The sequence below is a fragment of the Siniperca chuatsi genome, linkage group LG12 (assembly GCF_020085105.1).
Source record: "Siniperca chuatsi isolate FFG_IHB_CAS linkage group LG12, ASM2008510v1, whole genome shotgun sequence".
Classification (NCBI taxonomy): Eukaryota; Metazoa; Chordata; class Actinopteri; order Centrarchiformes; family Sinipercidae; genus Siniperca; species Siniperca chuatsi.
The window spans coordinates 2,592,023-2,736,201 of NC_058053.1; the positions used below are offsets into that span (position 1 = coordinate 2,592,023).

The 144,179-nt window shown below is 41.5% G+C and overlaps 4 protein-coding genes and 3 long non-coding RNA genes across 9 annotated transcripts in view; 5 read left to right on the forward strand and 2 right to left on the reverse strand.

Annotated features, from left to right (window-relative positions):
- gtpbp8 (GTP binding protein 8 (putative)) overlaps positions 1-848 on the forward strand; it is a 10,576-nt gene extending 9,728 nt beyond the window's left edge. The window contains exon 8 of the mRNA XM_044217748.1: positions 631-848. Within this exon, the coding sequence (XP_044073683.1) occupies positions 631-721 (91 nt within the window). The 3' untranslated portion in view covers positions 722-848. The remainder of the gene's footprint in view (positions 1-630) is intronic.
- An 8,226-nt stretch (positions 849-9,074) lies between these two features.
- LOC122885488 lies at positions 9,075-19,147 on the reverse strand. Its single transcript, XR_006380121.1, has 4 exons — positions 18,904-19,147; positions 16,825-16,864; positions 12,531-12,714; positions 9,075-10,805 (listed from the first exon to the last, which is right to left on the reverse strand). It is a non-coding gene; the product is annotated as an uncharacterized LOC122885488 (long non-coding RNA).
- Positions 10,431-15,200, forward strand: slc10a2 (solute carrier family 10 member 2). Its single transcript, XM_044216608.1, has 6 exons — positions 10,431-10,828; positions 11,569-11,687; positions 11,927-12,015; positions 12,208-12,383; positions 12,566-12,723; positions 12,852-15,200. The coding sequence occupies exons 1-6, from the start codon at positions 10,431-10,433 to the stop codon at positions 13,043-13,045; spliced, it is 1,134 nt and encodes a 377-aa protein (XP_044072543.1). The 3' UTR covers positions 13,046-15,200.
- Positions 16,993-38,567, forward strand: si:dkey-3d4.3 (actin-fragmin kinase). Of its 3 annotated transcripts, XM_044216603.1 has the most exons (8): positions 16,993-18,638; positions 25,640-25,832; positions 26,124-26,206; positions 26,339-26,417; positions 29,805-29,851; positions 31,603-31,723; positions 35,082-35,271; positions 37,701-38,567. In XM_044216603.1, exons 2-8 carry the CDS (start codon positions 25,664-25,666, stop codon positions 38,323-38,325), a joined length of 1,314 nt encoding a protein of 437 aa, XP_044072538.1. In that variant the 5' UTR covers positions 16,993-18,638; positions 25,640-25,663; the 3' UTR covers positions 38,326-38,567. The 3 variants fall into 3 exon arrangements, with proteins under 3 accessions (XP_044072538.1, XP_044072542.1, XP_044072541.1); XM_044216607.1 differs by lacking the exons at positions 29,805-29,851; positions 31,603-31,723; XM_044216606.1 differs by lacking the exons at positions 26,124-26,206; positions 26,339-26,417.
- A 4,764-nt stretch (positions 38,568-43,331) lies between these two features.
- inhbb (inhibin subunit beta B) lies at positions 43,332-52,526 on the forward strand. The gene is made up of 2 exons (XM_044216609.1): positions 43,332-44,417; positions 50,107-52,526. Exons 1-2 carry the CDS (start codon positions 44,030-44,032, stop codon positions 50,928-50,930), a joined length of 1,212 nt encoding a protein of 403 aa, XP_044072544.1. The 5' UTR covers positions 43,332-44,029; the 3' UTR covers positions 50,931-52,526.
- A 38,977-nt stretch (positions 52,527-91,503) lies between these two features.
- On the forward strand, positions 91,504-109,501 carry LOC122885491. Its single transcript, XR_006380123.1, has 3 exons — positions 91,504-91,517; positions 91,652-91,692; positions 109,407-109,501. It is a non-coding gene; the product is annotated as an uncharacterized LOC122885491 (long non-coding RNA).
- On the reverse strand, positions 99,366-140,617 carry LOC122885490. The gene is made up of 3 exons (XR_006380122.1): positions 140,304-140,617; positions 100,136-100,495; positions 99,366-100,049 (listed from the first exon to the last, which is right to left on the reverse strand). It is a non-coding gene; the product is annotated as an uncharacterized LOC122885490 (long non-coding RNA).
- Positions 140,618-144,179: the final 3,562 nt, after the last annotated feature.

The following is a 144,179-nucleotide window of genomic DNA, read 5'->3' on the forward strand; positions in this document are numbered from 1 at the left end:
TGTAATTTACCTAATTGCAAAAGTGTCAAGAGTCTGGATAACATTCTGTTCAGTAATCACGATAAAGAACTTATAGTATTTCATTTGTTACAGCTTGTACAGCTTTCTTGCTGTAACAGTAAAATAATATTTTCCATCCAACAGTTCCATTGATGGTCCACAATAGAGGTCAATTAATGTGTTACAGTACAATATCATTACTCTTTTCCAATATAATGCAATCTCATATAGCTACACCACAAACTACTGTACAGCTCCAAAAAACAGCATTAAATCAGCCCATATCTGAATGCAGTCTCTACTAAACATTCACAAAAGGCTGAGTTATTGTTTGCACCCCCTCTACTCTGCAATCATTACAAAGACTTAGAACTTATGAGTCACATGTATCTTAATCTTATTCCTTATGTAAGAAAAATTCTACGCAGTTTCCATCAGAGTAAAACTCTTGGCGGGGCATCAGACCAGTTTTACAGGATGCTATTCACGCTGTCCTTTCATTTGCTAATTTTCTGTTAAGATTTGATTTCAGTGATGTGTTGAAAATAAAAGGAGTGGCTAAATACATTTTGCAGGTTGATAGATTGCATCCATTCTCTCTTTCTTTGTCTCTCTCTCTCTTTGCAACAGCTCCCTCCAGTTTTGGGGGATCTACCTCCTGAGATGCTTCATTGCCCACGTAACAGGAGGCATCAGGCTAACGGACACCTCTCAAAGCTGACTAGAGGCCAGTTTAGCCTAACTGAGTGGACTTAGGACTTCTAAGCTCCACATACATCCCCATTGCTAGGTCTACATACATCTAGACTACTGCTTCAGAGGCTTTTCTAATAAAATGTAAAACACTTTATTGTTTTGGCTGGTTGTTACGCATCACATTAGTCTTTTACAGAATGCAGACACATGCACACAAGTAGACTACAAGAGGCCAATAGGCCAGTAGTCAGAGGACACCGGAATATGACACTCATATTGTTTAGCATCTCATCTCAAAACCATGGGCGTTAACCTGCTTCTCTAACAACCTCCACTCTTCCCCTTAGGTTTAAGGACCCTCTATTGTCCCATACAGCTGAGATTTCTGTAATTTGGGTACCAATAAATTCATTTTAACTATAACCAAAACACACTTTCGCAGGGCTTCATATATTGTGCTTTTAATTGGCATATCATATTTGCCAGACTGGGAAATCTATTTCGTATATGTTGTATAATCACGTACTTACAGTACTAAAGTTTATTATAAGCCTATGAACCAGATAATGTGTCATTGTAGCAATATGAAACCCATCACATTGTTGAACACTGCATATACATTAGAAACAGTGGCTGTTATAGAGATGAAGAGTTCGGTTCAAAAATAAGATATTGACTGTTTACAAGACACCCACTTACCACCCACCCCATCTCTGCGGTCTCCTTCAGCTCTATGGAGCATTTTAGTGTCTTTCATCTCAGCGCTTTGGTGCTACCATTGAAAACTTTACTGTTCATACAGAGTCCCCAAAGTGTTATTATTATTTAATTATTAATAATTATTGAATCCTTTGCGGACAAGATTAAAAAATATCATCCTTTAGGACTTCTCGAGCCAAGTCTGTTCACTCTCACCACTTCCATCAACCTCGTTTCACATACAGCCGTTTTTAGCAAAAAACCTCTGATAAACCCACTAAACAGCAGACACACTATTAAAGAATTTGTGTTCAAGAAGAATTTATTTCCCTAAAATATATACATACTTTTAAATTCATATCTGTCACTTTTTACATTTCTTCATTGCAGTATCGACGAAGTTAAAGGGTAAGGTGTTGATATGCCCCATTTTTCATATTATCAACAAATCATTCACCCACGTTCAAAACTGTCACAAGAACAGGTCCTAGGTGGATAAATGTCGAGGTGATACATCCGTGTTTGTGAGTCCATGCGTTCCACTTCACAGCCTACCAGGCTTGTGGTCGCAGTTGACGCGAGGCAGACGGTGAGTTTCCATCACTGAGACTGACGGCCCTGCACGTGCTGAGAGCTGTGGCTTTGAGTGTGATGACAATGGCCACAGCGAAGTGAACTCAGCTGTGAGCACGCACTGCACTTTGTAGGCTGTGGCTTAGTGGTAGAGCGGGTCGTCCACCAATCACGGCGGTTCGATCTCGGCTTCCCCCAGCCCACATGTCGAAGTGTCCTTGGGCTGAATCCCAAATTGCTCCCGAGGGCTGTGCCTTCAGTGTGTGAGTGTTGAATAACTAGTTAGTTTCTTTAAACTGATGAGCAGTTGGATGGGGTGAATGTGACATGTAGTGTGTGAAGCACTTTGAGTAGTTGGAAGACTAGAAAGGCGCTATACAAGTACAGTCCATTTACAGATTCTGACCTCCTCTCAGCTTGGAGAAGGTGCAGTAAAGACAGGTCAGTTAAAACTTCATTTTTTTATTTTTGTTTACTTAACAGGGACAATGGACAGTCATTGACAGTCCCAGCGATAGCTAGATAGCTAAATTCCATTAGCAGTCTCTGGGCAGCCAAATCCACAATAGAATAGTGTGTGCATAAAATGTTCAGACAGGGGTACAGAGAATACACATTGCATCATGCAAAACTAAAATCACTTCACATTTAAAACATTCCATCATACAAAAAATGAAATAGAATGCCCTTATGGTTAGTACTCTGTGGTTACATTCAGTTGGGATTTAAAACTAGAGAGTAGAGCACTGTCTGATAGTGCTGGCTACTGTGTTCCAAAAGTTTGCAGCTCTAATGGAGAAAGCTGACCGGCCAACTTGATGGGTGGTTGCTTGGCGATCAACTGATCAACTGAATTAAGGTATGAGGATCCCACTTCCCTTAATTTATTGTTAAACTATTTTATTCTATGTATTCCTTATTAAACACTTTTTATTTTGCTCTTAACATGTCATGATTTTTCATCATCAAAATGAATGTTGCTTTAAGTTGTTTCTTTTCCTAAAGTCCAGTAATAATTTAAAGTGCAGATGTTTATGCTCAGAAGAAAACTAATAAAAATAAATATGGTGATGTGATTTGGAATATAAATCAGTGAGCTAAATTTTCTGCACTAATTCTAAGTCCCTTAGAAATATATACTGTATATATGATTTTATGTCATATTTCCAACATTAAATTGTGCACAAAGGACAAATCATGAAAAACGGTTAAAATATCATCACCAACTGAAGATATAGTGTAGTGTCAAATCCCTCACAGAATGAGTAGCAATGCATTTGCATTTGGGCAACCAATGAGTTAATAGTAAAATAATGCTAATGCTTCAGCTGCCTAGTGCCTACATTTATACAATATACTAAAACTACAAAGAAACTTTGACGATGGTGAAAAGGTATCCACATGATCAAGCTACCAAGTGTAACAGCAAAACTCAGGTTCATTCCATTTACAAACAAATCCACTTGCATTGTCAAGAGTGGATTAAGCTGTGCTATTTTGGTACTCAGTACCATCAATAAGGACGCATGCTTCTACGTTTAAAGGTAACTTTAAAATCATGTTTTCCTGTTAAATATCCTAAATGGCTGCATTTATATAGTGCTTTTATCCAAAGTGCTACAGTTTGCTCATTTGCCCATTCACACACAATGGCAGCGAGCTACCATGCAAAGTGCTGGCTTGACCATTGGGAGCAATTTGGGGTTCAGTGTCTTGCCCAAGGACACTTCAACATGTGGGCAGGAGGAGCCGGGGATCAAACTGCCAACCCTGTGATCAGTGGGCGATCCACTCTCCCTCATGCCACCTGCCTGTTAACCTGCAATAAGTTACCAAATGGTAAAGAGTAACAATATTGCTGACCCGAAAGTTGTCTGACTTAACAACAGTAACTAAGGAGGACAATGCTTTTGATCAGCCAGTTGTGTTCAGTGGAGCATGTAGCCAACCTGAAATCACCATAGCTGGGAATAGGCATTAACATTAGAAGTGTAGAAGTGATTTCTGCCCTATTAATTTACTTTAAACCTGCAATAACTGATTTGTTTTGGCCACTTGGGGGAAGTGGAAAGTAGCTGCAAACACAACATTGGACACATTATCACATTCTAAGTTGATATGGTGAACCTGTTAACAAGCAGTTGCCTATTTACACATGCAGCAGATACAGAACAACAGTGGCGCCAGCAGGATTATATTTTATAGTACCGCACAAGAACTGCCCACCCGCTTGTAGGCTACCTTTAACGTCTAGGTTCCCACGCGCGCACATACAGTGGTGTGCAAAAGTGTTTGCCCCCTTCCTGATTTCTTATTTTTTTTGCATTTTTGTCACAGTTAAATGTTTCAGATCATCAAACAAATTTAAATATTAGTCAAAGATGACACAAGTAAACACAAAATGCAGTTTTTAAATGAAGGTTGTTATTATTAAGGGAAAACAAAATCCAAACCTAGATGGCCCTGTGTGAAAAAGCAGCAACTGCAACTGCAATCAAGCATTTGCGATAACTTGCAATGAGTCTTTTACAGCTCTGTGGAGGACCTTTTTAAGGTCATGCCACAGCATCTCAATAGGATTCAGGTGAGGACTTTGACTAGGCCACTCCAAAGTCTTCATTTTGTTCTTCTTCAGCCATTCAGAGGTGGACTTGCTGGTGTGTTTTGGTGACTTTGGAGTGGCCTAGTCAAAGTCCTGACCTGAATCCTATTGACATGCTGTGGCATGACCTTAAAAAGGCAGTTCATGCTCAAACCCTCCAATGTGGCTGAATTACAACATTTCTGCAAAGATGAGCGGGCGAAAATTCCTCCACAGCGCTGTAAAAGACTCATTGCAAGTTATCGCAAATGCTTAATTGCAGTTGTTGCTGCTAAGGGTGGCCCAACCAGTTATTAGGTTTAGGGGGCAATCACTTTTTCACACAGGGCCATGTAGGTTTGGATTTTGTTTTCCCTTAATAACAACAACCTTCATTTAAAAACTGCATTTTGTGTTTACTTGTGTCATCTTTGACTAATATTTAAATTTGTTTGATGATCTGAAACATTTAAGTGTGACAAGCATGCAAAAAAATAAGAAATCAGGAAGGGGGCAAACACTTTTGCACACCACTGTATGCAGTTTACTCAGCGAGCGAGAGAGAGTGATTGACTCATGTTTTTTGCACTAACGTTATCAATACAATACCACCATAAAACTAGGTAGACATGTGGTAGGCTAACTAACCTACCACATTCATTTCAAAGACCAGCCAACAAGCCTGAAAAACAACAGCCATCTAAATAATAGGCTACAATACTATACCATTGTATACTATATTGAATATAACCCTGAGAAATGTGCAGTAGGTCGGCATTAAGCAGGCAACAGATTCCCTCATTCAGCAGCATCATCATAAGAACAGTTAGGCGTAAAGATAGTAACAACAATAGGCAACAGCAAGACCAAACCAAGCTGCTACAATAAACAATCAAAAAGCCAGATGAGAAAATACAATTAAATAGATCTATTTGAAGTTCATTCTGGGTGTACCTGTTGCATCAAACTCTTGCAGAATGGCCTCCGCATCAATTCGAATATCATGATGGATGTCGTTTGTCAGTCATGGTATTCCTGAGATATGGTGACGTAAACAGCTGGAGAAGCGCTCAGCACTGGCAGTGGATACAGGCATTGTTAAGAGAATCTTCATGGCAGTGTTTATGTTTGGGAAGAAGTCTACCGACAATCTCAAAACCTGGCAGATGTCTCTAATGGAAGGTGTATGCCTATTGTGCTGCCTCCATAGTTCAAGCTCCGTAAACTGTCGGTCAACAGTGGCAATTTGGTACTGGGCTTTAAAGCGTGGCAGTGCAAGACATACTCTGTCCCTCGCCTCTGTGGTCAGGTGGTCGATGAATGGCAAGAAAATGTTTATTTTCCAGTACTGTTGTGGGTTTGCAGCAGGTGTGTTAGACCTTTAGTTTGTGTTTTGGCTATGCAAGGCAATGATGGAGTGACTTCAACACTCGCAGCCAGAGAGCTTGCTTTCTCCCACATTTCACATTTATGTAGAATTATCTCGTTTGCTGTCAAGCACTGTCACAAGATCCCCAGCCATCTGAGCGGCTATCTGTAAGTCACAGTTCGTGTTCTGTAAGCCATTGCTCAGTGGCGTTAGATGGTGAAGCAGCTCCTGACTAATAAATAAACAGACGTTGAATTCAAACAACTCCATAGCTCGAGTGAGCGAGGATGTTGTGGAAGTGTATTTGGCGTCTCCGTCTGTTTTCCGCTCAACCAAGGTCATTAACACGTCACCACAGTTTTCAATAACAGTAGACAGGCGCATATCATGGTGAGACCAGCGGGTATTGAAATAACTTTGGGAGGCATTTCTTGCTGCTACTGTTGCTCAGTAAGCACTGCAAGTGCTTTGGGAGGCTGTAATGAAGCTCACTATTTCTTGAACAGTGTTCAGGGTGTTGCGAACGACAGGGATCTTAGTGGAATGCACAATTTCTAGGTTTAACGTGTGATTTCTACGGTGCACGTAGACTGCAGCAGGGTACTGTGCTCTGTGTGTACTTTTCCACATTCCCAGCACCATCATATCCCTGTCCAACCATATAAGCAGGCTCGAAATCCAGTTCTCTTAATCTGTTCGCCTGTAGTGTCAAAAATCCCAAAAAATCCTCTCGCACTGAGTAGCTGCACAGTCAACCTACTGAACTACAAGGGCCACTTGCTCAACGTTACTAATATCAGCCGTCTCATCAGCCAATAGGGATAACCACTTGGAATCCCTGCATTTGCGGAGAATTTTGTCTTGAATCTGTTTTCCACATATCTCAATCAGTGCGTTCTGAATTTGATGACTACAGTATTTTGCGTTAGCTGATGCATTTTCAGCGTACTATTTCAGCAACTCATCTCCCTCAGCACGATATTTCAGAAGCGCCTGAAAATTAGCGCTCATCTGTGTGGCCCCGAATGGGTATGTTTTGCTGTCCGCAAACGGCAGTTACAGTTCGATGACTTGAGTGCATGTTTATTGCTTGTTGGTGTGAGCGATCTAACTTGGAATAGATGGACTGGCTCTTTCTTAAGGCAACATTAAGAAATTCAGCTGCCTGCAGGCGTGCACTCGTGTGAGCTGGTGTTGCGGAGTGTCGTGAAACTATTTTCTTTGTCACTAAGTGCCTTCGTTCTCAGAATCATGTCTCCCGGTGAGAAAATCATGCAAGCTACACAAAAAACGCCATCAACGCTTTTGCTGTAACAGAGTGGGGAATTTTGCTTTCCTTCCCACAGATGTCCTTAGATGGGGCTTTCCACCCTCTAGGTGGCTTGAATCTAGACTGCAATGCTAGTTTGAGTCAGATGCCATTGTGAGTTCATCAGCCTTAACACTGCCAATGTCATCTTGAGAGACTAAGGTACCAGATACCGTAGATATTTGCTGCTGTGACAAAACATCGAGTCTTCTGGGCTTGGACAAGTTAAACAACAGTCACTAATATGTGTCATATTAGCTAGCCAGAGCTGACAGATGTCTATGAAAGTGTGGAGTGCAGTAAAAACAAGTTTTGGAAATGCACAGATGAATATTGCATACAAATTCACCTCTAAAAAGTAATTTTACTGGTTTCGAGCATGTTGCTTTAATTCTAAATATTTAAAGTCCATATATATGTTATTAAATATGGACTTATTATTTAACTTATTATGTAAGTTATTATTTTCTGAAATGATGTGTTTTGTGAAATGTCGTGTTTCATCAAATGTTGTATTTCGTGAAATGTAGTTTTCTGAAATGTGTTTTGTGAAATGTCGTCGTGTTTTGACCCTCAGGGCCACCGTACGTAGCAGATCAGCAGACATGCAGTCATAAACTTTTTTATAGAAGCTAGTCGGCAAGGGGTCAAGGTCACATGCTGAAAATCGCATTGTATCCTCTTTCATTTTTTTCTCCCAGTCCTCTTGTTAGCCAGTGGGACAGTTTCCCTAAAGTGTCTTATCTTCATTTCGTTATTTTACAGTGGAGTAGGAACACAGTTTGAAATATGGACCTATCAGATTAGATTGTTATCTGCAGTCAGATCACCTAAGATAATGGCCATGACTTGACACAAACCTTCACACACCCATTCACACACCAGGAGCAGAAAGATACTTAAAATTTACTGCTGCCTGAATGAAGGACAAGTCAGATGGAGAGAAAAAGATAAAAGCTGATGGGACAGATAAAAACGGATAAGACTCCCTCTGAAGAGCTACCATAAGTATTTCACTGTCCCCTTCCTCATACCACAGTACTGATTTACACATACGCAAAGAATGATACTCTGCATACACACCTTAACACTTTATGAGACGTGAACAGGAATGTGAATCACTGCATGAAGCTTTTAAAGGTAGCTTATACACGTGTGTGTGTGTGTGTGTGTGTGTGTGTATCAGTTGAATACATTAGTACAACTTTCATTTAGATATTAATGTAGTATAATTACTAGAAACAAATAAGACTGCCATTGTGAGGATTTGAGCTATGAATTGCTTTGTCCTAGTTTTCCTTTGTCATGAAAACCCTTGAAAAGTTATGGAAGTTCAAAATGTATTTTTCAGGAATAAAAAATAATTTAGAACATTTTGGGAACCAAAACTTACCTGGCATAGTCTCAACAAAACCATTTAATGTGTCCTAAAGGTTGTGTAAATTGCAGGGTGTAATGGACTGCAATCAGCTGTACAGATGACATTAGTGCTTTTGTTGTGTCTACTCCATTTTATTGCATACATTTTAGTCTCAAAATGTATCCACAAAATGCGACTGATCGGTGGCTTGAGAAGTGTTTATTTCTGAATAAAATATATACCCATTCTATAGTTGGTGTTGACTGGTTGTCCTTTAACTTTATAGTTAAGCATTACCCCCTCAAGACGGAGGCAGACACAAGCTCTTCAGTAGGACCCTGGGAAGGTAAGAGCAACCCAATTCTGTCATGTTTGTGTGGGACAGTGGAAATTTATTACAGAAAGATTTAAGAAAAACAGAATCATTTGGATAATTACAGAATCGAGGACAGTTTTTTCCAGTCCCGACAGACTTGAGCGAGCAAAGTGTTTGCAGTTATTTGTAACTCTCGTGCACTCCTTGACTTTGGGCAGACTTTAATGTTTATTTTTTGTGTTTATAGTTTCACAACATTGAATTAGGGTGGATGTAATTATGATTTTTTGACACTTGAAAACCAAAAAGACTTAAATGTCAAAATGGAAACAAATCTCTACCAATGGATCTGAATTATTATTATAATTCTAATATGACATACAAAATAACTGACACTGTAACTGTTACCTGTTCTTCTTCCCAAAACTAAGCAAGTTAACAGAAAATGTTACCCTAAATTCTGGATTTAATCAAAGTCTGGACTCGGACTTGCCCTTTACAGGACATTAGAATTGTTTTTCAGTAAGACTAAGAGAATTTGTTTTAGCAATTTTCACCAAAACACACTTGGATTTAAATAAAAAAGCAAATAAGCAGTGACTGGTGAATCACCACGTCTTCAATCTCAACCCTTGAACCCTGTAACTCAGTCAGTGTCTTCTCACACGCACACATTTTTGCACAATTACAGATGTGCCCCGATTGACCTTTCTGTACTCTGAGGGATATGTTCAGTGCCTTGGGAATTTTCATGAATCCTTCCCATAATTGCAGATGAACATTATTCTCAATATTATAACCATGTCGAGAATGTTTTGGAATGTTCTTTTTACTTTCTTTTTGCCAGGAAAATGACTAACCAGCTATTGTGTCAGAGTATATTTTAACAATCATTTATTTTGTTTCATATTTAACTAAATTTAGATCAAATACTTTTTTTCTATTGAACAGTGTCAGAAAATCCATCCACTGTGTGATTTAATGTTTAAAAAACGATTTTAAAAAAGAGGCCAAGGGGGGTAATTTTATAGGCACTGTGCAAGAATACCTTGTGCATACAGGGTGTGCCCTGCCTTTGAGAATGGCAAGCATCTTCCCTCCTTACTGGCATTGTAGGATGATGATGCTGCATAGCATAGCTGTCCAATAAAGTTTTAAGAGGCCAAAGGGCAATAAAAGTTGGAGCAGTGGTGCAATCACATTTCACATTTCAGAGTGATTCTCTTTTTATATGCATGTTCTGAACACTGACCCCATAAAACAAAGTATGGGTTAATTTTTGATTTATTTTTCTTCACCTGATTTTCCCTCCCAATTTTATTTGGCTGTAGCCGGGTAGGCATAAAGAGCAGTGAGCTGGACAGTTCTTCTCACTGTCGCCATAATCTTCTCGGATATCGGAGAAGGAGAAGCTGGAGTCGTCCCGTGGAATCTAAGAATTACAAGCTCTGAGGAAGCTCTCCTCCAGTCTTCATTTATCTTGGGAGCCACTGATTATTGTTCCCTTCTCCCATTACATTGTCCACAATGTCCGTGTTCAAGGCAACAACTGCGGTGCCTAATGCCTGCGACTCTCTTGCCACAATCTGTTCAGGCGCAAACTGCCTTGTTCTTGACAGTAACTTCAATGCAGCACTGGGCCTGGTGTTGAGCACAGTGCTCACCATAATGCTTGCTATGGTCATGTTCGCCATGGGTTGCACTGTGGATATCGAACAGCTGTGGGGCCACATCAAGAAACCCTGGGGCATCTTCATCGGCTTCCTCTGCCAGTTTGGCATCATGCCTCTCACAGCTTTTGCCTTGTCCCTGGCCTTCGGCGTGCTACCTGTGCAGGCTGTTGTCATCATCATTATGGGCTGCTGTCCTGGTGGTTCCGGCTCCAACATTATCTGCTACTGGCTGGATGGAGACATGGACCTAAGGTAAGAAATCAGCTTGGCCGACTGGCTAGTTAAGGATGTCTCGTTTGGATGACTGAAAGCTGTCAAGCTATTTGAAAAACCTGTCCACCTGACACACTGGATGGTTTCCTTGTTAATGGTTAACTGTTGGCAGGAGAAACGGATTCTTGATCTCAGTTTAAAAGGAGCAGGGTGGCATTACTCTCAATATATAGCAGCATAAAGTACACAGCCAATGTGATATCTGAGTTTTATATTAAAATATATTTTGGAATTATACACAAACTATACAAAATATACAAAACTAGTTTATACATTTGATAATTAGAAAACACAGACAGCTTCAATGTGTTCTTGTACGCCCATCATGGGTTAGTGATAGGATAACATTTAGGTCCCATTTAGGCAAATCAGGTGAAATATTTGTTAAATGGCTCCATATAGGACCCAAATGTGTGTGCCCATGTGGGTTGCTAATGAGGCTATCATGAGGTACAAGTGGGGACCATGTGAGGAATCATTCTCGGGACCCACCCCTTTTTGTGTCCTCATAAGGTAGCATGTATAGTATGGGCTAATGATTTGGCCAAAATGGGCCCCGGTGAGCAAATACCCAAGTTGATTAGAGACTGACACAGCATCAGTTGCAGTTTTGAACTATCACTGACCACCTCCTTATTTTTAGCACACTGCTGGAAAAATAAAATGTCATTGGAGAAGCTTGTTTGACCAACACACTGTCCATATTCTCCCCTCCACAGTATCACTATGACAGCCTGTTCCTCTGTCCTGGCCTTGGGGATGATGCCTCTCTGTCTGCTCATTTACACCTCCATCTGGACCTCCAACAGCACCATCCAGATCCCATATGACAGCATCGGTAAGTAGGCAATTAATGGTTGATTACTAGCCCATGAAGCAAAAAAATATCTTTAAAAATTGTAGACAGACTTTCTAAGGCATATGTATAATGGGAATGACTCTATGGATGGTTTAAGGGCTTCGTCACCTGTTGATTTATTGTGTTGTATAATCAGTTGTAGTTTTGTTTCAAAAGCACTGTACAGTTTTATTATGATCCTAGAATCATGTGATGATATGAAATCTGTGTATCTTCAGGTATCACTCTAGTGGCCCTTCTTATCCCAATTACTCTGGGAATATACGTTAAACGCAAGTGGCCCCACGTGGCAAAGAAGATCCTCAAGGTAGGAATACTCTGCAATTTATTGCATCCATGTGAATGTTTTATGCAAAGAGTGACTTCTAAACCTTTCTCAGATCATTTTTGTGAATCTGATAATTGAGAAAAAGGATTTGTTGTGACATTTACATTTTGCATGGCTTTATTCAATGAAAATTTCTGGACTGGAATTTAATAATGTGTCTGCTCTGCACAGGTAGGGTCAATTGCAGGCTTTGGTCTCATTGTTATCATAGCTGTGGTTGGAGGAATTCTCTACCAGTCCTCCTGGACCATTGCTCCCTCCCTATGGATTATTGGAACTATCTACCCCTTCGTTGGTTTCGGCTTGGGGTTCTTCCTGGCCCGCTTTGCAGGTCAGCCTTGGTACAGGTAAGGTGACAGCATTGTAATGATGTTGGCATATAATCATTTTGTTACATAAACATGTATCTTGACTGCTTTATAGTTTAATTCAGTTCTATAAATCATGAAACCACTACTGCATCAACAAACGCATATACTAATAAGTTTACTTACTTATGAGGTTGTTTATTATTCCCTGCTCTGTTCAGATGTCGAACCATCGCATTGGAGACAGGTTTCCAGAACTCCCAGCTGTGCAGCACCATTGTCCAGCTGTCCTTCAGACCTGCTGAGTTGGAGGTCATGTTTGCATTCCCCCTCATCTACAGCATCTTCCAGCTAGTGGTGGTAATCATATCTGTGGGAGGTGAGAGTTTAGCAGGCAGTTAAGGATGCCAATTTTCTGCATTTTTCAAACAGTAGTACCATTGTTGTTGGATGTAACTGTCACTGTCATTAATCAGTGTTTCTGAATCCATATTGTTTCCGCTACAGGATACCAGGCATATAAAAAGTCATGTTGCCGTAGTTCAGCTGATACAGACAGTGAAGCTCCATCCCTGGAAGCTGGCGACGGTGGACCAGCAAAAGAGAAGGACTATGCTGTGGAAAATAGTGCCTTTGAGTTTGATGAGAATGGCAACAGCGAAGAGAAGGGTAAGGACATTAACAGGAACACCCAGCTGTGAGATTACAGATCTGCAAATCTTTGGACTATCAGTATGAACCTCCAGGGCCACAGCACCACTGAAGACAGCAGCCTAACTTAACTGTGGACACACACTGTGCTCTGCAGGCCGCAGGTATGCCCTACAGGTCCTGTTCTAATCAACTTTGGAAAGTTTCGCAAGAACAGGGGTGCCCAAATGTCTACCGTGGAATGGCCAAAAATTTACTTCAAGGGGGGCAGTGACTAACACACTGCATTGTATTATGTTGAATTGGCCCTCCTTTCCCTTAATTTATTCATATATAATTATTTAAAGGAGCAGTGTGTAGGATTTAGTGGCATCTAGCAGTGAAATTGTGGTTTGTAACCATTTGAATACTGCTCGCCTCACCCTCCCCTTCCAAGCATGTAGGAGAAACTACGGTGGCTGCGAAACTCGCAAAAGACACGAAAGGCCCTATCTAGAGCCAGTGTTTGGTTTGTCCGTTCTGGGCTACTGTAGAAACATGGAGGTGCTACATGACAGCCTCCGTGGAAGGGGACCCGCTCCCTCTGTAGATATAAACAGCTTTTTCTAAGGTAATGAAAACACAACAATCCTTATTTTCAGGTGATTATACACTAATGAAAACATACTTATGAATATTATATTCCATTTCTGCCAATAGATCCTCCTAAATGTTACACACTGGAGCTTTAAAACAACTTTACTCTGTACGTTCTGTTAGAAAGCCTGTTGTGTCCATGTTCCTTGATCTTTACTTGTGTCCTCTTTATATGTCTTATCAATAATTCAAACTAAATATTTAATGCTGTTTATGTGGATTAACCACATTAGATACAGGAGAGATTCAGAGAGTTGTTCATGAGTTGGTTCGCTAGTGAGTGAAACGATCTCATCACTACAAAGTCTGCCGCAACTATGTCTATGTTCTCTAACATCCCAGCTTCTTCTTCTGTGTTGTCGCGAAGTTTCTGAGCGACAGAGACACGGAACGTCCCTGTTACCATAGTAACTCACTCTCACTCCTGCCTGAATGCTCACAGTGCAGAGGAGAGGGAGGGACGCTGTGCTGCTGCGAGAAGAGCCCCTGGCTGAGATTACTCTGAGCAGCATGCAGAGGAATAAATTACAATATAGTAGATTTGTTTATATTTCTAGATTTGTCGCTTTTTAGAAATAAAGTCGCTAAGAGGATCTGAAAAGTCGCTAAGTCACACTGTGTGTGTGTGTGTGTGTGTGTGTGTGTGTGTGTGTGTGTGTGAGGTACCGGCGTGTGTGTGAGGGGGCGGGGATCTCTATGTTTGCCACAAAAGATTCAGTGGTTGTATGAGCTCCTAATTCATATTCATATTAAATATTTTGGCAGTAAAAAAAGACCCGTGGCTATAGGTAGGCAGTGGACCAAACCACTGTGAGGCCTACGTGGGGGAACGTAAAAAACTTAAAACTTAAAAACACACTCGTAGTAGAGAACGAGATCTGTTAACCGTTTTTGTACCAAATACAACACTGATGGACAACAGTGGTTATATTTACATTTTTTGATAAAAATTATTGCTAGGGACAATTCAGTAGTTGCTGGATTTTGGTAGGGACATGTCCCTACCGTCCCTCCTCCCTTGGAAAGATGTAAGCTAGTGGTTTTACATCTGTGTCCAAACAGAAGAAACAGGGCTATACAGCAATACCAGTATATTTATGATGCATATTCACACAAAATTCACAATAAGTGATTGCTATTCTTCTAATTTACTTTGTCTTTGAAAGCTTGCATTTTCTTCACTTTTCATGGATGTACAGAAACTAAATATTTTACAAAACCTCTGTGCTTTCATAATTACCACTATGTTTTATAAATGTGACCTCTGAAATAATGTATTTTTATCAAAAACTTTTTACATTTTTGTTGTGTATTTTGTTGTAATAATTAATGTTTTGATATGAATACAAGTACTAGTATTCAACTCAATAAACATTAATATTTGTATTAATTAATGCCTTTATGTTATGCATGTGTTCGTTTGATGTAGAAGTGATGATTAGGAGAATATAAGGATTTTTGAATATTTGAAAATATTTTAATTATTCAAATGACGTTGGCCCTTATGAAAAAACTGGCACATGTCAATGTTTGTCTCCTTACCTAATGTAGTAAAATGTTTACACACCACTTCGTCTGTACAAGGTCAGTGTTGCTTTCGAATCATAAAATAATCACATTTAATTCCTACAGTTGTTCGAAGTCCAGACTGTGACAGCAAACGCATGTCCACAGTCGCTAGACTACATACAGTAGTAAGTGCTGTCATGTGATCATAATCATGTTCAGCTGTCCCTGACATCAGTTAAGTGCTGAGCCAGATACACTTGAGGGTGTGCTCAACCAACACCCTGGCTGTGTGTCATTAGTAGTTCCACTTCCCCTCAGCCCTTGGTATTATGTAACAGCAGACACGGCACTTGGACAGCAGAGGGAGAGTGGGCTTAAATGGAACGCACCTGCCCATGTGCACTTTCAGACCAAACTAGATCGACCGCCAGCTGTAGGCTTAGGCTAGGCTTTTTACCGACCATCAGAAATACCCGCAGACTCATTTCAATGAGGCAAAGGCGTCTTCTGCAGGTAATTGCAATATTTAGGCTCTTTGTAATTAGCTGCATCAGTTTCGGATTTTGACATTTCTGTTTGTGAGCTGTATCGTGATTATCATAGCTATTATTGCTACGGCTTTATATCTTACAAAATAGCATGCGTTTACAGATAAGAAATCACACATTCAACTGAACTGTACAACAGTCCACGTACATTTTAACTGCAATTACTTTTATGACATTTTTCAGTAGAAATATCAAGCTATCACTGATATGTTCTTAATAAAACTATCTGAACTAGGCAACAGGAGTTTTATGTACATTACTGTCACCACCATGGATGCATTTTCTTGCACCAAATGCATAACTGCAATGAATTGTGGGTGTTATACACTTCCCTCGGGCCTCCGAGGGTCGATCTCACCAAGTTCACTTCAGTTTTCAGACAAATGGAACGACAGCGGCGGGGAAGTCAACATGTTGAACGACCAAGGAAAGGCAGCCGCTTCCTTCCACAACACTTATCCCTCCTCCTGATGAGTGCCCTAAAGCTGCCTTCACTTACCGTTGGAAATACTGTGAATTCTCACACTTTCACATGACCAGGATTGCAAAAACAATATGTAGCTTCCCATTTTCAAACAGGCGACAAAAAATATTTATGGATAAGAAAACTTGATTTTTTTTATGTTCTCTCTTAACGGCCCCTGTACACCCACCATGGCACACCCACACAGGTGGTTTCACTTATTTTGCTTAATTAGTATGCCGTTTAATTAGGCCAGCCAGGCACTTTCTATTCCATCCCCACCTCCAAAGTCTCAAAAGTCAACTTGACGAGCGAGTGAGTGTTGACCAGTTGCGTGTAGGGAGGGTCGAGGGAGCACGTTTGTGCACGCGTAGCCGAAATGCTGCCTCGCGACTATTTTTTTTCTGCTCGCAGATACTGTTCTGTGTGCTCGTTTCACGTGCACGTGCCTGGCAGGTTTTGAGACGAATTACACGCCACAAATTTACACAGTGTTTGATTCAAATCTCTCCTATAAGTTTTGTTGCAAGTTGGGCGAGTTTGTGAAGTTTGGTGACCTCATGCAATTCCATCATAGCTCCACCCATCTTCATCCTGAGGAGAGGTCTAATCAGCTGCAACTAGTTTTGGTGTGCAGGGCCTTTAACACCAATAATTAACAATGACTTTATACCTGGTGTCTGCCATGTTGACTCTGCCCGGCTCTGGAGTATCTGCAAAATATAAAATATGGCTTAAAGAATGATAGATACTTTATATCATCTCATTCATTTCCAGCACCTATAAAATAAATGTAAAACAGCTTACTGAATAAAACTTTAAACAGTTGACAATGAAGAGTAGCTAACAGGCTCAATTGTACGGTGACTTCTGCTACTGCTCTACTCTGCGCTGAAAGTGCATGCGCCTCGCAAGATCTCGCAGAGCCAAAAAGTGGAATTCCATCAGTAATTTTAATGATTTGTGAGGAGATTTAGTGTTTATGACAAATATTAACCTTTACTATCCTAACACCAGTGTTGGCAGACGACCTGTAGCCTGGATGATAATCATATAGGGATTATTAGACCAGAAATATCCCGAAGTTTAGGCTACTGAAGGCCAAGCACTGTAATGGTAAAGAGATCAGACCTCAGCTTCAATGTTTAAAAAGTTACACTTCACACAGAATCAGTATCACATTGTTGTGTGTCACAAACAGAACTCATTCACCAAAGCTGACAGGCAGTTTTGGAAAGTTATCCAAATGATCTTACAGGTATTAAATCAGTAATGAAGCTGCTTCGACGAGCGTGGTCACAAGATGCCGCTGTACGACCTGAGCATGTCAAATCAAGGAGCTTCAGTGTCTCCTCACAGTGCATCACGGGACAACTGTCTAAACTCCCACGCTTAAAAACTTACATGTGAGGATGAAAAATCACAGGTGGTTAATGCAGGAAATCGTGCAGACTGTAGTAAACGCTATTTGTGTGCACTTCCAATCACAGTCCAATCACTGTTGAACCTGGTATTATCTAAGCTTAACAGTAGTTTTCCCCCCAAAAAATACCTTAATATTCAGTTTCAACAATGCTTTACAAACGTTTCCTATGAATCTGTGTGCTCCTGCGAGGTAAGTGCGTACTGCAGATCAGATTGTGCATGTGCAAAGTGGAGAAACAGTAGCCTACAAAACACAAAAACAAAGTGTTGACAGTCCAGCAATTGGTGGTAATGCACACTTATGGATGCCAACCACCATAAAACCCACCAGAAGAAGAAGCCAATGCTGTGGACTGGACCGGCTTCATGAGTCACAAACCTTTTCCGTGTGCAGTGTGTTTTCTAAATAATGTGCATGTGTTGTCAAATGAATGATGTTTTCTTCATTCGCTTGTGTTTTGTCTATTTGTATGTGTTTTCTTAAGGTGCAGTGTTTGCCCTTGTCGGCCACCGTATAATTGTGAATTACAAAAAAATGTATCTCTGTAGCTGTAGGTAGTAACAAGTCTTGATATAGGTACTGTGTATTTAATATTAATACTGTCAGGTTATAGGTTGAGCTATTACATAACACGTAAGTGTATTTGTCTTCACTTAACTTCGGCAGCAGGTAGGTAGGTAGGTAACTGCTAGGCCTACTTAACTTCTTACTCACTTGCTCAGTCCTATTGCTAGGTCTGTCAGTCAGGTAACCCATGTAACATCATTCTGTTACTGTAGAGTCAGACTGCGAGGCCTACATTTTGTAGCGTAATCTTATCTGAAATATAGCTAAATCTCATTGTACGTACTTCTATTCCGAAAAAAAAAAACATTTTAGTATCGATATTTTTGTATTTTTCCACTTATGCAATGTTATGTCCAACCAAGCACCTCAGTAGGCAACAAGTTGTGTTCCCGACTTTCCAATTTAGAAAGCACAGTTTACGAGGAGACCCTGAATGCAGCAGAAGCCCGTACAGAGAGACAACAATCGGACGGAAGAGGAAAAGTGGGGCTCTCGTAAGTAACTCATTCTTTACAGCAAGTTTTTTTCATACATGAAATGCCTGTCACCCAGTTTTAGAGTATTACATGAAACATAAGTGAAACATAAGCTGCCTTGTGTCTTATTTGCATCAAATACCGTTACACTCGGCAAAAAGCTCTGAAAAAGTCCATCTCCTCGTTTCCTGTTTCCTCTCCTTGACCGTTATTACCCTCGTGGAATGTGTTTGCTGTTTCACTTGGCAGAATGAGACTCTGAAGATGTAACTGAGCTACTTACCGACCTCATACATTCATTTGATCAAGTGTAGCTAAACTCCAAGGTTCAGTACAGTCGTGTTCCCCTGGAAGCTGAGCGGTAAATTAAAGGGTGGCATCCGTCCCTGCTTCGCATCAGGGCTGCAGCTTCCGATTCTTTTAGTAATCGAGTATTCTACCAATCATTCCATCGATTAATCGAGTAAACGGATAAGAAATAATTTTGCTTTATTAAAGAGCAATAGTAAATATGTTAAAGAGAAAATAAGACTAAGTCTCTTAAAATGAACAACTAATTGGTTTCCTTTTTAGAAAAATCTAATTTTTTATTGCTTAAATTGCAAACAATAATATTATCTGTCAAAGTGAACCCATTTGGTGCATTTTTAAAAAAGGGTATATATACTTAAGTGTCAGAACAGAAGTTTGAGCCTGACTACAGCTCAGTAGCATCAGCCTTCACTGCCTTCTGCGTGGCTTCTGTAGGAGGCGGACAGGAACTGTGACTGTCATCATGAATAACACGAATGAAGCTCGGGCCTTCGCGAACTGACTGCAGCATTTTATTTTCTGCGGTTAATACCTTGAACAACGCCAAGCTAACTTAGGGACATCATACCTAGCCATGATTAACATTCTTTCCTAGCCTTCATACAGCTCGTGCCGGGTCGCTCTGGGCTGGACGCTTTCTGCCGAGATGCTGAAGCACAGACGGCGTGCTGTTGTGGTCGGCTGTGCAGAGCTTCCGTGGACGCTTTCTGTCTCTGTCTCTGGCCGGTCTCCTCTCTGCGGCTCTCGCTGTCTTCCTCCTCTTTGTAATCCGCGCTGTCAAATCGCTCCGAGCCGTCTCCGATCTCACAGCGTCAGCGTGTTCTGCGACAGTAATAATCATCCCTGTGAAACACAATATGGAATTATATGGGTTAAAAAAGCTTCGATGCAAATAATTTGCACTGATGACTTTTAGTAATCGAGTTACTTGTTTCAGCCTTAGTTGTCATGCCATTCACAAGCCATTGACTAATGTTAGTAACAGCTAATGTTAACGTAATTATCAATAACTAACCTATGCGCCAGATGCATCGTACAGACTTTACTGTGCAAGAAAGATGCTTAGAAATGTGTCTGATTTAGCTAATCAAAATTTCAACTCGTGTTGTCAAAGTTAGTCACTACTGCAAGATTACAAAAATGAAGCATTTAACGTAGTAGAAAAGGTTTCAGTCGTAGTCATCTGGACACTGTTTTCAGAATCAAGACGTTTCGGCTCCCATCCGGAAGTCATTCTCAATTGTGAAAATGGTCTGAGAACTCAGAAATTTAAGCTACTCTGTGTTGCTTAGGCCCTGCCCTCAGGAAGGAATCTGCCTGAGTGTCTGCTGTTTACCCTGCCTAGTTTCACCTGAAACTGACCTAATTGTCTCCATGATGGCCCAGTAATCCGGCCCATTGTTTTCTGGCTGCACCTCCCTCATCACTGTTAAGTACCTGATTAGCATATGATTGGCTTGACCAAACACAGCCAGGAAATTAGCAGACAACAGGAACCATCTCCGTTGCACCTTGGTCAAGCCAATCATATGCTAATCAGGTACTTAACAGTGATGAGGGAGGTGCATTTTTCACAATTGAGAATGACTTCCGGATGGGAGCCGAAACGTCTTGATTCTGAAAACAGTGTCCAGATGACTACGACTGAAACCTTTTCTACGATAGAACACTCCTGGACGAATGAGGGACTACACCGTCTCATTTAACGTAGGTTAAGTAAGTGAAGCTATAAAGTTAACCTAGCAGCAGTAAAGCTAGAGGGACATGGCTCCATGTGTGTAAGTTATTTGGGATAACCATTGGTAACACTGTCGAAAGAGACGCTCAGCTGTAATGTTTCTGAGAAGGAAGCAGGGTTATATTAGTAAGTGTTCTAATATCACAGCAAACACGAAAATACGAGAAAAAGAGTGAATAGAAGGCAATTGTTTATGTGCCATGGTATTTCTTTCCCACACTACTCCATCCTGGTGTGGTAAATTGAGATTAACTGCCACTTGAATCTTCATTCAGATTAGCCTATGTCTTGCTGCAACATTAGTTTTCTTTGACTCATCATAAGTACCTCAGACTAACATGATGACACATCAAGTTGCAGTCACGACACTTTGAAACAATTCTGTGGCAAGCAAGACAAGTTTTAGTGAGTACCACAGACAAATTAAAAATACCAACGGATAGTGGTGCAGACAGGGCACGTGAGTGAATATCGTAACAACCCTTTATCTAGGAAGCCCTGATATCTAAATGAACCGACCTGTGTCAGGTATTCAGTGCAGTTAAAAGTTGAAAATACAAACTCTCTGAAAGGTATGTAAACTTCTCAGTGAAGTGTCAGGGCTAAAAAAGCTTCTCCCACGTCAGTATTGTTGCACTGTCACATTTAATTCAGTTGATTGCCAGGATTTACATAGAAACACAGCCATTTACTGAAATATATTACAAATAGGCCTACAGAGTGACCAGAAAAATACACACATCTTGCAATTCAATAGCTTAGTAATAATTAAGACTTTAATAAAGTGTCCACCTAATTTAGAAGAGCAAGCATATTAGAAATGGCTTACAATATAATGCATACCAATAAAACAACACCACAAACTATATCCTAAAAAATATAGGTTAAAGTTATTACTTTACCACTGACTCCTTGTTATAAACAGTTATGTAATAATAATATTTATTTATAGAGCACTTTTCTAAACCCACGTTACAAAGTGCTTCACACAAGGGTTGTCTCATCGAAGGGGTTGCTGTTTTTCTGGTGTATTTTAGTGATTTGTTGAATTAATCCATTAGTAAAATGAAACCATAATTCATCCAGATACACTGAAGATTAGATTAGATTAGATTCAACTTTATTGTCATTACACATGTACAAGTACAAGGCAGCGAAATGCAGTTTAGGTCTAACCAGAAGTGCAATAAGCAAGTGCAGGATATAAAGTGTGTGCATAAATGCAGGATAGAGCAGTATTATGAAAATATTTTACAAGTGGTACTATGGACATTATATACAGATGGCAGTACTGTAAACAGAAGTATACTGATGGATAAGCTATTAGTCAAGTGAGTTTTATATTAATGTACTTTAATGATAGTTCCTCCTCCATGACTGAGGTCAATGTATTTTTGATATTTTAGTGTTTATTTAGTCCTCCCTTATCTTGCCAATATTTAGATTCAGTGGGAAATTTTATTTTTTTGCTATACAGTTATGTGATTTTTTTGGTTTTGTTTGTTTTACTGACCACTTTGCTAAATCACTTTCCTATTAGTGAAGTATTACATTTTTTATCTCTAATAACAAACAAATCAGATCACTCTTTATACAAGTAACAATCAGCTGTTCGGACAAGGCATTTGCTGCATGTCACCCCCTCTCGCTCCCCTGCCTTTCCTGTCTCTCTCTACTGTGATTATCCAGTAAAGCAGAAATGCCAAAAAATAATCTTGAAAAAAAACCCAAAAACTGCCGTTTAAGTCATCCATCAAGCAAAAATGCCAAACATTTGATGGTTCCAGCTTCTCAGATGTGAGGATTTGCTGCTTGTCCTTAACAAGTAAACTGAATATCTTTGAGTTTGGGACTGTTGCATTTTCCACTCTTTTCTGACATTTTATAGATCAAACAATTAATCAAAAAAATAATTGCCACATTAATTGATAATGAAAATAATTAAGTAGAATTAAGTATTTCCCTTTTCAGCATATCATGTGCACATGTGTGTAATCTAGTTTATTATTATTGCCAACAAAATTTGTATCGTCGTTTCTCCTGTCAAAACCTGGCTCGCAAGGCCACGACAAAGTGAGAGAAACCAATCAGGTGCCTGCAAAGAAGGAAAGTGTTCTGGTATACTGTGGCAGGACCCAAAAGCACGACTAGGACAATGGAAGTGAAGCAGTAGGTTCTGTTTATTTAGGAAATACAATGAGGAACCAGGAGTGTGGAGGTAATTCTGGGAGCCGGTAGACCGGGTGCACACAGCGGGCCGACACGAGGCTGGGGAGAGCAGGCAGGCGGTTAAGATAAGTTTAGGAAAAGATCATGGTTTGGGTTAGAATAACTACTTCCTTAAAACAATCAACGTTGACTATTGGTTTCACATGACAAATGAACCCGGTCTCATACTTTTATATTTGATCCTTAAGTACATTTAATAGCAAATACTTCAGTAGAATTTTGAGATCAACACTTGTTGAGTTGCATTCAGGTTTGAACTGATTAACCTTTGATCAATATATTCAAATAAATTTGCTTCAAATTTAGCTCTGGCCTCTTGTTTAAGTTTGTGTTCAACATAATACCTTATTATCTCAATAAAATGTACTGAAACGGATGAATATGTGACACAAAAAGGCAGTAAAAGAATATGCTTGGCCAGTGGATTTTTTCACACTGACAATACCATGTTTATTTTTTTCATGGGGAAGTCGAAATTTGCCCCTTGCCCTGCCAACACCATTCCACGTCTTGAGCTCTGTGCAGCTGTGCTGGCAGCTAAACTATACGAGCTGATCACAGATGAGCTAGACATTGAGGTGGATGCTGTGAAGTTCTTACAGTACTGACAGTAAGACCGTGCTTGGTTATATCCACAACTCCACAAGAAGGTTGTATATGTATGTTTCCGAGCAGGTAACTCGGATTAGAAGATCCACACACCCTGACCAGTGGTACTATGTACCGAAAGACCTGAACCCTGCAGACCGTGCACCCAGGTCAATACCAGCAGCCCAATTCCAACACAGCAACTGGTTCTCAGGTCCAGCCTTCCTATATCGTGACAAAAAGGTGGAGACACCTGAATCTAATCTCTTCCCCCTCATTGAGCCTGAAGCTGATGACGAGAATCGTCCTGAGGTTACGATTCTGGCAACCATGGTATCAGAGTCCCAGCTGGGCTCACAACACTTTGAGCGATGCTCAAGCAGGAAAACACTCTATCAAACTATAGCCAGACTCATTCGTGTTGCTGCATCCTTCAAAGAAAAGTCGGACAATGCAGAAAGGAAAGGTAAGTGAGCTTTCACAAGCGAAAGCTGTGATCATTCGTTCTATCCACCACAAAGCCTTCAGGGAGGAATTAAAATGTCTTGACAGACATGCCCCAAGCAAAACACACTCAAGAAGCTCAAGCCGGTCGTGGATAAAGATGGTCTGCTTCGTGTCAGAGGTCGTCTTTCTTGCTGACCTGTCTAAAGAAGAAAAGCACCCATTCCACATCATTCCGCACACCCATCCGCCACACTACCCGTGAGACACTTTCATGAACAAGTAGCTCACCAAGGACGACACATTATGGAAGGAGCTACCCGAGCAGCTAGATACCGGATAATTGGGAGTAAGTGTCTGGTGTCTTCATTCATTCACAAGTGTGTTACTTGCCGCAAACTGCGAGGGAGGTTGGAGGACCAGAAGATGGTAGATTTGCCTGCTGTTAGTCTCCCTCCTGAACCTCCATTCACCAGCGTTGGCCTTGATGTCTTTGGGCAATGGTCTATCGTGACACGCCGCACGAGAGGAGGAGGTGCGGACAGCAAATGCTCATACAGCGCAGTGCTTGCTTTATACTTTCGTAGGAATTGTGTATTTATGTAGTTATTTATAATGATATGTATAATACTTACCTTCTATATGCATATGTTAATGTTTGGGTATTGGTTTATGTTCTTATCTCTGTAATGTTTCAATTTTACAAACAAAAGCAAAAAACAAAAGAGGAAATCATTTTTGAGTGTGTTAACTGGCTGTGTCTTTGCACAAGAGAACGCGCAGAAGGAAAGCCAAAAAAAGGTATTAGAAATTATAAAAGAGGAATAATAAGGTGACCACTATAAACTGACCATTAAGCCTTGTATTCAATGCCATGTATCACATATAATTAACACATACATACGACACATTTAGATTCTGTTCAGTCCAGTCATGAATGATGAAAACCAGTGCAATGAAGCTCAGCATTTACACGTGTTACAATAACATTGGGAATGTGATTATATACATTGTAACTTTTCTACGCAGTATTGGACACTTGGAATAACTTGCCCGTCTCCAGTGTGTAGGGTTGAGTGGGTTTATTATAGTAAAAGTGTTTTTTTATATGCCACTACAATTCATAACTTTTTGATTATTCCACCGCTACGCCGTTTCATTCACTGTCATTCATGACAACGATGAATCGATGAGTGTGACTGTGCAAAGCTTTCATTTTTGGTGGAATGCGAATATTCGTGTCAGACTGCTTCGGTGTCGTGATTATCTGATCAGCACGGGCTTTGCTCACTAGTGTCCTCCTCCATTTTTATTTATGAGCTTAGTTTACTGATAGGGCAACAGGGCATGCAGTAGCTCAAGCTGACAGTGATTTTTGACAGCGCCCTCTGCTGGACCACAAGGCAGACTACTTCAGATGCTCTGTTGCTCTTGGAGACATTTTGTCACAACAAAATAAAAATTGGTTTTCAAATATAAACGACAGCCCTAAAGTACAGCTTGAATTCTTTCCCATAGTCCTTTTAAGACTCAGGCCACTGCATGATGGAAGTAAAAAAATAAGACCTATTTGCTAGCAATTAAGTTTGTTCGCATTTTAATATGCCAAGAAAAGGAGATATTAAAGTTGTGAAAGGGCTATGGGTACATATCATACAATATTTGCGAATAATAAGTTTTCTAAACACTTTCATGTTGCTTCTTTTAGAAAATGGTCCAGTGAGAGCGGACCATGCCAGCTATGAGCCAAAGTAGTCCCTGTCTGTGGACTCGGCTCCCCCAGAGCAGCCGGTCCCCATGTGACCGCTACAAGCACGCCTGCTGCAGCTATGATGGAAATGTCTACGTCCTGGGAGGAAGAGCCAGCAGCTGTTTGAGGGACTTCTGGAGGTACAGCGTGGGTAAGGGCTGCATACACAACTATTGTTCAATTTATTTTAGTGCCAACAAGTAGGATTTTAACTGCAGCATGACAAAAATGAAGGATTTCTGAAGGAGTTCAAAACAACAATGAGAATGACATATTGGCATTATTATTACAACTTTTTATATAATGCATGATATAATAGAAAACCCTGTATGATATGCTCTTCTAAAAGCCAGAAAAGAAAAGAAAGGTAAACTGTGTTGCATAAAGCAGCATGTGGTGGTTTGATCCCCGGCTAATCAAACACGACTGTGCAATATTATAGTGTGTAACGAGTGGATAGAGTTGAACTGCACCGGTGAAGCTGCACCAGAAGAACTAGAGGAACATTCTATGGTGGCTCATGAGGTACAAACTTAACAAGATCAGTTTTTACTTTAAATTTCATAAAATTTTTATTATCTTATTGCTTGTATCTGCTAATATCACACTGGTGTGTCAGTGTGTCAAGAATATGTTTGACAGCTTTGACATTTTCAGGGCTTCCTGTATGTGTTTGGAGGCATGCTGGATTCTCCATACACCAAGTGGAGATGTTGCCTCTGGGTATTTGACATTGGTGAGTTTCACTGTGGAGGTGTATGCATGGTACAACTAATATTAGCAGCCAATGTTTAGGCTATTATCAGCAAATGCTCACGCTTGACAGACAAAACTTGTTGTTGCATGTCGATTCCAGTCTCACGCATCCAAGCCCTTGTGGAAATATTCAGATTCAGCTCTGTGCGAAACCCGTTAAAGCTTTCATGGACTATAAAAAAATTCCCAGACAATTTTAAAATATTTGAACAAAAAGTAAAAATTTAATTTATGCTGACAAATACTATTCATGTGAAAAAGCTGTGTTAAGGAAGAGTTTCTACTATCTATTAGCTAAAATGTCCTGGAGCTGTGACTTACTAACAGGACATGTTTCCTGCTCTAAAAATACCACAACTTGTTGGGTCCTGTGTCTCTACCTGGTACAACATAGCTTTAATTCTGTCTCATTCACTAGCTTCTTTCTTATCTATCGGCAGATGTCGGAAGCGTAATGCATTCACTTGGGAAAAAAATTCTGCTCTGTTTTTTTCTGAATTAACGAAATACCTCAAAATCCTGCGAGAAGCTGTCATTTAGCTCGATTTCATGGAAGCAAACGTCCTGCCTGTTTAATCCGGTTTTATTTTGGTCACCACATAGCCTGAATGCACTTCAGATGCATCATCTTATATCCGTGAAGCGGTTCAACTGATCCTGGAGAAACACCGCAATGTTCAGCAGATCAGAATAGGCTTTCCGTCTGAACAATGGCAAAGTCCTGAGGTGCAAAGTTGACAAACTAATAAAAATACCATCTAAGCAAGTGGTGTTTGTGCTGTGAAATGGTGAAATTATTAAATTAGGGTTTGTGTTTGTAGGTGCGGCGCTGTCCATAGTACTGACACGGAGCGGAGGAGACAGACAGACAAGTCACTTAGTTTGGTTACTTAGCCTACTTACTTTTACAAAAAGTGAAAACTAAACACTGCAACATTTTTTTATGTGTGTGTGTGTGTGTGTGTGTGTGTGTGGGTCATCCACTGCCCCTCAGGTTGTGGCATGTAGATATTCAGTAAACTGGGCAGCAGGATCGGCCCTGTCTCCTTCTCCTCGGAGTATTTTTAATGTTGAGAGCTCATTTAGCTCTTTGAAATCTGAGATTACGGAGCTGAACTTGTTAAAGTAAACGCTCCTTATTTCACTGAATGTTGAACATTGCAGGAGGAAGTGCATCTCTGTCTCAGCCTCGTCGAACAGTGACCACACATTCTGTTTTCCTTCGGTTGCCAGGATTTTTTGTGTCTTCCTCTTTCGATTGCCAGTTTGAGGTCACAGAGCCTGTCCTTGGTCAGGATCTGACTCCGCTTTCTGTCTCTGACAGCAGAGAGAGATTCTGCCAGTTCATCATCTCCTTTTAGGGCCAGATACCATTCTGATCTACTTTAGTTTCTTCTGTCCAATGTTCCAAATAGGTTTCTTTACATTGTGTTATAATTGGTTTACTCTGACTGTGTTTGGAAAGCAGAGCTGTTGTGAGACTGCTCAGAGTGTATCTGAGGGGGGGCAGCGAGTCTCAGCACCAGCTGACATAGGGGACTCTTTTCTGGGCTCAGCTCTTGGGTTTGGAGGGCTTTGGAATGGAGGGGGTCAGGGGGCTGATTTAAGGTGATTAAAACATGTGAGTGCTCTCTTTGAATGTTAATTATCAGCGGGTATCTGCCTACTTCTGCTCTACATGCATCTGTTGGTGTTTTTCTGTGTAAAATGTATCTGCAGAATTCTGCATGTAAGGATTCTGTTGGATGTTTGTCCCAGCGGGTGTAGCTATGATGACTGAGTGGACCCCATACTTCACTACCAGCGCAATGGGCTGGATGACACTATCAAATATTTTAAGTCAAGTTTTAATTGGAATTTGGAAATTATAAAATGTTCTCTTAATTGCATTTAGAGCTCTTTGAGCTTTTTTCAGTGCATTCACTGCCGTGTTGAAACTCCCTGATGCTGTTCTGGTTATACCAAGGCAGGTATAACTCATACTGTGTTCAGTGATATGAATATTTATGGTAAACTGGTATTTGTTTTCCTGGGGTGTTTTTGAAAAGTCCTGACATTGGTTTCCTTCATGTTTCCTGCCAGCGCCCAGTTCTGACAGTACTGTTCTACTATGTCCAGCTGTTGCTGTTGTCCTTGTTCAGTAGGAGACAGTAGAAGAAGGTCATCAGCGTAAATCAGAGACTTCAGCTCTCTATCTAGGAGGGAGAGGCCAGGAGCAGCACACTGATCCAACTGTACAGCAAGTTCATTTATATACACATTAAATAAAGTTGCAGGCCTGACGAACACCTCTTCTCTGGGTGAAGGATTCAGTTTGTCTCCAGTTTTTACAGCACATCTATTTTCCAAATAGACTGATTTAACCAGATCATACATTTTGCCTGATATACCACAATGTGAAAGTCTATAATAGAACCCTTCATGCCAAATAGAGTTGAAAGCTTTCTTGAAGTCAATAAAACATGCGAATATCTTACCATTTTCTGTTTGGTGTACATGTTTACTTAATTAAAGCGTTTTCAATATCTTCAAGTTTCTTGTGGGTATAATTTTGTTTTTTGTTCCTAATTGTACATTTATATTTGTTTAAAATGTCATTGTACCTTAATGCGTAAAGCCACGTTGTTTGGTTGCCGATGTTTTTCATTTGCTATTTTTCTCAAGTCTTTTCTGTGGTCTTACATTCTTGATCAAACCATTTGTTGGCATTTTGATTTTTAATAGACTTCCGTTTTTGCTTTATAAGGTTAGCTTTAATATCTGCCTTATGAAATATAATATCATCAATAGCCTTTTTACACCATCTAAGGTAGGGACATATTGATTTTGGTTATATACTGGTATGTAATTCACCAGATCAGGTGAGTTCAAGGCCATGATGAATTTGTCTCCACTGTCTTGGGCCCATCTGTAAGTAGAGTGTTATTTATACAGCTTACTGAGTTCCGTTTTTGTGTCACTCATTTGACCTGACTTTGACCTGAGAGTTTAAACAACACATTTATTTGGTTGTGGTCTGAAAGGGGGGATTGCTATCTGACAGTGAATGCACTGATAGTGGAGGGGTCCCTGTCAGTGATTGCATAGTCCACTACTAGACCCAAGAGCTGACGAGTATTTGAATCTCCCTAAAGAGTCCCCTCTAAACCTACCGTTAACTGTGTACAGGCCTAAGGCCCGACAGAGTTGCACTACCTCCCTGCCATTTTGGTTTATTTCAGAGTCAAGGTTGTTCAAGCGACCTGTCCATACATCTCCATCAGTTGTATGACATTAACTTACCATCATTATTTAATATATAATTTATCCCAAGCTCATTACCTAAGCTCTCCTTTATTTTCCTTTTTCATTGTTGTGTGTGTTTCAGCAAAGCAGAAATGGGTGCACTGCCAGGGAAAGACAAGCTCCCCTCAGGTACACAGCGCCTTTCATATTAGAATGATTTGAAGCACTAACAGATAAAATGAAACCGCTCTGGTCTCCTCTTGCTTTTGCCAAAGTTTATTTGTTAGTATTCTTACGGACAGCAATTGTAAAGGATTAGATCCTGTTTTGAATTGATAATACACAACATTTTCATGTAAATAGTTACATATTTTAGACTTGAAGTCATAAGACTTAACAACACATTAGTGGATGTACTGTACTGAAGTTAGTTGGTGAATGAAAACAAGACGCCTGCTATCAGGTACAGTAGGTCTTTCCTGGAAATTACCCTGTTTTATGTTAGCCGAACAGCTGCCTTGTTAACATCAGCAGTGATAGCTAGCAAGGCTAAAACGTATCAGAAAGAAAGATATCACAGTTCTGAACAAAAATCGGGAAACATTCATTTCATTGATTAGTGCTTTAATGTTTATCTTCACAAAAGTCATATTTTGCATGACAAAGAACTTTAAACGCGAAATGAATGATTTAGAAATCACTAATATATCACATATTTACAAAGATATAATCAAATTGGAGGGCAAATGTATTGGATTAAAAGAGATTTCCACAGGTTTATCTTAAGTGGTAGATGCTACATTTATAAGCAGGCATTGAATGTCATATTGTCAGACACAAAGAAACTTGAGCTCTGAGAAAATCCAGAGTTTCTGAATAGGAATTGCAAGTTTGGAGGCAATTGCAGTGGATTTCTTTCAACATGCAAGTCAGAGACTTCTGAGCTCCCAGTTGTCTTGGACACAGGAGGTTTTGTTCAGGTGTACCCTGTGCAACCTGACAGCCCCCGAATCAAGGCTGAAATCAGATCTGGAATTCTTTAGGCTCCATGGAACCTAAACAAGAGAAATACAGTATACCCAGCAAACATTGGCCCGACGGTGACGATTCCCTGGCCAAAAATGGTCCCAGTCGAACGCCATGGTTATGAGGCGGATGGCCAGATGGTGACATTGTTTCCACGTCCAATAACGGAGTTAAACCCTCTCTTTCAAACCAGTAAATATTGATCAAATTATTGAAAAAGGCAAATGCATGCGTCTTGGGTTTTTTTTTAATACAACATTTGATTGACAATTTATTTTGTTGTGAAATGGTTGTGATGAGATGTCCACACTGTGATGTCCACTACACGTACTAAGACAATATTACTCTACGCCCATTTAAAAAAAAAAACACGTTTCTGCCATTTATGTTTATCTACATGTAAATTATATTCCTGTCTCGTCGTTTGAAGCCTGTCGTGTTTGTAAGAGAAGAAAGTCTTTATCCAAGCTCTCTTTGATTGCACATGGGAGAAGTTTTCCTTCAGAGAGCGACAAAGTCGTTGATATCAGAAGTGTATCATGGGTGAGTGGGTTAAGTACAGGACTCTCACCCAGGAGAATGGAGTTCGAGTTAGTATTTGTTTAAGGACATATTTCAACATTGCTAGAATATGCAGGAAGGATGTTAAGCTGACGGTCAGGCAACGAACCGGATGGCAGCACAACTGCCATTTTAGAAATATTTTTTAACCATAACGGGACATCTTGATTAGACAATGGTCATTCAACATCTCAATGTTTGCTGGGATAGAAACATTAACAGACTGAATAAAATATGAAAAACAAAGGTGAGGGTAGTTTTAAGTTGCTAGTGATAATAGAGTCCTAGGGTTTGTTAGAACTGTAAATAGCCTGCCAACTCTTATAGATGTTTGTGTGTGTCTGTGTTTGTAGACCCAAATGCCAACCAACAGAAAAGGACACAGTGCCGTGGTGGTTGGCTCTGCCATGCTGGTGTATGGAGGTTTCGTAGACATGAAAGGATCCTCACAGGACTTTTGGAGTTTGGATTTTGGTTAGTTTAAAATTCCTTTTTTTCCCCATATAAAAACGTGTACAAGTGTGTTCATTCTGGTTATGCTGTAGCTACTCATGGGTGCATCCAGTATATTGTCCTTATTTGTATATATGTTGTATTATTCATGTTATCAGCCATTTGTGCAGCTTAAAGTTACCTTGAGTTGGCAGATAAATTGAGGGGGCAAAAGCAGCCAATCCACCCTAAAGCACTTGTAGCCTCTCTCAATTTTTACATTTGTTGATGTTTCAACTAAGTACTGCTTCTTCTGGTTTCTGAGAATATGTCAGGTATCAAACCACTTCTACTGATGACGAGACAGACATACTACTAGGGTTGCAATGGTATGAAATTTTATCTCAGAAAATATCATCATTTCACGGTATACGGTATTAGACAAGTATTATTATTATTATTATTATTATTATTATTAGCATTTACAATGATCCTTCAAGAAATGAAAATAAGGGGTATTTTTTTGGTTGAACCAAATGTTTTATTATAATTTTATTATAATTACAAAATATTATGTCCTGACAAAACTTTTTTTTTTCAATGGAAAAAAGTATCCCTTTTGAAAATCTTTGGGGGAAAAAATAAGAAACCTGTACATCTCCCATTTGAACAAAATAAATTAGGAGGAAAAAAGGTGCAGGACCTTTAAAACATGTAATCTCTCTTTAGAAATAAATACATCAAACTGTACTTCCTTTTGAACACCATAAATGGTCAAGTGCAGGACCTTTTTGTTACTATTTTCCTGAGAGCAGATTATCATAGCAGCATGCATTTCTTGATTGTTTTTCAGGCCAGGTTATGATGAAGAAATGTAAGCATGTTGAGATTTTCAGGGCTCAGTCTTGACTGCTGAGGTGACAGAATGTGTCCGCTTGTATTAAACATCCTCTCTGAAGGCACACTTGTGGCAGGGATACAGAGATACTTGCTGGCCACATTTGCCAGGAGAGGCATTTCTTCAGCATGCATTTTCCACCAAACCAGAGGGTCAGCGTCAGTGCACTGATGGTAGGAAGAGATATTTACATCTTCACCTCAGACTGCATCTTTTCATGGAAGCTTTCATTTCCTGAGGTTGCCTTGTTCTGCCTGGATGAAGTGATTCACTGTAGCAACCCAAACAGACTTTTCTCTTCCCTCTTAGTGGTGGTGCTGCTGCTGCTGCTTCCCTCTCCTGCCACATTTTCTTCTCTTTCTGCTTGAGGCTGTTCTCTGCATGGAGGTACTGCTGTTGCAAAATTCATGGCTTCTTCCACACATGCCTCAACTGTGTCATCCAGGTTTTTACAAAATCTTCCCTAAAATCGAAATGTCCAGCATTTGTTTCACCTGCTCTGTGTATCTCACTTCTAGCAAGTCTCCCCTCATTACTTGCTTCATCTGTCTGGTGAGTATGTTGTCAGCTTGCTCAGTGAGGATTTCATTGCCGATGTAGTCCAGTACTGGTGTGAGTGAGGACAGTGTGAACTGTTTCTCCGAGGCTAGGGCATCAGTGAGGTCATAGAGTGGTTGCAGGAGCTGGTTGACATTCTCAAGAGTGGCAATGTCATTGTCTTTTTGCATGAGATGCCATGTACTCCTGTCGCTAGCCAGTACTGCGCAGACAGCCTGTTGCCACTCCAGGAACCCAGAGATCATCTTAAAAGTTGATCCCCACCTTGTTATCACATCATGGATGGCATGCTCAGGGAGTTCCAGGTCTGTCTTCTTCCAACTCCGAGAAAATCCCTGAATCAAGTGCCTGCATGCTCTGACAACAGATTCCACCCTTTGGGTCTTCAAAACTTTGTTAATGGCCAAATTTAAATTGTCGCCAAAACAATTGAGCCAAACACAAGGGAACTCTAAAAAGGCCTTCGTCATATTTGTTGCGTTGTCTGTGGTTCAACACAGATTTTCCTTTGGAATTTTCCAATCCTGGAGCATGTTCTCAAACATTTCTGAGGTGTGGTCTTCAGGAAAAAATGAGTCTCCAGACAATGGTACGTAAGCTGCCAGTCTGAGGAAATGGTTTCCCTCCTCCACACCTGCTGGTCCACAGGTCTGTGGTGGCTGAATAGCACACAGCTTCCTTCAGCTGTTCTTCAACACTGGCTCCCACCTCTTTGTACATGTGAGGGATTTCATTGGTGGAAAAGTATGTTCTTGATGGCAAGTTGTACACTTAGACTGCCTTCTTCATCAGGTGGAGAAAGCCAGGTTTTTCCACTACTCTTAAGGGCATCATGTCCTTGGCAGTAAAATACACGAGAGCATGATTCAATTCTTTGGCTTGTTTGGATTTGGGATCTAACTTCATTCCCTTTGCAAATGACTGTGTGACGGTTGCTTGAGCTGGATCGGGAAGTGTCTTTGCAGAGCTAGCTTGACCCTAAAGAATTAACAGAATTATAATAATAAACAGAATTATAAACATGATAATAAAAAATAGCATGTAACTAAAACATGTTATATAACTAGAGCATGTTAGTTTACATGTTAGCACTATAGCATGTTAAATTAACTACTAAATGAAAATAGCATCAGCTGTGAGCTTTTAAAATAATGTCCTATGATTATTAACAATTAACATATACTGTAGGTGCACGACAGCGCAGCCAGACTGCTCCTGTCTGTACATTTAACTCACACACACTTGTGTCAGGAAGTTTGTGTTTGTGTCAGGGGTTACCGAACAGACAGACAACGTTAATGAGACAAGTTTTCCTTCAGAGCTTTTTGCCAGAAAGCCTTTCAACGCAGATGTAGCTAGGAGCCTGGATGTGGGAAATTTTTTTCGTTAGGGTTTAGCCTAGTTATAAATGAGACACAAACCTTGATCTGCACGGAGGGATGATGATCTTGAATATGGGCAAACATGTTTCATGTGTTTCCTCCTTTGGCAGCCACTTTGCGTCCACATTTTATGCAAACTGGATATCTGTCATCAATGACGACCCCCGTTCATTTTTGGATATCCAAAGTAATTCCATGCTGCCGATTTTATTTTATTTTTTGGGGGATGGAGATTGGTGAAATCAGCCTTGCTTCTCTCTGACATATTCTCCGCTCTGCTGGATGTGTGTGACAAGTCTGACAGGCAGTCAAGCAGGAAAGGAGGTGCGCACGGCACGCGTAGGTGAGATTCTCCATCCAGTTTCATTTTTTTTCCAATGCCGTAGATAGGCAAATTTACACGGTATTCTGTATTGTACAAATAATGACTGGGGATTGTGCAACATCAAACGGAAGTACCTTTTTGAATTGTCAAAGACATGCATTTCTGCGGAGAACACCCCACAGCTCCGGTATGTGCATTAATTGTAGATCCTTGTGTGTGTGTTTATATGGATGTCAGATACCATGTCTTGGTCCCTGCTGAATGGCTCCCAGCTGGGCTCATTAGGCCCAGGTCCCAGACACAGTCACTCAGCCATGGCCTACCAGAGCTGCATGTACCTGTTTGGGGGCTTGAAAGGCTTGCGGGAGCAGAGAGACTTCTGGAGGTGGAATTCCACCAGCCATATGTGGAGTTCCCTCAAAAACAAGTGAGTAGTGATTTCATCTGTCAGTTTGTCCTTTAGAATGTTGCTTTGGGTCCACAGCTAAATACAGTATTTATGGCTATATAACTGTTCCTCGAGAACTTCTACTGTGTTGAATATAGTGGGAACACCCCACTCTTCTCTATCACAAGACAAAGTCAAAGTAATTTTTTTCACAAGAAGTTAGGAGTTTTGAAAAGTACTCAATATGGGAATATGTATTTCCAATCTGTGATACAGAGAACTAAGGTGCAGTTTTAACTGCAACACACATTGGTAGGGTGTGAATGCATCAAAACACACCCACACACACGTTATCACCCCCAATCCTGCCTTTTTAGATGTGGATCACCCGCTCAGGAATTCTTTGAGCAATTTTTCTGCTGTTACTCTGCCTGAACTCGCAGACATCATGTCTCTTATGAGAGTGTCCTCCAGCCCTCTGGACAAAATCCCAACTAGGTTTTTATTGGAAGTTATGGATTGTATTGTGCCCCACTTGCTAATTATTTTTAACACCTCGCTGGCTGCGTCCCAGATTACTTTAAAACTGCTTGTGTCCAGCCAGTCCTAAAAAAACCTGGGCTTGATCTTACCCTCCTGAATAACTATCGCCCAATCTCCAAACTGCCTTTTATTTCCAAAGTTCTCGAAAAAATTGTATCTAAGCAGATTCTTGCTGCTGTGGAAAACAATAACAGTAACTTACCTGCAGGCAGTGAATCGCAGCAGCAGCAGAGGGAGGAGGACAGAGACAGGAGGAAGGACTGATACTGACCGATGTCTGTGTGCTTCATTCTTTCTAAACTTCGCTCCGTATTTTGATGTCATTTAGATTTCCAGTGAGATGCTGTTGTGAACTTTACTGTTGCTGCTCTAGAAACAACATTTAGTTATTTAAAATATTCAGTTCTAATCCTGTTCTGAATGTATTCTTTTTTTAAAGAATATATTTTTTAAAAAACAATTATTAGTAATGAAAAAGAACCAATAATAGTATCGATAAAATAAACACGAGTTTAACACAAATTTTATTGGGGACCCACTCAAATGACCACCTGTGGGTCCAAGGGAATCACAACATTGAAAACCTATCAACATCACTGATAAATTATTTTATACATATAACACAATGACAGAATGTATGACTATTTTGGTCATGGGTTTCATACACTTTCTGTAATAAAACATCTAAAAGCAAAAATCTTATCAGATGGGGAACCCTGGGACAAAATCTTATCAAATGGGGGTCTGTGGTCTAATTTGTGTCAGTTTAGGGGTCCTTGACATGAAAGTCATGAAAGTGAAAGTTTGAGAATCACTGGCCTAGAGTAACCAATTTATCATAACCAATAGAAATGATTTCAGTGTACTCAACAAAGTAATTCCTGACAGTTTGGGTAATAATTACTGTTCAGTAAGGATGTTGATTGATAAACTCCATTCCGGACTGAGTAATCGCACAGAAAACAGAAGAAAACTACTGTACTGGCCCGAATATTAGACATAAAAGTAAAACCTGAAATACTTCCATTAAAGCATAACGTAAATCCCAAATTTGTGGAGCTTGTCTATCAGTCACATACTCACGCTCTCCTGTCATGTTTTTTAGACTGTCTATTTGAACTCATCTATGACTGTGGTAATTCTTGGCTGTTTGAGAGATGATTCATTCCACTGTGTGGTACAACATGTTTTCCATACACGCCCTCATGCTCACAATCCATAGATACTAAAGGAGAACTGGGGAAAAAAGATTGATCAGCTGTGTTTCCAATTAGGAATATTTTACGCGTACCCATCCCTACATCACCTTAGTTTTCTCTTCTAAATAAGTTTGGCTATAATTTGGCAACCTGTACAATCGGCTGCTGGTGTTTCTTGCGCCATCTAACTTCTTAGAAGTGATGTTGATGCAGCATTTTGATTTCTCAATTTTGCAATTAACTTGGTGAGTACAATGTAATTATTACAGATCGGAATGATGGCCAAACCTATGAAAATGCGACCAATGTTGTAGTAAACTGGAATTACCCTTTAAATGTCTCTGATCAGGATCAAAATATGTGTGGGTTTAATTTGAAAGAATGTCAGGTTAATTAATGGCTTTACATTGTGTGGTAGTTGAGTACTGTTTGGTTTATTTAAAACAGTTTCAGGAAATGATAACCTTTCCAGGTGAGGACGTACTGTACATATGAATAACCATCATCATTTGTACATGACTAATGCGTGCATAATTAGCCTGCTTTTTCAGTTCACTCTTCAACTATAGTATTTGTTGTACATGTTGAGTATGATTTGAGGATTTCCACCCCATCACTGTCACAGCTAGAGGTTACATACATAAAAAGACAAAAGGCCAATGCACACAGAAGACATTGTTTTGTGTGTTCCTTCCTGCTAACACCACCTCTGGTTGCTTTCCTCAGGTCCGGCCCCTCCAGACTGATGGGCCACTCAGCTGTGGCCTACAAGGACAGCATGCTTCTTTTCGGAGGAGGTGAGAGCCAGAACTCTCCAAAGAACTGCCTGTGGAGGTACAACGTCACCACTCAGACCTGGGGCCAGGTTGCCACACTCCCAGGCTCGAACCCCCCAGACAAGATTCACCACTGCTGTACTGGGCTGGGTCCCAGCTACAAGTCCAACACCAGCAGCCCCCGCTCCAGCTCAGGACTCCAACCCGTGCTGCTGGATGGGAAACTAAGGCCCGTTAAGAACAAGTGCTTGCCTGCCCCACTCCCTTTTCTGGGATCAGAGGGAGCTATAGAGCTGGAGACGTTCAGCCCAGACAGGTGCTACGGTAGCAAAACACTCACACAGTCATCAGAATTGGACAACAGCGTAGAGGGCTTGATGGGGAAAGATGCACAGCGGATTGGAAGCTGTATGACCTTTGAAAACAAGGCTTTCAGGAAACAGTGCAGCTGCACAGACGAGGAGGATGGAGATATAGCCCAGCATCTGCCTGATCAGCTGCTGGTGCTGGGGGGAAGACCTTGCACCAGACACAGTCCCATCTCCGTATGGCAGATGACTCTGACTGACTCATAAGTGCCTGAAGAACAAACTTTACCGACATTGTCTCAATATGAGAAGTATGTAAAAAACTAAATCAGTGTTACATTATCACTTCAGCTTTGTTAAATCGTATATGTTTAAAGGGTTTACTGACAAGAAAATATCTTGAAATATTTTTATAATACTGTTACTTTTGTTGTGAGTTTTGGTGTTATAAATTATCACACATTTCCATTTTGCAGTAAGTCAAATAAATGATCAGAAAATGGCATTAAGAAAAGCTATAAAATCATTACAGTCATTAACAATTATCTAAATAGTAGTGTAACTGTGAAAAAGATGCAGCACACACAAACATAAAAACGTAAAAATCAGGATCACCATTTCAAGCCCTAGACCTCCTACAATATAGCCCCGTATATTAACTGTACTGCTGTGACGGTTGGGTCTTAATTTGTACCAAAGGTCTGTGACATATTTCAGAAATGCTTTCATTTATTACAAACTGACAACACGAAGCTGATAATAATGCCTACAATATAACCTACATTACACACGATGGCGCCAGAGCTTAACATTCTGCCTAACCTATAACTGCATTAATAAGGCTTAGTTATTGGCCTACTGTGTGTGTGTTGGGGGGGGGGTATGAGGCACAGTAGCACATGGGCTTGTGGAAGGCCAAGTGAAAAGTGCTAGCCCACCACTAGCAACTGGTCAACTTATACAATAGCTCGTGTTTTCAGATGTGCCTCTGAATAGAAATCTGAATTCTCTGAACTGGAATAATTACTGACCCTTAGAGGGAGGAGTTAAAGAGTTTGATGGCCACAGGCAGGAATGACTTCCTGTGGCGCTCTGTGGTGCATTGTGGGGGGATGAGTCTTCCGCTGAAGGTGCTCCTTTGTTTGACCAGCACGTCATGGAGCGGGTGGGAGACGCTGTCCAAGATGGCGTGTAGTTTGGCCAGCATCCTCCTCTCTGACACCACCGCCAGAGAGTCCAGCTCCACCCCCACAATGTCACCGGCCTTACGAATCAGTTTGTTGAGTCTGTTGGCGTCCGCTACCCTCAACCTGCTGCCCCAGCATGCAACAGCATACAGGATAGCACTGACCACCACAGACTCATAAAACATCTTCAGCATTGTCCGGCAGATGTTGAAGGACCTCAGCCTCCTCAGAAAACAGAGGCGCCTCTGGCCCTTCCTGTAAACAGCTTGCGTGTCGTTAGCCCAGTCCAGTTTATTGTCCATGTGTACTCCCAGGTACTTGTAGTCCTCTACCATGTCCACACTGACCCCCCTGGATGGAAACCGGGGTCGCTGGTGTCTTGGCCCTTTGTAGATCCACAATCAGCTCCTTAGATTTAGTCGCATTGAGCTGCAGATGGTTCTGCTCACACCATGAGACAAAGTTCCCCACCGCAGCCCTGTACTCAGTCTCATCACCACCGCTGATACATCCCACCACAGCAGAGTCATCAGAAAGCTTCTGAAGGTGGCAGGACTCTGTGTGGTGGCTGAGGTCCGTGGTGTAGATGGTGAAGAGGAAGGGAGAGAGGACAGTCCCCTGAGAGGCCCCAGTGTTGCTGACCACGCTGTCTGAGACACAGTGCTGCAGACACATGCTGTGGTCTGCCAGTCAGGTAGTCAACAATCCAGTACACGAGGGGGGACACCGACCTGCATTGCTGCCAGCTTCTCCCCCAGCAGGGCTGGCCGGATGGTGTTGAAAGCACTGGAGAAGTCAAACATGATCCCATCCGTGCTTGCCGGCTTGTCCAGGTGGGTGTGGATGTGGTTCAGCAGGAAGATGATGGCGTCCTCAACTCCCAGCCTGGGCTGGTAGGCGAACTGAAGGGGGTCCAGGAGGGGTCTGACCATGGGCCGCAGCTGTTCCAGCACTAGTCTCTCAAGGGTCTTCATTATGTGGGAGGTCAGTGCCACCGGTCTGTAGTCCTTGGAGTCACTGGGGCGTGGCGTCTTCGGCACAGGAACGAGGCAAGATGTCTTCCACAGAACAGGGACCCTTTGAAGACTCAGGTTCAGGTTGAAGACATGTTGAAGGACTCCACATAGCTGGGGGGGCACAGGCTTTTAGCACCCCGGGGCTAACGCCATTGGGGCCTGCAGCCTTGTTTGAGTGGAGTTTCATCAGCTGTCCTCTCACCTGGTCAGCAGTCAGGCACACAGCAGAAGTTACATTTCCATAACATTTACACAGTGAAATATTCAAACCCAAGACTGTAACAACTGGTGAGGCAGGTGTGGTGGGCTCAGCAGGTAAGGTAAGAGTAGTCTTTACTTTCCAGTTTGCAGGTTCAGTACACAGGCAGGCAGTCCAGAGACACAAACAAGTCCAGTAAGGTGATGCAAAGACAGGGTCAAACATACAGGTAGGGTTCAGGTTACCGGGAAGACTAGGAACACGAGATATCTGAGTACTACAACGAACTAACACAGAGTGACTGAAAGCTACCAACTAAATACACAGGTGAGTGAAGACACTGGGAACAGGTGCAACTAATTAGGTAATCAGTGATCGGGCTGGTGGGAAAACACACGACGGGCAGGAAGTGAAGTGCTCTGAAACAAGAGGAAAGATTAATACCAAAGTAAAACAGGAAAAGAGGCAAGGCGGGATGTGACAAAGACTTCTTTATGGCTACACCGTTTCACCAAATGGAAATATTCTAGATGTCTTGTGCATCATGTTAGACACATTCCCCCAAAATTCAGCCGGACATATTTGGGATCGTTGGAAACTTTGGGATCTCTGCTAGAATTTAAAATAAAGTTGTAATGTTAGTTTATACAATGTTTGGCTGCACAGCACAAAGTTTTCTGGACTGCTGCTTGTTAAGAGGATAAGGTCCCCTTAAATATGTGCAGTGTGTGATTAAAATACCAGTGGGAAAATAACAATAAGTTATACACATCTTAGTCATTTGTAAATGAACTCTAGCCCCACTAGCTCATGTTTTTTATTTGACTTTTATTTTCTATCTGATGCCATTAGGTAATTTAAACCTAATCTAAATCTAAACCTATTCTTTGTAGAATACAAGCTTCATAAATATGTCAGTAATGTATCTCAGTTACTCAGTAGTGAGCTGTACTGACCTTGGTTGTTTGTTACTGTTTGGTCTATAGCAGTGATCCCCAACCTTTTTCACCCTATAGCCCTCATCACAGGTTATGGCACTAGTGTTGACATGAGTTTTGAGCAGTTCAACCCAAGAGTGATTTTAATTTGAAAGGTTTTAATAGGCTGAAGAGATACAAATATTCATCACTGTGCTTAAAGATTAACCCGTTTAAACTGTCTTAAATTGTGCCTGAATTACATTTGTAAGTATTCTCAAGTACTATTACTACAATTATCACAGTGGCCTCTATATCTTTTATGATACCTCTTAATGGTATTTTATCACATATGTCTACCCCTGTATAGTGAGCATCCCTAAAGGTCACGGCAAGAATTTTTTGAGGACTACTTTTGCGTTACCTCGCAATGCTTTTCTTCTTCCGTTCCTCCTGAGCCGTTTGTCTGTTTGGAATGAAAGGTAGTGTGGGGATTCTCAAGTTACCTCACCTAATATGATGTCCATTGCAAAGAGGTTATAAGATTATTATTATCAAACTTATGGGTAGGACACACTTACAGCAACAGGCCGGTTTCAGCACTTTAATTAGTTTTGTGCAGAGAACAGAGGAGCCTGTGCTTTCCAACCTGCGTTGGTCTGCGCTCCTGGTGTGTCTGCAGGCGCTTCACTGCTGTCTGCTCTCTCTGTGACAGAACCACACACTCTGTTTGCAGCATTTCAGTCGCCTTCTTGTTTGTTGCTTCTTTTTTTTTTTTTTGACTCACACAAAGACAGCACATTCGTTTTATGAGGTAGATTCACTGCTTTCTTCTGGAGAGACCTCCTGATCGTGTTGTAATTTTACTTTCACTAATTACAGAACCATGTCTGCCTATTGAGCACTAGTGCTATGTCAGCAGACTTAATGCCCAGTTCAAAGTAAAGTTCAGTGAGGTGATATACTGTTGCGTTGCACTGGGAGCAGCTGAGTGGAAATAGACATACGGCTCAGAAGGAATGAAGAAGAAAAGTATTGCGAGAGAACGCAAAATTTATTGTGAGGGAATGCAAAAGTAGTCTTAAAGAAATTCTACTACATATTGTCCATTTTAATATGCAAGGATAATCCTGCATCTTGCTGTACAACATATAGTAGTATCTATTTGACTTGCACTATATATATATATATATATATATATATATATATATATATATATATATATATATATATATATATATATATATATATATATATATATATAGTGTATATAAATAATTACAATTATATTTACAATTTCCCTTTGGGATTAATAAAGTAATCTATCTATCTCTAACTGCTGTATCTATGCAGCTGCAGTGTGTAATGAGAGGTTTATATCGGTAGATGGCGCTATTAATTTGTTAATCAGCATTATAACCGGCCATGATCTGACTTGTTAAATTCCTATTTTTATTTATTCGTTCACCCAGAATTTTTTTTTTTATCTTCTATTTATATTGATTTGGAATATTGTATTTCTACACGTAATCTGAAGTATTCAGTTCATAATTTGAAATGTTTTCATTACCTGAATGCATGGCTGATTTAAAGAGGCTGAAAGGGTTTTATAATTGTCTAGATCGTGTTTTTCATGGCAGTAGGCTATAAGTTTGTAATAAGTTTGTAATACTATTTTTAAGATCAGAGCTAACATCAATCACAGTGACTCAGCCTGCTTTTAACAGCCCGGACTGCACAAACCAAACCTGTGCTTTCATGACCCGTGATCTTAAAGCTGAATGATCAAATTATGTATTACTTTTTAAGTTAAACTTTTTTTCTTTTGTGGGGGGGGTATGCAACCTCTCCGGGTCCGGTGTTATACCATAACACAACCTTGTTCATCAGTGGAGTCGTGGCTGGAGACATAGGCCTAGTAGCTAGTCTAATAATCCCTTGCGTCCAGTTGGTGGAAATCCCCACGTGGTTTCGACTCCTGTATAAAAACTTTGGGTGTGCGGAGCCCCTGTTGTCGTGATTGCATAGGGAGAAAAGGGTCTTAGTGAGCGGCATCTAGCAGGACGCACGGAGCTGGCCATCTACAGCCGCGCGCACCGGACACGGTACCCAAGCGCATACACAAAAGACGCGGGACTCACCGAGCGGTGTGTTCTCTTTGGGACTGCAGCTGTAGAAGTGGACTTTCTGCGTGTTGTTTGAATGGGAAAGAGCGGGCTGAACGCCTTTGAACAGCGAAGGGGTTTTCATTTAGACTCATCGACGAGGCAGTGCACCCGTGTGTGCTGGTAGATAACACGTCCGAGCTGGACGTAGTGGGACAGAAGCGCGTCAACAATCAGAACTCCTGAGTGCGCCTCGCAGGCACAGAGATGCACTTTTATGCTGCGGCGTTGCTGGATCACAGGCTGAATGCATAATGATCGGAATCATTTAGCCTCACAGTTTCAGCAGCACCCTGGTATGTTTGGGAATACCAACATTGCATTGGCTTCTCTGGATATCTTGAGGCGTCTCACTTTTGGAGATAAAGTGGATGTTCTCCCGGAACTTGCAAATTTGTAAATTAAAATTAGCTTTAACCCCAGTGTGTATTTAATATAGTCACTCTTCTCTTCCATAGCGTTGGAGTGTATTCTTAACTTCAGAAAAATGAGCATATACAGTCTGGCTTTGTCCTGTTTAGTTGCGTGCGTTGTCTCCGTGCGCTGCAGCTCGGTGACCGGGACAGAGACTCAGAGCTCGCCCCAGGAGTCGTGCGCGTCCTGCGGCCTCAGGACGCCGGATCAGTCGGAGCGGGTGAACATAGACTTCTTGGAGGCGGTGAAGAGGCACATACTGAACCGGCTGCAGATGAGAGACAGACCCAACATCACCCATCCCATCCCGAAGGCTGCGATGGTGACGGCGCTGAGGAGGCTGCACGCCGGGAAAGTGCGAGAGGACGGCAGGGTGGAGATCCCCAGCTTTGACGGGCAGGCTGCATTTAACAACGAAGTTCAGGCGGAGACCTCTGAGATTATCAGCTTCGCCGAATCAGGTAATAATCAATCATTTATTGCACACATCGAAATCGACCCCTTGATGAACCCCTTCACCTTTTGACTTTATGTAATAGACAGCCCAGCGAAGCAGGTGAGTTAATAACTTAAAATCAGTCTCATTCATAGATGAAATTTCATTCTGTAAAGCTTATCATGCTGATATGACTGAGCAGCAGGGATAGAATAGATTAGATGGACATAACAGTTGTTTAAAAAAAAAAAACCCATAAACTAATTGGATCCAGTACACTCATCATTTTCATCATCTTATTCATCACAATTCACTCCTGCCTGAAGCCAGTGGTTGGTGTTAAAGCCTCCTGTTTGAGCTGAAAATCAAAAAGAAATTAAACTAAAGAAAGAGTCCTTAAATTACCCTCATGTGTTGTCTAGGGGATAAAAAGAACCTCTGAATCCAATTTCATCACTAAAGCTGTGCTCACCCTCAATACTCCAATGTATAAAGCCCTCTTTTAAATACGGACAAAGTCCCTCAATTGGCCATTTATCCCTTCCTCTAAGAATGTGTATCTAACTAATTCTCAGAAGTCCAAAGAGAACACCCTTTCTCTCTCTCTCTCTCTCTCTCTCTCTCTCTCGCTCTCTCTCACACACACACACAAACACACACACACCCTTTGCTACACAGGCTTACACACACCTAAAATCATCTGCGCTTGACAGAATCCAATAATTGTCAGTTAGCGCTGTGAGAACCACGTATTTGACACAAACTGTTAGTTTAACAAAAAGAAAACATACAATTAAAGACACCAAAATAGGATGTCTTAAACACACGTACACACACACACCATCCTGTCCTGTCCCATTGGCCCTGCCGGTACAATTAGCCTGAATGGGCTGCTAGGTCCCGCCTTCCATTGGGAATGAACTGAGCACCCTCATGACAAGGGAACAAAAGCCAGGCAATTATTATAAGAGCACTATGTGTTCCTGCTGAACCCAACATGTCAACGTTAAGCAGAAAAAAGCAGAGAAAACAAAAGAAATCAGAATAATGCATGAGACATTTGAGTTCGTGCGGGGTTGGATTGGGGGAGTGTGGGTTGAGGGGCATGGTGTTGGTGATGGTGGTAGTGGTGGGGGGGTGATATTGTGTTTGTGTGCCCATATTGCAGTGTTGTAAAGAATGTTTTTGTCTTTCTAAAGGTTTGCTGGGCTCCTTTGCTTCTTCTTCTTCTTCTACTTCTGTTTTTTTCCCTAGTTCTATTCTTCCTCACACCTTTGAGCCTTTGTGTGGCATTGTAGCATGGAGCTGGCTTGAGTCCCTGCTCCCTAAACCCCGTCTGCCTCCTGGCCAGCTGGCTCACGCCCCCCAGATCCGATGCTGCCAGCCGGGGCATGGCTCAGAGGCAAGGTCTCCAGAAAGCTCTGAAGCCAGGGGAGCTTGTCCCCCAAGCATGAGGGAGCCTGAATTGTTGTTGTCACAGGCGGGTTGGGGGGTGAGGTTGGCATATGTTTAGCCAACAACGAGCCAGCAAATGGATGTGGATAGGTGTTTATGTGCGTTGTGTATGTGCGGAGCATTGAGGTCAGCTTGCGTCCTCTGCCTCCCCTCAGCAGGGTTAACTGCATGCTTGTCAGCCAGGGAGCTTCTTTTCTCCGGTTGCGGTAGCACAGAGGTAAGAGGTCTGCCAAGCGGCCCTGGGCAGGTGAGAGGGACGATGCCAATCTCCCGTCTCCCCTGACATGGTCCCGTGGGTCCTCGCTGAGGGATTCGGTGTCCCGTATCCACGGGAGCGGAGCGGGGAACACAAGCAGGGAAGGAGGGAGGGCGAAAGAGAGAGAGGGGTCAATGGAGAAGTTTAGATCGGTGCTTCTTGATTGCTCGCTGTAGCCATTCGGACCCAGTGAACTTGCGGTGAGTTGTCCAAGACACAGAATTAAGACTTTATTATGGGAGGTCATTAACTCCGGCCCGGTTCCTCCAGAGGATCAGGTTGGCAGGTTTACTTCAGGACACAACTCTTTCATGAGGAGCTGTCAGTCATGGCCCTCCTGGACCCGGTCCAGACATTTTCCACATTCACTCACAAGTGTGTGTTTCAGCCCTCAACGGGCCTGGCTGCCTCTGTATAGCTTGTGATCCTATAAATGATTTATGTAACATTATTAAAAATGCCCCTGTAGTAAAGCTTCAGCAACAACAGAGCCAGTGCTGCAGCGGCTTTAACTTCTGGCCAAAAGTCCAGAGACTGAACCCTACCTCTCCATCCTCTCCACCTCCCTCCCTCACCTCCTCACCCTATATGGAATTCCTGGAGTGCTGAGACTTAGGCCTGAGAGATGGCTGCTATATGCACGCACACCTCTGCTCACGTTAGAGCCACGAATGCTCCGTGCCACGCCCTTGTCCTTCCACGGCGTGTGGTCTTGTCGACAGCAGCTTTGAGTAATGATCTCTGGAGCTGCCTGCCTGCTTCAATGGCCTCTTCCCTGACTTGGTGGCGCAGGTGGGGACACGCTGAAGCAGCTCTTTATCCCCACAAGCCCACCCAGGTGTCCTGCCTGCTGATACTCACTAGCAACCACCACGGGGTCAGGTGAGGCGTGTCAGGGCCAGCTCCAAATTGTTTGTAACACTGGATGAAAAGAACAATTTGTTCCTTAAAAGGACCTCAATGCAAAGAAGTCATGTGGCATGTTGGTATAATAAGGAATCCATATGATCAAACTCGTGTGCAGCATGAAACACACATACTGTAGAAGTGACGCTGACGGTGACTAAAACATATCGACTGAGTGATGCTTAGTGCCCCGCTCAGTGAGTGCTTCATACCCATCATACACCTGGCAGCAGCTGGGTAAAATGTTGCAATTTTACATTTATGCAACCATTCATAATACACTGAACTTAAAACTGTAGACTAGGTTGACTGTTGACTTTTGACCTTGGAAATGTTAGACAGGACAGTCACCTGAAGATCCATTTAATAGCTTTACACGATTTCACATAATCTTCATCAGCCTGTGGAGATTGCCTGCTGCCATGGGATTGTCGATGTTCAGATTTGGCCACTGTTTACAGTTTTCCTGGCTACTTTAAAATTTAAGAGAAGTTCTTAATGTGTTCTCTGTCTCCTGATGAGAATCGTGTGATACGACCAAATGCCCAAATCCAGAGCAGCTACTAAAGTGACTTTGAGGTGACTGGTTTGTCACATGGAGATAATAGTTGATGTAGTTGTAGTATTCATATCCTAAATCCTAAATAAGTTACTTTTTTGTTTGCATGTAGTGCGGTGGTGGCAGTGCTTCTACAAGTTTATTCAAAATATTAGCACTGTGTTGTCTAATCCTTTCCATCACTGTGTGGTTCATAACAAGCTGTCAAATGGGGCTTAATTATTTTAATAATCGATGAATGTCATTTTTCCAGCTAATATGCCAATCCTTTACTCGTTCCAGCTTCTCAGGGTCTTAAGATTTTGGGTATTGTTCAGACAGAACAAGCAATTTGATGACCCTGCCCTTTAAGGAATTGTGATGGGCATTTTACACTATTTTATGACATTTAATAGACCAAGCAATTAATAAATGGCAGATTAAGTGATGATGAAATTAAAAGTTAGCTGAAGTCCTACTACAAATGGTGAGCAGCTATAATAGCATCACTGGTGTTACAGAGACATTAACAAAATGCCAAAACAGTTCATCTTGCATCAGTTCTATCCCCCAGCTCTGCACAGGAAAGGTTTGAACAGCACATGATTTAGATATCCTGTCCTGAAGGGTCATGCAGATCTCTTGAATGGGAACCAATCACCTTATAAACAAAGTCTTAACCAAGTCGTCTGAACAGACTGTGATCAGTTGTATTTTTAGGCTTCATTCCCTATCTGTTTATCACACTGTCACTGTGTGCTCCTTGTTTTGTGATCCCCCTTGTTCTAAGCTCGGAGCTGTTGAGGCAAGTAAGAATGCACAGTGCTGAATGAGGTGAAGTTAGTTACTTGTAGCCCTGAGGGGCCTTTACAGCAGTCACAGGCAAAAGCTGCTGTTCAGCTGATTCCTTTACGTCGTTCACTTCAGATGGATTTTAATATGTACACACAGATACTTTACCCATAGGCTTTGGTATTGAGAAGGCTGATATATTGCTTACCCTGGGTGTGTGTGTGTGTGTGCATGGATGGATGCAAATGTGTGTGTGTGTGTGCTTCAGCTCCCAGCTGACATGCTACAGAGTGCAGAGCTGGTCTGAACAGGTTTCTGTGTGAATGTAAAGCCGTGCTTTACAGGAGGAAGAGGCGTGAGGCGCCTTAAAGAGGGGGCCCGTCTTTGGTGGCCACCTGTTGACACTGACACACACTAATCAGTCGGCAAACAAAGTAATTTAGCCGCTTTCAAAGAAGCTGCTCTGCTTGAGCACATTGTACCAAATCTCCTGAAATAGAAACCTTTCAAGTTACCTCAGGGTAATTTGGAAGACATCATTAGGCTTAGAAAAAAAAAAAAAAAATACTGCCAGGGAGAGCCCATTGCCACCTTTAGACTCCTGGGATCTCTTCATTGTGCTTCTGTAGAAAGTAGCCAGTGTCATGTAAATGGCTTTTATTTTTGCCTCATCATGCTTTTTGCTGGAAAGCCACGCGTTTCAATGCCGGGCTGCAGCGCGGCTGTCTCCCAGTGCCTCACAGGGGGCTTTGTGCTGTCACTCTCAGGGTGCTCACAGTGGAAGGAGGGGGGAAGGGGTGGGGTTCGGGGGGTGGGGGGGGCACTAACAGCGAACTCAATGAACCCCCCGGGAGCCTTGGCCGTGTTTACCACCCTCCCACCTTTTCCACTTGCATTCTTCCTCCTTTCCTTGGTCTTCCTCTTCTCTGTTCTCCTCCCTGTCCCTCTCTCCATCTCTTTTTTTGGCCCTGTCACTTACAAAGCTGGACCTGAGGCCAACTGGGCCTGATCCCAGAACTGGCCTGTCACAGCTGGCCTATCAGAAGCTGCCACAGAGGTCACCTGACACAGTGATTGAGGGTGAACAGAGAAAAAAGGGGGTAAACAGCCCTTAAAAGACAGAGCTGTTCCTTTTTTGGGAGGCTTTCCGCTTTCTATGTGGGCACGTGTGTGTGTGTGTGTGTGTCTGTGTGTGTGTGTGTGCGTGTGTGTGTTTATATGTTTGTTGAAGAAGGGAAACAGTTTTTAGCCCTTTCTCTTGAAATAACATAAATATATTATAAAATATATTATATAATAAAAAATAATTAGCACAAGGTACACTTACTAGAAATGTTCCAGAGCCATCAGCCACATCTCATGGTCAGTTGTCATGGAGACTGTTCATTTATCACATGACCTAAGTATTTTGGTCGTATGGCAGGCGAGGATGATCTCTGGCAACTGAACCATCTCCATGACAACTGAGCAAACTTCATCATCTGATTAGGGCCCACAAGATGTGGCTGAAAGCTCCGGAAATTTCCCAGCAGTGGACCTTGTGCTAAGAATTCTTCCCAAAGTCAGTGATGATCCCTGCAGCTCAACATAAACTTAATTTCATCCCTATTTTAAAAAGAACATTTTGAAACATGCGACCTATTCAAATGACTATGTGTCATGTTTTTCCACATTAACACTGACAATCGTTAATGTTGTATAAATGTCAGAATAAACCATTAACCAGAATTGAGAATAATCCATTCCTGTGTTTACTGTTTCCAACAGATGAGCACACATCCTCCAAGTCTGGTCTGTACTTCTTCATCTCTAACGAGGGCAACCAGAACCTGTACGTGTCCCAGGCGAACCTGTGGCTCTACTTCCGTGTGCTGCCAGCGGGACCTGAGAAGGGCCTGCGGAGGAAGGTGACGGTCAAGATCCACTACCAGGAGGCTGGGGCTGCCAGCGGGGCAGAGGGAGGCCCAGGAGGTGGTGGCGGAGGGAGAACAGGCCGCTGGGCCCTGGTGGAGAAGCGGGTGGATCTGAAACGCAGTGGCTGGCATACTTTCCCCCTCTCGGAGGCGGTGCGGGCTGTGTTCGGGAAAGGCAGCCGGCGGCAGGACCTGGAGGTCCACTGTGAGAGCTGTGAGACAGCTGGCGTGGCTCCGGTCCTGGTGGACCCAGGTGACCCATCCCACCGGCCCTTCCTGGTGGTGCGTGCGCGGCAGGTGGACGGAAAGCACCGCATACGCAAGCGGGGGCTGGAGTGTGACGGCACTAGCGGGGGCCTTTGCTGCCGGCAGCAGTTTTACATAGACTTCCGCCTTATTGGCTGGAACGACTGGATCATTGCACCAGCTGGTTATTATGGTAACTACTGTGAGGGCAGCTGCCCGGCCTACATGGCAGGTGTGCCGGGCTCGGCTTCATCCTTCCACACTGCAGTAGTTAACCAGTACCGCATGAGAGGGATGAGCCCGGGCTCGGTCAACTCCTGCTGCATCCCCACCAAGCTCAGTACTATGTCCATGCTCTACTTTGACGATGAATACAACATCGTAAAGCGGGATGTGCCGAACATGATCGTGGAGGAGTGTGGCTGTGCTTGAGTCCACACTGACCCTTCATTATCTTTGAACTTGGAACAGTCAGAAAGGCCTTTTGTACAAACAGGACGTTATTGTACGGTACACATATACAATATATCTATACCTACTGTATGTGCAAGCGACGGCACACTGGTACAATCTAGTATCAGTGTTGTATCAATGTGCGCATATGTGCACGTGTTTGTGCGAGTGTGTGTATTTATCAGAGTAACGTGTTGCTGCCCGAGTTTTGACCATTCGGCAACAACTGGTCAGCGACGGGATGAGAAGGGAATGATTTTCACCAAATGATACTTTGCTCTAGTTTGCCATTTCTAGTCAAAAAATAATGGCTCATCATCTCCTCTTGAATGAAGATAACAAGCGCTTAAGGAAAGTGACAGGATCAGCCAATGACACTATTGGCCTCACCCCCACGCTCCCGACCCCGCTCCTCCAACCCTCTTAAGTACTTTAAGCACAAGACAGACTTTTGTTTTTATAAAGCACTGACAATTCAGCAGCTTATACAATTCAGAACACCAGCACTTCCCTACTATGCCGACAGACACAGTCTGACTGTCCTCTCTGGTGGAATTAGACGGGCAGCGCTTAATGCCTTGAGGGATTATACCCGCAGAAAGGCAAAAGAAAGTCCTCCACAGAGCTGCTGCTTCTGCTGTTGTTGTTGTCATTCTTGCCGTTGACTATGGGCCTCAACCTCAACTTCCTGCCTAAGAGTGCTGCAGGCCCTGCTACCATGACAACCAGGTGAAGATAGATCTCATAAGTGCACTTCACTTGTGCACCGGGAGCGACAGAGAGAGAACTGCTTCCTCCTGCCCCCTAAGGCTCAGTAGAAGTGGGCCTGCGGACGCAGAGACTCTAGTTTTGGCCCAGTGGGCGCCACAGTGCAGTGCAGCACTTGCAGAAACTGAAATGCACACCCTGAATAGCACTTGTATAAAGAAATGCCTTCCAAGGGGTACTGAGTGTCCTGTCCTATCGCTAAATAAGTGCCACATGAGCTATGCAATGTATAGTAACCTATACCCATACTCAACACGCTCTATTAGACTGAATTCTCTTTCCATCTTTATCTCTCTCCTTTTTCTCTTCAGTCCTCAACTCTTTATCAATACTTGAAATGTAATCTTTCGCCTCCTTTCCAAAGCGAATGATTGTTGTGACGTTTGCACTGAAAAGTTGCGGGATTAGTGAAACAAAAACTGCCATTGAAAAGTTATTTTTATAGAAGTAAATTGAATTTTGTTTCAAATGTATTTTACCTAATTAATGGAACCAAAGAGGCCAAGATTTTAGCTATTGTACTAAGATGGCAAGGCCATTGAGTTACTGTGTACAATACTGTTTTTGATCATTTGCAATAGGCCTACCACTGTATCAGGGTACGATATATGATTTCATTTCTTAGCTCTATTTTCATTCTCTGTTTTGTACAATAAGCAACACTTCATTTTTCATCTTTAATTCTATTTTTGTTTCAGTTTTCTATTTAATAAGAAAGTTATTTTTAGTTCCTAAGAATCATTTAGTCAAATAAATGTCATCTGTACAGTTTATGTAAAATAAAATGTTTTCTTAAATATTTTGTAACTTTAAATTCTTTTCTGTGTCATGTTGTTGAGAGTGTGTTTTTCTCCTGATGAAAAATGGGTTGGGCCTATATCTGAATCTGTCTCTTTCTTCTGATGGACGGGGCTTTGGGCTGATACCTCATTAAAAACAAAAAGGTGGGGCTGAAATAACTGGCAAAAACACACGCACACTTGAGTCTTCGTCCATACTGTTTGAAACATAAAACATCTCTCTCTTGCTGTCTGTCAGGACTGAGTGTCTCTCATAAGCAGGAGCTGTTGAACAGTAATTACAACTATGATTAACAGCTTCAATAGCATCCATAGTGGCTGCCAGCACACAGACCTTCACATACCTGTTTTTCGGCCGCTGCATCTGTTGATGTGTGTTTTCATGTGCATGCAGATAATTGTGTATTAGTATCTGTATTTGTGCAAGTGTGTGTTAGGAATCTGGCAGCCACACAGTCTGTTACATCAGAGCAGTTTCCCCCTGCAACACTTCTCTCAATGTTTCTGTTTCTCAAGGTAGGTTTACAGTTGCCATAATGTCAGGAGCAGTGTGTCAACACTTTGTGCAACAGCACAAGGCTTGCCCGACTGAATGTCTGTCTGCCTGCCAACACCTACCAACGGTTAGATTTCACGTAATGTTTCGCCAAGGCTCCATCAAAACACATCACGTGTCCCTGTAAAATATCAGTCAGATAATTGCTCTAAATGTATCTATTAGGATCTGCCAAGGGGATTTGTTTGCCTGCGGGGCAAATAGCATGTTAGGGAGGGATCAGGGTAAATAATTCTTTACCTGTAGCTGAATGGAAGAGTCAGCAGCAGCAGCAGGAGCGGGAGCAGAACGTCTCTCTAAAAAAAAAAAAACACGGAGAAAACAAATCAATATTACGGTGCGTGTGACTGACATGCAGGCGGACAAGAAGAGAAATGATCTGTCAGAAATGATCCGAAGCGACTGAGGTTGGTGGAGGCTGTGCCTCTCCAGACAAATGACAGTCTGTGCTGAGAGCAGGCAGAGAGATGCATAGCTGTCTTGTCATGCTTCCCTATGCATGCCAAAATCTCCACAGCTGGAATGTTAATGACGCTGAGCAAGAGCTGTAGGCCATTAAGCATGCTGCTGTTCATGCCTGCACTTAGGGCCACACACTCGCTCGTGCAAAATCACATCCTAGGTGTGTGTATTTGCTCGTGCATCCATACTCTTTGTATCAATAATCACTTAAGCGTAGGTACAGATCCATCGCTTAGCATGCTTTTGTGCAGATCTGTAAACACAATCATGCTCTCTCACATGTGCTCTTTCCCAAAGTCACACACTCACACTCATGCACTATAAACAAGACACTAAACACAAAATATGTATGCACACACACACAACCTCTACAACCCCTAGTTATCAGCTTAAACAAATATTGTCCCTCTGCCCTCCCTCATCTAGTACCGCCACAGGTTGAGGTCATGACAGCTGCCAAGTTGACAGGGTCAACTGGTTTATCACCGCAATAGCATTCATTCTCCAAAATCAGCCCGGTCCACATTCACTAATGAATTTATGACTATTCATCACCTGGGGCCAAGCATTCCTCTGCTTCACCTCGCTTGTGTTTGGCTCTGTGGCCTGGAGGAAAGCACCGCACGTGTTGATGATAATTTTTCTGATCACCCACAAATCCTCCACCAATGGAATTTTAGAGATGTATTTTTCCTTTTCTTAGTATCAATATCTGATCCCATCAAAGATTTTTTTCCCCAACCTATGATCCCCATCATTTGCTAACACAATCACTGAGCTAACACAACAGAATTCCTATTACAGGTGATTAAAGCCTGACCCTTTGTTTCAGCTTCTACAGAATGTGTAGAGGCACTCTGATTCTAAGGCTTTATGGCGTGGGCCCCAAAGACAGGAGGCTTATTCCACGCCTGTTTACTTCTCCCTACAACCAAAGCGACATTTTGACCTTTGGAGCAACGTGCACTGTGGTTCCTGCAAGCTTTCTCTCACAGGCGGATTACTGAAGGAGTAAAAAGGCTTTGCAACTTGAAAACATATTTGTTAAGCAAAAACTTCATTAAACCTAAAAGATATTCGTTGGATTTCACCTGCAACACAACTTCCATAATCAGTTTACCAACATGATGTTGTACCAGGGGCTTTATTACAGACTTCTCAACATGGGAATAAACCTCGTCAGTATGTACAATTTCACTCAAGAGATGGGGAAGCAGTGAACATGTTTTACAAATTATTACTGGAAGTTGAAAGACACATTCAAGTTGATTGACACCAGCAACAACACTTGGTTTTACGTCCAGCATTGAGAAAAAAGCATTAGCACTGCCTCTAAATGCTGTTACCAGATCAGTAATTCTGTTTTCTCTTCCCTGAATGTTCTAGCTGAGGAGGTGCCGGGGTCAACATGCCACAGTGCATCGTGTGTGTGTGTGTGTGTGTGTGTGTATTTTTGTGAGTCCACAATGTCATAATGTCAGGGTTGTTCCTCTCCATTTTAGGAAAACAACTGAAGCCTTGTCACCAAACTCAACCTCCCCGCTCTGCCCTCCTCTCCCCCAAACTATGTCTCCCTGTCAGCCCCTAAACCTTCTCACCTCCTCACCCCACCTTCCACCATCCTGACCTCCTGACTCCCAGAGTACTGAAGGCACACTCAGGGGCCACAAAGCCCTCATTTGTGTTGTCTAAGGTGGCTAGTGCTGGCATTAGGATCACCTCCACTCCCCTCCAGTCAGTGAGTGGTGCAATGTAATCCTGGGAATGGAAGGAAGCAGTGAAGGTGGTGGCATGGTTGGAGAGTAAGGCTGCAAGCTCACCTTCAGTTTGTGTTCTTTTCTCCAAACCATTTTGAATTTGGTTTAAATTAGGCCTTGTACACAAAAGTCACATTGACTCAGTGGTTAACTTATTGAACACTGCTTAAAGGTAATCAAAACAAAAATATAACTATATTATATTTTTCAATAACTTATTTAAACCATTATGAAATTGTCTGCACTCTGTGGAATAATTCATCTGTTCTGGTGTTCGCGCTAGAGGTCTTTGGATTTTGGACCAAATCCGAAACAGACCTGTGGAAAACCTCCCTGCAACATTAGACCCAATCCAAAATGCACATTTGCACCCGGAACACCTGGTGTTGCAGGGCCATTTTCTACACTTGCTTCTGTCTTTAGGTAAAACAGGGCTGGAACTAAAGCAGTGGCAGAAAAACTACTCAGATCCTGCACTTAAATAAAAATACCATACATTAATGTAAAAATACTTCATTACAAGTAAAAGCCCTGCATTCAAACCCTACCCGTACTTAAGTATGATCAGCTAAACATACTTAACGTGTCAAAAGTAAAAGTACTCGTTCTGCAGAAAAATGTCCCCAGGGACTCACATATTGTTTTGTATGGCATTATTATTTTTAATACAGATGCATCACGTGTAAGCAGAATTTTACTGTTGTAGCTGCTCGAGGTGGAGCTACATTTAATTACTTTCTTATGTATTTTAGCCCAGTGGTTCCCAACCTAGGGTCGGGCCCCTCCAAAGGGTCACAAAATAAATCGGAGGGTCATGAGACTCTTTAATGGGGTAGGAAAGAAGATACAACAAAGTTCTGTAAAGTTGTTCATTTTTTATTTTCTTTTATGTTTTTTTGTGAAATACTGGATAATTTGACATGTTGGGGCCTCGAATAATTATTCAAATGAAACCATGTGAGAAATTTAGAAAACTGTTAACAACTCATAGACTTCAGTGACGTGATAAGGAGCCCCAACTAGAAGCTGCTTTTTTGTTCGGGGTCACAAGCCAAAACGTTTGGGAACCACTGGTTTAATCTTTAACGATGCATTGTGTTTTCTTACTTGACTTTCCACCACTGAACTAATGTTTACATTAATTAACAGTTAATCTGTCAAAAAAAAGGTCTATAAAAAGACAGAAAATAGTGAAAAATGTCCATAACAATTTCGCAGAGTCCAGCATGATGTCTGATCAGTCCAGAGCACAAACATGACATTAACAGAGAAAAGCACAAAATCCTGGAACCAGAGAATGTTTGGCATTTTTGCTTGATAAATGATTATTGGGTTTGACTGAGTAATCAGTTAAATGACTCTAATGAATATGTAATAAAACACATTTGCAGTTTACTTTATATCTTCACATTGGTTCACCGTGGTTATTCAGTGCAGCAGTGAAGTGTGAATGGCTTAAGCAGTCCAAGAAACTGCTCCAAACACCATGTCCCCCCAAGTCTCTGTCTACCCATGCTCCCCACCACTATTCCACATCTTGCTGTTGTTTGCCCCCCTGGACCTGTTGACCAGCTAAATTTAGCTCACTGATGGTATTTTGGACTGATGATGGAATGTTTTACTACCTTTAAAAGGGAAAGGAATCCTGGTGACTAATGTCCCATGTGCTCTTGGGAGTTAAATGTAGAACCAGTATGTAAACAGTCTGGCTTTTGTTTCCGAGGAGCATAGTGTATGCGATAGTCAGCTAACTGATAGGCTGGCAGTGATGTTTCAGTGTGTGTGAATGAACCTACTCACACACTCAGAAGGAAAGACAAACACTAATGCTCCTTTGTGACAAACAAAACACAAGGAAAATATGAAGGCCCTGAATATTTATCTCCAACGTTGTTTCCTTGTGCAGGGCGAGTGTGTGCACCTTGTGTGTGTGTGTGTGTGTGTGCTTGTATGTGAGTATGACTGGTTTGTGTGTGTGCATGTGTCAGAGGGGAAATTCCAGCCAGGGGGATATAAGGTGTGGCTGAGGATCATCTCTGACCACTTTAAAGCGGGGCCATCATCAGCGTTCCTGTATGACTCTCGGTCCCAGCTGCATTTCTCTCTGAGGGCTCATTATTCTGGCAGGTGCCCTATTGTCCCGTCTTTGCGGGCCTTTTCATGAGCATACCAAAAACACAACACCAAAATATGCATGGGGGGGGGGGGGTCTGAGTCAAAGTGAAGAAGACTCAGAAAAACTGTGGCATCAAAAGAAGAGAAGAGGCTTTGTTCAGAGAGACAGCCTGTGTGAAGAAGAATAGGAGCCGTTTAGACGTTTGGTGGTTAGAGCGGTGGGATGTGGTGATAGTGGCTGCTATAAAGGAGAAAAATTCCGAGACACTGATGTGAGGATGACTGTTTTTTTGTGAATGAAAACACGATCGGACAAACTGCAGTAGTTCATGCAGCCGGAGCGTCACCCAGTTGGCCTTAACTTGACTTTTTTTGTTCTCTTTCTGGGTCATTTCTGATGAATTTTACCTTGTATTGTCAGAAGGTTGTGGTTGCAGAAATGTTGTCACGGCATTAACATCCCCTGCTGTGTGAGAGACTGTGCGTGTCTTTGTATGACCTCATGGGAAAGTCCTTTTGGTCTGGAATAAATACAACAAAGGAGCTGTTGACAGATGTTTCAATAATAGAAAAACAACTGATGCTCTTGTGTTTTAATCTGGAAATGCATGAGTGTTTGTGAGTCTTACTTATGTCTAGCCAGCATCTTAAAGATATCTACACACACTGTGTGTGGCACACATGAGAACATGTTTTCGATGTGATTCCAGTTGGGTTTCATCAAATATTAGTGCCGCCAAGAATAAAGTTGTAATATTTTGAGCAATGTCATAAATAAAGTCATAATTTTGAAAAAAGTATAGAGAATACATTAGTTGTAATGCTGTGAGAATAAAGACAATCATTTGGAGGAAAAAATTACAATATTTTGGGTAAAGAAGTTAAATGTTTTAAGAATTAAGCTGTTATTGAGAAAAAAGTCGAAATATTTTGGAAAAAGTCATAATATTATGAGAAGAAAAATACATATTAAAAGTCATAATAATATGAGACTGAAGACATATTATAGGTAAAAGGATGTTCTTAAGAATATTACTTTTTTATTACAATTTTCTGTAAACTTTATTCTCAAAATATTCCGTTCTTATCTTCTAAATATTGCAGTTTTTTCTTATAATAATATGGCTTTTTTCTCAAATTAGGTTTTCTCAAAATTGTGAATTTTTCTCAATATATTTCAACCTCGCAGTGGCCCTAATATTGTGCATTCAACGCTAAAGTGTTTTCTTTTCGTATTGTGGTGTTAAGCTTACGAGTACTAGTTGGATACAAGATAAGATAAGAATATGAACGTGAGTTCTCAGAAGTATGCGAAACAAATATGTTTGTGTGTGTGTGTGTGTGTGTGTGTGTGTGTGTACACCACATACATATGTAACACTGAAATACTTTAAGGTTTAAACTCCCTGACAGTGTGAAGGAAAACAATGTTCCACTCTTCCAAACACATGCCTGGCGCCAGCTGCCAGAGGAGATAAAAACGAGAGGTGAGGAAAGAAACAAAAACAAAAAAACAACTCCCTCGTATCTCTGGGTGATGAACAGTGACAGAGAAACGTTTACTTTTGCTCGCTATCAGATGGGACACACTGCTTCACAGGCGTATTGCATTAGAGGGAGAGTTTGATGTATTGGCATTCCTTTAGCTTTAGCCACCTTGTGAGTTAGCAGCTGCAGAGGGCAGAATGTCAGAAACATCAGAGGCAAAGGGACTTGGATGTCTTGGGGTGTGGGGTCCTCTCTGGGCGTGGACACATGGCTTGGGCATGTGGATATCGCTTAGATCAAAATTAATTTTGCGGCGCCTTGGCTCAGGATCAGGGTGAGTGAGTGTGCCACACACAGTCTTTGATTGTCTCTGATGGCTCAGATGATGCAGAAGAGGAGATATCATCTGAAGTTACCCACCCTCTAAAGTCTTTTTTCTCCTGCATTTCTTTTTTTTTTATCTCAGATTACAGCGGTGGAATAGGATCCCTACCCATGCTGTACCTCTGTGGTGAGCTGCGAGTACACACAACAAAGGCATCTGTTGTACTAGGCAGTCATTGTGTGCAATTTAATGTCTCCTAAATACTTTTATTGTTGACTTTTTCAGGTGCATTCTGAACATTCCTTGTGGCCGTGCCAGGAAGCAGCACAGGTTACTGTTAAAGAAGAAATAGATTATTACTTTTGAGGATATAACAAGACGAGACAAGGACTCTCCCTACTTTGCATGTATCTCAACCTGCAACACATCTCCCCAAACAAACCTGCTACTTTCTTAGCTTCTAGGAGATCTATGTGTGAAGTCACTTAACAAATTGACAAACTCTATGCTTGAACAAGAGCAGGCATGGCCTTTAATTACACGCAAACCTAGCCAACCCTTTATAATGTGAAATTATGACTCATGGTGTTTTCTCCTACCACAGCAGACAATTATAATGACGATGAACCAGGGCCTGGTGCCTAAAATAGGTACCACCTCCAGGGTATGTTTTTTTTATTTTATTCTCTAGACAGCAGCCACTTGTAGGCCTGCAGACTGAGGTAATGCCCTGTGAGAGATTCCTGATGCCTTACCTCATGCCTGTCTGACTGAGAAACACCACAGTTATCTCAGCCACTTCCTTCTCTTGACCACATGCATATCAGCTGAGGTAAGGATGGAGTGGCCTGGTCCTGGAGTAGCAAGCTGGCTGTAGTGACCTGATTAGATTGGGCGTCTAGAGTCAGGTGGCACAGGGGGTAAAGCTGATCACATGTACAGAGTCAACATTCTATTTTAATTAGAATATGCTCATTTGGTCCTTATCTCGAAGACCTTATGTAAGCTTGGAAAGGTTAAGGCAAGCAGTGTAATCATGTCATATCTCTCCCTGTGTTTTTGTGAGAAGAACAGATTGAGTACCCTGCTATTGCTTTTGGCTAATATTGCATGCCTGTGTCTAATCTTTCAGTTTAACAACACGTGTATCCTCCTCACCTCTTCGTGATTTGTTCATCTCAAAGTTAACATAACTCAAAGTAAACTTTCCTCTTTAGTGTTGACTTAGAAATCACAGAACCAAAACACACAGAAGGCCAAGTACTCCATCTTATCAGAGCTCACCTCCTTTCCGCTTTACTTTTTCTTTATCCCTTCCGTCTTTCATCTCCTCTCCTTTTCCCTCACCTTTTGCCCTTTCTGACCTTCCCTTTCCGTCTCCATCCTTATGTCCTCCAGTGTCTCTTTTCCTCTTGTTTCTTCCCTTCTGTCTTCTGGGTGTGTTTCATCTGAATGTTCCTTATAGGACCAGCAGGATTATCGACCATGAGTAATAGGGCTCTCGCCGGGACAGACCCAGATGCTTTGCATGCTTTCCCAACACCAGCGAGATCAGTGGTAACTGTAGCTCTATCTAGGTTGGCTTTATTGAGAATCCCTTGAAATAACAGGGAAGGGTTGTGTTTAAGTCTAACCAAGCGGTAGTAAAGCCACGGGGATTTAACAGAAAATCCACACAAGGGGTATCATCAACATATTAAGCAGTAAGTTAACAATGGAATGTGCCGTCTTGGTACCGAGGGTTTCCTATCAGTCCCAGCGGAACACCAGCATCCCGTCCACTGTTTGTTGTTCACTGGTATAAATTAGTGTATAAGTATAATATTATAACATTAAATAAAAATTAGAATGTTAAGATAATAGTATATTGTTAGTATGATATTAATATATTAATTATATAATGTAAGTATATTAATTATAATTTCATATAATAGTATAGTATATAATCTACCACTAGTATAATATTAATTTCCGTTGGTAATTCAGCAGTTTAAGAAATACATTTATAATTTTTGTAGGTTCTGTTTCTTCATTAAATCCTTGTGCAAGAGAAATAATCTGCAGTGGTAGTTAGTCTCTAATTTGTTCATGCTACGAAATGACTTGTCAGTAATCATAATAATGAGTAACATTTCAAAAGTTTACTGTAGCATGTCAACCTTTTTTTAACGTCCTGCGCCATCCAGGCTGTGATTGGTCGATTCACATTGACAAGTGTATCGACTTTTTATGAAAAGTTGAACATGTTTCAACAAAAGGCACCCGATATAGCTAAATAGGCAGCTAGCCAAACCCAAACCTTATTGTCTTCTGTCTGACTGCTTCAGCTGCAAAACTTTGACAGTTGAACTGGTATTGAGGAGGAGGATGTGAGTTACTGCATAATCAAAGTGGGCCGACGAGGCATCTCTCTCTCCCACCTCGATTTCTGCCGGTGCTCCCAATGGCCACTCCGACTATGCTTTGAACGATTAGCAGTGGGGGGAAAAAAAGATTACGGTAGGTTGTAATCTTTCGTAATTACTTTTCCGGTTTGCACATATCTATTTTTAGGGGCAAATGCAAGTGAAATACTGGTTTTAGAGCCCTGGTTATGATGCTTTAGTGAACTATTCGCAGTCTATCACTATTCACATAGGTGTTAACCCTGGACCCCATGAAGTCAGAAAGGTTAGTGACATGGTTGGATAAAACCTAAGTAAAAGTTACTTTGAGTAAATCACAAGTAAAGTATTTAACGCAGGTCCAAGTCAAGTCTCATGTCTGTCTGACCAAGTCTGAAATCAAGTCATTTAGGGCAAGTCCAAGTCAAGTCCCAAGTTATTCGGGCTTGAAGTCATCCAAGTGAAGTCAAGTCTCAAGTCAACTGACTCACAAGTCTGTCAGACCAAGTCTCAAGTCCTTGAGGGCAAGACCAGGTCAAGTCCCAAGACATTTGAGCTTTAAGTAATCCAAGTCAAGTATGTTAGACCAAGTTTCAAGTCAACTTTGAAGTCCTTGGGGCAAGTCCAACTCAAGTCCATCCAAGTCAATTCTCAAGTCATTTGAGTTGCAAGTCACCCAAGACAAGCAAAGTCTCAAATCATCTGAGCTGTAAGTCACCAAGTCAAGTCTCAAGTCATTTGAGACAAAACCAAGAAGAGTCTTGTGTGTCTGACCACGTCTCAAGGCAAATCTGAAGGGCAAGTCCAAGTCAACTCCCAAGTCATTAGAGCTTCATCTCATCCAAGTCAAGTCTCTAGTCATTGGAGTCACAAGTCATCCTAGTCAAGTCTCAAGTCATTCTAGACAAGTCCAAGTCAAGTTTTAAGTCTGTTAGACCAGGTCTACAACTTAAGTTAAGTCCTTGAGGGCAAGTCCAAGTCAGTTCAAGTCAGAAGTTATTTGAGCTGTAAGTCATTCAAGTCAAGTGTCATGTCATTTGAGTCACTATTCATTAAAGTCAATTTGAGCTTAAGATCATCCAAGTCACGTCAAGAACTAGGTCTTTGAGGGCATGTCCAAGTCTTTCAGGTCTCTGAATACTGACCATGAAAATGATATGACGTTTGAACATTTTCCTCATCACAGCTGTGTTAAAAGTGACTTTATGCAAGTCCTTTCAATGCATAGGATAATTATACAGTATATTCAAGACCTACTTGTCACTGTCTTGTTGAATATTTATCATGCCTAGATTTTACCAGGTTGAATCCACAAGTGACAAGTTTGGTTAATAATGTAGCCTGACAGTTAGTGGGCATACTTGAGGTTGTCTCCAACAGAACGTTACAGTGATTTCATTATTTTGATGAACGTCTCAAACATATGGTGTGACTCAGACAATTCGAAAAAGACAAGCCAATTGTAATCCCAAGGCCAGACAATCTAGAATGTGTGTATATATGTGTAAATCCTTGTGTGTGAATGAGTAAGTCAGTGTACACGTGCTCCACCTCAACTCAGGGAGCAGCTGGCTGAGGCAAGGCCTCAGACATTTGTCTGGCTACACACACACACCTACACACACGCAGAGCGGATGAGGTTGCAATATGGAAACTACTTACTTACTTAAGCAAAAAGTAAGCAGAGGGGAAAGGGAGGGGTTTGAAACAATTAAACCCATGCTGACAACTCACAGACAGTCATTTCATAATTACGTAAAGGATGTCGGCTGGACGTTGCGTCTCATGGTTATAATATGAATCAGAGTCAGAAATACTTTACACACACAAGAACTAACACACGCCTGGCACAAGACACAGGTGTGCCCCATTTGGCATTAGCCAGATGTTCTTAACCCAGACAGCTGTGGATTAATCACATACTGGTAATAGCTTCATCAATGGATTTTCATTGCAGTGACTGTTTACTGTCTCTGCATGCGAGCTGATTTGACCCACTGATGACCATCTAGCCTTGTATCCCTTCCCTCCAAATGGAGACTTTTACATCAGAACTAAGCAACAAGGGCTACATGCAACATCTTGTGAACAGCTCAAGAAAAAGGATAAAAAGCAGAGCGGTAATGTAACATGAAAGTGAAAATGATCTGCTGTGAAACAATACATAATGAAAAAAATCTAGCCCTACTCTCACCGTCTGTCTTTAGAGTGGCGTTCCATTTCATAGGAATAGTTATACCCATACCCCTCTTAGCTTTTGTTCAAAAGTCCACTCAAACCAAGGCTGGCTCCGAAACACAGAGAAGGCTTAACTAAGTTCTGTGTTTATATGGAGTTGGAATGCATGTAAGCAGCATGGCTTGTTTGTGCCTTCACAGTGGGGTGCACCAAGGGTAGCATTATGTTTCCTCGAGAGCTGTGTTTTCCTAGCCTTGCGTGTATTAGCCGGAGAGGTTAGCAATCAGCCCTGGGAATAAGCCAAAGTGTGCCACCTGAAGATTATCTTGACATTCTTGTTGCTGGGGGGTGGAGGGTGGGGTAATAGGCCTCCCACCTGATTCATACTACTCAACACAGATGTAGCATCTAGGTAGGGGAGGAGGTGAAGAATGGATGGAGGGAGGGATGGTAGGAGGCATGAAAGGGACAGAGAGGTGGAGGGTGGCGGAGCGCTGGAACTGGCTCCTACATGTCGCAGCACGTCCAGCATGGGCATATTACACACAACCTCTGCCATTTAGAGGTGAAGCCTGCTAACCGGTATGAGTGACTTTGTCAGTCAAGGAGGCAAGCATGGGGGCCAGACTGTATGGCACATTGTCAGTAAGGGGCTTATACAAACCCATGGTGGTGGGAATGGGAATGCCGTCGTAAGGCCTACAACTTCCTGTAAGTTACTCTCTAAAGCCAGGCACTTAAGAGACCTTTTAGATAAGGTTGTCAAGGTCAGCTCCTCAGAAAAGCACACTGCCAAATCTTGTAAAAAGTTAGCAGAGAGAGTAATATGTCCTGACACCCATGGCTTTAAAGGAGCTGGTTGAGAATCTGGTGAATGCCAAGTTTGTGTTGTGTCCTTAAAGAGAGTGTGCTTTAGGTTTCCTGGCCAGAAGCTTCCTCATAGTTTCTGGGCTTAAGATTGCCAAGCAAGATGTCTGGGCCTGGATCCAGTTGTCCTTTCACAATGGCATGTCACACTGGCTGTGGTATATAATGCTTAACTATAATACCTAATAAAAAACATATAACTGCAAGTTTTTTAACAAAAATTGAAAGATTTCATAGCCGTTTGTGTAGAGTTGTTTTTGATAATGTTTGGTTCCTCGTCAGTGGAAATACAAGTATGGGGTATTTTTTTATTTTATAACTATGATCTTTGAAAAATCTACTTTTTTCATATATTTGGCATTGTCTGCTTATCTACTTTTAAAATATTATCATAGCAAACAAAGGCAACACAATGTTTGATGGTTTTAGACCTCTAATATCGCTGCTCACATCTCTGATGTTTTCAGGGATTCAAATCATGAAGTGAAACGAAATGGAAATTTAGTCCCTGGACAGAAGGACCTGTGAGTTTTAGTTCATTTACAAATCAGTCAAAACACTTTGAGTTTGATGTTGAACTGTGATCCATCAAGCTAACTTAAAATGATTGGTCACAGCAATTATCACTTTCAGCAGGCCAGTTTATCTAAGCTTTCCTTCTTTGAACTGAAGCTTATGGACTCTGAAAATCAGCTAAATTGATTCTTGGGGCCACGGTGTAGCTGAAAAGTGTGAACCTCTTGCAATAAGCTCAGACAGACAAATCCAAAGCCATGTGGCCTGAGCAAGACTGGCTGCCACCGAGGAAGTGAAACAATTAAAGGTGTCTTCTATAAACTGTGGTGTGGCTGGTCTCATTAGAAGAAGCCAGCCAGCGACAGTCAGTGGACCAGGACAGTTGTGTTAAGACTAGGCTCTTGCTGACACAAACCAGCTCCAGCCTCAGACCACGATGCCAAATAAACAACACTTGAATTGCACAGAGAACTGATGTCGCCTAAAGACACTAAAGGTTTTTTTTAAATCTACAAGAAAAAACCTATATACAATAGATTCCTAACAGCACTGACTAAACAGTAGGAGCAGTGCTTGGGACAGGATCTGGCCTTGGTGGCCCATTAGAATTGAACTTTTTACCTCTACTGCTGGTGATACCCACTCTCACGCTTTGAGTCGCAGACTCTGGGACTAGAGTGGTAACATTACTGGTAGAGTTTTGCGATTCATATATATATATTTCATATTTTGATACATTTCTTGTGTTGTGATTGAAGTTGCAAATGGAACATTATCTTTTGATAGTGCCATAAATAATGTGCCACAGATCTACCAGTCCTATTCTTCAATACAGCTTACAGTATTTCCCTAATTGAATACCACAGCATGTGATGTTCGGTAGGGCTCTGGGTTAAACATGCAGAGAGTAAGATAGCTTTTTCTGATGTATGTTTACCACTTTTCTTGCAGAATGATTAAACTAAGCATGATAGTCATCTCAATCATAATGTGTTGCTTTTAAGTAGCTGAGAATATGATAAAAGCATGTACAAATGCAGAAAATGGTATTCAAATACTTTTTTTCTTGGGGGAAGAACCCCCAGACTACATCCACATTTATTGTGCTCCCCCCACTTTTCAAACCAGTGTTACGCCCTTGAGGTGAGTACTACAAATTTGAAGATCAAATCGTCTATAGCATCCATTAGCATATATGTGAATAAAATTAGATCATATTCGCTCATATATATAACCGTCCAGATTCTCCTGAGAGTCCCATTTTTCCCCTGTACTCCCGACTCCACAGTTTCACTTTTAAATTCACTAGAATGCAGGAAAACAGTCTCTGAAATTAACAATTTTCTGGGGAAGCTCCCCAGATGCCCTGGTTAGGTTTGGTCTCCCGATTTAGGCTATGATGTCTGGAGGTTGCCAAGTATTACTCATCGTTGACCGTGATTATTGACTTGGCTTATACATGCTTTACAATTCTGAATTTGGCTGCTGAACTTTTTAAACAAAATTCCTGGGGGCTGAGGAGTGATGTCCCCGAACCCTGCAGTGGGTAATGAAGGCCCACTCATAAAATGCAACGGCTTCACCAATACCAAATCTCACTCCAAACTAAAAGTTGGCAGCCCTGCGGGCCCTTACTGCTGCATCACACTAGAAAGTTTCCTGGCAGTGTGCGTATGTGTGTGTGTTTGTGTGTGGTCATCTGGATATAAAGAACAGCTCTATTGTCTCCATTCAAAGGTGAGGGGGACGGGGACCTGAAAAGCACCTCTCATCCAAACCCTTCCTTCTAATGGCTACACTTGACATGCAGGGGACTATTCCCTAGGCAAAGAGTGAAAAGGTGCTGGCCAGCTGAGCGGGACACTCAGCAAAAAGGAAGGAGAGACAGAGAGAGAGGCCTGAGAGAGGAAGGATGAAAGAGAGAAGGGAAGAGAGGGATATATGGAGAAGGTGGAGGTGGGGTGCGTTTAAAACAGACATACAAATAATCTGGGAGGAATTTTGTTATTCCGGTGGCTACATTATTTCTCACCTTCCGTTTGGAGGTGAAAGATTAAGTTTGAGGCGTGGGTTTGTTGTGAGTGGGGCCATTAGGAGGGCCTGGGATCTTTAAAAGCATATCCTCTAGAGCCCGGGGCATGCTATGAGAGGAATACCAAGCTCTGGGAACAATGGGGAGAGGGCCGGGTCACCCCTGCCCACCAGCCTTTCACCACAGTGGCCACTCAAAGGGCAACTACCAACGCTGCACTGCAAGCTAGCTGAGACAGAGCTGTCTCTCTGTCCTTCTCACTTTGCGTAACCAACCGTTCATATCCCAAGTGAAAGGTGCAATGTGCAACTTTTGTCACACTGAGAAAAAAGTTAAACCTGCATTCATCTATATTTTTGATATTTACACTGAATGAATTGACTGTATGTTATATATGTGTTGCTGCTAGTACCAAAATCACAGAGAATTAACAACCACTCAACAACACAATGTGTTTTAGCCTCTTTTATCTCATTGTTGTAGTTTCACGACATACAAGTGTACTGTACAGTTGAGTCTAAGCCTTTTACAACTAAAAAGCTCCCATAAACATGCTGCATGCTACCTGACCAGCAATAGCAGACTAGCTAGCATCTTGCTAAGTCATTTAGCAGCCTAAAAGCCGGGTATTTTTCTCTGGGGTTGGTGGAGACCAAAACCTAGCCAAAAGGAGAGTGAACATTGGACTTACGTCTTTTTACGGCAAGAAATAGAGCTCCACATGAATGGTAATGTTTTGCTGTGTGTGCTGGATGTGTAAGTGGGCAACAGTTTGCTAACGCATTAAGCATGGCCACTTTTGTCAGTAGAAAGTAGCCAGTACTAGAAGTTGCTATATGGCTCATGCATTAATTTTCAGATACACAGAGATATTCCAGTATTTTGAATATAAAAAATCAAACATTTAGTGAACTTTTATACATTCCGAAGTCAATATTTCAACACTGACACAATTAGACAGCTGCTTAATGTCAGGTAAAGGAGCTAATATGTCACATTGTTACGATGGTGGTGTGCTGTCAAGGATAAGTCATACAAACGAACTGTTTCTATAAAATAAACATGTTTCTGTTCAACAGTCATTCTCTTTTACATTTTTCGGCCCATGTGGCCAAAAATCAATAACTTCAGCTTTAAATTACACCCGAACCCAGTTTGGGTCTCTAAGCTACCTTGTATTCATCGTTATTTGACTATTATTCCCATCTGTGTTTGTGGCAGCTTTGATTGCTTTGTGGATGCTGTTCAATTTAGCCCCAGCTAGGTGCAATTTGAAGAACAACACGTTATTGAGATGAGTGACGGGGGGAGAGGGGGGAAGCAAACACTTTGTGAAAAGTTGCATATTGACATGATTGCAGAGTGCCATTCTGAAAGTCTTTTCTCAGAGCCTCAAACTGTTTATTTACATTTGCAGTGAGAGTGTAGATGGAAGTGATTCAGGCTATTGCTATTACTTTTCGTTCTCCCACTCCACACTTCCATTTATTAAAATCTCTCTCCCGCTTACTTGTTCATTATTATTTTCTTTCTCTTTCTGACCTCCCTTCCTTCTTTCCCTTCATTCTAAACCAAAGACACCATCTCTTTATTTGTCATCAATCCCATGCTGGAACGATAAGAGACACTGCAGACAAGCTCTCCGCACTGCTTACCAGTACAAAGGGCTCATATTTACGTACAACCCTCTTTATCTCAGCTATGGGCTTGTTTTTTTGATTTGTGGTTAACTCCTCAAAGCCTCCGTCAAGATCCAAGGCTTGTACGGCTTGTACTTAATGACTGTAATTTCCAACATTAAAAGCTTATGGGTTGCCACTGCAATAGTAAAAAAGCGTGCTTTGTCAGTCAAGCCTTTTGATCTTGACACTTTTAAAAAACAGTCCCCTAGGATGTTGACAATGAAGCCAATTGACAGGCCTGTTTGTAGGCTGCAGAGAAAAGAAGATTATTGCTTTTTGTAGGCATGACCCCATTCTTTTCGAGAGGTTTGAGCCGTCTTAGAGGAATTTGGGGATGTAATGTTCTACCCATGTTTTAGATGAAAATGAACAAGCGTTTAAGAGGAAGTAAAGCCACACAAAGCAATGTGGTTTCTTTATTCTAATGTAATAAAATGAGGGTCTCTAAACACAAGAATCAAAGTGGAAACAAAGTAAAAATGTCATGTACATTTCACAAGCACATTTTATGAGTTGAGTCTGCATTAATGAGTTAACAAACTGTACACAATTTGGAATTGTTTTTAACATGTGAGAGTACCTCTGGCGCTAATTGTCACGAGAAGATGAGCAGCACTTGTGAAGCCTGCAGCACGGAATTTCTGGACTGAGCAGCTGTCATTCTGCTCACTGACATTATGCATGCTTGATATTTGCCATGCTTGTTTTTTCCCCTCTCCACGGGGGTAATTTGGGGCACAATAAAGCACTCTAGTGGGTAACAGAGCTCTCTTTGTAGCACGGGCCCCTGAGGGCCGCTAATCTCTACCAAGGAAAACAATGGCTCACTGCTGCACCAGGGCCCGCTCCTGTCAGTAATGCATCAGATTCAAACACATGCATACACGCACATACACACACATACGCAGCTGATATGGTTGCCGCCCATCCTTGTCCCATCAACCACAAGAAGTAAGCACCTTGCTCACAGCCGGGCGGTTGGCAGATGATCAAGACATTGTTAACAAATTAATTAGCATGCTTGTTACATAGCAAATTCTGTTGGTGACAACATCAGCCTGCAATTAATATTTCATCAATAAATCAGACATCATAGAAAACCCAGTACACGGTGCCAAAACGCAAAGTCATTGCAACAAAAATTTTTTGCTGCGTTGTTTTCTGATTGGTACCTAAATAAATATCTGTTCAAGCCATTTTCCAAGACTTTTTGGAAATGTCATTAATTAATGGGGAAAATTATTCACCAACCTTTTCACCTTCAAACCTATAAAGAATCTCTGCTACTAGTCTCAGTGTGACTGAGCACATGTTTAACAGCATCAATCATCCAGACAACTATTACAAATGATTTAGAATAGAAAGCTAGTATCAATGGTGAGTCAGGAATAGACCAAAGCAACAGCAGACTGCAGCAGCTGAGTCACGACTGCAGAGGCCTTGTGGATTCAGAGACTTTTCACTCATTCTTCATCAGCAGACAGACAATTCCAAACCTGTAACCTGAGTATTAGAACTAAATCAAGGTTCCTCTGAGTTTTAATTTATATATGGTTAATGCACTGCACTTATATAGCTCTTCTTTACCTTAGTGGAAAAAGCGCTTTACAATTAGCCTCTCAGTTACACACACACTCACACTGGTTGGTGTGATAAGTGGACGACCGCTTTACCTCCTTACAGCTGTTTTGTACCTTTCCTATCATTGCCATGTTCATTCTGGAACATTTATTAAATGAAACCTCTCTACAATCCAGACCTCTGCATTGATTATTTTTAGCAATTCAAATAGATCTGTCGTGCTCAGTGGCAGCTGTTTCCTCGATTGCAAAAACAACCGAGCAAATCAAAGTTTTGTAAGCAGGTTTTGGAATGGGAAACTTCTTGTGCCAGAGCCAAAAAAATAGCGCCTGGAAACTGGCGATGAGCGTAACTCTTAAATTGCCGCATTTCATTGATTGAGGTGAAAAAATGTTACATTAACTACTCATAATAAATGCTGCAGCAGCTTCTGTGTTAACTGAAAATGATGTCACTCTCTACTAATTGGTGTGGGCAGGGAAAAATAACAACCCTTCCAAGCATAAAACAGCTAATATGACTGAATAACGAAGTAGAAATTAAAATGCAAGCAAGCAAAGCCTTCCTCAACACAGGCTGAGCCACAGAAAGCAGAGATAAACAGGATCGAGGACTGGCTGCTGTCAGCACAGGATTGGTACTATGGGATGGCAAATAGACTGTACTTGTATAGCACCTTTCTAGTCTTCCGGCCACTCAAAGCACTTCACACACACTGATGGCAGATGCTAACTGTTTAAAGAAACTAACTAATTCACACACCGTGACTTGACCAAGGACACTACGACATGTGGGCTGGGGGAAGCTGGTATCAAACCGCCGCCCTTCTGATTGGTGGACGACCCGCTCTACCACTAAGCCATAGCCAGCTCTGTGCATTGCACAATTAGATTGTAATGGTGAACACAATGATGCGGTGCACTCATGGCTTCACATCCAAGAGGTCCTTAACAACACAAAGGCTTCTCTTTTAAGGTCAAGATGTCAGTGAAATGCAAGTGTTTGAATCAAATATGACAGAAGGCTCCTCTAATTAGTGGAATTCCATTGGTTTACATATCTATAAGAAGGTCAACCCTGAATAGTTTTTACTACTAGTGAAGAAAAACAGCACCTAGAAGATGTAGTGTCATTTCAGGTTGTAGCCACATAGTGTTTTAGTCTAGTTTTCCTTCTCCTGTGTGTTATATTTTGTATTTATTACAACTTGAGTCATATTTTTGTGGTTTTGGTGGTCATTTCCATCAGTTAACTGATGACATCTGAGAACATGGCACCATTACTACAATGATGAAACATGGCCAGTCAGACAGTCACGCAGCTTGTACACAAGCCGACAATTTAGCCAGATTATCTAAACCACTTTATTTGGAGGTAAAACTGAAAGTGAAAGCACTCAAAATGCCAATAATGTCTGTGCATGTTTGCATGCATTTTCTCTTCCACATAAGTTTGTGGCTTTTTTAAAAACCTGTCTGATCATCTGATGTGTTTCTTGCACTATCTGACTTCTTTTAGCAATGTTGCTGCATTCCCAGATCTCAGCAATAGACCTTTTTCACAGCAGACACTTTGACTTGTCATAGCAAGACACGCTTAAGGTTAACGAGCAAACGTTAACAATGGCTCAGTTCCATTAATTGTCCCAGTTAGCTATTCCAGTGAACCAGCAGGCACAATACCAGGACCTCCCCTAAGTGGAATACATCCGTCATTAATGTTGTTAAATACAGCTGTGCTTTTCCTGCTATGACATGTCAAAATGTCTGCTGTGAAGGTCTATTAACTTGGTTTTATTATCACCAATAGGAATGATGGCTAAAACTATGCAAATAAGATCCACTTTGTAATAAACTGAAACAATCCTTTAACAGAACCAACTTTCTTGCTACTTGTGTGCACTCGCTGTATTCCATGAGAAAACACACTTAGCTCCTGCTATTGGGAACACGAAGCATGACAGAAATCCTATTTAAAAATATAACTGTCCTCTGGAGTCATTTAACCAGCCAATGACAATGTAGTGAGTTGAATTAGAACAGGAACCAAAGCCTGTAATCTACATGTCCTCTTTGCATCAAACCTAGATCTGTTCTTTATTGGTTAACCACATGTGCTACAATGGCCAAACCACATGTGAGGGACTGTATCAATAAGAACAGGTCATCAATAAGCTTGAGTGCTCAGCATCATGTTTGCTGAGGTTTCCCTGAATTCAAATGAAAGGCTGGATCACTGCATGTCACTGCCGGTGACAGCTTGAAAAACATCTGAGCTTTTTTACAAGCCTGAAAGGGGTGGATGAGCAGCCAACTGTGCCATGCTACACCAAACACTACGAGTAATACTTAGGTGAAGTTTTGAGTCTTTCGGGCTGAAAACCGAATTACACATGGAATCCCATACTCAAAGGGAATCTAAAGAGAGGACAGATGTGAAAGGTAGAGGACATTGAGACAAGCCAGCGGTGGCACAAGTCCCCCCTTAAATCTGATTGGGGGGCCAATCAGTGCTCCCCATCAGAGTCTGAAGGTGATAGGTTGTTGGCTTATTAGTATCATGGATAGATTACTAAACAGACCTACCAGTATAGGGCCAGGGCTCCTGGAACAGAACCTCCGTATGAAGTGACAGTTAACATGTCTTGGAGAAAGTCAATCAAATGACTACAAAGAAATGCAAACCAACCACAACGAGAAGCAAAACAACCACAGAGATGCAAAACCACCACAAAGAGATGAAAAACGACTACAAAGAGACACAAAAACAACTGTAAAGAGACACAAAATGACCACAAAGAGTTTTAATAATTACCACAAAGAAACGCAAACCGACTACAAAGAGAGGCAAAGCAACCACAGACATGTTTGTAGCCTGTCTTGCTCCAATGTGGGAGGGGTGGGGGGCATTTTACATGTCTAAGTCCAAGAGTTCATTGTCTGTCCATGGCTGTAGGCTGCTTGGAGTTGGCAGCTACTCAATGAATAGTTTCATATTAAAATATTTAAAGTTGTTTATTTGGCTGTTTATTTTCATATATTACACTGAATAAACAATGTCACTATTAATAATGTTGTGTATTATTGCCAAGAACCAAGGCTTTGAATGACACATTTTTACTCATTTTACAAATGTCTCCCCCTTCTTTAAAACTGTGCCCTAGTCTGGCAGTCAAGTTTCTAACCTTGTCCCTGCTAATCACACATTAGTCAATGGAATTTTTTTGTATTCTGTTATTCATGGATAATCATGACAATTTTACAATATGTATTTTTATGAATGTCTCCAATAAGAATTGAACCTCCAACACCATGCCCTATCAACTGAGCTACACAAGACTTTCATACCCATAACCTTTCCATCCCTTGCTATTCTGAACCAAATGGAGAGCTCTGAAGTCCATGAACAATGTTTGCATATGTAGAACTACCCAGGCTGGGGGGAAAATAATAACCTACCCTCATTACCCACATCTAACACACACTTTAGACCCTCGTATGTGTTGTCAGCGAACATTCAATGGAAGGGATTAAACCCCTCTTTCATCCCCTTCTTACTGGTTTTGTGTTGATTCTACGGGTCATCAGATCCAGCTGGGAGTCTTCACTTTGCCCAGAACGCCTCCCTGTGTTGTGACACAGGCAAAGTACACACTGAGGAATCAAACTGTTGAGCTACTTTGAAGATCAGCAGCTATTATTCCTCAAGTACCCCCATTGTTCTACGCTTGAAATAGTGCACCTGAATCCACTAATCGATGGTTGTTAGTTCTGTGTGCACATGAATGGCATGAGGCCATTCATGCGGGCTGTTAAGTGATATTTGAGTGTTTCACAAGGAATGGCTAGCCTGTGGTTCAGTGTACCAATATGACTGTCCGAGGTTGTGAGTCCACCATTTTGCACCTATTTTGCAAGCAATTCCTTCTCGCTCTTTTCTTCATCTCTTGACTGTCCAAAACTGTCCAACATAGGAGAAACTTTTATATTATTTTAGAAATATTGGAGGTCATATTGTACTTGAGGATAATGTATTGTTCTCCTTGAATGAAATTTGAATTTGATTAAGACAGTATTGCATTAAGGATTGTTTGTAGCCTTAATGTTATAGTGTTTATAGTGTGTCCTTTTGAGCTGGTCAGCCCAGTTTAACCTACGGGAGTTTCTGATGGCTCATGTTACGTATTTTGCTGCCTGGAGGAAATAAATTCCCTACAAGTAAAAACCATTTGAAAGAGTCTCCTGGCACTGCAGAAACAGACCTAGAATCAACAGTCACCAAATGTCTCGAGGGGCTCAAATAGGCAGTCTGAAAAATGCCAGAGAAAATCATTCCGACCGCTTCTAAGTGCTTGATAGGAGAGTGTGTGAGTATGTGATAAACAGAACTGGGTTAAGAATATCTTCTGTCCTTGAGAACATAAATGTGGGATTTATGATCTGATTTATTTGAAGAATTTTATGTTTCACTCTTACGAGAGAAAAGGCTTTCAAAGATGAGGACTTTCTTATCCTTGGAGGACTTGTATCTCTGGGAAACTTTCCCGACAGGACTAGTCTGATAAAGTGTTTCTCACATTCAAAAAGTCTTTTTCCAAGGGAGGGGAAAAGGGAGGATCATCTTATAATCAGGGTCATCTTATGCTCCGACCAGTACCGTACTTTCCATTGCTCAACCCAGCTCAGTCAACAACTGCAAAGCTGCCACACCCACATGTCACATCTTCTGCATTTAAGTTGCTTTACAATAAAAACAATAACAAAAGTCAATAAGATCCAAAAACACAAGATATAAAACTAGATAAAATTATTTAAATAGTTACAACAAATACCATCAGTTAAGAAAAAGCCATGAGATAAAAGTGAGTCTTAAGAAGCCATTTAAAGGAAGATACTGTGTTTGCCTGCCTGAGATCTCCAAGCAGGAAGTTCCATACCTGAGTGGCCCGGGCAGCAAAAGTCCGGTTACCTTAAGTGACAAGTCAAGATTTTGGAACCATTAGCAGGGCCCTGCCAGAGGATCTCAAGCAGCGTTCAGGCTCATAGGGAATTAGCAGATCACAGATATAGGCAGGGCCCAGACCATTAAAGACTTTAAAAACAAGCAGTAAAATCTTAAAATCAATTCTAAAACTCACAGGTAACCAGTGAAGAGCAGCAAGGATCTGTGTAATGTGGTCGCTTCTCATGTTAAAAGCCCGGCAGCAGTGTTTTGTATAAGTTGTTTCGCCTGCTGATACCAGAATAAAGTTTATTGCAATAGTCAAGTCTGGAGGAGATAAAAACATGAATGACCTTTTCTAAATCTGCAGAGGAAAGGAATGAGCTGATCTTGAAGTGTCTCAGTTGGGCAAAGCAGGACTGCACCACGTTTGTCACCTGAGCATCAAAGGACAAAAATAACACCTTGGTTACTGGCCTCTTTATTAACGTTATTAGATAAGGCACCCAGACTGGAGGAGAGATTGTTAATGCTGCTAGTGCTGGGGCAGGAGGGGGTAGTTATAACTATTTCTGATTTGAAGTCATTCAGCTGACTTCAAATGACTGATGACTGACTGATTCAGCTTACCAAGTGCTTGCTCATGGTGGGAATAGTTGGGTCTCTGTAAATAATATTATAAAGATAACGGTCTAGACAGAAAAGTGATCTGAGATAACTTCTGCTATGATTTGGCACTATTAACCCTACCATCCAACTCGACAGCAAATGAGCTGACCCCCAAGATGTTGAAGTAATAAAGAATGACTGGGATTTTGTAACTGTATTGTACTTACTGAATTTCTAATCCCTTACACTACTCATTGTTGAAAAAAGCAATCACACTACTGTAACACTCAGTGCTCACTTCTTTACTGGCCAACTTGTCTGTCCACAACAACCCATATAACCGTTCCAAAAACATCTAGGATGAGTGTTTTCAGATCTGCCACGTAGGGATGTGCCATGTCATATCGTTCACGATAATATGGGTATAATTTTTAACATGATGGTGTGGAGTTAGTTCCAAAAAGGGGAATAACTTCAGTAATGTGGAAGTGGTTTTGTTACAAAAGATCAGATGTACAGCAAACCACGGCAATATGTCAGAAGTGCAAGAAGACTGTGACATCAAAAGGGTGCAATACAACAAACTTATTTCACCAACTCAAGCAGAAGGTCCCGGTTGAGTATGAAGAGAGCCAAAAATCCTGCGAGTAGAGTTCCAAAACCAAAAATATTTTTATCATTATCATCAGAAATACCCTGAAATATTGTGATATTATTTTAGGGCCATATCACCCACCCCTACTGTCACATTTATGGTTATGGTGAAGTTTAGGCAGCTAAAACTACTTTCAGTTAAGAAAACATCATCGTCATGGTTAGTAGAAGCCAGTGTACTGTAGATTGTTTGTACAAGAATCAAGATGTGAATTGTGTTCTCTATCAAAGTCACTCGCTTTGCTATTGTAATATGTCACAATGTAACACTTTGAATCTTGAAATATACACAACACACATTTCTGTACAGGCGACCAGCTCACATACGTTGCTCCACACATCCTATTAACCACAGTAAACCATCCACCTTCATGCTAATATATGGCTGAAATCAAATCAGCATGGGAGGGTGGAATGACACATTTCCCTGAGCTGAGATGAATGTTGTGACAGCTGTCCCCTTGAAGCAACATAAAGAGGTGTCTGCAGCACAACAGTGGGCAGCGGCCAGTAAAGGCTTTACAGGGATCAGCAAGCAGGATCCTGTGGTCTTGCTGAGTAATGGACAGTTACAAATCTGTTCCAAGGGGATCTGATGAGAGACAGACATAAGTTGTGGTAAGCATGGAGGAATGATGTGTACGCTCTGAGACGCAGGAGATTTGGTTGCACACCTGCACCAGGGCTGGATTGGGGTTATGTGAGAGGTCTGCATTTGTGTGATCCCTCCTGAGGGGACGATGAATAAACCGCAGATATGGTAAGACACACTGTCCATAGCTGGTCCCAATGGGAGGTCTGAAGTGGTGGCATAAGTGATTTACTGTGTCATGCTATTATACAATGACACGGGGAGTTATGAGGTGTCAGCAGCGCAGCGTGAGAAAGGTCAGACAAGCTACCTTTAGTTTCTGGGTATTTCTGATCACTCTACTGTCACATTTACGATAAATGACACTCTTTGATGCAGTAATACATTATATTTTTATCTAAATAGTTTCTGCTTTTTCACATTCACCTTATTGCACATTTCAAGCAGCAGTAACAGATGTTTTTTTGTTGAACTTAGGAGGTAGTATGTGCACGTTGAATACTATAAAGTATTGGTAATGTTGCAGGGATCTCTAGGGTAAATGAATCAAATATGAATCATTCCTTCAACATTTTTGGATGTATTTTCTTTCATTCCAAAAGTGAGATGAGAAGATCCAAAACAAATCTCTTGTCTGTGTGTTAAATATGGAGCTGGAGTCAAAACACATTTAGCCTAGCTTGGCATAAAGACTGTACCGTAGATAGGGGGAAACACCAAGCCTGGTTCGGTCTAAAGTTTAAAAAAATATACGCACAAACTAAAGCTTATTTATACAATCTACTGTATCTTGTCTGTTTACTCGGTATATGAACAAAAATATAAACAAGACTTTTGGGTTTTGGGGGGAGTTTCGTGTTGGAACAATTCTGCACAGTAGTTCTGTGTGGCATCTCTGGCTAGTGCAGGTTGCCAGATACGATTTGTGAATACAGGCAACCACACTGTAATGGAAAGACTTTTGTAAACTAAGCACAGTCACTATGGCCACCTATTGTTTGCCAAGATATAGTTTCAGCACGTAACTCCCCCTACAACCACAAACTGACACTTTTACATTTCTGTTTATGTAACAAACAAGACAAGTGTTAGTTATTGAGCTTTAGAGGTGCTAGTACTCCTATTTTCTCCTATCTGTGCTTTTTCACTTTGGCTAAAGGCAGGCTAGCTGTTTCCCACTATCTACAGTCTGTATGCTAAGCTAGACTAAACACATCCTGAGTCCAACTCCGCACTTAATGCACAGACATGAGATTAATATAGATCTTCTCATGTCACTCCCAGAACGAAAGCAAATAGCATATTTCCCAAAATGTTGAACTATTTCAAGTGTCATTAAAATCAGACATGCTGCTCAAATTTAGATATTTTGGACTTAGTGATTTGTGTAAAGGCTAAAGGGTCACTAAACCAGAAATCACAGGTATTGTGTTTAAGTTTCAAAATGTACTCTCAGCAGGCCAAGTGTAAGAACACAATGACAAAATTATTTGGCCAGTCACCCAGTATGTATGTATGCGCGTGTGTGTGTGTGTGTGTGTGTATGTGTGTGTGTGTGTGTGTGTCATAAGTGTTTCCTCCAGACAAGATGAGGACTGATTGTTGTCTAACTTCCTGGAATAATCCTCCAAAATATGATTGACTCAAACCCTAAATCAACTACACAGACAGTTTGGTAATTTAAAATAATGAAATAAGTAATAAGTCAAAAGTAAAGCCTGAATCATTTTTCCAGTCTGGTGATGACATGTTGTAAATGAGCTCATGTTAAGGATCATCAACTGTTTGCCTGAGAAGGAAACCTGAGACACAAGCAGTTTTCTAAATACAGCTGTCTTGATTATGTCTGACAAAAACCATTGTGAGCTACCTGCTTGACTTAAAATAAACAGCCAGCAGAGTTAAACCAAGATAAAAGAATAGATTGTTTATTCATTTATTGTTGGATGATGTAGCACAGCGAGAACTGTGTGGCAGGCTCCTTGAAAGGGTAATCTCATGAAATAACATTTAGGGATTAGCTTTAATTTGAGGTTGTGCCCAGCACACAGCAATGTCTGTCATCAGAGGCTTGTCTAGAACTGGCCTGAAAACAGCTTCTCATGATCTACACTGTCATTAGATGATGATAGCATGTCTGATTTTAGATACTCCTAAACTGACCATGACTCTGAAATACAAGATGAAGAAAAAATGATTTGACTTGACTTTTTTCCATGTCAGTTTAGTGTGTTTTCATTCGAGATCTTTTAATATAACGTCTATTTTCATATTTCACCTCCACAAACGTTATGTTTTTCTTCATTCTGGATGTTTTCACTGTATTTTAACTTTCAACTTCTGACAGACTGAACATAAAACATAAAAAATATAAATATAGAATAAAAAATCCTCCTCCTGTGCTAGTGCTACATTTCAGTTTAAGACAGTCTGTTCAAGGACATGATCATTTCAAAATCCTTTATCTGTCTCTCTCTCTCTCTGTCAGCATTAACAAAGCAGCAACCAATATTTGGCTTACTTTTCAACAAAAAACTAAGGTGGGACATATGTATCAAACTCAGATTCAATAGTTATAGTGCAAATACATCCATATGTCTTTATATATTATATCTTTACCATGGCAAAGGAAAGTCCTTGTTTCTGATTTGTTGATAGGAGTCAATTAAAATCTTGTAAAAGGACACCTCAAACATAGCTCTAGTCATCAGTTTAAACTAGTGTTTCCTTTGTTGTTTAATAGATAACTGGTGATATTCCTTATTTCTCTTATTGTCAAGAAAGACCAAAACCAACAAGATCCTGAAAACAAGTATTGTGTATGTATCACAGCCTGATATATCTTCTTCCTCTGTGCCATAGAGCTCCATTGTTGTCCAAAAACTTTTAAAAACACAGACAGCCAGGCCGTTGCACTGGGTGACATATTCTTTCATTACCATGGGCACACACACAATAGTTTATTTTGAGTCAGTCCTACAGACACTGTCCCACTATAAATATTCACTAGAGCACCAAAATGTATCAATCCAAAAAAACAAACTCTGGTGCGTTTGCCTGTTCAGTTCGGTTCGTTTGGGCTGATGCGTCCGCTTTCAAGTGGACTCTGGTGCTGTTTGTTTGTGGTCTGAAAGTATTTGGACCAGCCACAGTATTTTGTGTTAGTAGATATGTGATTTTAGCATGATTTCAAAGGCTAACTACTATTAAATCTGCTGATTGTGACCTGTTCAAGAAGTGATCTTACAATAAGCAACTTACATGTCTCTGCAAATCATTTAGTATGCACGTCACCATCTTGGTTTTTTGGAGCCAGAAGTGACCATATTTGGAAGAGAGGGTGGAGCTAGCTAGCTTGAATTACGGATGCACCTTGCTAACCATGTTAACTGTGATATATCTAAAGCTGTACTAGTGAACGATTTAATATCAGAGTATTATATTGACCTATTTTGTCTTACTGAAACCTGGCTGGGTCATGAAGAATATGTTAGCCTAAATGAATCCACTCTGCCCAGTCATATTAATACTCACATTCGTTGAGGCACCGGCCTTATTCTGAATTTTTATCTGAATTCTCAGAGTTTTTATCAAGTTTAGTCCTTAAATCAGATAAAGTAATTATTGTAGGTGATTTCAATATTCATGTGGACGTTGAAAATGATAGCCTTAGGGGTGTTTATCTCATTATTAGATTCGATTGGCTTTTGTCAAAGTGTACATGAAGCCACTAACTGTTTTAACCACACCCTCGACCTTGTTCTGGTATACGGCATTGAAATTGAACATTTAATAGCCTTTCCACAGAATCCTTCTTTATCGGACCATTATTTAATAACTCTTGAACTGCTATTACTGGACTACACGCCATTAGGCAAAAACTCCTACTCTAGATGTCTATCTGATATTCCTCCATGTTTTTCGGGTCGCCGAGTCAATTGGACGCAGGTCCGATGCCGGTTTCCCACCGGAAATAACAGGAACCCGTTGCCGCGTTCTATCGCTCCTCTAAAAAAGAAGATAATAAAACAAAGAAGGTTAGATCCATGGCATAACCCCCAAACCTGCAAATTAAAGCAAACATCACAAAAACTTGAAAGAAATGGCATTCCAACAACCTGGAAGAATCTTGTTTAGTCTGGCAAGATAGTCTTAAAACATATAGGAAGGCCCTCCGTAATGCCAGAGCAGCTTACCACTCATAGGGAAATAAAAACAACCTCAGGTTTCTTTTCAGCACTGTAGCCAGGCTAACAGAGAGTCATAGCTCTATTGAACCATCTATTCCTATAGCCCTCAGTAGTAACGACTTGATGAGTTTCTTTAATAATAAAATTTTAGCTATTAGAGAAAAAATTCATCACATCCTGCCATCAACCGGTACCAATTTATCTTCAAACACAGGAACCTTAGAAACAACTGTAAAACCTGAAATATATTTTGACTGCTTTGCTCCTATCGACCTTCTTCAACTAACTTTGACGATTAATTCATCTAAGCTATCAACCTGTCTCTTAGACCCCATTCCAACCACTGTTACTGGATATGATCAATCTGTCTATATTAACAGGCTATATACCACAGTCCTTTAAAGTAGCTGTAATTAAACCGCTTCTTAAAAAGCCCCCTTGATCCAGGGGTTTTAGTCAACTATAGACCTATATCTAACCTTCCCTTTCTCTCTAAGATCCTTGAGAAAGCAGTCACCAATCAGTTGTGTGACTTTCTACATAACAATAGTATATTTGAGGATTTTCAGTCAGGATTTAGAGTGCATCATAGCACAGAGACAGCACTGGTGAAAATTACAAATGACCTTTTAATTGCATCAGACAATGGACCTGTCTCAGTACTTGTCTTGTAAGATCTTAGTGCTGCATTCGACACTATTGACCATCACATCCTATTACAGAGACTGGAACATGTAATTGCCATTAAAGGAGCTGCACTAAGGTGGTTTAAATCCTATCTATCAGATCGATCTCAGTTTGTACATGTTAACGGTGAGTCCTCCGTGCATGCCCAAGTTAGTACCGGAGTTCCACAAGGTTCTGTGCTTGGACGGATTCTATTCACCTAATATATGCTTCCTCTAGGCAATATTATTAGGAAACACTCCATAAACTTTCATTGTTATGCGGATGATAACCAATTATATCTATCGTTCAAGCCAGATGAAACTAACCAGTTAGCTAAACTTCAAGCATGCAAGCACATAAAGACCTGGATAACCTGCAGTTTTCTAATGTTAAACTCTGACAAAATTGAAGTTATTGTACTTGCCCCAAACACCTCCAATACACATTATCTAAAGATATAGTTACTCTAGATGGTATTGCCCTGGCCTCCAGCACCACCGTAAGGAATCTCTGAGTTATTTTTGATCAGGATTTATCCTTTAACTCCCACATGAAACAAACTTCAAGGACTGCCTTCTTTCACCTACACAACATTGCAAAACTCCGGCACATCCTGTCTCAAAATGATACCGAAAAACTAGTGCATGCATTTGTTACTTCTAGGTTGGACTATTGCAATTCCTTATTATCAGGCTGCCTGTAAAATCCAGAATAGAATTTAAAATAAAAAATATGTTACTAACTTGACGTCTTCTCTCTCCCGTAGTTTTGTGCTTTCTCGTATCTCTCCTCTCTCCTTCTGTTAATTTCAGCAGGTATTTCTGCCTCCGGAGCTGCAGAGACTGGATCTGTGGTTGTGGGCCACCTGCTGCCCCCGTGTTCCTGCTCAACAACTGCTACTACAGTTGTTGGTATTGGCTCTGTTACTAATACTGACATTATTATTCCTATAGCTGTCATTCCTATTATTATTAATTTATTAAAATTAATTTTATCGCTACCATTACATTATTACTATTTTAAAATTTCTAGGTGGTATTTGCATTATGCTATATAAATAAAATTGAATTGAATATAAATTGGGAAGCAAATTTTGGCTAGCAAAGAACAGGCTTAAAACAAAATGTACAAAATTAACAGTAACTTCTTAGAGTGTTTTTTAGTACAACTGAACGCTGAACAAGACATTTTTAGGCGACCAAAATGTTACAATTAACATTCATGAACTGAACACACTGTGAAAGGGTCATAGTTCTTAGATGAAAACACAGACAGCACCCAAAAACAAGTTCACACATCACTCCTGATTGACAGGTCGTCGTGGTAGCGACTTGTCAATCACAAAGTAGCCACACCCAAAAGGATACCCTGCTGTATTGGCTATTTTACTCTAAATGGGACCCTAATTTACAAAATGAACATCATGCTGTATTGAAGAAGACTTGAAACTAGCAATTGAGACCATAAACTCATTAGGAGCATGTTTACTGGGGTAATAAATCAAGTGATTAATAGGGTCATTTTCTCATAGACTTCTATACAATGGCCATTAGAAAGAATGCAGGTTTAAGGCACTTCCACATTGACTTCACTTTTCAGACCTGGAGGTTGCCGCTTGGTTCAGACCAAATGATCCAAACTACAGGTGTGAAAGTGCCCTAAGTCACCCTTGCTGTAATATAATTAATCTATGTACTGGCTCAGATATTTAGCGGAACATATTTGTACTAAAAAGTATTTTTAAAAATGAAGTTATAGCATCTACATTTTGAAGAATTGCATTTGACTTTTCTTTTAAAATTTGTACTGGAGCGTGAACACTGAGATGCAGTTCTCTGTGTGGGATGGTGTCATGGTAAACATCTGTCCTGGGAATGGAACATATTTATTTTCTGTCTAGTTTGTTAAAGTCCATTGTTTGAGGAAAGTCAATTTCACAGCACATATACAGTATCTCCACATGAAATGTGAGAATAACTGTGACACTTTGCGTGCAACAGAGAGAATCCCCAAAGGAAACATGATACTTTGTCCAATCAAAGCACAATATCAGCATAAACACTTTAAATACTTAAAGTGTTGAATGTACAGTTGAGTGTGTACACTGTTCCATCCAGCTAAAGGGTAGTGAGTGAGGTGTTCTCAACTTGTTCTCACTGTCCGTGTGCCAACGCTAAAGCTATGTAAACAGCCATTACAAAATCACAATCTCTAACCTAAACATTAGGGCTTGTGATTTAAACAGACAAATCAACTGGAACACACTCAAGCAACACTTTGCTTTCTCTTGTGATGACATGACGTATCGACCAATGGCTGCGAGTGGGATTTCTTTCCCTACAAACATTTGTTTGTAATAGATGACAATAACTTGTGTGTCATCCAAAGCCCCTGAGAAATGTCATGCTTTAACATTTGACACCCAAACTTACACAAGGCAGTAAAGATTGGATGAGATCAACAATGGATTCTATTCTATTTAAAAATGGTTATGGAAGAAAGATAGGAAATCGCTGATGGGTATGTACATCATCTACAGGATCATTTTCCAAAAGGCTTACTATATAAAATCATTTTATCATCAAGTTTATCACACACAAAATTCCATTAAATTCTGTTTGCATGACAAAACACAATGAAGCTGGCACAAAGACAAATCAGACTATTCTTCTCCTTCCACTAAAAAATATAACAACTCATTTAAACATCTTTACAGTCCAATTATGATCAAACGAGACAGGATGCCAAAATGCGAGCTACATTAAAGTGTGTCACATTCCTGAACCCAATTATGGCCTGTGGTGGGGCTCATTTGTTTTCTGTAAACATACATAAATGTATTTTATTTAATTTGAATCAGGGCATCATCAGAAGATTGCATGCTAAGACCGTTTCCTCTGCTTACGCATTCAGCTTTAAATTTGCACAGGAACTGCTGAGCAAGGTGAATGAAAGCAGCGGAAATGAGGAGTTAAATAAACTTTGAATTAACAGTTTAATGACTATTGCCTGTTTGCTGCCCCCCACCCACTCTATGCATAGCCTTAAATGTAACCCCTCACACACCAATTCACACACAACTCTGCTTAACATCTGCAAAGGTTATGCCATGGAATGCACTGTAATCTACTGTATGGTGCTGTACGAAGACAGGTCATAGACTCATAAACAATAAAATGAGGGCATGCTCATACATGCATTTTACAGTACAGTACATTAGCTTCAAAGGTACTTAAGCAGTATTTTCTTGCTTTTTAACATTTTATTAGACATTGAAATTTTAATTTTAATTGTATTTCATTTAAGATATTATTAATGATAAAAATATATAATTATATTAAAGTTGGTCTGTAATTTTATGGTAATTTATTTTAGAATAACATATTGTGTTTTACTGGAATTTAATGGTAACCAGGGGCTCCATAAAGAGGAGGAAAGCTAGGATGATTCCAAGGGCCCTGGGCTGAAAGGGGCCCTTAAAAATACTGCATGAACATAGAACAATGTCCTCAATTATCTGAGGAAATTATTTAGGGCCCCTAATATAATATTTTAGCCTGTTGGAAGTTCAGGACTAAAATTATGGTGTGTTTGTGCATTCTTTTTTTTGCTAAAATCATCCAGGTAGCCTACCATATCACGCAAACATTCAATGGTTCAGTCCTACCTAGCTGCAAGAGTCAGGAATGTTGGAAACTAGCTGACAGTGTGTCTTGGTCTGTGTGTAGAGCACCCACCCAGCGCTGTCTGTACAGAATGTCAAACTCAAAACCAAAGACAGGCAGAACTGAAAGGGAGAACAAAAGGCAACAATTTGTTACCCATTTTTTTTCCAATAAAGGCAAGTGCCCTGTAGTGGCCAGGAAAAACCTACACAGCCACGTTATCATTTTGTTAATATACTGGCTTAATGTTGAAGCTAGTCGCAAGCTAGCTACAGTACAATAATATTACTGGTGGTTTGATTTATCTTAAAGGACCAGTGTGTACCAGCAGTCCTCCCTAGTCTTACCCAACTCTTAGTTGAAGGAAAAGAAGGTGAGCAGTTTTGTAGCTATCTACTATCGTTGATAGTAGCTGGCTTTACCCAGTTTTACCCAGCGCAATCCATGGAGCTGATGATGGAAAACGCCAGTCTTTGGGGTAAAGGTTAAACCCTCCTCTACTTCTCCCAGAGCAGAGATCATTCAAAATAAATAACTAATTATTATTACGAAATAATAATAATTATAATATAACAATAACAGTATTTACTGTAAGGTAGCACTTTTAATTTCAACCCCAAGTAAGATTTTCCCTGTCTGGATAATCACATTCCTGTCCATTGCAGTAGGCTACTTTCAACCAAATAGTCGAAATGACAATGGCATCAAATTACATAAAGTAGTTCCTCAGATATTATATTTATTACTATATCATAGACTACGTATGAGGTAAATAACATTGGACTACAGTAGCGATTCCAGCCTGCAAAATATTATTACATGGGTGATCTATGGGGGCCCAATATTATATTCTTTCATCTGGGACAAAATCTCTGGTGGCATCCCTGATGGTAACTCACAACTTTTACTGCCAGACTTTCAAGGTCCGAAATTAACATCCGCCAAGTCATTAACGGGCACGATGCCTCTGCTCTCTGCTGTCTGTGTCGGAGTTTGACACACACGCACACACTGACAGTACTATGTGTTTTTGCTCGTGTCTAAACAGTGCCGTGAAACTGATCGTCTCGAGCGCTCCTAGTTTGAGTAAGGTATCTCTGGCAGGGTAACTGTCAATCATTTTTTAATTTGGCCAATCAGAGGCTTACAATCATCTGTCAACCAAAAAGTAATTTCAACAATAAGTAGCCTGAACCAGTTGTCAATCATTTTGTAATTCAGCTAATCATCTTTCTAATAGGGAGATGTGGGAGGTTCGACACAAAGAAGGAAAGTTGCCTTGTTTCTCAACGTTTAGATCTGAAGTATTCAGCTCTAGTCAAAGGATCAAAGTATCAACAGACAGCAACGTTTTTAATCAACATTTTAAAGTGGAAGTAGACAACTTTTGATCATCATAACGGAATATAGTAACTTTCACCACTGCTCATTTTAGAAATCACACATTGCAAGTTTTGTTGGAAAGCTAGACGCTGGTGGTTCATGAGCTACCATAGTCCGTATGCAGAAAACTGCAAGCTACTGATAGCTAACTCGCTAACCTCTATGTGAAATTATAGTAGTAAGCTAACAGGCTAGAAAAGCCGTGGGAACCGGCCGGCCGTGGGAACCGGCAGTAGTGCCCTTGCCTTATGAAAGTCAGAACAAACTTGCATTGGCATTGTAGATCTAATATAAGTGAAGTTTTAGCAACTGAATTACTTATTTCTCGTTTTCACATTTGTTCAGAAACAGACTTTGGTGGAATTGCTAAGGTGAAGTAAATGAACGTTTACGTAGCCAACTTTATACATTGGAAACTTACTACACATGCTCAAACCCTACTGGCTCACAGAACTATTGTCCGACCAAATTATCATTGGTCGGACAATAGTTTTATGTTTTACTGTTTATTTTGTATGTTAGCCTGTTGAACTTGGCATTAGCATGTTGCATGGCTAATGCGGCTCCCACAGGCTGGGGCAATCTTGGACTAATATTGAGGGACAGTCAAGAGAAACTGCGTGGACGTTAAGCCTCATTTGAAGCCAACTAAATAACGAGAGTAGTAGTTTGGACACCAGTATCGTCAACTGTTTTTTCATGTTGTTTTTTGTGGAACTTTATACTGCAGCGCTAGCTGAGCTAGCGTTAGCATTGTTGTTATACCGAAGCCCATTCCGCTCTGTGATCCTCGCCGGTGTGTGTGTGTTGCTGCTGTAACGTTATGTAAATTTACTTGATAGACATGCCCTGAAGGTAACGATATAGCTACATATGAAAAAGAAATGGTCAAAATGCAGGAATTCATTTGCTTTGCAACATTGTGTATCTTTGATTAGCCAGCAGCTACCAGGTAGAGTGCACTCAGTGAACTGTGGCTGATTTAGTTAATCTAGAGATAACGTGCAGATTTTTTTCCCCCCATCGACCGGTTAAAAAGTAGTTCGAATTTCAGTTGACCATGATTTTCTTTGGTTGACTACAGCCCTATTAAAGTGAGTTTCAGCTCATTGTTTAGCTGTCACTCTCACCACTCTCATAGCGCTGTTTTTGGCCACAGCAGGCTGCTGGTGAACATGTGGAGCATTTAGCAGCTAAAGAGACAGATATTTCCCTCAGGAGTTGGTAGAAACCAAAAACAGAGCTAAAAGAAAGTAATATTGGACTTATAGTCATCAGTTGGTCACAAACAAGACTCCAAATGAACAGTAATGTTGCTCTGTAACTGCTGGAGGTGTGAATATGCAACTGTTAACTGTTAACAAGTTGAGCACATCAACTTAAAAGGGCCGCTGCCCTCAAGTGGCCAAATAAAATCAGTTATTGCAGGTTTAATTATCCAGTGTGACATTGTGTCATATTAGCCTTTTTCAGATGTTTCTTATATTGCCCTAACCAATCAGTAGTGACATATTCATCCTCTGTTTCATTTTCAGTTGACACAGAAGTGGTAGTTAATGTGATATTGTATTATTTCAATTGTAGAAATATGCCAATTGTGAGTTGTTATTTCTATTAACTTACAACAACCTGTCACCATTTTGTAGACAATTTCTGTCACAATTTGTCTTGCTCTGGTACAGGAAGTTCCCACCTACATCTGCCCAACACCAGAACTACATTTGTCATTATAAAAATCATCTTAATCAAAAAAAGTTTTAGATACCTATTTTCCCTTTTTTATAGGGGATATTTGTGTGTAGTATATAGAGTTTTATATGTGTGGCCCATAGGTCTGTCATTATTTACTTTTGCAATGTGACTGTTGTTGAAGCACTTGCAGAAGGTTGGAGAAGGTTGCAGAAGGTTTTTCCATCATGTGGGCACATAACTCTAGAGGTGTTTTAGAGGAGTTTTCAAGTGTTTCTGTATCAAAATCAACCAAGAGGACACAAGTCAGTTTCCACCAGAGCCCTGATGGAAGAGAGACAATTTCAATCCAGCCACACACATACAGTAGCTAATTAGCAAAGGGGAGTAAAATAAGGTAGCACTATCATTAATCCTACACCCATAGGCCCTTATTACAGTATATTCTATTAAGGTGTGGTGATGTGGTTTTAGTTCTTTTTTATAATATAGACTCAGATGTAATACTACTACTACTACTTCTCTAAAGTTTGAAGGTTTTAGTGCAGGGATGTATTCTACAGTAATTGCACAGAAATTCTGTGAACTTTGATAAGCTTCTTTCCTCTCTCTTTTTATGTTCTGCATGAAGGCACAATTTCTCTGTCTCTCTCTTTAACCTCTTGCAATTTTCACACTTCACAGGGTAGCAGTTGCTGCAGCTGCTTTGAAAACAATGTTGTGTTCAACTTTGCTGTATGTTGTGTAAAACATTCTAAAATTGGCATACAGCTTTGTTATTGTTGTTAGAATTATCATAGCAATTTTAATTAACATTGTTCAGCATTTACAGTAGTATGACATGTTATATACAATATATACAAGGAGGATATATAAGAACTTTCATTCAGCACCCCCAACTTTGATTGCCTTCCTGGTATGTCTGTTGACAATTTTGGTGACTAAACAACAATCTTTATTTGGATCCCTACGTACATATCATGGCATAGCGTCAGTAAATACCTTTAGGTACAATTGCTGGAGTGTGGTAAAGCTCGATGGTTGGTCAGAACCCATTTGACACGCATTGCTTTTTTTCCAGAAGTTTGAATTTTTAAGCTTTCAGCACTCCCTGGGTGCAAAAATGCTAATCTTTCTGTACCGTTATGAGCACAGTGGGATGTTTTTTCTGCTGTAAATACTGAGCAAAAGAAAAGCAGTGGTGAAAGATTCAGAGTGGACATTCGGCCTGAGGGAGTCCCTTATTTGGCAGGAGCAGCGCTGCCTGGGAGATCCACAGGGAAAAATAAACCACACTGAGGAGAACAAAGGTCACGACTCAGAGACCAAGGTCTAAGCCCTCCACACTATTCAGCCATGGTCATCGTCTTGCTTCACTCTTTGGCATTCACTGATCCCAACAAACTCCCGCTACCAAGTCGACAAGCTAGAAACTGCACTCTGTCCCGTTGTGCTGTTCCTGCCTGCCTGCGTAACTAAAAACTCCCAATGTAGCCTACGCCCTTCACATGTCACTGCCTGGTCCCTGAGTGGTGTAACAATGCCAAATGTATGCCAAATGTTCGTCTTTAATAGTGGGTAATTTATAGACACTGACAGGCAAATTTGGACTTGTGGCCAGAGGTGTTGATTACCCTTTTTATCTGGCCGTTTGTTTGGGAGCATGATCAAAGCCATCACCCGTTAGCGATCATGTGCTTTCCTTCCCCCTCTGCCCCCTGTTAAAACTTTGGCACACAGCCATGCATCGGCCTACTTTTCTTTGTTTTATTACTTCAAAAGGTTGTGCCTCACCCCATTCATCACAGAACACTGCTCGCGTCAAAGCTGTAACAGAGTCAAATTGTTCAGGCATTTGGGCATCTAACAAAGCATGGCGAGCATCTCCAAATCTGATGTAATTCAAGGAGGGATAATTCAACACTCTCAGAGTCGTCTTTGATCTGTGATCTGTACCATATCTGCACCCACACTCACCCATGGCTCATTTTATCATGCTTTATTACGCTTTTGATATTTCATCTCACCCAGCTCATTTGAACATATCACCACAAATTAGCATTGTGATGTGGAATATCCCTCGATAATGCACATGTTTTTCATTCTGTCTGAGAAGTAACTTTGATATGGGCACATATTTGTTTACTGTTTATGCTCCTCTCTGTTTTGAAGAGCTCATATTATCACAGAAAGGACAAAGAATTGAAAATATCCAGAATGGCTCAGGGCAGGGTGGAGAGTTCAGTTTTAAAGTGGTCATATTATGCTCATTTTCAGGTTCATAATTTTATTTTGGCGTTGTACCAGAATAGGTTTACATGGTTTAATCTTCAAAAAACAGCATATTCTTGCTCATACTGCACATTGCTGCAGTACCTCTTTTCACCCTGCGTCTTGAATGCTCTGTTTTAGCTACCAAATCAGGCATCTCACTTCTATTCGATCTTTGTTGGGAGTTGCACATGTGCACTACCCAGGTAAGGACTACTAGCCAATAAGAAGCAGAGTGGGGCAGGTCCTGACGAGCAAGGTAGCGTGATCCAAAACAAAGCCGCTGCAGCCGGTAACTATGGCTTCAGTTCAGCCGTTATGGTTCAGCCGTACATGGTCCAACAACCCTAACCAGCTTTACAACCTAGACTGGAGCAAGACGTTTCAGAGTGGTAAGTTATTAATTTATAACAAATTTATCTTTCATAGGTAACGTTTTAACTGTGCACTGTGTCTACATCACAGTAACAACTTCGTCCATTGACTGCCTGGATGGTATCTAACTTTATTTTAATTTAATATTTAGGTTTTCAGGCAGTTCAGGAGCAGTGTTGTCTGTGGGAGAGGGTAAGCTTTTTCACTTTGCAAACCTATTACATGCACAACAAAGATATACACACAATAAAGTCAAGGGAAAAAGCCAAAAAGCATAATATGACCACTATAATAGCTTTCAGATGACACTGTTTTCGAAATATCATTAAGCAGTTCTTTCAATAAACTCTGTGGATGGATTTGAGCTTATTTATCTACCTGTTCTGCCTGGGTTTGTGCAAATGTTGGCTGTGAAGGAAAGGCACATGAGGCAGAGGAAGCCACACCGGCTCTTTCTCAGGAACCCTGCCCCTATCTTGAAGCCTAATCCGATGAGCTCACACTCAGCATGTTCCTCTCGTGAGTTCTGCATGACTTGCGCTGCCCCCAGAGATAAAGGACGGATGGGGTGCTGCTGTCCTCATGGAGAGGCGGGTGGAGTGGGTGGGGGTGGGGGTGTTACAAGGAGGTGGGAGGGAATGGGTGGAGAGTTGGGGTATGGTTATGGGGAAAGGGGTGGAGAGGGGACATACTAAGGCCTCTGTGTGCATGTGTGGGGTTGTCTCATCATCCACCACCTCTCCCGCCCTCGGACACTGACCTCTTTGTAGGATTCATATTAAAAACTCTGGCCCTGTGAAGATGACCCCCCGGGACTAATCCTGTGACCTCCAGCGCATTAAAGTGACCGTTAGTGAACATGGCAAGGACAGTCTGTCATTTCAGACTCCCAGTGGAAGGATGGTGGTGTGTGCATGTGGTCAATGTTTGTATGTGAGCGATCCAAGGTGGGCTGTTTATTATGGAAGTGGGGTAGCGGAAGGTTTTGGACATGTTGCCTGCACAATACATGTGTCAGATTTTGTGTTTTTAGCCTCATCTCTTTGTTGGAAAATAGTCGGGCATGAATTCCGATTTGTCCAACATGTCATTACTTTTTTACTCTTTACACATCTTTCACACAAGCATGTGTGATATATGAAATAACAGAAATATTCTACAAACTTCAAAGAGAACTGTGGGTACATTTAAATGTTGCATCTCAGTCCATCAAAACAGTTTAAATTAGTTTTCTAGGTTTTAAGAACTTCCTACAACAATTTGAATAAACCACTGTCATCCATAAACATTATTTTACAAGCATGCCGGATCAACCATGGAAAAACAGTATCTGGAGAAGCATACATTCTTTTTTAAAAGTGCTCAGAAACTCAGGAAATCTTTTATAGCTTCCGAAGTCTGTAACCAGCCGGCCATTTGGTCGGTAATGTTCAATGACAGCTCAAAGCACCGACTTGTTGTCTCTGGGACCTATGGACATCTTCTGAAGATCTTGGAGGCGACTTTATGTGGTGATAAAAAAAAGAGCCCAATAAAGCCTTCTCACCAGCGGCAGATCCTCCCAGTGCTGCAGTCCTTGTTAATCACAGCAAACAGTTGGAGATCCTTTCAAAGGGGATTATATCAGGGTCAGGAGCATTTGGACCTTAATTACCCTTGACATAATGTTTGACCATTCTGTTACCACTGGGGAGGGCAACACTTATTAAGGGGACATGGGCCTAGGGGTCACCGGGGTTACCCAGGTCAACAGTGCAAGCACAGCCCACCCCATCCCCCCAGCCAACTTTTTCCACATTTTGCCATACGAGTCCAGCTCCGGATCTCTGAGCCTACCTCCAACAACAGTGATGAGCCCAGAGAAGGAATCTGGTCTGTTTAGGAGCTGAAGGATTTGGGCAGTGATGTTGATTGTTGTCATCACATTGAAGACCATCAGTTGGGACAGGCTTTGGACAGCAGGGCTGAGCCATGACATGCAGGCACATGATTTGGGGGCAACTGCAGCCAAAGGGTTAGAGGTCACTGGTTCTAATCTTTAGACTAGCAGAATGCATCTGCACTTGAGAGAAATGCATCTTTGCTTCATTTGCTTGAACCCAAGGACCCAATCTTTAATGTCACTTCAATGTACAGACTAACTCTTTCTCCATTTGCAATTAGAAAATCACCTTCTCAGGTTACACATTTTCTTCACTTTTTACATGTACAGCAGATTTAATGTACTGATAGTATTAAGTGCATCTTCTATTGGTGCAATGTTAGTGAAGTGGAATTTGAGAGGTCCCTGGATACATTTCTCTGTCACCTAAAATCATCTTTCATGTAGATGTGCATCAGTGCAACACCATTTATCAGTCATTTGCTATTAACATTCAACATTAACATTGAATGGTCAGAAAAAAGATACCTGAAATTCTGTCTCTTTAAAAAGAAGTGGCAGAACTAATGATAACTGATGAGCACCAGTATAAAATCACTATGAAAAGTACTAAACCTAAATCTCAAAGCAGGACAGAAAATTTTAACTCACTAAGGGCAAATGTACACCTTTGGTGTCCACATGGCAGTGAGGCTCTGCAGGGTGTTATTTCTGTCCACTGGTCATGTCTGTGACTGCCCAAAATCATCCCAAAATGGATTTGGCTCTACGCACTAAAAAATGTGCCAAGTGCTATTGTGTGATACGAGTCCACGTATCTCAACCCATACCCTTACTTGTTTCTGCCAAGTGGCTGGCTAATTGGCGCTTTGTGGAGGAAGTCAAACAATGAAAACATTTTCATCCGTAATTAATTAGAGATTTTTTATGATGTGTTAGTAGGGTTGGCCGATGTCTACCAAATTGGCATATGACGAGGTCCACAGTGAAACAAAGTCCGTGGACAATGATATGGTTGTTTGGGGGGGGAATGCACATTTGAGCCCATTCACAGCCCGTCCTCACCCACTAACCAGGTCTTTCCTTACTTTTCCTCCCTATAAGAGTAGCGTGGCTCCTTTAAGGAACAGGGCAGTGTGTGGTGAGTGTGTGGGCGAGAGAGAGAGAGAGAGAGAGAGAGAGAGTGACAGTGGCTGCGCTCAGAGCAGACAGGTGTTGCCGATCGGAGCAGAGGGAAAGGTTAGCAGTGAAGTTGTTTTTTTTTTTTGTTTTTAAATCACAATGTTACGATGGTAGGGGGCACAGTGGTCGATGACTGTCGGCCATCTGCTATGGACGATGGCATTGTTCATCGGCCCAACCCTAGTGTTCAGTGCACAGCATTTATGGACAGAGAAGTTGACAAAGTGGAATGAAATCGACAGATAGGAATGAAGTGGAAAACATTAGTGCAGAATGATGCAGAAGACCAGCTCCCAGTCTACTATCAACACACAACAGATAACACAAAAAAACAGGATTAACATAATACAAATGCTAGCTTGTATCTCTCATGGTGTGAGTATACAGCATGTACACATGGGTAGATGCAGCCAAAATGTGAGGCAGATAATATACATCAAGTAGATACATGGTATGCAGTCAAAACATCCAATTGCTGGGTGGCTACTAACTGTATACATTCTGTCAAGGTTGTCTACAGAACAGAGCACATTCTCATGTAAACACACAATGCTATGCTATGTATCATGGGAGTTTTTTAGCTGTTCTGTTGCAATTTTTGGAAAAAAGTAAATGTCTGTGGTCCACTGAAACGAAACAAAAATCTTTGACTGGTGGTCCTACTTTCCTGCTACATTCCAGTACAACTGGACATTTTAAAAATGTTTAAATTAGTTGTTTGCATGACCAATACAGCATTACTCCTCATCTACTCTGTACCTATCTGCACATCTACACCCTGAAGTGATAACGCACATGAATAGAGGATATAAAACTAGACACTTAAGATGTCCTGCTGTCCTGCTCAATAATTTACCCAGAGTAAACAGTCTTTTGTTCAGCGTCATGCTTGACTAGGCAAGCACATTATCTCCATTGACACATGCACCAACACAAAATCCCCAGCACCACAAAATGTTGTCCTCTTGTCAACATCATACACTCATCTGTCAAAGTGTATGACAATGTGTATACCTGAATACAAAATAAAAACAACCCCTCTTAGTTAACATGAGTGGGAGAACATAATTGGAGTTACTGTAGCTGTAGGGGAGGTTTGAGAAAGGATTATGGAAAGGTAGGGAGGGCTGGGAGGAGGAGAAGGCAGGGAGGGGGTAATCTGTAATTAGTTTGTAATTGCATTTTAGATGGTTCAAATTGCCATTATGCTATGATCCATGACTGACAGAAGACCTGAAGCTGCTTTGTGAGATATGGTTTTTCACATAGGCTAATCACGGAAAAAAACACGACACATGATTTAAGAACCATTAAGACCCATACGTTTATAAGTGGTTTTGAGTCTCTACAATTATTAAAATTATTACATGGTTGCTTTTTATTCAGTTCAGTTCAGTTAACTTGTAAACAGTACCAGCAATAGGATGATAGTGTTGGTCTTATTTCAACAAGTCCTCCTAACTAAATGACAAATTACATTGTTTCTCAGTGCCTTCAAAAATGACATATTTGAGTGTTGTAGGGAACAATAGTGGTCATGGTTAAAGAAAAACTACATTTTATTGCACCTTGGATTTGATGTTTGTAATTCTAGCCATTTCTATCGATTCTATCACTTATGAGGACATTGTACTCAAAGTAATTTCTGAGATCTTAATGCAGCATATTGTTAAACATACGGCCAACAGAGCAACAAATAATGACCCACGCTGGATTTTTGAGGATTTTTGACATCGATATTTGGGAGTTCAGCCTGGCCGATTTATCAGTCCAGCTATACAACAAATACAAAACGTCAGATGACTGTAAAGGTTGTAAGCAAACCAATAGTTTAGCCAGATTATCTAAACTACTTTATTTGAAGGTAAAACCAAAAGTGAGTGTATCCATAATGTCACTGAAAATCCCACTTTGCAAATGAAAGCTGTACAGATTTGCACAACTACGCTAAGTGCCCAAACGACATATGTTATGTTCACGTGACAAAGCCCTCTAGCGAGCAACAAAGGTTGCGTAGGGAGAAGATTGGGGTGGATGGATCGGTCAACAAAACATCAGATTTTAGCAGCACATTAGCAGAGTAGCTGCAGCTTCAGTGCTCCGTTTGTGTCGACACAGGATGCGTTAGGCACAGTATTGAGTGTTGATCACCCTCGTTTTAGCATTCCTAGGGAATTCCATCCCTAGAACAAATCCACTACACCTCTGCCCTATGAAGTTGTGTGGCTCTAAAGAAATGTCATGCTACTTTCACTTTTGCTCCAGACAGACAATGGTCACAATTCACAGGGCTGCTAGTGTTCCTTGTCAGTTAAATGTAAACATAGCTCATATTTCAGCATTTGATAAATGATTGATGCTGTCGTTTTTCTTGGGAACAGTCCCCATGTTCTCACTAGAAGATAGGCCTTAGTGTGGCATCTTAATCCATACATGAACCATAGAGGGGTGAATCTTCACTTACCTCACATTTCGATTACGATTCACCTATCAAAGATTCAAATGCACAACGATTCTTGATACATCTTGAAATATCTGAATGTATAGCATCCTCAATTTTCTATATTACTGCACACGGCTACTTTTTCACCAATGAATACAAGCAGATAAATCTGAACTCCCTGTTTATTTAGAAAATGCTTTCAAAAATCAGACTACAACAGTCTATAATATAAAAAGCTGCATCTTTTCAATACCAGTGTCTGTGTAACCCACCTCAGTACATAAGCCTCTCTCAGAGCTGGATGGCAAAGTTGACAGCGCCTTCTCAATTCTTGGCTGATTAGCTGGGCTCGCTGTTTCCTTTATGGTTGGAGATGTTAGCTCAGAATGAAAACGGCTAGCGAGGTTCCTCAAATTCGTTGCATTACCAAAGTATTTAATTTTTTACACACAGAGTGCATCTTGTCCAGTTCATGCTTCCCATTAAGTTTATAAAATCCAAAATGTGCCCAGATGTCCTCTTTCAAAATACTGGGTGATGATCTCTGCCTCCCTCCACCATATCTCCCAACATATAAAAGTAACGTGAGCCTAACATTCGCCCACAAGTCAATGCAAGAGAGCAACATTACAACGTAACAACGTAATTTTACAACTTTATTGTCCAGCTGAGGCCGGAAAATCAACAATCAGCGTTAGTAGGCTATAATTTTGCGTAGGCGGCAAACTCCCGACTATGTTCTGTCACTGCATCGATGCAGAATCTTCCCCGTCCACATCGCTATGCATCTTAGAATTGAGAAATTTCCACACCTCTAATGAACAAGCTCCCCCTAATCCTACCTTCGTAAAGTCTGCCCTTTTCCTACAAAGAGAGGTTTTCAAAATGATTATCATGACCTTATGATATGATGATTTATGATAATGATTCTTGTGGCGCAGTAAAAACACAAGTTTGTAACTCTACGCTGTATTCACAGCAAGCTAATTTATTGATAGCGCCAAATTTGACCTTGAGTGACACAGTGTATGTCCAGTCTGGTTCGTTTCTAAGCACAAGTCAGCCTGGCAGGAGCAGCGTGCATCAAAGATTAATATGTTTAAATGAGTGCTGTAACATAATGCAAACAGCGCACTCCAGAATGACAGATAGCTTACTGTAGTTTAAGAAGCTAGAATAGTGGCATGAAGTTGGAATGTCCTTTCAGACATTTGTTGGGGAATCAAAATGAATAAACTTTTGTATTAACCAAGCAATCAGGGACAGGAAAACACTTGTAACTTTTATGACAGTGCCACAGGGGACGTCGACAACATTCAAGGCATTCATCTGAGTCTCGGGAGCAGTTGCTGAAAAACATTTTCCCCTAATGAAAATGACAAAAGTGCTAAATGTGTACAGTGAGGTGCTGTTTTAGAAGCTGCTTTATGGCCTCCCTTGAGTTTTACATGAGACATAGTGGCTAGGGTGCACAATGAAATAATGAACAGATCAACTGGGGCTGCATTTAAACTGAAGCCTTTTTTTTTCCAAACTCTGCCAAGACAAGAAGAGTGGAGCTTTGACTCCTGTCCTCATAAATCTATCACTGGATCTCTTAAGTGATCCTAAAACAGGCATTGGGTTTTTCTTTGTTTTTGGTGTGCTTTACAGTAGCTGATGATGTTAGCAAGTGGCATTTTGAGAGCAAGGTAAATTAAGGATTTTATGGACTCTGGTCTGCATGGTTTTATTGCAACAGTGGAAATAAGCATGCTGTTTCCAGTGCCACATTCTTTACAGGTTCACAATGGAACAAACCACATTACAAATATTAATCTGTGTATTAAAGAATTCCTAATGGGTTTTGGGAGAGCCAGAGAGGCAAGGACAAAATCACGTTTTGTCATCAGGTTTTTCTTGTAAGTTCACGGGCCAAGAAAAATTAAGAGTGTGAGGCAGAATGATAATATTGTCTGCCTGCTTGGCATGGGTAGCTACTAAATATTTATACACTGTTATGGTAAAATTCATCACAAACATCGAAAAGCTAATCCAAAGTAGATGTACTGGATACTCTACAGGCAGTACTTTGTAGGTAACAAAGGCCTGAGCATAATGCAGTTCAAATCACATCACATTACCCTGCTATTGTACTATACAGAACCAATATACAATACCTGACATACTTTCATCTGGTCTTTACTTATGTGCATGTCAGAGTTAAAAGAACAATAATGGCTCTTTCATGCATGCACACGCAAGTACATACCTATGTATGTCCAAACCTCTTAGAAAAATACAGTATATTAAAATGCATTTAAGCAAATACCTTATGTGTTTATGTTCCAGTATATGCTGATAATATAGCAGCTGCCATTTTTATAATTTTTTCAATATTAATACAGATTGTTTTTATTGCTCTCACAATGAAAAAAAAACAAAACAATGTTCCAAGGACATTGCTCTTTATGCAGACAAAAACGTCACTTTTTGGGTTTCCAAGAAGCATTCACAATCCATGATGACTGCAGTGTGCAGCCTCTGTTTGGGCTTTTTGTGTTTTTTGGGATGTTGTCCAGAACCTGTTGGTATAGACTGGGATGTGTCGTATGTACGATCTTCAAACCCACAAATGCAGAACACACTAGTAGTCTTTTACAACCAATTCACACTTTATTTAGAACGTTAGCAGGAATAGTGGGAAGGGGTGTAACTGTTCGGAGCGAAGCCTTCGGCGTCGAACTTGGTAACTTGGAGAGTAGCAATGGTTCTGCCGTGGAGACTGAAGCAGCGGCCACCTGTCTCGGTCTAGACGCCGCGTGGGTCTGGACAGGCAGACTGGTCCATGAGGCAGGGTGGAGATAGTACCGTGTAGACCTGGGCTGGCCGTGGGGTAGAGCTGGTTGAGGTGTGTGGAGACTGACCGTCAGCGGAACCAAGATCATGGAGCAGGTAAGATGCAAAGGGTCTGGCTCCGTGGTGGAGTAGCTGGAGACAGGCAGGCAGGCTGACAGGAATCTAGACAACGACAGGAACTGTGATCACCGGCACCGGATAATCCTTTAGGCAGAACAGAAAACAGGATCAAAAACACGAGGCAAAAAACACACTAGCAACGAGTACTTAACTTTGTAAGTCTGCGGCACCTTGCCATAATGGTCGTACAATGTACAGGGACGATCTGGCATTGGTGGTGTGGGAGAGCCTGGTATTTAATCTGTGGAGACTGATGGAGTGATTGAAGACAGGTGTGCCGGTGATCAGCAGCAGGCGGGGAACCATGGAGCCAGACCAGAAGCCATACACACACACACACACACACACACATATCTAAAGACGAGGCGGGGACACACAAGAAACACAAGGACAGCACCAAAAGACACACAGGGATGGGGAGGATAGGGTAAACCACGGCTGTGAGCTGTGGTTCTCTCCTGTTATTTACTGTTGTTATTGACAATATTTTCAGGGATCTCACAAACATCAAAAACTCATTCACTGCCGTGCTGAAAAAAACAGCAAAAAAGCATTCAGTAACAGAGGCTACATGAGTTACATTCGTGCAAGATGATGAGACATTTGCTTACATGTTTTATCAAACTGGTTTTGACTCCTGCTGGGTCAAATCAAACGTTACATTTGTATTTACACAGACCCAAGTCCCATAGCAAGAAAAATAGATCTAACCAAGAAGAAGCCAAAGTTGAAGCTTTGTGAACCAAGACTGCTACTGCTTTGGCCCGGCAACCAGTGCCTCTGCTCATGGCAGCAACTACAATTAGATGTAGCCTATCATAAGAGACACAAGCAGGATGTGATGGAGCAAAAAGTTAATGTCTTGCTTTGTGGAGTATATGTATTTCTGGAATAGTTTTTCGAGTTGTCATTTGTCAGCAAAAAAAAAAAAAGAGGTCTGGCAAACATTTGGGTTTTCTGCAACATGAGACAGAGTTACATAGAAACTGCAGGTGTATCTTTGTAAAAAGGCCACTTTCTTAATCTGAATACATTCAGACCAAAAATAGCCGGATGCCGATCAGATCCTACATCTTTGTAGAAGTGTTTGGAAAGGCGATTTAGTTCCTTCAAAGTTAAAGTCCTTTCACATAGTGTATACCTTGTACATGCTTTATATGAATTTCCCATTCACTACTGTCATCATAAAGTGTCTGTTGATACAGTAGCCAACTTCAGTCTGTACTGTTTCAAATACTGCCGTTTCCAACTGATAACCCCAGGAGAGACCACTCAGGTCCTGACATCCAACCGTTTGACACAGTCTTCAACATCTCACATCAGGCACAGGTGAGCCATGAGACAAAAGGCCAGGGAGGAATTTAGAACTGGAGAGTGAGCAGGAAAGAGAGATTAAGAGAAAGCCCTATTTTTCTCTCTATGGTTTTCATAAAGGCGAGCTCTCTGATTGCCAGTGTCAAAGTGACAGGGTCTTTTATGAGCACTTGGCAGGTCCCCGCCCTGGTTTGTGTAGCAAGGCAGTGATAGCAGTGCCCATTGTTGGGCTACGAGGAGAGGAGGGGCCCGGCCCTGCTTGCCCGCCCTGTGCAGTGTGCTGGCTGAATAGGCAGCTAAGGTGTCCATGCCCCCCAGTGCCCTTCAGTGTGGGAAAGCTAGTGCAGAAAGCACCTGCAGCATCACGACAGCGGCTGACACAGGATTGCGTGCTAGCTTTGGAAGCACAGATCACCATGAGGTGATACTCCATGCTGACAGGTACAGTAGGAGTGTCACACTCCCATGCTGTGTTAACATCTCCTGTCAGAGATCAAACTGATCAAGTTCACATGCGCCGTAACGTACCGTACATGCTGCATTGTGCATGCTTGCGCTGTGCACACAGAGATATGGTATAAAGCACACTGACAGTAATATGATGCTCTGTACAGTACAATAAGTGATTGCCACACATGTACTTACACAATCATATCAGTGAATTGTTGGGATTCAGGTAGGGCAGCTTTGGTTATTAGCAGAAATAAATATTAATACAATTATTAATATTATCAAAATTGTTAATTCATAATTACGGGGCACCACCCTGGGATCAGGGACCACTAACCAAACACGAAAAACAGTCTCAAAGGTGGCTGTCCCCCGTATAACTGTTGATATTTTGTACTATCTTACATTAAAAGGGGTGAGGGGTGTTATCACAACATGTACACACAATAACCACAGGCAACTGCTCTTTAAAAGATAAAATAGCGTTTATTTAACCTTAGCACTAACAAGTTATTGATTAACAATCAATAACTTCAGCCAACAACCACTATCGTCTATTCTAAACACAACGAGCATAGAACAATCAGCAAGCATTTAAAATATGTGTGTGTGTGTGGAGGGGGGGGAGACGACAATAGAAAGGGGGGGGTGTGGAAGATGGCGGACATGACCACATGGGTCTTCGTCAAGCACAGAGCCAAAATGGCGGGCAGACAAAACTCAAACAAAGGGACAGATGTGAGATGTGTGTGTAAGTGTAAATGCACGTGTAGTGTTAGTGGAGAGAGAAAAGCACACAGAGTAAGGCACAAGAAATCTCAAATGCCATGGCGAAGCACCATAGCTGTCCCTTTATCACACAGGAACCCGGCAGCAAACCTTCATTCACCAGCCGTGTTACTGGACTTTAGTCTGATAAAGCAGTTATTAGCTTCCACAGTGGCTAAAACTAACACAGTTAAAATGGCCCAGCAGCGTGGTACCGATACGAAATGGAACGTGCTAACACAAAGAAAAACAAAGGGAAGCAGTGATCGACATCGGTAGGGGGAGGGGCTCGGCGGCGCCGTTGCTCTCCGTGAAGGAACGGTTAGTCCGAGTCTCTTCCTTCTGCAGGTACGGGATCGTTATGGGGAGTAAACGATCAGGATCGAAAAGTGTGTTTAGCAAACACCAAACAGTCTGTTGCTCATCCAGCGAGTTAAGACTTTCCTAGGAAAATAAAAGTTCACGTGACGTGCCTTCCTGTCGTAACGGGGGTTACAGTAGAAAAGACGACGAGCAGTGTGTGGCGCTAGGCTTTATAGACATCACAGCTGTGCGCCAATATTTCATGCGCTGTATTGCGCGTCTCGTCAGATAGGAGTCCAGTGTTTAGATTCAACTGAGATGTTGCGTTGGCTTCCACCGGGATCTCGCGTCAGTCTTACACCTGGGTGTGAGTTAACGGCTGTGGGGACTTGGCGCCGTTCGACTGTCTGTCCTTTGTTTCTCAGTCGAGCCTCTTAGTGAAGGCTTTAGCTTTTCCAGGTAGGTCTTTGTCTCTCACACGTGGTGACATGTGGCCCAACAGCATACATGTTATTCAACAACAAATTACAGCACATAATGCAACATGCTTCTACTGCTTTGGGAAACTAACACACACACAAATCAGATAAGATGCTACCTGTTTCAAAAGCTCTTGGGAACAATATAAACTACATTTATACAGCATAAAGACTGAAAACAGCTAGTTTCAGCATATATTATCCTTAATAATACCAATATGTATTAATAATGTAATCTATAGTGATTTTTGTCAGCATTTAAACCTGACAAACAGGGTCAGCAAGTGAATAAAATGCCATCAACACTCTTTAATACTGACTTTGGCGCATCAATCAGTCTCTCATTTATTGCCTGGCATGTCCCATGTGATGTGTCTGTGTTGCAATGCTGCCATTCCTAGCATTCCTCCCTGGAATGCACAAATAGGACCTCACAGAATGGGATCAAGACAGCAAAACAAGACAACATTCCTGAGGGCAAGTTTTAACAAAAAATACTGTGCTGCTTTATATACTGTAAGTAGCAGTAAGTAGTTTTCTTTTTGCTAATCTTTTTTAAAAGCAGCATCTGTCTTATTTTTCTCACATTCCCACTGCAATTAATCTGCTATAGTGTACTGCACTTATTATACATAAGGCTGTCATAGAGAGCATGGAGTGTAACACCTTTCCAGGTGTGGGTAAAAAAAAACCATTTCAGTTGACATTTACAAATGTCTCAGTTTCTCAGGTAAAATAAATGTTACCTGTCCGTCAACCTGCTGAAATGACTCACTAGATTAGCATTGATTGGTCGCTGCTGTGACCCGGGACAACAAGTGAGCGGTAAAGCCACTCGACATATGACAAGCAGCTTGAACTAACTTGTCTTGGGGTGGGGGGGGTGGGGGGCTCAACTGGGTTCACCACAGTGTGACTGTTGTTCCAGCGCCCAAGGATTACAATTAACCAGCCACTCCTGTTGGGACTTAATGACTGAACACTGCAAAAGACAGCAGCAGGGACACTTCCTGAACAGTGCTGGGTTAGCCCTAATTGGTTCTGGCACAGCAACCCTTACTGCTTATCTCATGGCCAGCTGAGAAAAATCACCAGTGAAGTGTGAATCAAAACATGTTGATTGCAGGGAATTCAGATAGAGCAACCCACCTGATGCAAAGGTTTCTTTTTATGCCATCATGCTCAGTCACAGTTCCTTGACATTGTATTTTCCTGTTCTTCATAAGGTCAAAATATTTTCTTATTGGTGTGATTATATATGTGAGATGCAAGATTATATTAACATAAAGTCAAATCCAGTCTTCCTGGATCCTTGTTTCAGTACTAGTTTTGTCCTATATGAGGCTTTGGAAATAAATAAATACAAAAAAACATTTGGGAGGGAATCATGGAATCTCCTTCTTTTATAATAGGACCCTGCTAACACATGTCCAAGCTCAGAGTCAAATGGGGCAGGGCAGGGGGGGTTGGATGGGAGGTCCAGGGGATTTGGGTAAACCATCTGTTGACCAAAGCTTTTGGGAAAGAGCACTAATATGGATTTAGGATATTATTCTCTCCGCAGGTGGGATGGTCAAAACCCCTGTGGATTTCTCTGCGAGGAGGGGGCAAGCCTTAGGAATGAAAAAAATATATATATTCAAAAGAGGACCAGGGCAAAATAGAGTGAACAAAGATGCTGCATTATTGAGCTTTTCCCTAATCTCCAGAACTCATTCGTAACTCAGCAGAGTCAGGCATGAGGGTTCAACAATGGGACGGAACAGAAAAGGAAAAACTCATCAGAGGATCAATACCATTTTTCACTGCATATATCCACATATATTTGAGGTGGCATTTCCTTCCTCCTACATTCCTAGCACAGTTAGAACAGCAACAACAACAGCTGTAGGACCTGGGTGGCTCACATTAACCCAGACACCATGCATGGTGGACTTGGGTAAGCCCAGACACTGGCACTTGCGTTGGGTAGAGAATGAGGGACTCAGGAAGTAAGAGCACACATTGGTTCTCTAGCCGCCAGGGGTTATTCCATCAGCAACCATACTGGGCTTAACAGTGATTTCCTCGCTTTTGCTTACTTGTTTGTTTATCAGGATTGTACAACAGAGCTTTAAGCTGCCAGGTGCTTTCACTATATCACTGGGGGAAGATACAGAGCTGCTCACATCTGTATCAAGAACAGTGAAAGGACTATACTCTCTGTGGCCACAAGTAGGCAGGATGGCTATTACAAGTTTTTAATAAAATTGTAATCTGCTTAAACTCCCAGACTAGAGTAAACTGACTTCCCTGTGACTTCTCTAAACATTAGGTCAATCTGGTACCTACAGCATGCGTGCCAAAACAAAACGTTAAAGGTATTTGTCAAAACTGCTTGGTCCAGGACTTGGATTTTCCAAACCCTAATCTAAGCCTTTAGAGAATAATACATTTCTTATGAGGCATATTATAAGTCTGTCAGGTCACATGATGCCCAGCAACTTTCCAACAAAAGCAACTGGACTTTGTATGTAGTCAGGTGAGGAGTGTCCAGACTGAAAGGTAAATCTTCTTCAAAGACTCTAGCACACAGCAAGCCCAGTTGCTTTTCTTATCTTGAGACAGATGTCGAGCAACTGTGAATGCATAAAGACCCATAAAACTGTTATGTGCCATCAAAGTACTGTACATTAACTGTAAAATAAAAAATTTCTACAAATTCAAAATGAGAAGAAAAATAAGAGTACCAGGGTTGCATGGCCTGATGGTGATGACCTGAGAAAGAGGTGGTGATGATGGGAAGCTCTTTCCCAGCTCCCAGTCAGTAAATTACAGCTTCCCTCTAATCCGGCTCTGATCCCACCTCTCCCCTCCCCGGCATCCCCCCTCCCACCACCAGTTCCCAATCTGAGATACTGAGTGAATTGATTCCCGGAAATGTCTATTTTGAGGAACAGATTGTTGTTGGCACAGTGCATTAAGTTGGAAGTGGGAAAAGGGACTGATAACCCAATGTATTACAGCTTCATACATCAGAGAGCAACACGTGTCTGTCATGTTGCCTTTCCTATTCTGACGTCATGTTTAAATTCAAAATATATTTCACATCTGTGCATTAACAGATGTCAAACAAGAGTCTACAGTCATGCTAGGGGCTCTATGAGGCTTTACTTAGGCAGCAGTGTTTTAAGCCAAATTCTAACGTTTGCATGTTAACATACTCACAGGGACAATGCTAACATGCTGATGTTAAGCATGTATAATGTTGACTATTTTCTCCATCTTAGCTTAGCATGTTAGCATGCTAACATTCTCTAATTAGCAGTAAACACAAAATACAGCTGAGGCTTCATCCTGAGGAGAACATGAATGTTTGTACAAAAAAAATTGGTGCCAATCCATCCAGTAGATGTTGAGATATTTCACTAGATAAGTGAAAACTTTGACCTGCTGATGGCGCTAGAGGAAAAGTAAGGGGATCTCCAAAGTCAGTAGGATTCATCCTCTGGAGACAATGAATGTCTGTTCAAAATTTCATGGCCATTCATCTAGTAGTTGTAGGTATTTCAGTCTGAACCAAGGCGGTGAACTGACCACCCGACAGAAAGACATTGCTATCCCTTGAGCCATACCGTAGCATTTTATTCTAAAATTAAAACAGTGGCCCAATGTGGGGTACATTCAGAACTGGAGAAAGAAAGCTCTTAGACAGATTAATTGCTCCATCATTAAGCCATTAAACAGCCATCTCAGTCAAGTTGTTTGTGGGGGGTCTTTGGAATTAATTCATGGTCAATAAAGATGACTTAAAGCCCGATTAGTCAACTTTGCCCCTATTAGATACAGGATCTGGCTAGGGTGATCCCATTTGTAAGGATATGTGAATCCGACCACTTAAAGGGCTCTGTGGTTTTGGGTTGATTAGTTTCGCGGATGTCCTTCCTGATGCTGTTGGGATATCCTGCTGCTTTCCCGTAAACTACACATCTCTGGTCATATGCTGCAAGAAAAAAAATACTTTCCCAGCAAGCAATTTAATCAGAACCGTATATGATTTAACAATTTAGATAAACATAGGATAAAATAACCTCTAAATATGATTTCTCTAATCTTTTAGTCTACCACATTTTGTACATTTGCACATTTGGATCTTTGGATCGCTAGATTGAATGTTAGGCATTAAAGAAGTAAGAACATGTCAAACTGAGCTTGATTAACCAAGAAGACGTGTTTATCAGGGACACATGGGACACAAGTCCTACCAAGCATGGAGCTCTCAATGAAACAAGACAAGGAAATACAATCTCTCAAACTGTAATTCAAAATAATAGGCTAGCTTCCTCCAGGAATGATTTGATTGCTTAATTGTTTGCAGACATGTGGGTGAACTAACTGGAATCTGGTTAGATTTTTCTCCCGGGGATTAATGAGGAGCACGTTGGGAGGAAACCCAAGAAGAGTTTTACACTCTGGACAGAGGAACAGCACAGAAAAATGATTGACATCTTGTTGAACTGAAGAATACAGGCACTATAATGGTGACTAATTGACTGATATAATTTTTTCCACTCTTAATCAAAAGGTCCATTAATACTTCAGTCAGTATGCATCATTTAGCCTAATGTAACAGATACAGATATATGTTTTATCATTGATTCATGATATCTTTGGTGAAAGCTGCTTTGAATTGAATGCACCGGCCCACATTTGGTATATTCTCTAAAAATTCACAGTCATTAAAATCTTATGATAATTAATAGTAGTAAGTCAGAGGAAACTGGACATGCTCTTTTAGCCTGACTGTTGGGGGTTCCACACATGTAAAGCCAGTGTAGTGACTGTGTAATTTATGAAAGAAGAAATGACACTTTCTTCCTCTTACAAATGAAAAGCTGAAAACAAAAGCATTAAAATGCACCGGATAAGCCCAGATTTTTCACTCAAGTTGAAACATTTTCAACTTGCGAGTACACAGTTCATGTCATTTAGCGGGCTCACTCGTGGCTTTCAATAGACTGAATGCAATTACACCACATCTAAAATTCGCTTTGCTTTCTGTCTGAATAGACCTTGAGTCGGATTGCCTCATGAGGATGTCTTTAAAGTAGCTGACTCAAGAAAATCTTACAGGAAATTACATTAATTGACACTTGTGGCCACTGTTAAGCCAAAGTTATGTAGTCTCTTTAAATCTCCTCCGTCATTTACAACATGGTAATTAAGGTCCCATGGGAGTAATTAGCTGATAAATGGTGTCACAAGCTGATGTTCCTCTAATTGTTTCAAACGAGCTGTCATTTCTGTGCTGTTAACAGAAAATCAACACTTCCTGGTTACCAGACAAATTTTTCATGCATAAGATATTTTCCCACTGCCTTGAATTTATATCAGCAAACGTAAATGCTTTTATGAAATGAGAACAGGTTGAACCACTACTGTGTTACATCAATCTAAAATAGTGGTGACATTGGAATATATTGACACAAAATGTCAATTATTATTACTTGAAACAGATTTTTGATCGCTAGCCTTGAATTGGATTGTGAGTGACTTTGCAGCTATGTTCAGCCACAGCCACTCGTTTTCAATCGATCTGCCCTCCTCTTGGATCTCCTCCTCGTCCTGGAGCTAATTCAGATGATGGAAAAGCCCTGCAGAGTGACATCATTGTGGCGATTCAGCTTGGGGCCGGCATCTGAACAGCACCTGTGATGAGGCTACCCTCCTCTGAGCCATAAAGAAAACACTGCCTCTGTCCTGAATAACATCACATATTGTAAATGTTGTTATGTGACTGCATCAGGTCAACCTTGACATTAAATATCATGGTTAACATATGAAAAACAGTGGGCTTTTTTATGGTTAAGAATGTAAAACCATAACCTAGGACCTGACCGTAACCATAACCAAATTAACTTCACCTTACAACATAAAAGTAAACCAACACTGAAAAAGAAATAATGTGGTGTCCTCACTATAGACAAAAAAACAAAAAAACAAATGTATAGTATTTTACTGGCCTTTATATTCCCTACTGTATAGTAAAAAAAATTGTGGTTTTCACAGAACACCAATCACAAACATTTGGGTGGATACAGTGAATTATTTACTCATTGTTTTAATTATTATTTTTGCTTTGTTACAGGGATATATATCACATGGACCTGAGTGAGTCATGTGTTTGTCCATGAGGACATCACCTGGGATCTCACTGTTCTCTGACAGGACGTGTTCACACACGTCAGCTATCCCCTGAGTTTTGGTTACGCCCGTACAGCTCTATCTGGAAGTGTTTCCTAGCTTTGAGCTTTCTGGGACTAAACAGCCAAATGTACAGTTTGTGAAAAAAAGAGAGGACACCAAAACAGAGTACTGGGAGCTTATTTAGTTATATGATGAAAATGAGCCTCAGCCCTGAGGCCCCACATTCTGGTCGGAAAAATATTCCAAAACAGTAAATGCTGCTGCTTGACTACAGACAACCACACTTCCAAATAGAACATGCTTCCACTTAGCAACAGTGAAAAATAAGCATTTTGCTATGCACAAGGTATTTTGTGTATGTGTTATGTACATACTGCTGGACTTAAAATGACTAAAATAGTAAGGCCTTAGGCAGCAAATATGGGACATCTTGACATTTTGCTTCTTTTGTTTCATTACTTTCTCTCATCACATCATCATAACACACACCATTGAATAACTCATTATATACTGCACAAGAAACCACACTAAGTGTTGCTGGCTGCAGCTACTGTATGTCAGTGCCCCTGCTTACTTGAGAAGCTGTGGTGGACTTTGGATATAGAGAGGAATGTGAATGGTGAGGACTTCTTTCAGCTACACAGTGTCCAGGACCATTTTCATGTCAAAGGTTCTTTCACCATCAGTTTATGGGCCGCCGCTCAGGAAAATGTCAGATCCTGGCTGTCGCTCTTTTTGCTCCTGTAGCTCAGTATCCAACTCAGTATCCAACTGCCTTTGCTGAACAGTTTAAAGGATGAGGCTTGCAATATTCTATCCCTTTTCTACTGTCAATAAATCCTGTGAAAAGACCCAAATGACCACAATGGATTGATCCTACTAACAAGTATTGTGTGTATCCAAAGCCTGATATATCTTGTGTATATCTGTGCCATAGAGCTTGTCCAAAAACTTTTAAACACACAGTGAGCCAGGCTGTTGCACAGACTCAATCCCATAAACAAAAGCCAGCTCATAACTCATAAGCATAAATGGCTCTGCTGCTGTTATACTCACTCAAAGCTTACATGTATGACTATGCAATTAATTTCCTCAGGGCAGATTTTCCCTCTGCTTTGAAGTGGGAAACAACATAATTTTTTGTACATTCTTAATACCATCACTTCTAGTTTGGTGACTTTACATAAAAGGCGTTTGTGTAAACAGCACTGTGCGGCAGGAGGCCCTTTTTTACGGTGGAATAAAACAGCTTTGGCCTTCATGTGTTTTTTACAGCTGAGGAGGCTGATCCTGAACCCCTGCGTTTCAAAGCTTCTTGAGTCCTTCACAATCCTCTACCCTGCAAAATCCCCACCCCCACTCCTCTGCAGAGCTGCTTACAATAGGCCATCATTCACCTTATCTTCTTTTAAACACCAATAAAATCTTTTACATTTCCTCAGCAGGCAATTAAAATTTGGCTGACTACTGTGCCTTTCCCCTATACTCTGCAGAATCTCTTCATGTCAAGTTTTCGTTTTGTTGTTCTGCTGTTGTTGTTCCCTGCTTTCACATATTGTTGCACTTGCTTTAACTCTCCTGTAGCTAACCTTGAGGAGATAACACAAAAGAAGAAGAAGCATATTTTACAACCAGAGCTTTGGGTGCCTTGTTTGTTTTCCCGGGTCACCTTTTGGCACAAGGGAGATTCTTTTTGACATATGAGAAGGGTCCCAGGCCTTAAATATTTCACAGCTTTGCAGCCATTTGTAAAAGCTGAGCACACTTCCCGACTGCCTGAAAGTGTGCTGATCTCGTCCTTCCCCTCTCCCAGCCTCGATTCGTTTCGTCATTTTTTTCTTCCTCCATTGTCATGCCTATCTCCCCCATCTGCCCGCTCCGCCTCACCCTCTTTCCTTCACGCTTTCCACCACATTTTCCTATACTTTCCTTGGCTCCATGCCCTTCCTTCATTCCACCCTTCCTAATTGAATTCCCTTCCTTGGTTCTGTCCTTTTCTTTCAGAAACATATAGTCATATGTCCCTGTGGTCTCTTTTCCTTCCTTCACTGTCTTCCTACCTCCTTCATTTCCCTAATTCCCTGCTTTCTTCCCTCCTCTCCCTCTCTGCCTCCCTTCCTTTCCTTTTTCCGCCCCTCAGCACACTACTCCCTTGTTTCCTACGTCCTCCCCTGCCCTCTTTCCTTGTTTTCTATGTTTTCTCCTTTGATTCTGGCCTCCATACATGCACATTCGACCAAAAAACTGTCAAGTGCCACTAAATATTTTCATTGGTCGCAGTGGTGCGCCTGAAATTTAGCAGGTCTGATAATAATGTAAAATAAAAATAAATAATAAAAATAAAAATATTTTTTTAACAAACACCAACTGGGTGTGCAGGAGTGATGCACGGATCGACTCTGACATGATCCAAATCCGCATGTACACATAAATCATCCACTCGCCACACACCTGAACAAATTATTTTCTCAGATTTAGAGACCTTCACCGGCATGGATATTTCCCTCCACCTCTACTGGTCCCTGTAGGCTTTATACTTTTTAAATTATGTTGAGCAGCGCAGGCTTTCCAGTTGATTTCTTTACTGTGTGTTGTATTGATGTGAGTGTTTTCTTTAACAATTTACTTTAATGATTAGAGAGGCTGCTGTCAGTCATTTAAATGTTTCCATGTGTGCAGTAATGTCACAGCAAGTATCGTGGGACATTTAAGCAGCAAAACTGAAAACTGTAGTTATAAACATGACAGGACAGAGGAAACTCTCCAGAGGAAACAGAATGAAACTTAGCTTCTGAAATACATTTTTTTAGATAGCTCTGATGGAGCTCAGGATTTATCAGGACGGCTGCTTTACTACAAGCTATTTCACTGTATGAACCTGGATTGTGTGTGTGTGTGACCTTTTGGATGTGTAGAAGAACACAGAACAGTAATTATCATTAGATCCTGACCGATCCTGTCGACGTGTCGGGAGAGTTAAATAATCAATTAAGTTACGCTATAGCTCTGCCTCGTGTGAAAATGCGTACAGTGTCTCTCTTTTTGTGGAGAAGCTTGACCCTATTTCACCCATCCGCTATTAATCAGAACGTTCATTTTATGACCCGGACCACCCGATCCGTGGATTATCCTCAGGCCCCGCGGATATAACTGCAATCCACACATCACTACTGGGAACAGTGCTTTTGCTGTCAGAGCATCGACGTTCTGAATTGAAACATTTTAAAAGCACAATGTCTCCAAGAAACACATCCTGTGCCGTGACAGGTGCATAGCTAGCAGAGCAGCCCCCCCTTCCCACAGCGTTTCAGCAGTGAGGAGTCAGAAATACTAAAACACTGCTCATAATATAGCAAAAGAAGCACTACCTTTAACTAAGTCCATTAAAAAACATGTATCTGCATCTGTATTCTTTATTCCATATTGTTTACAGTCATTCACATGTGTTAAGAAATTACCAATATGTATGGGAACTGACAAAAAAGGTAACACTTAAAATGTAGTACTGGGTGCACCTAAATGAAAAAGTTAGGTGCACCAGTGCCACAAATGTAAAAAGTTAGTCTGGAGCCCTGCCCACGTGACCAACATCATGAGAAAACCCTCATGACAGTACAGTCTGCCAGCTCTGCCATGTGGACAGTTACAACCCAGGAGCAAGGAACTGTTTTTGCACAGATCTCTTCAGGCAAGCATTGTCACCTAACTTCAGTTAACAAATGTATAGCCCATTTCCACTCCAGGAACTCATCCATGAACTCAACAAACTCAGGAACCTTAGCTGTACTTCAACCAGAGGAACCAGGGCCCCAAAAAAGTCCCTCCTGTGTGGGTAGTACATGTATGTTTCATTAGCCCTGGAACTATTGGGGTGGAGTTTGCCAGATGTTTCAATGTGGTTACATACTAAAGCAGGAATAAAACTCTAAAAAAAACTGCTGTTTTAGCATTTTCAGTGTTTACTTTCACCCTCTGCATGTCTCTTCTGCAACATCCATTTAAACATTAGAGCTATGCAACAGTAAACTACAAAGAACAACATGATAACTTTACATTGCTGTTTTGTCACAATGTTTTTTAATTTGCTATCTGACTAATTTTCTTAATATTCACAGTTCTTCAGTTGTTTGGGAACATAAACTGAAATGCACAAATGGAACTTTTAGCTCCTTAGTTCCTGGAACTACTTGTTCAAAAAGGGGCTATAGAATCATCTCCATATCCTGTCACACTCTGTAAACCTGTGAGACAATGTTTGTGTTTTTCTGCATGCTTGATGGTGAATGGAATGTGAATTTTAAGCCCTTCAGAAAAGGAAAACCAACCAGAGAAGATATAGAGGAGATAGTTCAAAATTAAACTTAGTTTGCAAGTTAAATTACTCCATATTACACTACCATCAGTTAAAAATGTTCTATGTTGCATTTTTAACGAGGCAGTAGCTCCCTGCTCATTGCCATGTTTTTGTGTACATTATCCATCATGATAATACATGAACAGGGTTAACAACCTATTGCATTTTCAGTTATTATTAAGAGTACAATTAGTAAGAGTAGTAAGAGTATTAAGAGTACAAGTGCGGACAATAGTTTCCTTAATGTTCTAGCAGAATTTGATACAGCACTGTTTCGAGGTGTGGGTGTTGACCACGGCACACCGTGAGGTATGGAAAGCCAAGTGGACCATAGGTTCTACCTTTAGATTTGTTAGTTCTCGGTAAATAATATTATAAAGTACGGTCTAGACCTGCTCTATAATGCAATAAGATAACTTCTGTTATGAATTGGCACTGTATAAATAAAACTGAATTGAATTTAACTGAATTACCTCTTTGCCTTTAGACAGTACAATACAAACATACATATATAGACAGACAGATGTGGCTACATTAATTGAAATTATCTGATCCATAACTGCACTATATCCTTTTAGTATAATTGCATTTAATTTTGCACTACTTGCACCATGTCTACTTCACATGTAGGCTACTGTATGTACAATGTAAAAAAGTCCCCCACTTTTAATTTAAAAGTTAAGTTACAAGTATTGTATTATTGACAGGTATGTTTCTTTGCATTTTATCTTGTCTTAAATGCTCTAAGCTGCTGTAACAGAAAAAATTCCTGCTGGAATTAATAAAGTACTCTCTTTATCTATCTTAAATGTATTGGCGGCTATGATGGCCTTTAGCCTTTATGATTATAATTAAATAATAATTTACTATTATGCTCTTACTGAGAGGTGCCACACATAATTTTGTTTTATGACCTAAATGTTTTTCATATTAATTTTCAAATCAACGCATCATGTCTATTTTGAAAATGAAAGCACTTTTATTTTAAGTTTTCCTCGGGATGTACTTTGGATAGTAAAGTATGTTCTCAATAATTAGAAAGATCAATGGCATAGAACCGACAGCAAGCACACCAAAAGTTGTTACAAAAAAATGACCAGCAGGTGTCGCACACTGTGAACCTCCTCATCAATAGGTTTGTACACTCAGTGTCTCAAAAAATAAATGGAAATGTGGATATGTTGACAGCTAGACAAAATCAATAACAACAACAAAAAACAGGCAGGCGTCTATAGACAGGTGTTTATGCAGTGAATAATCTACAGAGCCACTGAGCATCATATAAAGTCTCAACGATGTGCAGTAAATCAGTTTGGGACATCTCATCCAGGTAGTACCAGTTAGAATCAAGGTCTCACTGGACTGTAGCCTCCATCAGCTGTGATCACATGGAGTCACTTGATAACTGGCAAAACACAATCACACACAAATTGACAATTGTAGCCTCACCCAGGTGATGGTTGTTGCCTCGCCAAGGCAACAATTGCAGCCTCGCCCAGGTGACAATTGCAGCCTGCCAAGGCAACAATTGTAGCCTCGCCCAGCTGACACTTGTAGCATGCCGAGGCAACAATAAAAAGAATTTTTTTCTGTTGTAAAGAATGCAAAGAAATATAGAAGGCCAGAGGCGAAGGCGGGGACCCTCTGGAAGCCGGAGGCGAAGATGGAGATCCTCTGGAGGCCCACGGCGAAGGCGGAACCCCTCTGGCGGCCGGCGGCTAAGGTGGAGATCCTCTGGAGGCTGGCGGCGAAGGCGGAGATCCTCTGGAGACCGGCGGCGAAGGCAGAACCCCTCTGGCTCCTGATCTGGTTCGCCGGCGGCTATACAGCCGAACTGGGAGCCGGGGCAGCAGGACAGGAAGCCGGCAGCGGGGCAGCAAGACAGAAAGCCGGCGATGGGGCAGCAGGACAGGAAGCCGGTGACAGGAAGAGGGCTGGCTGCTGCGATACAGCCAGGAAAGGAAGTGACTGTGATGCAGCAGGAAGTCCGGGAGCAGGGTGCTACTGCGAACCGGCAGGGAGTACGGGAACGGAGAGCTGCTGCGATCCGGCAGAGAGTGATGTCTGCTGCGGTCCAACAGGGAGTGATGTCTGCTGCGATCCAGCAGGGAGTGATGTCTGCTGCGATCCAGCAGCAAGTGATGGCTGCTGCGATCCAGCAAGGAGTGATGTGTGCTGCGATCCAGCAGGGAGTGATGTCTGCGGCGATCCAGCAGGAAGTGATGATCCATGCTGAAACTGGAGACCGCTGTGATGCAAGAACTGGAGACGGCAGTGGAGCTGGCGGGTTGCTGGGTGGCAGTGCAGGCGAGCGGCTGGGCGGCGGTGCAGGCAAGCGGCTGGATGATGGTGCGGGCGAGTAGCTGGTTAGTAGACTGAAGACTGGCAGGTCGGGGTGTAGGATGATGATTGGCAGACTGGAGTGCAATCTAGTGACTGCGTGGACCAGCTCGAGCCAGACGGGTGCCCCGGTATGTATTTGGCCCTGTGGGCTGCTTGTCTAGCGCCAATGGATAGAGCCAGGACGCCGTTGCTATCCACCACTGAATCAAAGAAGGGCGCCGGTCTGGCCCTTGGCATGGCGTAATGGGAGGTGACGGAGTGACTAAGGGAGTGCTGGTTATAATCCTTCGGTATGGGTCCGACCTTCTGTTACGGACAGAGAGGCAGGAGACACCGATAGGGGGACAGATGTAGGTTTATTTGGATTATTGCCAGAACAGACAGGTGAGCAGGTATGGGAAGTCCGTAGGAGGGAAGACTTGCGGGCATGAAGATCGCTGGAGAGTGAGGTCACTGAAGAGGGAGGTCGCTGGAGAGGTATGTAGTAAAGAATATCATGTGGAGTCCTTCAATTGACGAGGTTGGACAACTGGCTGAGGTGAGTGTTGGGCTTTTATGCTGGCTGTGATTGGGTGCTGGTGGGGAGCAGGAGTGTGATAGGGAGCAGGTGTGCTTGATTAACAGACGGTGGAGCCTGGCGTCTCCATGACACAATTTTTTTTTCTTTATTTATGTATATAGCGCCAATTCATAACAGAAGTTATCTCATTGCACTTGTGCTATAGATCAAGTCTTCTGTCAAGTCAATATTTACATAGACCCAACAATTCAGAGGTGCATCATGGGAAGTCTCCCAGCAGTCTAGGCCTATAGCTAAGGGATGGTTCAGGATTCACCTGAGCCAACCCTAACTATAAGCTTTATCAAAGAGGAAAGTCTTAAGCCTGCTATTAAATGTGGAGATGGTGTCTGCCTCCCGAACGCAAACTGGGATCTGATTCCACAGGAGAGGCGCTTGATAGCTGAAGGCTCTGGCCCCCATATTTGAACATATTTGATAGAGCACATTAGCCAGTGAGGAGCAAGGGCCCTCCCACCAATGAAAAAAAAACATTGAGTGGTAAATTTGTTTTGTCAGTAAGAACGGAACAGCAGTGCTTTTTGTTGTGTTACTGGTTTCTGCCTGTAGAGTTCAACGTACCTTGGTCTTTTATTACAGGTTTCACTCTCTCCACTGATATATCCCCTTACAGTTGCCCAATACCGAGAGCTCAGTGTTAGAGCACTATCCTTTGCTTTTGGAAACTGGGGTTCAAGTCCCACATTTGGCAGTTATTCCTTTCGGCCTCTGTGAGGCTACAATGGACCACTTGGCAAGGCTACAACTGTTGTCTCAGCAGGCTACAATTGTAGTCTTGCCCAGGTGATAATTGTAGCCTGCTGAGGCAACAATTGTAGCCAAGTGGTTCATTTTAGTCTCGGCTGGCGTTTTTGTAACGTGCCTGTTGGATGGTACACTACATTTCTGAGATGTTTATGTTCCTCTTGGCTTTCCATAGTTAGGCATTTCTAACATGAATGCAGCCTACCATTAGCCTAGCAGTGAAGATAATACAACTTCCTCTTTCCACATGTTAGAACCTGACAGCCAATTGGAGCCATAAAAGTCCAGAAGGTTCCCATAGCCAGCAGTTCACACCAGGCAGACTGTTGTTAATGTTAATGAGGTGTGATGGCAGGCTGCTTGGTTGTCAAGGTCAAGGCTAGCACTGCTAACAACATAGGGAAGTAGCAAGGAGAAAAGTGGCTGAAAACCTCAATGCTGTTATTACAAAACAAGAAGGAAGAGGGGTTTTTTGTCCTTGTATTTTGCCTGGGTAAGGACTGTGGGTTAGGGAAACAGTTTTCTCAAATTAAGTCTGTATGCTGTACTATTTTATTGTCATTTAAATGTTAATTGTTTTAATAACAGAGCAGCCTTGATAAAAAAAATTACGTGATTAAAAAATGAAAATGAAAGCAAAATTGACTTCAGATCTTAAATAGCCCCAAATCAATTTTGCAGGTGTTATTAAATCATAATTTTTGAGACATTTATTCTTCATTTATTTTGTCAAAATAAAAGCTGTCAAACACTTGAAGGCCTGGACTATACTCATCACGATACTTCATCAACTCCATTTTGCACTTGCCAGCTGTTCATTGCATATCGCATACAAACTATATGTAATGAAATCACATTGGTCAGGAAACAATGAAGAGGTAATCTCTAAGAAGGACATGCACATCTTAAATTTTTTGCTGGGTAGTAATTGTGTGCAATAATTTGTGATTTATGTGTTTATTATGTATTTGTAGGTTGTACATTTTTGTCCATTTTTGTCTTTTTCAGGACATTTGTCCAGGGACTACAGATGAAAAACAGCCTTTTGGCTATTGGTTTAATTTACAGCACTGTGTATTAATGTGCACTGTCCCTTTTAAAGAAACTTATTTAAAAAAAAATATAAAACTTAACATACATGGCTGCAATCCCATAATAGAGAGTAATAAAATGTAATCAGTTCATAAGCTTGCCTTAGATAACCACAATGAAACACAGCAATGCATAATTACAGTAGTATACTGTACAGTTTAGTCCAGTGATTCCCAACCAAGGGTATTTGTACCCCAGGGGGTAGTTCTGCAGTTACCAGGGGGTATGTGGAAACATGTGGAAAGCAGCTCAACTAATTTGAAAAAATAGAAGTTTTGATTTGATTAAAACAATATTTCCACATATTAAGGCGGCTGTAACACATGAACACTCCTGTACCTGTTGCAATTATGTAAGTGTGTTGAAACTAGTTAGCAAGTGAGCACAGAAGTCTAAAAAGGTAGCTAAAAGTATTGGAAAACAGTTGAAATAGTTAGCTAAAAGTAATGGAAAAACAATTTAAATAATTAGCTAAAAGTATTGGATAAACGGTTAGTACGGTTAGAAATAGTTCAAATTGACTGGAACAAGATATTTTGACTACAGCAACGGCTGCGCATGGCAGATGCTGCGGCCTGTAGCTCCGTCAAACTCTGCTAGCTATATTCTTGTTTTTAATGTTATTGTGTTACTTTTTTGGCTTTATTGCTGAAACACATATTACCTATGACAGAAATACATCATTGTCATCATCGGAAAAGGAAGCTGGGGTTTGGATTAAAGAGCAGAAGACCTTGAGACGATCCACCTAGCCAGATGAACCGGACCAGGAATGATGGCGGGTGCTGTGATCGCCCCAGGAGGAGAGGAAAGACAGCCAGGATAGGAGCCATGCTGCCCCAGCTTGGACTAAAGGATCCTGGCTAATGTCTGGTCTGGACGAAATGGGACTCAGTCTGGCCAAGCAATGGGAAATCACATACTGTTGTGCCCACATCTTTACAGAGACCTGCTCCATCAACATCCCGGATCAAGCACTCGATGGGCAGACGGACAGAGTGCAAGACTCTGGCAAGATGAGAGGAGGACGACTCTGTGTTTACATCGATGATGCTAGGTGCTCAAACGCAGGCCAAGTGGACAGACACTGTCTAACAAATGTCAAGCTTTTTATGTGAAGATGAAAACCATATTATCATTCAAATCAATTCAATTTTATTTATATAGCGCCAATTTATAACATTATTTATTTCATTGCACCTTTCCTATAGAGCAGGTCTAGACCGTACTCTTTATAATATTATTTACAGAGAGAGTGGCAAGAAAAAACTTCCTTTAAGAGGCAGAAACCTCGGGCAGAACCAGACTCAATGGTGGGCGGCCATCTGCCGCTGCCGTGTTAAGAGAGAAAGAGAGAGAGAGAGAGAGAGAGAGAGAGAGAGAGAGAGAGAGAGAGAAAGAGAAGGGGGGTGGGGGAGAAGGAAGCACAATGCAAATTCCAAAATAGTAATAATGTAATGGTAGTGGTAATATTAATAAAGTAATAATAATAGGAATGATAGTCATAGGAATAATAATGACAATAATAGTAACAAAGCCAATAACAACACCTGTAGTAGCAACACATCTCTATCTGCTGTTTACATTCCACCATTCAAAAAAAGCACTAGATAATTATTTATACGTGTTAATGTCTATGTATATGTGTATATAAATAACTGTATATGTTATTTTATTTTATTTATTTTATGTTACCCTATTATAATATAAATTTAATTATCTGTTATGTTCTATGTGTGTAGCATGAAGTGACTACAAACTCATTTTGTTTTACAACTTTGTGTTGTAAAATGAAAAATAAATTACCTTGTACTTTGTACCTTGAAATAGTCAGCTAAAAGCAATGGATAAATGGAACATTAAGCTCAACTCCAAGTGGTAGTAGTATGATCTTACCTGAGCTGTCTGTTTATTTTATTGTTTTTATGTATTTTATGCATTTTAATTTATTTTATATTTTATCATTCACTGTGGTATTTTATTTCTCTTGTTGTGAAGCACTTTGTACTTTGTTTTGATGCTCAAGTGCTCTATAAATAAAGTTTTATTATTATTATTTATTTATGATCGCTGACCAAACCAACCAATTACACTTCAATTATATGAAAAAAAATAATTTTATATAATTAATAGTTTTATAGATTTGGTACATGATCGGTGGGAATCGATGAAAGGGTACGTGAGTTCTATTGACAGGGCTGTGGGGCTACCTTAGACCAAAACGGTTGGGAACCACTGGTCTAGTCAACCCGGTATCACGCCAAAGCGTGTAATACACCCACCGATCTACGAGAGGATACCGTGTCAGTGTCACGTTTTCAACACGAAAGTCCTGTGTTTGACCCATCCATCCACCCCGACCTCCTCCCTACGCAGGCTTTGTCGCTCTTTATACTACTTCAATTTGCTTGTTTTGTGCAACCAACAGTCCATATATGACAAAGAAAAGCAGCAAATCTTTACATTGGAGAAGCAGAACCCTGAGAATATTTGGCATTTTTGCTTGAAAAATGACAGAAACGGTTAATCGTTTATCAAAATAGTTGCATCAATTTTCTGTCAATCGTCTTATCGATTAATTGACTAATCCTTGCAGCTCAAAAGGAGTGTGCGGGTATTTTGTCATATTTCAGGAAACAGTGAATTAAGGAAATTTGACTGGCTGCTAATAGCTAATGACCCAAAAAAATTATTTGTGGCTAATTTCCTTTCAGCTTGTCTGGTCACTCACAGAAAAAGGGACAAAAAGAGAGAGAGAGAGAGAGAGAGAGAGAGAGAGAGAGATGGGGCCATGAACCATATAGGGGAAGCCTTTCAACTGCTGTTTACACAAATTCACACACACTACCTCATCATGCAAGGACACTCTCATGCACACTTTTAGAGACACACCCAAACAAGTACTATCTATATATATATACACTATGTAGAGATGAATGGTATGGGGAGTTCCATAACAGACAGATTATATGTATATAAATACTCACACAGCCAAGACAGTCCAGGTTCTGTCCATGGTGGCTGAGTTCAGAAAATTAGAGGGACCCAGCAGTGGGGCAGAGACTTATCTGTAGTCATGATGAACCCGCAGCAGATCCTGACAAGGCCAGGTCACATATTTAACCTTTGCATAGTACCTCCGCTGAGAGGTCTGCCAGGAGAAGACACGGTGAGGGCTCCAGAAGGGAGGAGAGAGAGACACACAGGTCGAGAGAGGGAGAGAAAGAGGGGATAATATGGAGAGAGAGTGTGTGCTGGGGGGTGTTTATGTCAGACTCAGTCCAATGTAAACAGCTCGGTGGCTGTCTGTCACCACAGTCCTGTAACACGGTTGTCCTGTTTTCACTGTCCTATTTACAGCTGCTATGAAACTGCTTTTAGGGGCTGGGGTTATGGAAGCTTACCAAATATTGAAGCTGCGCCCAACAGTTTTATAGTGCTCTGATGAGAGTGAGGTAGTTTGCTGCATTACTTCTGTTTGTAAAAAGGAACAAACTGTGCATGTCGGTGCTAAGGTTTGCCAAAGGTCAGAGAATCTCCAGACTGATGGGATATATTTCTAACATTTCCCATGTTTGATGCCCTTGAGCAAGGCACATAAAGTAAATCCCTGGTTTTTCAACTGCTGGTCACTGAGAAACTGCCAAATGCCAAAACTCTCCTTTGGTTCTTAAGACTATACGCTGTATACAACGCACCAGTTCTCAAATATATGCACATTCAGAATATATGAGTTACAGACAACAGCACTGACAAACAATGTAATTCCCACTTTGCCCCATTTTAACACTAGATTGGCCAATGGATTTGGGGTGTCTATGAGAAGGCCAACAAACTATCAAATGACGGGGGGAAATATAAACATTACAACCTTCTCCGTGTGAATTACAAATAGGACGATTGATTAATAATGCAGACATAAAAATATGGCAGATTTAATATTGAACTTACATAACATCGAGGGAGCCAAAAAAGACACGTTAAAAAAAAAAGAATGGTCAAAATCAAAGCAGCAGAGGCCAAGATATCCTGACTTTTAGTTCCTAGCATGGGTCAAGCTCCAAAACCAGTGGATCCTACCTTTCCCATAATGCAACTCGATATAAACTGTTTGTTTAACCTGGTAAATGCTCACATCTTCCAAATTCTGATCCCAAGTTTTAAGGTTATCTGGTAAAGAACACAGAACACAGATTTTACACATCATAGTCTGTTTAAAGGTTTTCGGGAGGACTATGGAATATGGGAAAAAATAAAGCAGTATAAAGTCTTTTGTGTCTCCAGAGGGAGCTGTGTAAAGTCTGACAAATGTCCTCAAGTGATGTCACTTGAGTCGGTGTTGGTTGGGGCTGAAGACTACAAGTTTGAAAATGAAAAAAATCTGGGGGTGTGGAGTTAGAAGGATGTGAGCTGAGCTACATTAGCTGCTACTAGCATAACAAAGGAGAAGGAAAAAGGTTTTGACAAGGAAGAATACGTGGAATAAGAAAGACAATAGACTACCTCTGCTTCTGCTGCATCGATTCTGATGCTTTTTTAAACTGTCCATCATGAGTCCTTCAAAAACACAGAATTTTATTTTGTGTTCAGCATAACACTGAAACTCTTCTTGTAATGATTTGCTTTTGATATGTAGAGTGAACAAATGTTTTTGAACAAGAAAAACTATTTTTAAATTACTACCAAACCACCAAAGTTATTGTCAAGTGCACATCGTATGTGTTAATCATTAAAGTTCTCCTCCAGACATGTTTTAGAATATATAAATACTTTGCTTTGAGTAATTTTTCCACAAAAGTTTAATTACCTTGTTAAAATTCTTAAAATGACATCTACTCCTTCTCCCTCATTGAAAAATCCTGAATCTATCTCCCCAACCCTGTATTAGCCCATGTCTACCCCCATGACATCCATTCATGTGGTACATTTTCAGTTAAAAATGACACCATGAACATCTGTTATAAGAATTTATTTTAACAAACTAACTAACTCTCTGTTTATTGTAGGATGCAACCTCTAGTGGTCGTGGTTATGACGGGCGCAAAGGAAGAAGTCAGGTGACGTAGCATAAAGAGCGAGAAAGTCCACTTCTGGAGGTGGTGAGGTGGATGGACGTTTCAAACATACACATGACTTCCACCCAGGAGGCCGGTGATCGTGTCCCATGTGAAGCCAAAAGCCATTGTTGACTTATTTAAAGTTTAAAGTTACATAACGTTACTTACGTGACTTACATAATGTACTTGTTTTAACCCAAACCATGATCTTTTCATAATCCTAACCAAGTAGCTTTGTTGCCTAAACCTAACCAATACTGCGACTGTTTCACAACATTAACGTCTAACTTCACGTGATTTATGTAATGTATGCTTGCAGCCCGTCCTCACCTTACATCCCGTCCTCAACTGCCACCGGGGCGATAATTTAGGTAACGCTCCTGTGGGTCGTATTAGACGGTAGGAACAAACGACCTATGTGGTCGTATGGGTTGGAGGACTTGTTGTCCAGTGTCCATCCTACACAACATAGTCCACATTGATGTCAGAGGTGCTACCATGGTGTTGTGGCAATCTTTGCAAGAGTATTGCAATTAAATTGTGCGTTGAGCTGTTGGTACCTTAAACATAATGGAGCATGTATAAATATTTTTTCAGAGAAAGAAATGTCTTTGAATGGATACTTAAGTGCAGGAAGTATGTTGGTTGTAAATGACTAAACAACAAAAGAGACAAAATAAAGAACTACCACTGCGTGTCTTGTATTAAGCATTAAAATTTCCATGTGTGTTGTAAAATGCATTGAAAACAGTAGAGTGCATTAATGTGGACATGACTAAAATACCCTTCAATAATGTAACTAAAATTGGAGATCTGTACATGTCTTATTTTGCTTATTTTAACTATGAACATAATGCATTGCTATATATATATATACATATATATATATATATATATATATATATATATATATCACAGTATGGTATTTACATGGTCTCCATCTTACTCCAATACCTGCCTTTATAGCACTATTGTTTTCACCAATGGTTCTTGAGCTGTATTGTCATTGTATATGCACACTTTTTTCCCCCTGTCTTTATTTTCACTTACATCTTCAAACAAATGTTTTATAAAATACACTAAACAGGATTAATATGAAGTGAAATTAATTGCAGAGAAATGTCTGGCCAGAAGGCCAGTGCCCATATGTCATTCATCTGAACTTGGATTACATGGAGTGAAAAAAGGTTCTGCATCTCTCTTCATCATCTCAAACCTCACTCTGGTCACGTTGCCAAAGAATGTTCGTTCGTTTACATGAGCTATCATTTCTAAGTAATGAAACTTGTAAACCGAAACACATTCTTTGGCAACATGGTCAGTTTCAGAGGTAATATTATGAGAAGAGATATGTTCTGGTAGTTCTATCATGAGACGCATGTGTTCTATGAGATAAAACAAAGTACTGCAGAGGTGTACAGTGGTTACTGTAACTGTGTAAGAAATATAGCTACCTTTAAACCCTGAATACCAGAAAGAGTCTGTGTTTGCATGCCACATTTCTTAAAATAGCAACTAAGGTTTTATGATGTGCTGCTTGACAAATAAAATCCCTGTGGTATGCTTCATGTTTTAAGCCTTTCATTTCCAGTATTGAGTATTGTGTGTGGATTTGCATATTTTCCTCTCTAACCTTACCAAGGCAACTAATTCTGAATCCTGCCCTCACTCTCTCCCTCTCCAGTAAAATTGATTACTAGAAATCATAAACTTGACTTTATGCAGTTTCTTTGTTTTTCTCTAATCTTACAGTGTCATTATATAGCCTTATCAATGCCTTTTTTGCCTTCAGCAGCCAAGAATTTGAAACACTGATTTAGAAGGCAATCAAAAAGAAGCACATTTATTAGGAGATAATGCATCATCCTGAAAAATAATGTTATCACAATACCTTTTTGTTTTTAGCTTTTTTCAGCTTGAGAAATTCTGAGGTCTGAGGAGTGGTCAATTGAAAGGTTTAACAAAAACCCTTTCGAATTCTTTGGAATTCCATTAGATAATCATTTGACTTCAATACAGCACAATGAGTTTTGATGCTGTTATGATCCCACTCTACTGCTAAAGTTTAGCCACACCTGCAGCAATTTTCTATTTCCCCTCACCAATGTCCAAACTGCGGTTCACTGTACTCAAACAGCATGAAGACATGACAATGAGCTGTAAACTGTGTGGCATGTTACCCAGATTTCATCAAATGGTCTTTACTTATCAAACATTTAAAAAGGAATCACATTTACCATTTGCTCAACAGTATAAAGTATTGACTTTTACTTTTTCCTTGCACTACCACACCACTCCCATGAAAAAAGCTATCTGGAATTAAATTGTTACATTACAGACAGGCAGGGGACACCGAGATGGACCAGAATGTTCTTTATTGAATGACAGCCGGAGATGCAGAGTATGGAGAGAAATCACTGGAGGCAGGGAGCTCACTGGAGGCAGACGGGGAGGACACCGGAGGCAGACAGGCGAAGCACTGGATGCTGACAGGAGTAACGCTGGAGGAAGACAGGAGTAACACTGGAGGCAGACAGGAGAATGCTGGAGACAAGGGAAACACTGGAGACAGGAGAAAAACGAAATATGCCGAGTGACATAAAGAGTCCTTGATTCAAACGAGGTCGGACACATACTGAGGTGAGTGCAGGTCTTTTGTACTGACTGTGATTGTGACTAATGGGGAGCAGGAGTGTAATTGGGAGCAGGTGTGGGTGATTGGTGGATGGTGGAGCCTGGCGTATCTGTGACAGTTGGGGCTGGAAGCCAGCGACGGGACGTCAGGGCTGGTAACTGGCAGCTGGGTCTTGGGACTGGAAACTGGCTGCTGGGCTTTGGGACTGGAAACTGGCGGCTGGGCCTCAGGGCTGGAGACCTGCGTCTGGACAGTGGGGAGCTGCTGCGATCCAGCAGGGACTGGAGGGCTGGTTGACCAATTGATGACCGGCATGCCAAACTCCCTCCTGAGGAGTGTTATGAACCGGCCCAAGGAGTTGAGGACTGCCTCGTCTCACGCCCATAGGGATCCCGCCCAGCTCAGTGCCATGCCGACTAGCCGGAGAACTACGAAGGCTACCTTGGACCGTTCAGTCGGGAACTGGGATGGATACAGGTGGAAGACCAGGTAACACCTCACCAGAAACTCCTCGTACTCCCCCACTGAGCCTGAGAAGGTCTCCCGCTGCGCCATCGCGCTAGCCGGCAGAAGTGGTGAAGGGTGGGTGAGGAGGTACCTCTGGACCAGACTCTCCAGGTCTAGGAAGGGGCCATCGGGACAATGGGCTGTCATCCTTGCGGTATTGGTCCGACCTTCTGTTACATTATAGACAGGCAGGGGACACCGAGATGGACCAGAATGTTCTTTATTGAATGACAGCCCGAGATACAGAGTATGGAGAGAGATCACTGGAGACAGACAGGCGAAGCACTGGATGCTGACAGGAGTAACGCTTGAGGCAGACAGGAGTAACACTGGAGGCAGACAGGAGAATGCTGGAGACAAGGGAAACACTGGAGACAGGAGAAATACGAAATATGCCGAGTGACATAAAGAGTCCTTGATTCAAATGAGGTTGGACACATACTGAGGTGAGTGCAGGTCTTTTCTACTAGCTGTGATTGTGACTAATGGGGAGCAGGAGTGTAGAGCCTGGCAAATCAGTGACATAAATAAGCACTACACTCAGTAAAATAGTACCAAAGGGGTGTTGGGAATGCACAGATGAATTCATCTGTTAACTGAACTTTTGTTTTGTCCCACAATTCTGAGAGCCATTGAACGCAGCACTGACCGGTTTGACCTGTGACCCTAATGTCACCAGGTCAATAAAAGGGTCAGCGATCATTTGTTCTGTCTCTTATTTTCTCCTGGAATCCTTCACTGCAGTGGACAGCTGTGGTTCCTCCCTCTCAGTGTGGCCTGCTCACCAATAAACACCCACCTGAACTCTCTCCTCCTGGCTTCGCCGTGTAATCTGCTCGGAGCAGAAACATGCAGCAGAACCGAAGTCTCCTGATCAACCGCAGCGCTGCGAAGGCCTGTTAGATCTCTGCAACAAAGTTTAGAGCCAACGGCTATTGCACAAAGCCTGTTAGCAAACTTTAGGAAGCACGAAGCAAGTTAACTACGAGCTGTAAACTCTGTAAGGACAACCACGGGCAGAGCGACCGGCTTCCTCCGAACTCTACAAATGGACACTGCACTGCAAAAGATGCTTTCACAGCGGAACCACAATTCTTCCCAGCTTGGCTCGTCTACAACAGACTGACCGCCAGCTAACAGCAGCACCAAAGCCACCTCTCTTTCCCTCCCATGGACGGGGAACGTAACAACTGTGCATAGCATAAAGTAACAGTGTAAATAGCTAAGCAAAGGACTTTTGTACATGTGACGTTACTGATGTGTTTTTCTGAGGTTTTGTTGTTGTGATCTTCTCCATGGTTAACGTGAGGTTAACCATAGTTGTCAGCCACCGCTAAGTTGATGTTAGTTTGTCATGCTCAACACAGACAGAGTCTTTGCATGCTAACTAACTCCTTTTAACTTGGCACCGTTATCCTAAACAGATCATACACATACACCACTCGTTTGGCCATTAAAGACAAAGACACCCCTAACTTTAAAATAAGTAAGTAAGTAACCTTAAAGTTCCCACTGCACATGTTCCTTTGTTTCTGACCACGTGGGTTCATGCTCGTGCACGCGAGACATACAGAGGCAGAACAAAGAAACATGCACACATTCCTTTTGGCAGGCACCCAGACCTGCGCACACACACACACACACACACACACACAAATATACACATCCTTTGTTCTGTAGTTTAGTATTTAGAGTTAGACTTCACATTGTGTGTTTTTGCTTTCTTTATCTTTTAATAAATGCTTGTGTATAATTATGCCGGCTTCTTTAATGTTTCACAAGTGTGAGTCATTTGCCAACCTCTACTATGTTGAACTCCAAATCCTTCAACCTACTAGCTATTGGTGGTAATTCTGGTTATAGTTATTAATTATTAATCTGAGTTCCAAATTGATAGTTTAGTGTATTTTATGAGACTCAATCAATTAATTGGCTATCATTGCTCTTCTTTGAGAAGAGTGGTGCCCCTGAGGACATATTTATTAAAGTTATTTATGCTTATCTTTGATAAACTTGATAGCCAAATTTAATTGATTGCACCTACACAGTTTGGTGCCCCTTTAACCATTGAGAATCCCAACACAGGCAGCTTTAGTATTTAAAGGGAGGTCCTGGTTTATTACGACTTGGGTCTTATTTTCATAGCATTGGCCATTATTTCTATCAGTTATGATAACATTGTACTCACCAAAGTAAATGTTGAGATCTGGGAAGATGTTGACATCACTACAACAAAGTCTGACTCTCCAAGAAACAAGGGCAGTCAGACAATCAGCCATTTTAAGCAAGCAGTTTATCCAAATTATCAATGGCCTAAAACCTTCAATTCAATCAATTTATAAGCTAATGAAACCAACCAAGAACTAGGGTTCCAATGCAGACTCTCCAGTCAGGTCAAGCTTAATGTCAGCACAGTTCTTCCCCACTGCACATTCCAACTTAAAGTCCAGGCAACAGTCAAAGGGATCAGGCAATTACAGTGCAGCCGCCTGCGTCACTTTTTTTGTTTACTTCCTAAATGTTAAGAAGTCTCTGAGTCTTTTGAAGTCATTTCCTTGTTTTAGGGGACTCCTCTTTCTCTCTGAGGGTAAGAAACCAGTCATGAGCAATGTGCACAGTTCCAGATGTGTGCTATATTACCAACTCAGTCTTAACTGGGTCACAGTCTCCATTTTGTCACCTTAACAGAAGGATCACACAATGGTCACACATGCTGTGTACACCAGTTTTGTTTTGTTTTTTATTTTCTTTCACCTCAAATTGAGAATTTTTTAAATCAGACTGACTTTAATATATTTTCTCCCAGATTGTATGCCCCACAAATCTATAAGTAGTTGTGTTTCCTCAAGCAAGCGGTCACTGTCTACCATAGGTTACAGAAAATTGGGGTCTAAAAATGGAGAGAAAATTCAGTTGAGCTGCTCATTGTGCACAGTGCGGTTGTGCTACAAATGGTACTCACAGGTATTCTTTTTGTCCTTTTCTCAGTTTGAAGATGGTTGGAGATGGCAGTTTGGTGAGGTCACCATAGATTCAAAAGATTCAAATATAGCCAGGAAAATTAACTTAAAAGTACTCTTATGTAAGGGAAAATGTACAGCTAGCCAGTCATTATTGCAAAATTTACCCCGACAGGGTGATGAAAGCCTGCAAAAGTTTTTTTGCCACAGGACTTCTTTCTTAGACTCCAGAGTCTATGATCAGAACGGCGCCCATAGCAATGGTCTGTTATTCATAGCAGCGGTCTGCTCTTCAGAAATAACAGACCAGAGAATGCCATAATTGACCAATCAGACATGAGTATTCAACAAAGCCGTGTAATAAAATATTATATATTATTATATACATATACACTGTTGTAGTTGGTTGAGGTGGAGCTTGTTTTTAACTATTTTGTATTGGACTGCAACTGATAAGTATTTTCATTATGGATTAATCTGCTGATTATTTTCTCCATTAATCGATTGTTTGTTTGGTTTGTAAAAATTCTGAAAATAGTGAGAAATGCCGTCACAATGACCCAGAGCACAAAGTGACACCTTCCCAATGCTTGTTTTGTCCAACCAACAGTCCATACCTCAAAATTATTAAAATAAATTGAAATGATTACAATAATTAAAAGGACAAGCAGTTTGAGAAGCTGAAACCATGAAATGTTTTGCATGAAAAATGACTCAAACAAAATAGCCATTCATTTTCTGTCAATCAACTAACAGAGAAATTGATTAATCGACTATTCGTTTCAGCTTTACCTGTATATATAAGCTCTTCATATGTTTATATGTAAACATCTAAATTCATAAAGTAAGTAGTAACTACAGCTGATAAAGCAAATAATTGTAGTGGAGTAAATAGTACAATATTTCTCTCCGAAAATCCTCTGTTCGGTAGTTTACTGCATTAGGAGTTAGACTTCACATTGTGTGTTTTGTTGCTTTGTTTATCTTTTAATAAATGCTTGTGTATAATTATGCCGGTTTCTTTAATGTTGCACAAGAGTGAGTCATTTGCCAACCTCTACTATGTTGAACTCCAAAGCCTTCAACCTACTAGCGTGGTGGTAATTCTAGTTATAGTTGTTAATTTAATTATTAATCTGAGTTCCAAATTGATAGTTTAGTGTATTTTATACTCCATCAATTGATTGGCTATCATTGCTCTTCTTTAAGAAGAGTGGTGCCCCTGAGGACATATTCATTAAAGTTATTTATGATTATCTTTGCTAATTCTGATCGCCATAATTAATTGATCGCACCTACACAAGTGGGTGCCCCCCTTTGAACATTGTAAATCCCAACACCATCCAAAATAAATAACTGTGGATTATACACACCTACAAACACACAGATTGCACATGTGTGCAACACATTCATTTACACCAGCACCCATGGAATGTACAGAACTGCGTGTACATCCGCTACCTGTTGTCCTGCTGTATTCTGCAATTCTCAAGTATATCAGGGACTTTAACCCTTCTTGTCATCACTACCCTACAACATCCCTCAACCTCCAAAGGTAGGTATTCAGGAGGTATCCTTAACGGATGCCTGGACCACCTCAACTGTCTCCGTTTGATGCAAATATAAACAACGAAAACTTTGATTAAAACATACAATGTGATGTGTGTTATAAAATGCCTAGATAAGTGCCCTTGAAATCAAAACAGCAACACTCCTTTTCTCAAGATTTTCCTTGAGATGAGCAGCACAGTAGCTGAAAAAGAAAAGGTATCTTTCAAGTGGATATGTTACTGAAACAAACACAAAAATGCCTTTCTCTGTTTACAGATCTCTGCTGCAGGAAATATTCTCTGCCGTGATAATTCCCCGTGCCTGTGTCATAAAAGCTTTGTGAGTTTTTTTGAGTTTAGGGCCTATAGGAAGCCCAGGGCCCCCAGCCAACTCAAGCAAGCTGCTCTCAGTGAGTGAAACCAGAGAAAAGGCAATGCTCATAGGAGCAGGGATAGTGACTCAAAGATACCCATTCACCAGCCATACACTCTTCCCAGGGGTGTGAGCCATACAAGCAGGACTATACAAAGCTCACACATTGTCTGTTGTTACTTAAATAGAGTTATTAATCCATATTAATCCTGTTATTGATTTTAGTATGCTCAGTAAATTGTTGACACAATCTCTGACCTTATCGACTTTTGAGAAGTTGGGAGTTTGTTCAAAAACAGTGTTTGCACTGACCAACAACCTTATCATTAACCTCTCACACGCAAATATATCCATCACTTTGTACTGTGGTCATTAATCATCTTGTGAGAACTAATTCACTGAACGTTTGTAGTTCCACATTTAAAATAGTACTTTTGAGAGATTCTGGGTATTCGTCAGCAGTCAGCAGTAGCTCCAGGAAGGTCACACCAGAACACATCAGACAGCGAAGAAAAAGAGAAAATGTACTTACAAAGAGCCTAATCTCTCTGGTACATACTCTGCTATGAGGAAAACGTCCTCCCTGTAAGTATGTTTAAGAGTGGGGAAATATTCTGATTATTGCCACTGTCAAATAAACACCGTAAAAGTATTAAGTAATCAATCAGTATACCTCATTTAACATATTCTTCAATTTACATATGTATTATGCATGTATGTATATAGCATAATCTGGTTGTAGTCAGAAATATTCTCAGTATAGTTTGCCATTAGGGCAAAATGATGCTATGATTAGCAGTCATGGGAAAATACAACCCATATTTCAGAGCAACAGCAAAATATAAGTTGCTTTGGGCAAAAGCATCTGCCAAATTAATGTAATTTGTAATTGTTCACATTACAACAAAGATTGCTCACCACATATGCTCATAAAAAATTTGCAACGCTATTTTTTAGGGATATCGGTCCACCACTCTGGTCTAAACTGAAACATCTCGACAACTATTGCCATGCAGACATTCACGGTTCCCAGAGGATACATACCCTATAAAGTCTTTGGTGATCCCCTGACTTTTCCCGTACGGCCTCCATGAGGTTAACAGTTGTAGTTTAGAGTGAAATATCTGGATAACTATTGGATGAATTGCCATGAAATTTGGTACAGACATTCATGTTCCCCAGAGGAGGAAAAAAAAGTTTGTCCTCTGACCTTTTATCTAGCATCATCATCAAATTTGTCCAATACTTTGGTTTATGATCAAATACCTGCAAAACTAATGACATCCATATCAGCCTCTGTACTTTGTGTTTAGTGCTCATTAGCAAATGTTAGCATGCTAACAAGCTAAACTAAAATGGTAAACACAATACCTGTTACACCAACAGGCTAGCATTATCACTGTGAGAATGTTAGTATGCTGATGTGAGCATTTTGCTCAAAGCATCACTGTGCCTATGTATAGCCTAACAGAGCAGCTAACGTGGCTGTAGACTCTTACATTGTTAAAGTGTTTGCTGGCGAGCAGTCTCCTTCCCTGCCTTGTCGTTGTCTGAACTCATGATCAAATGTTGTCTTATGCATCGTGTTCAGTACGGGCATGTATCATTCCTGTGAATCCCTCGTACTGGTTATACACAAAATGAGTCCTGTGCAGAAAAGGTGGACTAACTTTGTTCTGTCAATTTTGTTAACACCTCAACCCTCAATTTTCCTAATCCTATTTCTTGCCTCTATGTGTCCTTCCGGATAATAACTGAACTATTGTTGGGGTTACTGCGAATCATGTAAAAGCCTTAATCTAACTATTACCATAATCTGGATTTTCACAATAATCGAGTTGTTTGTGAATGTTCTGTGTGAATATTGCTTTCAAGTATTATATGACTCATGTTTGACTGAAATAACCCCACCGCCTGCTGCCTGTCCCCTGCTGCCCTCCCAATAGAACATCATACACTAACCAATATGAATATTAAGACCCCGTAATCTCTCTGTGTGGGCTTTCTCTGGGTGCAGGGGAAAAGTCCAACTGTCAGTGCCCTACACCTCACAGTGTGTGAGTCATTTAGCACATTAAACAATTAGGCTCTGAAAAGGGCCCCCCCCCCTCGTGTTCCCCCATGTTCAACAATGGGAATACACATATGTCAATGTGCATACAGGCTGACATAACCATGCACAAGTGAAAATGAATAGATTACCTGTGCTGTACATGCCAAAAGACACTCATACAGTGCGTACATCAAATGCGAAATGTGGAGAGTGGATAAAGTGGGAAAAAGCAGTGATAGTGGGGGTGAAGGGGGCTGATGATGCGTGGGGGTTTTGGTGGGGGCAAAACAGCAGAGAGGGTTTAGCAGCAGCTGCCCAGAGAGTGACTGTATGAGAGGGAGACAGAGAAATAAAGAGCGAGGGAAGGCGGAATGGAGGGAGGGAGGATGGAGAGAGGGAAAACCGAGGGAGGAACAGGAGGTAGGAAGGGGACTAGTCTTAGCTGTCAATCAAGAAGAGTGGATGAAGGAGTAAGAGGAGGAGGCAGAGCTACACTCCAAAAAATGCAAAAATTGTCAATTAGCTTAATGCATATCAAGTCTTTTTGTGAAAACAAATCCACTGGGATGAAAAAAGAATGTATTAGTTAAAGCACAATGTCTCTATCTATTGTAACATACTTGCTGGGTGTGCCAGTGTTCTTTTCCTGCTTATTTTGAGGAAATATGTGATATCTAGATGTTATATGACAAAATGACTAATTAATATGCCTCTTTTTTGCAGTGTGGATGGCTTCCGAGCTCCTGGTCCCACCAGCTGCCAGCAGTGTCATAGGGTTAGTGGGGCCTCGAGCCACACAGATAATCAGCTTTATTAGTGCTGCCGCTAAAACCAATTTAAGAGCAGACTAGAGGGATCAGACGGGCCAGCTGTCCACACCAGCGCCTCGGCAGGCACCCTGGCCCCAACCCACACAAAACACCAAAACAACAACGAGCCAACTGTGTGAGCCAATTCAACTGTGTGAGCAGGCTTATTACCATATTTCAAACACTGCCTCAGAGGATGTAAATTAAACACCACAATTACAAAATCTGTTGATACTCATTGATACATTTGAGATGATTCATTTAAAAATTATAAAAATATTTGAAATTTTGTGGAAGCAGTTATTGAAAGTAAGTAAGTAGGATTTGTTGTGGGTTTTTAACATTAATTGAGTTTGTGTTAGCTCCAGGGTGGCATAGCACTGACACATGATTTTTTACAAATCACACCGCTTCCAGTTCTTTCCACAGGCCAACTAACTCATCAACGCAATCATTACATCTTCGCCTCATTAACAAGTCCATGACCCTGACAGTGACCCACCACCAGCCTCATGACCTCATGGTGTTTCCTCTCCACGTACAGTCCATCTCCCAGCCAGCCTCCACTGCTAATTACAGAGTGGTGAAAGGAGGCTAACTCCATATTAGACAGGGCAAGCATGCAACAGTCAGCTGCAGGCACAATTTCAACCTTACGTCACATTTCTGTCTGGGTTGAGAATGAGACAGTGGGAAGGACTGGTAAAGATTATCTGGTCTGGTCACAATCTCAGTCACAGCCGCATCCTTTAGAGGCCAGGTCTCGTCCACTGAGACAGAGGTTTCAGGGCCAGATTAGCCAGGAAAGGGCAAGTGAAAAACAGGACACCGTAATGCATTGCCCCCCGATAATCAGGTCACCAAGACAGTTGAACACCCAATTTGCTCACAATCACAAACAAATCACTCGCTTACCTTTTTCGATTTACATTGAGGGAAAAACTCACCAAGCACTCACATGTGGATGCAAAAGGGTTGCCCCATCTCCAGAAATACCCTCAATATCAGGGTCAGCCTTGTGCACGTGAGCATTGTTCAGTGAAAAAGTGTTGACGCATGACGAGCTAATGACTGGTTGATATAGAATATACGGTACATTGGTCACAGTCAAAATCTTCCGCTGCTGATCAAAGAGCCCAACCGGAAAATCAAACAATTTTCCACTTGTCCTATTCCAATCCAATCGCTCCTCCCAAAAATCACAATCACACACAATTCATTTGCGGAAAATTGTAAATGTTTTTCTTACAAAATGTAATGAGGAAATGTTTTTGCTGTACTATCTGCAAAATTTCATTTTTCCCCTCTAATATCCTTTCCTAATGAATAATTAAAGGATAGTCGGATAGGATTGTCACTATAATCATGATTCCTTTCTGTTGACAAAATAAAAAATTGATCATGGATTTGGATTCAATAAAATGCTACAGTATTGAACCTAAACTGACTATACTGAATACTGACTATGAAGCGATCGGTGGAGACAGTGAACCAGGTGAAGTGAAGGTGATGTTTTAGACTCAAGTAAAAAGTAGAAAAAGTGGAAACATTTCCACCTGCTTTGTCCACAGCTGTTGTTGTTACAACCACAGCGCACAGTAAGCTAATAGCGAATTGTTACGAACAAGCTAAAACGAAGCTGTCTGTATGTAGTTTAACAGTTTGTCACACTCTGTTATTGGCCAGTTCTTTGAAACTTAGCTGCTGCCTGAGATGGCTCCAAACCAGCCCCTCCTCCGAGGACAGGAGGAAGGACTGATCTGACTGATGTCTGTGTTCTTCACTCTTTCTAATCTTCACTCAGTATTTTGATGTCAGGAATATTAGGTTACACATTTTACTGACATTTTAAATTTGTCTCCAGTGAGATATCATTGAGTTTATATAGTGCATTTGCTGTTGTGAACTTCACTGTTGCTTCTCTAGAAACAATATATGGTTATATTTTAAATATTCAATTCTACTCATGTTCAGAATTTTTTTTAAATGATAAAAAAGCAATTCTTTAGTAATGAAAAAGAAAGTAAGAGTACTGATAAGATTAAGATACATCCTAACGATGCCCTTCTAGTTTAGTTATTTTTTTTGCCCTAACCAGTAGCAAGGGATATATCTGTCCCGCCGATGTCATTTTCAGTCGACACTGACCAGTTGCTAGGAGCAGTAAACGTTTTTCTTGACAATCAAATAAATATGTTAATTTGTTACGAGATGTTATGTCTGTAAGTCGACTTACAAGAACCTGCACATTTGCGTCAGTCTCAATGGCTTGTTGCCATTTTTCTGTTATCTTTTTTCATGGCTGTAGCTAGGAAGCTAGCTAGTTAAGTAGGTAGATGACACCCCCATTCTTAATCCTGCTGAGCTTTGATTGGACAGTTGTTTCCCTAACCTGGGGAAACAGTTGTCAGTGGGCACAGCGCAAGGCTTTTTTGCATCACTGAATGAATCTTTTGAATTGAGCAAATCCCTCATTTCTTTATGCATCATTGAGAGAAGCTGTTATTAAATGTGAAATTTGTTATAGATTTTTATATTCCTCTCAAGTAAATGCAGCATGATAATATGCACCACTGTATAGTAGGCCTGCATGAAAAATGGCATTTACCTGACACTTGCTGTTCTTGTTCAGTAAGTAACCATTTCAGTCTCCCTTTTGAAATCATGGTTCATCACATTGTGTAAAGTGTGGTGTAAAAGCTCAGTTTAGCTTCCTGTAGAAAAATATGTTTGAACATCCTTTGTATAAAGGGAGTTTGAAAAAGTATGAAAAATACTGATGGTCATCCATCTATCAAAAGTCTTTCACCTGAAAAAGGATGAAGAATAAAGATACCTTTTCTTCTTTCTCTGAAACTAGAATGGAATTTCTGATTTCTTTTCCTACTTTGTTGTGATAACATGCAAGATAACACTTTTGTCTATGAGGTGGGGAAAAAATTAAGCAACTATAAACCTTCAATATCAGCATAATCCTAAATATGTTAACACCTATTAGAAACATTAACAATCCATCAGGGAACCATTAGAATCCAAAACTTTGGTTATACATGACAGGCCCAAACTCCAGCAGCAATGCCCAAGAGGAAAGCAGGGGTGCAGCCATGAATGATCTGTGTGTGTGTGTGTGTGTGTGTGTGTGTGTGTGTGTGTGGCTGTGTCCATGCACACACATAGCAGCTTGTTTTCCAGACATCCATGTGTGGGATTATGTATATACATGCCATGGTTTCATTCATGTATGTGTGTGAGCGCTTGTTCTCATGCACTTGCATGCTTGCATTTGTGTGTGTGTGTGTGTGTGTGTGTGTGTGTGTGTGTGCGTGTGCCTGTGCTTGTGCGTGAGTTAAGGATCTGAACGGCAGGTTCTTAGAAAACCAGGAGCACAGATCTCACTTAATCTGCAGTTAACGGCTGTTTAAACAACCTCCATAAATGTTTAATGTTGCTGCCCATGCCCTATTGAATGGGAGGCATTTTACTTCATGCAAAAACAGGCCGTCAGGGGCCTCAAGGGCCCCCCTGACTTGCATTTAATGTGTGTAAGAAAGCAGCCATTATCAGCCTTACAATGACACAATTCACTGTAGCTGTGTGTCTGCTATCCCATTAGGTTTGTATCAGGGCCCCAGTCCTGCTGATGGCTGTCTAATTGGAAGAGTTCGACAAGAGCTAATGTCTAAAGAATCGATGCGTTCACATTAGACTGTACACAACGCGTTTCCTCCGGAAATGCTTCACATAAAAGATTCGATGGAGCAGAGTCAGATGGACAGAAAATAGGAGATGAGTGTTCCTGCTCACAACCTGGATGATATTTAGTTGATTTTGTCTTTGGTATTGCTCTGTATTTGGTCTTAGCTGAATTAACATTTTATTACAGAATTTGTTTTGCAGGTGTTTTTTATTTTTTTATTTTCTTACTCCATCATAACTCAGAGCTAGTCTTTTTACATTTAAAAAGTAAAAGAACAAAATTGAAATTAGAAATTATTATACAAACCTTTTGCAAGATCAAACACATTAAAGCTTTATTGAAACTGTGATTTTAATGTAATTTTTCCTTTTACTAAAATATTAGTTGTTAAGTTGAATTTTTTTTCAGTTTTAATAGATCAATAAAACCATGATGGGACATAAATGTTTTGAAGCACCATACTGCAGCAGGCCTTAAATAACTAAAACAAATCTGAAACTGTACAAAACCATATTTAGATATATTTCGTAGATGAGAAGATCTAAACAGCTCTCGTATCTGATCGTTAAATATGAAAAAACTACAGCCAGAGGATGGTTAGCCTAACTTAGCTAACCACCAGCCACAAGTTAACCATATGTTGTGGTTTTACATATCGTTTTGTTGCTATTTATTTTTATTTATTTATTAGTTTATTTCTTGGCTGGGCGTAGTGACTGGTGCCAGGCTAGCTGTTCTGTCTGTTTCCAGTCTTTAGGCTAAGCTAAGCTAACCGTCTCCTGGCGGTGGCATCATATGAGAGTGGCATCTCATCTAAATCTCAGCAAGAAAATGAATGAGTGGATTTCCCAAAATTTTTAACCATTTCTTGATATGAGTTCTTTTTTCTGTCATTCAACAAAAATAAACTTTCTTCCTTCCTTCATTGTCAGTATTGTTTTATAGATTGGGTATAAGGAAGTATTTTATCTTCAGGTTTGGAAAATTGAGAAAAACAATCACCTCCGGAAATGTCTTAAATGAAAAGTGTATAAAAGTAGTATCTGTATTCACACACATATGTCAAGCTCATACGCACACTCGCTTGCATTATTATATGGATCACATTCAAAGTTTGTAACCCCTGATCTTTGGAGACCTTTGAACATAAAAACAGTAAGAAAATGGGTCTCTGCTAAAACTGCTGTTGAGGATACTCACACACACACACACACACACACACACACACAGTCAGTGGTGTGTTTAGAATGATGACCAGTGTATTTAACAGGGCAGGACTCCCTCCACTCCGGGGGAGCACAGTGATTTACTGTTCCTTTCAGCAGTGTTATAAACGCTGCTCCATTCCTTAATGAGCCTCTGACATGCTGCATGTTTCTAGCGTGTTTTCCTTTCGCTCAGTGGCGACGGCTGCCTGATTGCTGCCCCCATTAAGAGGGCATTCCCACTGACACCCGCATGCGCCTTCAGCCATATGCACTCAGGCATTACAAGCAATCAACTAAGGCTAGGTAATAAGGGCACCTGCCATGCCACTGGGTGAAAACAAACACATCATCCCAGAGCCAAGAGGATATAGATAGTACATTTTAAAAGTATGCCCATTAGTGTGAAAAAAGGTTATTTTTTAAGTCTTTTTTAGTATTTTTCAGACAGTTCAGTGTTTTTATTCATTAGCAGCATTAGCACATTCTGTGTGTGTTCCAATCACATGAGAGGCCAGAAACGGCTCTGTCTTGAAACAGTAACCAGCTTATAGCTCCTATAATGTGATTATTTGGCCTCTCACTCCTATGTATTCTCTGTTCTCAGTATCAAGGCCATGGCTGTATGCGCACTTACCTATACAAACACATTGCAATACTAAAGCCTGAGTATCAAAAAAAGTACACAGCACAGCAGTAGTAACAACAAATAGAAGCAAATGCTTAGTCTGGCAAGTTATATCAGGTAAGACGATTACACAATCTACTGGGATACTTTAACATTCAACCTAATGGGTGTCAGCGTGTACAGTTTTTGTCTAAATTAAACAAACACTTTGCTCAGTCTGGACATGTTGTTGGGAAATGATTTACACTCACCCCAAGGATGTGTTGGACATAGACATGCTGGTGCTCCATTGATTCTCCTAATCCATGGAATTATAAAAAGAAAAAAATACATAAAAATCATCCTTTCAATATTCTGATGTCCCAATCATGCATATATAACCTGCCCCCATACACACACACACACACAGTCCAAAGATTTGGACACACAGCCAGTGTAGAAGCCAGTCCAGCACAAAGGCAGGTGGTGACTGACTGACAGCTGCCAGCACAACAACTGATAACCAAGATCTGCACGCCACCAGTTGCAGCTGGACCAATGGGATGTGGCAGCAACTGTAGCTGGGTCGGCCCAGGCTCATTCACTAAAACCAAGGACTCCACTCTGAGGACCACAGATCCCAATGTGCCCCAGTTTCCCACTCCTGCGTGACCAAATCCCCTCTCTAGGTCTGTCTGGACCTGCCACACACAGTCCCAAGGATGCTGTCCAGACGCCATAAAATGCTTGCACTCTCTCCTCACAAGCCTGGATTATTCTTTAACCGCCTGGACCTCCGGACGAAGGCACAATGTGCAAGTTTGGAAACAATTCACTTAGAATTAAATTAATTCAGGAAGTACATTTTCCTTCAAATTTGAAAGCTGAAGATCTTAACTATGCTTTTGTGTATGATCATTTGTATGTGAATTGGTATGATGTGTACAATGTATGAATATAAGAATATATACACATGTGCATATTCCAGGTTTTGCAAGTATCGCATAGCATTTGCTATTTGCTGGATGCTTTTAACCAAGTATGTATCTATTTTTACCCCACACCAATGAAACATTTAATTAACTAAAGCCAATAAAATGCTAAAAGCATACCTATGCTAATGCATATTTTTGTGTGTGTACGTGTGTGTGTATGTGTGTGTGTGTGTGTGTGTGTGTGTGTGTGTGTGTGTTATGAAGAGGAGGTGGCTAGTGGCAGACTGCTTAATAAGCATTAAGGAATGGATAGTGAGGGTGCTTTGCCTTAGCCTGCACATCACATGAGCTAATCCCCCCTTCTGCAGACTGACTGCTGCTTTGGCCAATTTGACCTCAGCCTTTTGAAAGGAAACAGCAAGCTACACATGATGACTTGTGCTAATAAAAGATTTTGTTCATATGCTTCTTGAAGATCTCATAAGATCACAAGATCTCATAAAAGCAATAACGGACAAAAAGAGGTGCTGGACCATAAGCCATCCTGGGACCTCTCTCTCTCCCCTGCTGTCATTTCATCCATCCATCCATCCATCCATTTTCTTCCGCTTATCCGGGGCCGGGTCGCGGGGGCAGCAGTCTAAGCAGGGACTCCCAGACTTCCTTCGCTCCAGACACTTCCTCCAGCTCATCCGGGGGGATCCCGAGGCGTTCCCAGGCCAGCCGAGAGACATAGTCCCTCCAGCGTGTCCTGGGTCTTCCCCGGGGCCGCCCCCCGGTGGGACATGCCCAGAACACCTCCCGAGGAGGCGTCCAGGAGGCATCCGGATCAGATGCCCTAGCCACCTCAGCTGGCTCCTCTCGACGTGGAGGAGCAGCGGCTCTACTCCGAGCTCCCCGTGTGACTGAGCTCCTCACCCTATCTCTAAGGGAGCGCCCAGCCACTCGGGCGGAGGAAGCCCATTTCGGCCGCTTGTATCCGCGATCTTGTCCTTTCGGTCACTACCCAGAGCTCATGACCATAGGTGAGGGCAGGAGCGTAGATTGACCTGTAAATCGAGAGCTTTGTCTTTCGACTCAGCTCCTTCTTCACCACAACGGTCCGATACAGCGCCCGCATCACTGCAGACGCTGTACCGATCCGCCTGTCAATCTCACGCTCCATCCGTCCCTCACTCGTGAACAAGACCCCGAGATACTTGAACTCCTCCACTTGAGGCAAGGACTCCCCACCTACCCGAAGAGAGCAAACCACCTTTTTCCGGTCAAGAACCATGGCCTCAGATTTGGAAGAGCTGATTCTCATCCCAGCTGCTTCACACTCGGCTGCAAACCGTCCCAGTGCATGCTGCAGGTCCTGGTTTGAAGAAGCCATCAGAACGACATCATCTGCAAACAGCAGAGATGAGATCCTGTGGTTCCCAAACCGACTCCCTCCCGCCCCTGACTGCGCCTAGAAATTCTGTCCATATAAATTATGAACAGAACCGGTGACAAAGGGCAGCCCTGGCGGAGTCCAACATGCACCGGAAACAGGTCTGACTTACTGCCGGCAATGCGAACACAGCTCCTGCTCGGTTATACAGGGACCGGACAGCCCTTAGCAAAGGGCCCCGGACCCCATACTCCCAGAGCACTCCCCACAAAGCGCCCGGGGCACACGGTCGAATGCCTTCTCCAGATCCACAAAGCACATGTGGACTGGTTGGGCAAACTCCCATGAACCCTCGAGCACCCGATGGAGAGTATAGAGCTGGTCCAGTGTTCCACGACCGGGACGAAAACCACTCTGCTCCTCCTGGATCCGAGGTTCGACTACCGAGGGACCACCACCCCGGTCTGCCAGTCCAGAGGCACTGTCCCAGACCGCCACGCGATGTTGCAGAGACGTGTCAGCCAAGACAGTCCCACAACATCCAGAGACTTAAGATACTCAGGACGGATCTCATCCACCCCTGAAGCCTTGCCACCAAGGAGCTTGCCAACAACCTCAGTGACTTCGGCCAGGGATGAGTCCGACTCCGGGTCCCCAGCCTCCGCTTCCTCTTCGGAAGACGTGACAGCGGGATTGAGGAGATCCTCAAAGTATTCCTTCCACCGTCCGACAACATCCCCAGTCGAGGTCAACAGCTCTCCACCCGCACCGTACACGGTGTTGGTGAAGCACTGCTTCCCCCTCCTGAGCCGTCGGACGGTTTGCCAGAATTTCTTTGAGGCCGACCGATAGTCCTCCTCCATGGCCTCTCCGAACCTCTCCCAATCCTGAGTTTTTGCCTCTGTGACCGCACGGGCTGCAGCACGCGCTTAGCCTGCCGGTACCTGTCAGCTGCCTCGGGAGTCCCACGAGCCAACAAGGCCCGATAGGACTCCTTCTTCAGCCTGACGGCATCCCTTACTTCCGGCGCCCACCACCGGGTTCGGGATTGCCGCCGCGACAGGCACCAGAAACCTTGCGACCACAGCTACGAGCCGCTGCATCGACAATGGAGGTGGAAAACATGGTCCACTCGGACTCAATGTCCCCAGCCTCCCCCGGGATCTGGGATAAGCTCTCCCGGAGGTGTGAGTTGTAGACCCTGCTGACAGAGGGCTCCGCCAGACGTTCCCAGCAGACCCTCACGATACGCTTGGGCCTGCCAAGTCTGTCCGGCTTCCTCCCCTGCCAGCGGATCCAACTCACCACCAGGTGGTGATCGGTTGACAGCTCCGCCCCTCTCTTCACCCGAGTGTCCAAGACACGCGGCCGGAGGTCAGATGATACGACAACAAAGTCGATCATCGACCTCCGGCCTAGGGTGTCCTGGTGCCACGTGCACTGATGGACACCCTTGTGCTTGAACATGGTGTTAGTTATGGACAAACTGCAACTAGCACAGAAGTCCAACAACTGTACACCGCTCGGGTTCAGATCAGGGGGGCCGTTCCTTCCGATTACCCCTCTCCAGGTGTCACTGTCGTTGCCCACGTGGGCGTTGAAGTCCCCCAGTAGAACAACGGAGTCCCCGGGCGGTGCACTATCTAGTACCCCTCCCAGGGACCCCAAGAAGGCCTGGTACTCTGCACTGCCGTTCGGCCCATAGGCCGCCACAACAGTGAGAGACCTGTCCCCCACCCGGAGGCGGAGGGACGCGACCTCTCGTTCACCGGGTAAACTCCAACACGTGACGGCTGAGCTGTGGGGCTATGAGCAGGCCCACACCAGCCCGCCGCCTC

Excerpts from the sequence above, each read along its gene's own strand:
- slc10a2 (XM_044216608.1), top strand. The coding sequence starts at position 10,431 with ATGTCCGTGTTCAAGGCAACAACTGCGGTGCCTAATGCCTGCGACTCT. Across the intron at positions 12,016-12,207 it reads TGGCAAAGAAGATCCTCAAG|GTAGGGTCAATTGCAGGCTT; the intron begins GTAGGAATACTC and ends TGCTCTGCACAG. Across the intron at positions 12,384-12,565 it reads GCAGGTCAGCCTTGGTACAG|ATGTCGAACCATCGCATTGG; the intron begins GTAAGGTGACAG and ends TGCTCTGTTCAG.
- inhbb (XM_044216609.1), top strand. The coding sequence starts at position 44,030 with ATGAGCATATACAGTCTGGCTTTGTCCTGTTTAGTTGCGTGCGTTGTC. Across the intron at positions 44,418-50,106 it reads TATCAGCTTCGCCGAATCAG|ATGAGCACACATCCTCCAAG; the intron begins GTAATAATCAAT and ends TGTTTCCAACAG.
- si:dkey-3d4.3 (XM_044216603.1), top strand. The coding sequence starts at position 25,664 with ATGCCAGCTATGAGCCAAAGTAGTCCCTGTCTGTGGACTCGGCTCCCC. Across the intron at positions 26,207-26,338 it reads ATTCTATGGTGGCTCATGAG|GGCTTCCTGTATGTGTTTGG; the intron begins GTACAAACTTAA and ends TGACATTTTCAG. Across the intron at positions 26,418-29,804 it reads CCTCTGGGTATTTGACATTG|CAAAGCAGAAATGGGTGCAC; the intron begins GTGAGTTTCACT and ends TGTGTGTTTCAG.